Here is a 144,179-nt window from a genome sequence, read left to right on the forward strand (position 1 = left end):
ATGACAGCCAAAAACGCCCCAGACGTGGCCAAATCAGGGCCCAAATCAGCCCTGTGTTGAGAAGCTCTGAGCTACAGCCAACAGCATCTTCCCTCTTTGTCTTGTTTCCAAAATATTCTTGTGAGGTCCTACAGGAAAAAAGAAAAAAAAATGCCTAAGTTTTTATGTCGGGACGTGGACATGAATGGGAGACCACAAGCCCTGGCTTGACCCCATGGAGGTCGAGGGTGTTTTGCACAGGGCCATCACACATGGACATCACCTTCCTGGCACCTAGAGGCATTGACCGTGCCATCCCTAACCCAATCCAGCTCTCTCCTATCATGGAGGAAGAAAGTGCAGCCCAGAGAGGTTAAGCAACCAGCCGGAAGTCACACAGCAGGCTTAGTCATCTAACCCCCTATCCAGTGCTCTTTCACCACCCTACACCAAGCCTGGATCCAGCCAGCACCCACCAGGAGGCTGAAACTTTGCAGAGGCAAAACATCCCCTTCCAACAGGAACTCAAGACAAGGGCAGAACCTCATTTTCATGTCACAATGCTGTGAAAATGTGCAAAGCAAAATGTGGTAAAAACATGGGTTGGGGCCAAAGCGGTGGAATGAGAAAATACTGCTTGCCATGTGAGCTGGCTAATAAAAGGAAGAGCCCAGAATTGTTTGTTGCGATTATAAGGGTCATTTTTTCCCCCTATAAAAAAGAGTAATTTTCATTTACAGGGACCCTGGGCAATTTTCCATCTAATTTGATGTTTTATAATGTCTGCAGAGCCACACAACCTCAGTAGGCTGTGGGGGCCGTAGACATTTTATTTTCAGATGTTCAAGGTTATTTGTTCATCAAGAGCAAAGGGAAAATGCGACCGGGTTTTCATGAGTCCTGGTAAGAAAGGGAGCAGGGGATGGTCTGGGCGGGTGGAAATGAATTTGCTGTGAAGCCCCCAACCCTCAGTTGAGTGCCACCCCCACTCCAGTAGCACCCAGAACACCAGGCTGGTAAGGCTGGGGCAGAGTCATTGCCCCAGGTGAGGAAGCTGAAGACCCTGCCCCGCCTCCAGTCCAGAGCACCGTGCCACCCGGCTGACCTGCCTGCACACACATGGCCCACCCGGCTCTCCTGTTAAGAGTTTTATGTATGTTTCTCATTTAATCATCACAGCGGCCCATGGAGGGTGGGGACTGTTATTATCTCTGGTTTACAGATGAGGAAACTGGGCTTAGAGAAGTTAGCTACTTCTAAGAGGCCACCCGAACAGGAGCTAAGAGTTCTAAATCTAACTACTCTTTCTACACTGTGGCATAATCCTCTCACCACCACCGTCGTACTAGATCCTTCCTGCTTACCCAGGCCCCACCTCTTTTGGCTTCACAAGATGGGTGCAGGGTAGAGGGTGTGGGATACAGAGGGTGAAGGAGACGCAGTCTTTACCCTTAGTGCTTACAGGATCGTTGGAGACTTGAGACAGCCATCCAAAACCAATCCCAATGGACAGTGCATCATGCAGGGCCTCAGTTTCCTTGTCTGTAAAATGGGCATGACACCATTGATCTGACTGCAAGGTTAGGAGGCTTTGATGAGATAACACCATTGGAAAAAGACTTGGTCTTGACAACAAGGATTGCTCCTGTCCTGCTGAGACAGCAAAACAAAGAAGGGATTATGGGAGTAAGGACTAGAGACGGAAGGTGAGAAAAGACGGAGCGAAGAGGAATAAGGAATGGAAGCAGAGAAACACAAGGACAGCTGAGAAAAGAGCACAAGGTAGGGTGCCCATGGCTGGGCTTTTACTGAGTACTCAGTGTGTACCAGGCCTCAGGCTGGGTGCTTTATGTGCACAAAGCCATTCAATTTCCAACAGGGAGAGTGGAGGTGATTATTTCTGCTTTATAGATGAACCCCCTACTGCATGACATGGGCGTGGACCACATCCCAAAGGTTGTTGTGACAGGGCTCTCAACCCGACCTGGGGACCTGGAGGGATCACTGTGGGGCAAAAGGGCAAACAATCAAATTCCCGGCTCCTGGAACAGGCCCGTTCCTTCCTAAGATCTCTCTTGTTCCAGGACCATCTCTGTGCCCAGTAACACAGACTTGGTAGAAAACAGGGAGGGACTGTAGTAAATGCAAATGTTTTTGTTTTACACAATACCTGTTCTTATAGAAATAGAGAATACCACAGATGAGCTGGGAGAAAAGGAAAATCTCCTGAATCCCAATCCTTAGACACTGATGCATACATTTCCAATATTTATACCAAATGGGATCATAACGCATCTTATATTTTGCAAGTTCTTTTTGAACTTTATTATAATGGACAGCTTTCCACATCAGTTAATATTCTTGTACAGCACTGAAATGACAAGCACTGTTCAGCCATTGCAGAATGTTGTCTAACAATTTCCCAATTCAGCAGGCCTCCCTCACCCACTTTTGCTTTCCTTGTGTCAGTTATCCATTATCAACTGAGCTCTGGAAATAGATGAGTACAGTACAATAAGATATTTTGAAAGAGAGAGAGACCATATTCACATAACTTTTATTATAATAGATTGCTATAATTGTTATTACAGTAAATTGTTATAATAACAGTAGATTGTTATAATTGTTCTTATATTACAGTATTGTTATGATTTTTCTATTTTATTACTAATGTTGTCAATCTCTTATCGTGCCTGCCTAATTTATAAATTAAACCTTATCATAGGTATGAGCGTATAGGAAAAGACATAGCGCATTTAGGATTTGATTCTATCTGAGGTTTCAGGCATCCACTGCAGGTCTTGAAACATATCCCCTGCAGATAAGGGGATAAGTTGATATTTGTGATAATTTAGAAAGTGGCTTTGGATACCCTCATAACTAAGGTTCACATCGTCATTTGCAGGAAAAGGACAACATCACACAGCCCTCAGTACCAGATAGGAAAGAGAAGGGGTTTGTGGGAAGAGAAGGGAAGAGTGGCGAGCAGAGGGGCTGGTGGAATTTGCTTCCAGGTGGTAGAAGATGCGGAAATTCCCTGCTTGTTAATACAAGAGAGGACATGGAGGGCTCTGATCTCAAGGGCACAGGTGGAGCCCAGCCAGCCTGGGGCTTGTCGGCTGTAGGTTCCCTTTATCATGCGGGTCCAGGGAGGCCCCTGGATGCTTCTGCTTCCCCCAGTCCAGCTCCAACTCCACTGAGCCTTGCCAGCTTCTCTGTGAGTGCCCCACTTCAGCTGGGCTGCAGGGCCTTGAGGACAAGGACCACGTTGGAATCATTTCTCTATTGCCCAAGTGCCTTGCGTAGGGCTGGGCACAGAGTCACTGACAGTGAATGAGCGTGTGAGACAATGAATGAGTGAGTGATTCTTGTAGAATTTAGAGAGGGCTCAGTCAGGTGCACAAGCAGAAGTAATGGGAGGCTATTTTCCAACCCTGTCGTTAGACAGTCAGAGGAATCGATGAGACATTGACTTGATTCTTTCTCAGCTGCTGGTTTATTCTGCATGTCCAACAAATTACTGAACCTCTCTGCTATCCAGTTTCCTTGCGGGTAAACTGGGACAATAGGAGGTGGTGCTGGGGCTGATGAAGATAAGACGGGTGGCATTTTACTGTATGTGATTATACCCAAAATGGAAAAGGGAGGGTGAAAGCTCTGAGCCAGGCACCTGGCATCAACAGGATATTGACTGTTAGAAAATCCATGCATTCTTAAGGGGACCCAGGATTTGTTTTAATCAAATATAAGACTCAAAGAAGTGACTATCATGAATGAAAAAGTTTTTATCTCACGGATCCCTAGAAATGAGAGGCACAGCACTCCGTGCAAGTCACCAGGGTCAGTCAGGAGGCAGAGGGGGCAGAAATACATGGGCAAGAACCTTAGCTGTGGTTTCCATGGGAAGGAATGGGCAAGGCAGTGTAGCTACCCTGGGTTGTCTAGGGGCATAGAGGGAACAGTGGTCCTGACTGAGAGCTCAGTAGAGGAGGTGGTTGGGGTGTGGGATCTGGACTGGTTGGTTTACATCTGAAAGTCACACTCACAGGAGTGGTTTCCAATCTATAGAAATTGGCTAGCCCTGGGAAGGGGCAGTCTGCAATGTCCCAGACATGAAAGCATCAGAATACAGAAAATAAAAGATGTAGTTTGGCCAGGCGCAGTGGCTCACGCCTGTAACCCCGGCAGTTTGGGAGGCCGAGGTGGGCGGATCACGAGGTCAGGAGATTGAGACCATCCTGGCTAACACGGTGAAACCCCGTCTCTATTAAAAAATACAAAAAATTAGCCAGGGGTGGTGGTGGGTGCCTGTAGTCCCAGCTACTCGGGAGGCTGAGGCAGGAGAATGGTGTGAACCCGGAAGGTGGAGCTTGCAGTGAGCCGATATCGCGCCACTGCACTCCAGCCTGGGCGACAGAGTGAGACTCCGTCTCAAAAAAAAAAAAAAAAAAAAAAAGACATGGTTTATATACTACGAGGCCCAATGCAATAACAGGGCTCTGAGATCAGCCAAGTTCAAATCCCTGTTTCATTGCTTTTGTGTTGGTAGCTTTTCATTTTTTAATTTTCATTTTTGAAATAAGGTCTCACTCTGTCACCCAGGATGGGGTTCAGTGGTATGATCACAGCTCACTGCAGCCTCAACTTCCTAGGCTCAAGCAATCCTCCTACCTCAGCCTCTCATGTAGCTGGTGCATGCCATCATGCTTGGCTAATTTTTTCAATTTTTGTAGAGATGGGGGTCTCACTTTGTTGCCCAGGCTGATCTTGAACTCCTGGGCTCAAGCAATCCTCTCATCTTAGTCTCCCAAAGTGCTGGGATTACAGGCATGAACCACCATGCCCAGCCTTGTTATGTGGCTTTTAGCAAGTCACTTAGCCATTCTGAATCCCTGTGCCATCAGCTGTAAAATGAGGACTACAGCAGCTACCTTTAGTGGTGTGTCAAGGGTGGCCAGCCAGGCCTCTGCCTGGGACATGGCTCATAAGGGCATGAAAACATCACTGGTATAAATCAGAAATACAGCTCCAGTTAGCGCAGGTCTCCACTCACGATAGCTTACAGCGTTGGCCAAATGGGAGCTTGAACCCTGGTCCTGCCAGTGTGGACACTGCCTGAAGTGGAAATTAAACCACGCTATTCTCTGGATGATCCACCTCAGCCATAGATTTCTGTGCCAGGCTCCACAAGCTGTATCCACTTGGCTCCAGCCATCAAGAGGGAATGTGAAGTTGCAAATCACAGCCAGCTGAGATTCAGAAACAGAATGAGGTATTATGTAGGGCTGTTGACCCCAGATGAGGGCTTTATTTTATTATCTACATTTTAGACTCTTTAATATGCCTCCCAAGATGCTGTCTGGTTTGGAAAATCACCTATAATAAATTCACATAATAAATCTCTTATTTTGAGCATAGAGAGGCACGCAATTTTTATTAATAAAAATAAGTTCCTCTCTGCACCCCACCAAATAAGCGTTCCACAAGTATTTAAAGACAATCTGTTGAAAGGATGCCAACTAGCCCACCTCCCAGAGCAACTAGCCAGTCTCAGTTGGGCCTCCCATGCTCACAGGGTGAAATGAAAGGGTGTTCTGGAAGGTGACATCATCTGCTCCCTTCCCTGTCATCTCGTGGGTCCCAGCCATTCCCAACCCTGGGCAAATCCATCTACTCACACTGTCGCTGGAGAAATCACAAAAGGTCATAGGACCTCCTTCTTCTCCCTTGTCCTGAACTAGACCCTCCCCATCCTGCCATCCCTGGGGTTCCTGGCCTCCTGTCTCACTCCCTCCTTCATCAGACACTCTGCAAATCTCCTCCACCCTAGGAGAAGAAGAGGAAAAGACCCTGTGTGTCCATCACAGGGAAAATGGAGGGGGATGCAATGCCGTGGCATGTGAGTGACAGATTTCACCACTTCACAGCAACGTGATGGATCTTGAGACCTCACACAAGGCAGAGAAGGAAGAAAGAAAGAAGGAAGGAAGGAGAAGGAAGAAAGGACAGGAAGAAAGAAAGAAGAAAGGGAGAAGTCGAGATATAGGACCCAATACATCCTACAAAAAAATATATATCCGTACAAATAGCAGCACATATTTTATAATTGAAAAGTACATGTCGAAACTGTAGAAGGGTTGACTATGGGAGGAACAGAGCTGGAGTATGGGGATAAGAGGGAAGAAATCAGTGAAAATAAAGGCTTTCTCCTACTAGATGGGGATGAGGTCAGGCAATAAGGATATGATCACCACAACCCTCTGCATATGAGGCTCCATAAGAAAGAAAACATAAGGAAAAGCTAAACACAGACACACACACACACACACACAGAGGCAAATCCTACTCTAAAAATGACCTGTTTTTTGATTATTCCAATGAGCCAGGCTTGCTGCATGCCTGGCTTTGGACATGCAATTCTCTCTGCATGAAATGCTGTTCCCCACCCTTTTAGCCACGCAACTTTGCCTGTCCTTCAGCTCTCTCCATTTCCTGTCCTTCCCCCACCTGCCCCACCTGGGCCAGGTGGCCATACCTGTTGTATGAGTCAGCTCAGGCTGCTCTAACAGAACACTACAGACCAGGCAGCTTAAAGAACAGGAGTTTCTCTTCTCACAGTTCGGCAGGCTGGAAGTCCAGGATAAAGGTGCAACAGGGTTGGTTCCTGGTAAGGCCTCTCTACCTGGCTTGTAGACAGCCACCTTCTTGCTGTGTCCTCACACAGTCTTTCCTGTGTGGATGCTCGAAGGGAGAGGGCTCTGGTGTCTCTTCCCCTCCTTATGAGGGCACCAACTGTACTAGATTGGGGCCCCACTCTGATGGTCTCAATTCACCTTAATCACCTCCCTAAAGGCCCTATCTCCAATGACAATCACACTCTGAAGTATGGGGTTTCAGGGCTTCCACATGTGAATGTGGGTGAGGGGGACACAGTTTAGCCCCCAACACCCCTCCTGCCCATGTTCGCTTTCCTTCAACAGTTTCTCACGCACCTGCGCGTATCCGAGGCTATCCTCTGAGCACACCCATGTCAGGACTCACGCACCTGCTCGTATCCGAGGCTATCCTCTGAGCACACCCATGTCAGGACTCACGCACCTGCGCGTATCCGAGGCTATCCTCTGAGCACACCCATGTCAGGACTCACGCACCTGCGCGTATCCGAGGCTATCCTCTGAGCACACCCATGTCAGGACTCACGCACCTGCGCGTATCCGAGGCTATCCTCTGAGCACACCCATGTCAGGACTCATGCACCTTCCATGGTCATCCTCACCTGCTCAAACACACCTTTGCCGCCTCCTCCTTGCCGCAAAAACCACAGGCCCGCATGATGTTTCAGTTGGCAAATTCAAAGGTCCCTCTCAGGCCACGCCCCTGGGACTTCCCCGTGAGAGCCTGCCTTGCCTGGCCCTTGGGCTCTGCCCTCTCCTCTCCCTGCTTTTCGCCCCAGCAGTGGCTTCTTGCTGCTTCCACATGCCAGCCCGGCTCCCAAGGACCCACTCCCATTCCTCTCTGCATGGTTCCTGGGGGGTCTCTCCACACCATGACCCCCTCTTCCCTGGTTCACTGGCCATGTGGATGCCACAGGCCCCTCCAGCTCTGTACACCATGAATGAATTCATCTCTTTCCCCCACAAGCCTATTCTCTGTCTGGCCCCACCACTGGTGAGACTGGAGACCTGGGCATCCTCTGTGACTCCTCCATCAATCCCTCCATTGGACCAACCACCAAATGCTGTCCTCCCATCCTGCTGCTTGTCTCAGCTCCCTGCAGGATGGGGATTGCTTTGCTGTGCAGGGACACCAAGATGTGGGAAGCAGAGGCTGGACTCAAGAGTCCTGCGGGAGGCAGATTTCGAGACAAGCAAGTGAAGGCGGTTGGATAGATGGAGAGGAGGGTGTTCAACTTGTCTGCTCATGGCTCCATCCCCACCAAGAAACAGAGACTCTCAAACTGTGTACTTTAATACAAAGACTTTAATACAAAGACTACTCACCAAGTTGTGAACGAGGTTTGGGTAACCAGCAAGAGACAGTGTAGAACGCAGGGGCTAAGGGCAGGGGGTGGTGTCACTCCTCCTAGGCCTGATGGGGAGTGAGGGGGTGGTCACTGGAATGGAGACAGAAGCACAAGATGGGAGCAACGGGCCAGAGCAGTGGGGCTCTAGGAGACAGAAGCAGCCCGTCCTAAGCAACCTCATGTGTTCATGTATGTATGTATGTATGTATTATTATTATTATTAGACGGAGTTTTGCTCTTGTTGCCCAGGCTGGAGGGCAAAGATGTGATCTTGGCTCACCACAACCTCCGCCTCCCGAGTTCAAGCGATTCTCCTGCCTCAGCCTCCCAAGTAGTTGGGATTACAGGCATGTGCCACCATGCCCAGCTAATTTTGTATTTTTAATAGAGACGGGGTTTCTCCATGTTGGTCAGGCTGGTCTCGAACTCCCGACCTCAGGTGATCTGCCCACCTTGGCCTCCCAAAGTGTTGGGATTACAGGCCTGAGCCACTGCTCCTGGCCATATTAATATTATTTTGGTATGGTAAGGCCAGCAGATTGGGAGAGGACTGACACTGAAAAGATCATTTGTCGCTTAGAGTTCCCAATAAGAAAGGGCCCACCACGCTATGAAGAGCCACTGGGGAAACACCTGGGTGGGTCAGGAGACAGGGAGGGGAGACACGGTAGGCAAGAGGCTCCATTGAGGTTTTGATGGGAAGGAACGAAAGAGGCAGGGCAGGCAGGCTTAGGATTGCTGGTTTGAATAATTTTAGCTGATCTGGGGCACAGAGTTGCTGCCCTGCGTTGTCTGGTTTCCAGCCCTGGGATGATCAGGGCAGGTGGAGTGTGACAGCCCCATAGGGGAGGAGGTGGAGGGTGTGGGCTCTGGATCGGTTGGTTGGCGTTTGAAAAGCACACTCTTGAGTGAATTGTTGACCATTTCTAGATTGGCCAGCCCTGGGAGGGGCAGTCCCTCCAGGATTAGCAAGGCCTCAGAGGTCAAAGAATCTGAATACAGAACACAAAAGACATGGTGCATACACCACACAGAGAGGGAGTTAGGGGAACCAACACCCATTCACACTCTTCTCCCACCCTCAGATCTCCTGCTGATGTCGCCCCTTGGCAAAACCCAACAGGAATCTGGAGGGTGAGGAAGATGGCTGGGACAATCAGGGAGGGGACCGGCTCTGAAGAGGGACTGGACTCAGCAGCCGCTAAACTGAGCTCCTGTGCAGACAAGAGTTCTTTATTCCTTTTGAAATCTTCCCAATACATGCTAGTTGAATGGAGATGCAATCAGCCTGGGGAGATACAACACGGCTTGCAGAAGGAAATGCATCCTGAGCTGGGTTTTGAGGGATGAATAGGCATTTTCCAGGGAATGCTAGACACATAAATGGAAGCGCATAAGCAAAGGGATGGAGATTAACACAATATGTTTGGCAAGCTGCAAGCTTTGCAACAGTTCTGGATTGTGAAATTTCTGGGGAGGAGGCTGGCACAGAGCAGATTCCCTCGGAGTGTCTCTGCCCTCGGTCATTTCATTCTCCTCTCTGGGCCTCTCTGCAAAGCAATGTGTTCATGGGTGTAAAGTGCTTCCAAGGGGGCTGGTACAGAGGGAAATGCTTGATAAATGGTGGTGATTATCATAATGATTATTAGCATGTCTAATAATATCACCTCCCCTACTTTCCTGGCCTCTGCAGTGCCTCAAATAGGACAACATATTAGAAGTTCTTTGCAAAACAAAGGACCAATGGAACTCAAGGCAGAAACAAGGACACAGGGCTCAGGGAACCATCTCCTGTGGGTAATAGTCTGGTTTCAGGGCAGGGGAGCCAGCCCAGAAGTCAGGCCCAATGGCTTCAGCGCTCTGAGACAGGGACGATGGCTGGCCTGTTTGGGATTCCCTAGCCTCATCGATCAAATGATCCAGGGATGAGGGAGAATGCCAGGGTCCATTTCCCATCTGTGATCAGCCTTGACTTCAAGCCCATACTCCACACCCAGTTTTCTGGAAGAGGGAGAAATAGCCCTCGGGGGCCAAAGAATATAATACCCTTGGATGCCCCAGCTGTGTGAGACTGTCTGAGAGGCCTTTATCACTGCACACAGCGGCTGCCAAAGTCAGACCTAACTCCTTCCCAGGAAATTCTTGGCTCTGCTTGTGAGCAGCCCGTCTGGTGGAATTAATTTCAGCCTATATGATGCTAACGCCATGCAAACAGAGACATATAAAACAGTCCTCCCAAGGCTTTGCATGGCAATAAAGACTGAACTGTGCTTAATTTATGCACATTGCAAGGCTACCCTCTGTAGGAAGCATAAAGCCATCCCTTGTGGGGGCTGGAACAGTATGGGGCTCCTCTTGCCCCTGGGCCTCACGGAGGGAGCTCATTCCCTCTTCCCAGGCTCCTTCCATCTTTCTGCGTGGATTGTGGATTTCCAGACTTGGGCTCTGGCCTTTATCAGTGAGACAGCCATGGTGTAGGGGATCTGCAAGGGCTGTAGAACTGGAGGTGGAACTATGTCCTTAGTTCTGTGCAAACCACTGAGGAAGGGACACTCGGAAGGTGATCTGCGTTCTGGAGTCACAGGGCTATCATCTGCTAATGCTAGAAAGAGATTTTGAGATCATCTAATTCAGACCCAGGCGAGTTCAGAGATTTAAAATGATGGAACCAAAGTCACACAACACACTCATGGAAGGACTTGGACTTTCACATCAGAGTAGGGGTGGCGCAAGTTCAAAAATTTGGAGTTGGGGAGTCCCGGGTTAGAACCCAGGCTCTGCCAGGTCCTTGCTTTCTGACTTCAAGCAAGTTATTTCAGCTCTCTGTGTTTTGTTTCCTTGTTCATAAAGTAAGTGCACCATGGGAATTCTGGGAGAATTAAAGGAGATAATGTTTGTTCGGCATAACCACATGCCCAGCATATGGTAAACATCCAGTTATAGTAGCTATTGCTATTATGGCTTCTGAGTAAATGCATATTTTAGTGTGGGTTTCTTTCAAGCCGAGACAGGGATTTAGACATAAGCAGTGATATGTTTTCGATCTGTGTCCCCACCAAGATTTCATGTCAAATTCTAATCCCCAAAGTTGGAAGTGGGGCCCAGTGGGAGGTGATTGGATCATGGGGATGGTCCTTCATGAATGGTTTAGCACCATCCCCTTGGTGCTATTCTTATGATAGTGAGTGAGTTATCACAATATCTGGTTGTTTAAAAGTGTGTAGCACCTCCTCCCTCTCTGGCTTGCTCCTGCTCCTGCCATGTGAGATGCTTCACTCCCCATTTGCCTTCTGCCATGATTGTAAGCTTTCTGAGACCTCCCCAGAAGCTGAGCAGATGCCAGAGTCATGCTTCCTGTACAGCCCATGGAACTGTGAGCCAATTAAACTTTTTTCCTTATAAATGACTGTCTCAGGTATTTCTTTATAGCAGTGTGAGAATGGACTTAAACATGTGGCTTATTAAGGAAGATGATCCCAGGAAGCAGGAGTAAGGGAACAAGGCAAGTGAGACAGGAAAGCAGGAAAAGAAACCAGTGTGAGGGTTTGCTATTGTCTTAGTCTGTTCATGCAGCTATAACAAAATACTATAAACTGGGTGGCTTATAAACAACAGATATTTATCTCTTACAGTTCTGGAGGCTGGCAAGTCCAAGACCAAAGCACTGCAGATTTGGTGTCTCGAGAAGCCTGCTTTATAGTTTCCAGATGAGGCCTTCTTATGGTTTCTAGATGAGGCCTTCTTATGGTTTCTAGATGGGGCCTTCTTGCTGCCTCTTCACATTGTGAAAGGGGCAAGGGAGCTCTGTGGGCCTCATTTGTCCCAGTCATGAGGTCTCCACCCCTATGACCTAATCATCTCCCAGAGACCCTGCCCTCTAATACTATAATATTGGCGATTAGCTTTCAACACATGAATTTGGAAAGATACAAACATTCAGATCATAACAGTTACCACAAATGCTGCTGTGGACAATGGGAGCTCAATTCTGCTGGTGGACTTTACAGAGAAATTTATAAAATTATCAAGGATATAAAAAAGACCTAAATAAATGAAGTGATGGAGCATGGAGGAACCAGAGTGGTGTTATATTGTTTTTTTGTTTTTGTTTTTGTTTTTGAGATGGAGTCTTGCTTTTGTCGCCCAGGCTGATTGCAATGTTGGGATCTTGGCTCACTGCAACCCCTGCCTCCTGAGTTTAAGCAATTCTTCTGCCTCAGCCTCCCAGGTAGCTGGAATTACAAGCGGGTGCCACCATGACCGGCTAATTTTTGTATTTTTACTAGAGACAGGGTTTCGCCATTTTGGCCAGGCTGGTCTCGAACTCCTGACCTCAAGTGATCCGCCCACCTCAGCCTCTCAAAGTGCTGGGAATACAGGCATGAGCCACTGTGCCCAGCTGGTGTTATATTGTTAAAAGCAAAACCGTAGACAAGTTAAATTTAAAAGAGTTTAATTGAACGAAGAATGACTTGCAAATCAGGCAACCTTTTGAACCACAGTAGGCTCAGAGACTCCAACGCAGCCATGTGGTGGAAGAACATTTATGGTCAGAAAAAGGAAAGTGACCTACAGAAAATAGAATTGAGGCACAGAAACAGGTAGATTGGTTGTAGCTCGGCATTTGCCTTATTTGAACAGTTTGAACAGTTGGCTGTCTTTAATTCGTCCAAACACAGTGATTGGTACAAGAGTAGGTTAGTCTGTTTACACATCCAATTCAGTTGCAGTTTATTATGTACAGATAAACCTTCAGACTGAACTTAAAATATGTAAGGAGGCAGCTTTAGGCTAAACTTGATTTAACAATATTAGTTAAGGTCTGGCCAGGGAAAGAGAAACCATTCTGGGAACTCTAAGGATGAAGAGATATGATACAGAAATGGAGGTTTTCATAGTCTTTGGAAAGCTGAGGGAGCAAAACCCAGGAAGAGCATGGTCAGGAATTCTGAGGGTTCTGGGATCACAGGGCAGGTGCTGGAGCCCAATGTGAGTGCTTCTCAAAAGGATGCTCAAAGTTGTGGTCAAAATTCCATGTCTGTGCTTTGCCATACACACAGAGTCCCAGAGAGAAGAAATAGGCCTTCACTTCCTCCTTCCAACTTCATGCCAGTGCCTTGCATGATGGACTCTCACTGGGCCCATGAACAACAGAGTCTGGGAAACGTAGTTTTTAGGCTCCATGATCCAGAGGCACAGGGAAGAGCTCAGGATGGTGAGGCTGGCACTGAGAATGAACACACAATATTTGGTACAGACATAGATATTGATCCCTTTCCACCCCCAGATTTATCAGCAAATGCAATGAGATGTCAACTGAATCATCGAGAATTGTAAGAGTCATAAAAATGAATAAAAATATGAGGATAACCAAGATATTGTTGAATAAAAAGAAGAAAGAGTTACCAGAGAAGGAGAAAGGGCGTGTTCAGGGCCCTAAGACCACCCCAGGTTTAATGATTCACCAGGAGACTCACAGGACTTGACATGTGGTCATCCTCACGGCCATAACTTATGACAGTTAAGGATGCAAAGCAAAATTATCAAAGGGAAAAGGCATGGGGGCAAAGTCCAGAGAAAACCGGGTGCAAGCTTCTAAGGGTTCTCTCCCAGTGGAGTCGCATGGGACTCACGTGATTCTTCCAGCAATGTGCTATGACACCACATCTATCAGGGAAGGCCACTGAGACTCATTGTCCAGGGTTTTTACTGCAGGCTGGATACATGGGCCCCCTCTGCCTGACATGCACCTAACTTCCGGACTCCTGGGAGTAAAGCAGGTGGTCAACATGAACCTACTGTTTGTACAAATGCTTTAGACCCAGTGAGCCACTCTTATCAGTTCTGGAAATGGTGGCAACCATCCCCAAATCCAAGTTCCCGGCCATCATTCCAGGGCCAACTTTGTAAGCAGGACTTTCTAAAGAGAGCAGTATCATGCCTGCTATATGAGTTCTTTTCTCCACAAAAGGGAACAGGCCCTACCAGAGGGCAAAACTAATTATATACTGTATTAATGACAGTGTAATGTTGACCCAGGGGTAAGATATAGATTAGTAAAAATGAATAAAGAGCATGAGAGAGGTAGACTTCCCCACTCCCATATATAGGTACAAAGCTAGCATTACAAATCATTGGAGAAAAAGTATTACTCAATAAATGGTTTGTAACAATCAGGAAGCCTCATGAAATTAAATACATTGGACCCCTTTCTCATTTCATTTGTAAAAATATATTTTTCCTCAACAAAAGTTTAAATATAAAAAATAAAATATATTTTAAATAAAATATAAATTTATTGAAGGTAAAGATACCTTAAAATGCAAAAAAGGAGGAGGAGAGTTCATGACATTGAATTTGGCAATGATTTCTTGGATATGAACTCAAAAGCACAATCTAAAAGAGAAAAAATAGATAAGCAGGATTTCATCAAAATTAAAAGCTTTTGTATATCAAAGAGCACTATCAACAGAGTAAAAAGGTAGCTCATAAAATGGGAGAAAAAATTTGCAAATTATATATCTGATAAGGGATTTAACTCCAGAATAAAGAATTCCTAGAATTAAACAACAACAAAAAAGAAACAGCACGATTCAGAAATAGGCAAAGGACTTGATAGACATTTCTCCCAAGAAGATATACAAATGGCCAATAAACACATGAAAAGATGCTCAACATCACTAATCATTAGGGAAATGCAAATCAAAACCAGGATACCACTGCACACCCATTAGGATGACTACTATTTAAAAAAAATAAAAACAGAAAAATCAAGTGTTGGTGAGAAGATGGAGAAATTGGAACCCTTGTATATTATTGATAAGAATGTAAAATGGCACAGCCACTGTGGAAAAATATAATAGAAATTACTCAAAAAAATTAAAAATATAATCCAGCAATTCCACTTCTGGGTTTATAACAAAAAGAGGTGAAAGCAGGGACTCAAACACGTATTTATATACCTATGCTCAGAGCAGCATTATTCCCAATAGCCAAAAGGTTGGAAGTAACTCAACTGTTGTATTAGTCCATTCTCACACTGCTGTAAAGAACTACCTGAGACTGGGTAATTTATGAAGAAAAGAGGTTTAATTGACTCATAGTTCTGCAGGAAGAATGGCTGGAAGGCCTCAGGAAACTTAGAGTCATGGTGAAAGACAAAGGAGAAGAAAGCGCCTTATTCATATGGCAGCAGGAGATAGAGAGAGATGGGGAAAGTGCTACAGATTTTCAAACCTCCTTTTTTGAGAAGAAACAATCAGATCTCATGAGAATTCACTCATTAGAATAGCAAGGGGGAAGTCTGCCCCCATGAATCAATACCTCCCACCAGGCCCTCCTTCAACACATGGGGATTACAGTTCAACACGCGATTTTGGTGGGGACATAGAGCTAAACCATATCATTCCACCCCTGGCCCCTCCCAATCTCATGTCCTTCTCACATTTCAAAATCAATCCTGCCTTCCCAACAGTCCCCCAAAATCTTAACCCATTCTGGCATTAACTTAAAAGTCCAAGTTAAAGTCTCATCTGAGACAAGGCAAGTCCCTTTTGCCTATGAGCCCATAAAATCTAAAACAAGTCAGTTACTTCCAAGACACAATCAGGTACAGACATTGCATAAATACAGAGTACAGGCATTGGGTGAATATTTCCTCTCCAAATGGGAGAAATTGACCAAAACAAAGGGACTACAGGCCCCAAGCAAGTCCAAAACCCAGCAGGGTAGTCATTAAATTATAAAGCTCCAAAATCTTCTTTGACTCCATGTCTCATATCCAGGGCATGTTATTGCTAGGGGTGAGCTCCCAAGGCCTTGGGCAGCTCCACTTCTGCGGCTCTGCAGGGTACTGCCCCCATGGCTGTTTTTACAGGCTGGTGCTGAGAGCCTGCAGATTTTCCAGGAGCATGGTGCAAGCTGTCAGTGGATCTACCATTCTGGGATCTGGAGGATGAGAGCCCTCTTCTCACAGCTCCACTAGGCAGTGCCCCAGTGGGCACTCTCTGCGGGGGCTCCAACCCCACATTTCCCCCCACCATGCACTGTCATACCAGAGATTATCCATGAGGGCTCTACCCCTGCAGCAGACTTCTGCCTGGACATCTAGGCATTTCCATACATCTTCCAAAATCTAGGCAGAGGTTCCCAACCTCAACTCTTGCCTTCCGTGCACCCACAGGCCCAACACCACATGGAAGCTGCCAAGGCTTGGGGCTTAAACCTTTTGAAGCAATAGCCTGAGCTGTACCTTGGCCCCTTATAGCCACAGCTGGAGCTGGAGCACTGGGTTGCAGGATGCCATGCCCTGAGGCTGCACAGAGTTGCAAGGCCCTGACCCAGCCCACAAAACCATTTTTCCCTCTTAGGCCTTCAGATCTGTGATGAGAGGGGCTGTCCTGAAGGTCTCTGAAATGCCCTGGAGACATTTCCCCCATCCTCTTGGTGATTAACATTCAGCTTCTCTTTACTTATGCAAATTTCTGCAGCCAGCAGCTTGAATTTCTCCCCCAGAAATGGCCTTTTCTTTTCTAGCACGTGCTCAGGCCTCAAGTTTTCCAAACTTTTACTCTATGCTCCCCTTTTAAACATAAGTTCCAATTTTAGACTATCTCTGTGAACACATGTGAGTGTACACTTTTAGAAAAAGCCAGGTCACCTCTTGAATGCTTTGCTGCTTAGAAATTTCTTCTGCCAGATATGCTAAATCATCTGTCTCAAGTTCAAAGTATCACAGATCTCTAGGACAGGGGGAAAATGCTGGCAGTCTCTTTGCTAAAGCATAGCAAGAGTGCCCTTTACTCCTGTTCCCAATAAGTTCCTCAGTTCCTCATCTCCATCTGAGACCACCTCAGCCTGGACTTCATTGTCCATATCACTATCAGCATTTTGGTCACAACCATTCAACAAGTCTCTAGAAAGTTCCAAACTTTCCCACATCTTCCCATCTTCTTCTGGCCCCTCCATACTGTTCCAACCTCTGTCCACTACCTAGTTCCAAAGTCACTTCCATATTTTCAGGTATCTTTATAGCAATGCCCCACTTTCCTGGTACCTATTTTCTGTATTAGTCCATTCTCACACAGCTATAAAGAACTACCTAAGACTAGATAATTTATCAAGAAAAGAGGTTTAATTGGTTCACAGTTCCACAGGCTTAACAAGAAGTATGGCTAGGAGGCCTCAAGAAACTTACAATCAAGTTGAAGGCAAGGGGGAAGCAAGCACCTTATTCACACGGCAGCAGGGTAAAGAGAGAGATGGGGGAAGTGCTACAAACTTTTAAACAACCAGATCTCATGAGAACTCACTCACTGGAAAGGTAAGGGGGATGTCTACCCCCATGAATCAATCACCTCCTACCAGGCCCTCCTTCAACATGTGGGGATTACAGTTCAACATGAGATTTGGATGGGGACATCAAAACTATATCAACTGTCTATTAATGGATGAGGGATAAGCAAAATGTGGTACACACACACACACACACACACACACACACATACTGAAAGATTACTCAGCCTTAAAAAGAAGAAAAATTTTGATATACGCTACAACATAAATGAACTGTGAAGACCTTATGCTCAGTTAAATAAGCCAATTAAAAAGGATAAATATTTTGTAATTCCACTTTTAAATGAGATACCTAAAATAGTCAGTTCATAGAGACAAAAAGTAGAATGGTGGGTACCAGGGGATAGGGGAAGGGGAATGGGGAATTAGCATTTAATGGGGAAAGAATTTCAACTGGGGAGGATGAAAAAGTTCTGGAGATGGATGGTGGTGATTGTTACACAGCAACGTGAATATACTTAATGGCACAGAACTATAGACTTTAAAATGTTTAAAATGGTAAGTTTTATGTGATGTGTATTTTGTAACAATAAAAAACACTAATCACAAGCATATGAATAACTGTGACTACATGGAAATTTAATGCATGTAAGACAAAAAGCACCACAAAAATGTAAAAGACAGCTTGAGAGAACATATTAGCAACCTTCAGAATAGGAACAAATTAAAATGCTTTTAAACCCTTGAGAAAAAGACAAACAGCATAATAGAAAATAAATGGACAAAACATATGAGAGACAATTCACAGAACAGAAAGTCCAAATGGTGTATAAACATATAAAAAGATGCTCATTCTTGCTAGGAATCATAAAACCACAAGATCAAGCAAAGACAACACCAAACTACTGTCACCAGACAGGCAAACAATATTAAGCCTGATAACAGTGGTGTGGATGGGATGTTTGCAGGTGGGAACTGCACAATTCCAGAAAGGTATGCCTATGCAGTGACTTGAGAGCGACTGGCAATATTCAGTAAAATGAAAAATGCACACAGTTTGGAGAAGTTGAAATATTTAGTCAAAATATCACTGACAAAGACTTTGTACCAAAAATATATAGCCGTACCCACAGAGCCATCTAATAGCTATATTATAGCCACCCTCAGATGCCTTGTGATGCCTAAAAGCACCAAAAAGAAAACCATGAAGTCCCTCTGTCTCTGGCTGGCTAGATGTTTCAGGTGGGAGGAGACAGAAACGTATTAGATATAGGTTAGATTTTGTTTCAGTGATGGATTTCAAATTTCTTATGTTATTAAAAATAATTAAAAGATAGATGATACTGTCTTTGTTTGTTTGTTCTGCTATAACAAAATACCTGAGACTGGGTAATTTATAAACAATAGAAATGTATTCGCACAGTTCTGGAGGCTGGGAAATCCAAGATCAAGGTGCTGGTAGATTCAGCGTCTGCTCAGAGTCTATTCCCTGCTTCCAAGATGGTGCCCTGTTGCTGTGTCCACAGAGGGTGGAAGGGTAAAAGGGATAGTTGCTGTCCTCACATGGCAGAAGAGACATAAGGAAATGAGCCTATGCTCTCAATCCCTTTCATAAGGCCCCTTGTGATGTTGTAAAATATGTATTTGGTCTTGGTCTTCATCCCAGTGTCCTGGTGTCCAACTCATAAAATCCTTAGAATCTTCAAAGTGATGTGCCTTTTTATATACTAATGAGTCGACTGATGGCAGCAGCCCTTAGGTAGCTTCAGAATGGGGGTTGGAAAGACCAAGGCAGGATTAGAAGGTTGGATCTTTTAGCCCCCCAACCCCAACCACCAGAAAGGAGAGAGGGGCTAAAAGTTACCTTAATCACCAATAGCTAATGGTTTAATCAATCATGGCTATATAATGAAGCTTCCATAAAAAACCAAAAGGACTGAATTTGGAGAGATTCAGGATAGTTGAACACATAGAGATTCCTGGAGGGTGATGCACCTGGAGAGGGCATGCAAGCTCTGGGCCCCTTTCCCCATATCTCAGCCTATGCATCTCTTCACACGTATCCTTTGTAATATCCTTTATAACAAACCAGTAAATGTAAGTAGGTATCTCCCTGAGATCTTTGAGCCACTCTAGCAAATTAATCCAACCCAAAGACAGGGTCTTGGGAATCCCAATTTATAGCCAGTGGTTCAGAAGGACAGATAAGACAATCCGGAGCTTGTGATTGGCATCTGAAGTGGGGGACAGTTTTGTGGGACTGAGCCCTCAACCTGTGGGATCTGACACTGTTTCCAGGTAGACAATGTCAGAACTGAACTGAATTACAGGACACTTTGCTGGTGTCCACTACAGAACTGATTGCTTTTTTGATGCGTGGAAGGAAAATCCCCACATATCTGGTGACAGAAACATGTGAGAATTTATTAAGAGAAACTGAGTTTGTTTATTCCCACATTCACAGAGCCTTAATTCCACCCATAAAGCTTTCACCCACGTGACTTAATCACCCCCTAACTGTCTCACCTCTTACTACTATCACACTGAGATTAAGTTTCAACATATAAAATTTGGGGGATACATTTGGACCTAGATGGATAGATACATACATAGAAAGACAGAGAGATGAGAGAGAGAGAGAGAGAGAGAGAGAGAGAGAGAGAGAGAGATAGAACAAACAAACAAGTGAGCCATGCATAGACCACTAATGAGAATTTGTTGAATCAAGAATGATAAATAGTTTAGTTCTGTGCACTAATAAAAGAAGAAACAACAGGAGAGGGAGAGATGGAGAAAGGAAAATGCATATTCTCTATGACTCAACAGGTACAGTCCTTGGTCTATATGCTAGAAGAACTTTTGCACAAGAAAACACAAATAAGGATGTTCCTTTCAGTGCTGTTTATAATGTCAAAGAATTGACAGCAACATATACACCAATCAATATGGAAATGGAAAGATCAGTGGTAGTATAGTTATATGACTGAATGCCATATAATAATTAAAATACACTAGCCAGATCCGTTTTGATCAGCAAGGTTAGAAAGTGAGAAGAAGATCAAGTAGGAAAAAGATAAGAGTGCAAAAATATGTCCAGTAAGAAACATCTGTAAAATTTGAAGCCCAGAAAACAGTATTATATGCAGTATTCTTTATGAATATATGCATACATGTAAAAACATGAAAACCTGGATAGGAAAGTCACCCTCATATTCAGAAAATAGTTGTCTCTGAGATACTACGGACAGACTGGGCCCAGAGGAGGGCAGAGATGGGACTCTAGCTATGTCTGCAGTGCTTAATTTCTTTTGAAAATAAAAATTTGAGCAAATAGGAGAAAATATTAACATTAGGAAATCCTGGTTGTGGAGCATGGGTCTTTGTTATGTTGCTCTCAGTAATTGTTTTTGTGTTTGAAGATTTTAAATCAAGAACAAAATAAAAGAAAGGCTTATCCTCAGTAGGATACAGGATTCCTCTCTGGAACATTTCACAGTCACCCTCAGTTCCAGCAGGAAGCCTAAAGCCCCAGGGAAGGAAACCAAGAAGCGCCTTGAGGTCCAGTTACAGGGATTCATGAAAGTTCACCTCGACACTTGGGTCTGTTTGCTTCCCCTCTCTAAGCCTCGGTTTCCTCATCTGTAATGTGAGGGCAATGGAGCATCTGCCTCACGAGACTGGTGAGAATTGAATGGGCTGAGAGCTCTGGTTCATCGCAATCCCAGAAAATGCTACTGCCTTCTGACTGTGAGCATTATTATACTAATTATCTCTTATCCCCAATATTTACCAACTATGAAGAGGAAAATCAAGTGCCCTAAGGACTTTCTTCATACATGACCTTTCTCTCTTAAACTGGAGGTCAAATCCAGGACGTCTTAAATATAAAAAGATGACCAATGGAGAACAAGAAGCAGTGAATACGTCTCTGGCCACAGACTTAAAACTCGAGCTTCAGAGTGACTTGCCAAAAGCCTCCCAGCCTGAGATTTAGAGTCATTGGAATAATTCTCCGGGATAGGTCCCTGCCCTACGTCCAGTACAGATTCTGTTAGCCTGGCTGTGCTCGTTCAGATGTCAGGGACTTGCCGAGTCTTCTCGCCATGTGGACTTGTCTTCCAAACAATCTCTCCTAGAAACCCCACCCTAGGTCAGCTGTCCAGATACGAGCCAAAGGCCATGGGCTAAGATCTGTGTTCCTGACTCACGCAGACAAGGCGTCCAGGGCGAGGTCTGGCCTGAGTTCCCATGAGTCACTAAAGCATGGGCCAAGGTTGACACTTGGAAGGCGACATTCTACAGTTTCCCATCGGGAGGTGCCTGCAATGACAGCTCAGGTTCACACTGAATCTTGGGCACACGGGTGCCTCTGTGCCATGTATACCTTTGTACATGTTTAAACAGCCCAGATTTTCTATGAAATGTGAAAGGAACGAAAAGGTGGCCATGTGTATGCATTGCACATTCAGAGTTTCACTGTTTTCACAGAGACATTGTCAAATGTGTATCACGAATCCCTACCCTTCAGAGGCAGGAACTGAGAAGAACTCAGAGGGAAGGTCACTTGGCCACGTTCCCACAGCTAGGGAGGAGCAGAGCTGGACCTGGGACTCAGGAGTTCAGATTCTGAGCTGCTATTCTGCCCACTCCTCCCTCTGTGTCAGTTCAGATACTCTAAGAAGCAGATACCGAGGTGGGATGAAATGTGCAAAGGGGAAACACCTTCTTCTTTTGTTATGGGAAACACCTGCAAGAGGACACAGGGAATGCTGGGAAACCACATGGCCAGGTGCCCCCATGAAGGAGGGAGGGAAGGGAGGTTGATGGAAATGCCCTAGAGGTGCAGCCTAGAGAGGGTTGAGCAAAGCCACTGTCGTGTCTTCAAACCAAAGTCACTGTCAGGGAACTTCAGTTTCTCCCAGACCCTCAGAGAGCAGCTGCTGGGGCCTTGGTCCATAGCTCCCTGTCTTGGAGGTCTTCACAGCACATTCATGATTGCCACACTGTCTGGCTCCCTTGGGATGTGGCTCCACATTTTGAAAAGCTATTCGCCAATACATCTCAAGAAACTTAAAATGAGCACAGCCTTTACCCTATATTCTCCCCGTTCTAATGAGTTATCCTAAGGGAACAGTATAACTCCAGGTCCAGAGATGTCTTTACACACAGCATTGCTGAGGGTAGTGTCAGTTAGCAAACTAAATAAATGTGCATGCATACAGATATACACAGAAATGATGTATCTGATAGATGAGATGGCACTTGTAGGGTCATCTGCAGAGGCACATGGGCTTCCAGCCAAGAGAGTCAAAGGTTAAGGCTGATGATGTCACATGCATGCTCCAAGGTTATCAAAAGGTTTATTACTGACATCATGACTGTCTCTGGGGAGAGGGACAGTCCTCTCCAACAGGTCCAAAAATGACTTGAGAGATTGGAAAAAGGAGACTAGCTTGGGGATTTTATCGTGGCTAGGGGGCTGGGCTGGGTGAAAGTTCCTGCACACTGTGGGCAAGGGCTTACCTGGTTGACTCTCCACCGATGCCAATGGAGAGAGAACCCAGGTTTTTTTTATCAGTTTGCTCAGATGAGGAAAGGGTGGGTGAGACTTAAAAGCCGTCATCAGTCAAACATGAAAAAATAAAAAATAACAGCAGAGGCAGACTTTTTTTGCAGTGAGAGGCTGCCATGCATTCATCTACTTTCCTCAAGTGGGTATGTTAATATGTTAAAAACTACTTTCCTGTGTCTTCCATCTCTCTTTCACTTCTGAAGTCTCCCAGGTATGTGAGGTAGTGATTCGTCTTGCAGTTGGCCAGGTGAATGTCCTGCAATAGGTAAAATCTCCCCATAGAGGGCCCTATGGCAGGCCTCAGCAGGCCCGGGCATGGTGGCAGAGTCAAGCTGAGTTCTCCCCTTCAGCAATGAAGCTAAGATCTGTCTGACTCCTGAATCTATTTCCAACTTGTTTCCAGACTTTAAACTCCTTAAATCGCAACATAAGAATAACCTTTTGGGCCAGGCATGGTGGCTCATGCCTGTAATCCCAGCACTTTGGGAGGCTGAGGCGGGTGGATCATTTGAGGTCAGCAGTACAAGACAAGCCTAGCCAACATGGTGAAACCCCGTCTTTACTAAAAATACAAAAATTAGCTGGGTGGTAGTGGCATGCACCTATAATCCCAACTACTCAGGAGGCTGAGGCAGGAGAATCGCTTGAGCCTAGGAGTCAGAGGTTGCTATGAGCCGAGATTGTGCCACTGCACTCTAGTCTGGGCAACAGAGTGAGACCCTGTCTCAAGAAAAGAAATAAAAAAGAAAAAAAAAGAATAACCTTTTGTATATAATATGATATCACTATGTAAAACAAAAAATAGCTTGAAATACTGAGTACTAGAATATTGTCAGTGGTTGACTTTCTATGATATTTTTCTGACTTTTCTATGTTTTCCAAATGTTTTGAGTGCATATTACCTTTAAAAATTGAAAGAGATTTTATTTTAACATTCTCCTCAACATTATTCTTGATCTGTGAACTCCCTTACGGCAGGGTTTAGATCTGTCATGGGAGAAAATCAGAAATGAGACTAGAGAAGAAGGAAAAAGTGACGTTCCCCAATAGCTCTGTTAGGTATGAGCCCCCAGATGAAAAATCACCACCAATGTGGAGCTTTACAAAAGGTAATTCTTGTGCCAAGAAAAGTCTGGGCAGAAGTTTCCTTTGCTTTTTACAAAGTTACAAGCTCTAACACCTAATCTTTTTTTTAGGCAGACAGGGTCGTGCTATCTTGCCCAGACTGGAGTGCAGTGGCTATTCACAGGTGCACTCATGGTACACTACAGCCTTGAACTCCTGGGTTCAAGGGATCCTTCTGCCTCAGTCTATAGGAATGCCACAGTGCCTGGCTCACCAACACCTAATTGTCTCTTAGGCTTTGGTTCTGTTAATGTATTCATCAGGGATTGGTATTCTGTTAATGTATTCATCAGGGATTGGTATTCTGTTAATGTATTCATCAGGGATTGGTATTCTGTTAATGTATTCATCAGGGATTGGTATTCTGTTAATGTATTCATCAGGGAAGGCTAGGTAACAAATAGTCTTAAACATGGAGTAGCCCAACACAATAGAAGTGTATCTCTTGCTTATGTAACAGCCACAGTGGTGCCAGAATAGCACAAGTGAAAAATGGATGTGGGAATGCCCCTTATTTGCTGAAGCCACTCAGGGACCCAAGCTGACCAAGGCTTTGCCCCCTCCAACTAGTTCCTGGCAAAGTTGCCTTCATCATCTCCATTCCAGCCAATAGGAGGGAGGAAGGCCTGTGAGAGGTTTTCATCAGCCAAGAAGGAAAATGGCACACATCACTTCTGCTCAATTCCATTTGGCTAGAACTTAGTTACTTGGCTACTTTCACTGCCATGAGATGGGGAAACATAAGTGTCCACCAAGGAGCAAAAGACATGGATTTTGATGAGCCACTATCACTTTCTATTAGTGTTTTAAAAGCTGGTTCTATGCCCAGCAAATAATCACTTATAAGGGATCCAAAAATAATGCTGGATCCCACTAACCAAATTAAATAATTAAACATCTTCAAAACTTTGAATTACATTTATAAATTGCTTACGCTCAATTTGCTTTTAAATATCTCAATGATCTGACAACTCTTCCCAATACTGAAGTAATTCTTATACATCAGTTAAACTTACATAAATAGTGAAGTATATATATATGAGATATAGATATAAGATATATAAGATAGGAGATCTATATCTTATATCATAGATATGACGTCTACAAGATATGAGATCTACATCTTACAGATATAAGATCTATATCTTATATCTATATAAGATATATATTTTATATATATTGTATATATAAGCTTAGTAATATTTCCACTTAAAATCACAAATATAAATCAATTATTGAACTGTATATTTAACTGGAGTCAAAAGACTACCACTCTAAAATATCAAATTATCTTAATACCAAATTTATACTGATTCCTTAATGTGAAAAAATAATGTGATGTGTTTTGAGTCTCTTACATACATTGAAAGCAACCTGGACTTTGTCTTGTTATGTGTGATTCTTTCTCCCTGGTCACACTTTGCCCCAGCCCACTGGATAATGCCAGAATTTGAGGGTTGTTATGGGCTTAGATGCAATGAAGTGTTTTTGCAGGAGGTCTTGAGGAGGGTTGGCAGTCCCCCCCATCAGAAACAACCTTAGTGAATCTCACTAGAGTTGCAAGCAACAGGAGGCGAACCTCCTCAGACAGGGGAGGAGTGCTGCTTCTGCTGGCAAAGGAGGCTTGGCAAAGTCTAGAAGTTCAAAGTTTTCATTGTCATTGGAATCTGCCCATGTGTCCATTTCCAATTCTCAAGGTCCTGCTGTTTCCCAATTAGCATCATAACTTAAAGATGAAATAATAAAAATGAAAACATATGCTCATGAATGTTTATAGCAGCTTTATTCATGATAGCCAAAACTGGAAACAGTCCATTCACAGGAAAGCAGGTAAACACGCTGTGGTATTTAAACAATGATATACTACTCTGGAAAAACAAATGAACTGCCAATACACCCACAAACACAGATAATCTCCAAAATATGATCTGAGTGAAAGAAGCCTTACAGAAGAGTACATATTAGATGATTCCATTTATATAAAGATCTAAAACAAGCTAATCTAATCTGCAGTTGAAGAAACAGAGGTTATCTTTACAGATGTGGGGGTACGGATCAATTGGGAAGGGGTAGGAGGGAATATGTTGGGAGTAATGCCCAGACTTTCAACTCTTTGATTGGAATTTTGTCAGCTAAATGTCCACTTTCATAGTCTACAAGTTCTGCTTTCCAAATAATGGTTGGTCACAATTCCACTAAGTCTTCTGCTGCTCTGTAACTAGGACTCACTTTACTCCAGTTCCCAATAACACACCTCTCACTTCCTTTTGAGTCGTCACCAGCAGCACCCATATTTCTACCAACAGCCTATTTGTGATGATTTAGGTGTTCTCTAAGACAATATAGGTTTTCCCTGCTGTGCCCCTTACTTGATCCTGAGTCTTCACCAGCAGAGTTCTTAAGATCCCTATTTCTACTGAGAGTAGGTTCAAGGCAATTTAGGCCTCATCTATCATGCTCCTGAAAATTCTTCCAAACTCCACCAATTGCCCAATTCCAGAGTGACTTCCACATTTTTAGGTGTTTCTTGTAGCAACACCCCATTTGTGGTACCAAACATGTATTATTGTTTCCTATTGCTGGTGTCTCATGTCACCACAATATTAACAGCATAAATAACAAAAATGATTATCTTACAGTTTAGGAGGTCAGAAATCCAAATAGGTCTCACTGGGCTAAAACCAAGGTGTTGGCAGAACTCCATTCCCTTCTAGAAGCTGTAGAGGAGATTTCTTGTCTTTTCCAATTTCTAGAGACTGCCCACATTTCTTGGCTTGTGGTCCTATACCTCTATCTTCAGTCAGTAATGTTGGACCAAGTTCTTCTCATATTGTCATATCTTTGAGTATACTGCTTCTACCTCCCTCTTCTGCTTTGAAGAATCCTTGTGATTATTCAAAGTCTCACCAAAATAAACTAGGATAAGCTTCTCTTTTTATGGTTAACTGATTAGAACTTTAGTTCCATCTGCAACCTTAATTCCTCTTTGCCATCTCTATTAGTCCGTCCTCACACTGCTATAAAGAACTACCTGAGACTGGGTAATTTATGATGAAAAGAGGTTTAATTGACTCACAGTTCTGTAGGCCTAACAAGAAACATGACTAAGAGTCCTCAGGAAAGTTAAAATCATGGCAGCAGGCAAAGGGCAAGCAAGCACCTTCTTTATGTGGTGGCAGGAGAGAGAGAGAGCATGAAGGGGGAGGTGCCACACACTTTTAAACCTTCAAATCTCCTAAGAACTCACTCACTATCATGAGAATAGCAAGGAGGAAATCTGCTCCAATGATCCAGTCACCTCCTATCAGGCCCCTCCTCCAATGTGACATGAGATTTGAGTGGGGACACAAATCCAAACCACATCACTGCATGGAAATCTTTAGGCAGCCGTTTTCCTGCTGACCACACCCAGCCTGGAGAGAATTCCCATGAAGTGACAGGGAAAGCAGCAGCCTAGATGGAGCCCAGAGATCGCCTTGAGTGGAAGTGATTGAGCTGAGAGTCCAGGGAAGCTGAAGCAGGTAGAATCCACAAAGGAGATTACAAAAAAGGAATAAGGAAAAATGGGGAATAAAAGAAAAATACCTGAGACTAGGGAAAGAACCACTAGAAAGGATTAGAGGGAACAATCTCTGGAGCTTACTTAAGTACAAGAAGAGTTCCTCTTCCCTCCAGCCAGAGTGGAAAACCTTACTATTTGTGGAACATCCAGTAGAAAAATCAGAAACCTATTACTTCAGTAGTGGAGAGAAATTTGTCCTAGACTAAATGACGATCTGGTCCCACCTCACAAGCTTAAAAGAAATAACCAAAATAATTAAACTGTTTTCAAGTAACTTGCCTGTATCCCAAAAGAAAGCAGAAAAATATAACAAAATACAAAAATATCTAGCACCCAACAAGGTAAAATTTACAATGCCTGTCATTGACCAAACAGTTACCAGGCATGCAAAGAAGTAGGAAAATATAACATATCACTAAGAGAAAGAGCAATCAATAGAAACAGACCCAGAAATGACATGGGTTGTAGAATTAGTAGACAAGGGCATCAAAACAATTATTCTCACTATGTTTTATGTATTCAAAAATGAGATAAAAGATTGAGCATATTAAGAAGCAACACAAAAGATATTTAAAATACCCAAATTGAACTTCTAGGGGTTAAAAATACTTCTAAGATAAAAATACACTGGATGGGATTAAGGACAGATTTGATACTGCAGAAGAAATAATTTGTTAAATTTAAGATTTAACAGAAGCTATTTAAATTGACACAAGGAGAGCAAAAAGAACCCTCCTCCCCCAGAAAGCAGACATGTATAACTGGAATCATGAAACAGAGGAGATAGAAAAATGGGAAGAAAAAGTATTTGAAGAAATAATAGCCAAAAACTTCCAAAGTTGGTTAAAACCATAAACTCACAGATCCAAGAAGCTCAACACAGGACAAGCACAAAAATCCTGAAGAAAATAACACTAAGAAACATCATAAACTTACTTGCTCAAAACCAGTGATAGGCCAGGTGCAGTGGCTCACACTTGTAATCCCAGCACTTTGGGAGGCCAAAGAGAATGGTTTGCTTAAGCCCAGGAGTTTGAGAGCAGCCTGGGTAACATAGTGAGATACTATCATATCTTTGATTATACTGCTTCTGCCTCCCTCTTCTGCTTTGAAATTGGTCAGGAATAGTGGCACATGACTATAATCCCAGCTACTCAGGAGGCTGAAGTGAGAGGATCAATGCTGCAGTGAGCCATGATCCTGCCACTGCACTCCAGTCTGGGCAAAAAAGCGAGACCTTGTCTCAAAAAACTTTTAAATAATATAAATAAATAAATAAATAAATGACAGTGATAAAGACAAAACATTGGAAGCAACCAGAGGAAAGAGCATATGTCATATATACAGGAAACATGATAAGGATTATAAGCAGACTGTTAGTCAGAAATAATGAAGCTACAAGACAGTGGAGCAACATCTTTAGAGTATAGAAAAAAAAAAGGGAACTTTTTTTAAGAATTTATAGAATTCTAACTGTTTTTTTAGAATTTATAGAATTCAACCTAGAATTCTATACCCAGCAAAACTATTTTTCAAAAAATGAAGATAAAATCAAAATGTTTTTAAACATACAAAAGCTGAAAGAATCCCTCAACAGCAGACTTCCCCTACAATAAATATTAAGGGAAGTCCCTTGGACAAAAAGAAAATAATATCAGGTAAAGTCTGAAGCTACACAAAGAAAGGAAGAGCACTCAAAATTATAACTATGTAGATAAACAGGAAAAGTTTTCCTCCTGTGATTTGAATCTTTTTAAAAAGAATGAACTCTTTCAATTAAAACTGATATTAATGTGGTGTGTTATTAATAACATATATAAAAGCCAAATATATAATAATAATAGCATAAAGACCAAAAAGAAATAGAAGTATACTATTGTAAGGTTTTTATGCTGTACACAAAGTGGTATACTATTCTTACAAGGTAAATTTTGATCTATTAAAGATAAGCAATATAAACAACTAAAGCAACCACTAAAACACATACACACACACACACACTCGCACACATATACATACATAGTGATATCTAATAAGTAAATAAAAGAGGTTAAATGGGAGTCATTAAAAATACTCATTTAATCCAAAGCCAGGCAAAAGGATCTATAAACAGATAGAACTAATAGAAAATAAGCAGCAAGTTAAACTCAATGATATCAATAAACAAATTAAATGTCAAATGATTTAAATGTATGACATTTAACACACTAGTTAAAGGGGAGTGTTTATCAAATAAGGAAAAAAAAAGATCTAACTATATGCTACCACCAAAAGGGAAAAAAAAACTGAAAAATAACCCCCTCAAAATGAAAAAATATTTAAATATGAAGACACAATAGGGTTAAAAGTAACAGATTAGAAAAAGATACACCATGTTAATACTAATCAAAGAAAACTAGGATGGCTATATTAACATCAGATAAAGTAGATTTCAGCAAAGAATATTACCAGGAACAAATAGAGTAATTTTATAATGATAAAGGAGTAAATTCATCAAGAGGACACAAAACTTCCAAGCATTTATGGACCCATAATCACAGCATTTCAAAACACATTAAGCAAAAACTGACAGGACTAAAAGGACAAATGGACAAATAGAGAAATCCATAATAGTCAGATTTCAGCACCCCTGTCTCAATAATTAATAGAAAAAGTAAACAGAAAATTAGTAATATAGCTATTACTTGAACCATAGTATCAACCAACTTAGCCTAATTGACATTTAGAGAACACCCTACTTAACAACAACAGAACACATTATCTTCAAGTGCATATAAAATATTAACCAAAGTAGTCCATGTTCTTGGCCATAAAACAAGTCTCAATAAATTTAAACTTGGCTGGGCATGGTGACTCATGTCTGTAATCTCAGAACTTTGGCCAACTGAGGCAGGTGGATTGGTTGAATCCAGGAGTTCGGGGCTAGCTTAGGCAACATGGTGAAACCCTGTCTCTACAAAAAAATGCAAAAGTCAGCCAGGCGTGGTGGCACAGGCCTATAATCCCAGCTACTATGGAGACTGAGATGGGAGAATCACCTGAGCCTAAAAAGTCAAGGCTGCAGTGAGCTGTGATCGTGCCTGCACTCCAACCTGGGCAACAGAGTGAGAATGTGTCTCAAAATAAATAAATAAATAAATAAATAAACAAATACATTTAAACTCAATTTAAATTTAAACACACAAAGTATTCCCTCTGACTATGACAGAATTAAAATAGAAATTAGAAATCAATAACTGAAAAGTGTCTTTTAAAATCCCCAAATATTTGGAAACTAAATAATGCACTGATAAAGAACCCATGGGTAAAAGAGGAAATCAAAAGAGATATTTGAAATATTTTTAATTGAATAAAAATGAAAACACAACATATTCAAAGTTCTAGGATTCATCTAAAGCAATCTCAGAAGGATATGTATAATGTAAAATGTCTGTATTTAAAAAGAAGCAAGGCCTCAAATCAATGATTTCAACTTCTAACTTAAGAAATTGGAAAAAAAGATAACACACTGCAGAACGGTGAGCCAATTACACCTCTTTCTTTATAAATTACCCAGCCTCAGGTATTCTATAGCAATGCAGAAATGGCCTAATCAACATTAAAAATTGCTCAATGTAATTCACATTATTAACAGAACAAATCAGAAAAAACACATATCATCATTACAAATGCAGAAAACACATTTTACACAATCCAACCTTCATTTCTGATTTTTAAAAATCTCAGCAAATCAGCATATGAGAACTTCTTCAATCTGATAATGAGCATATATAACAAAATTATACCTAATATTATAATTAATGGTGAATGATCCACTGTTTTCCTTCTAAGATCAACAACAAGAAAAGGATTTCTGGTTTCACCTCTTCTCCTCAACATTGTACTGGAGATCATAGCCACTGTAATAAGGCAAGAAAAGAGACAGATATCCAAATGGGGAAAACAGAAGTAAAGTTATTTTGATTCACGAATGTCATGATCCTTTATGTAGCAACTCTGATGCAATATACCAAAAAAAAAAAAAAAAAAAAAAAAAAAAAGCTACTGGAGTAAAGTGAGTTTATTTTGAGTTTGCAGGATGTAAGATCAATATAGAAAATTCAATTTTACCTCTAAATACTAGCAATTAACAATCAGAAATTGAAATAAAAGTCTGTTTACAATATTATGAAAAGCAACCCAATTATTTAAATGGGCAAAATATTTGAACAGGCAGTTTACCCAAGATGATATTTGGATGGTATAAACAGAAGAAAAGATGCTCAGCATGATTAGCTATTATGAAATGCAAATTATATCACAATGAAATACTATTACATGCCTATCACAGTGTCTATAATTTTAAAAATTGATTAATACCAAGTTTTGACAAGAATATGCAGCAACTGGAGCCCTCATACAGTACTGGTGAAGATGTAAAATGGCATAATTATGTTGGAAAACAGCAATTTTTAAAAAAGTTAGACATATATCTGCCCTATGATTCAGGCATTCCATTCCTAGGTATTTAACCATGATAAATTAAACATGCATCTGTGCAAAGATTTATGCACAAATGTTCACAGCAGCTTTGTTTTTAATAATTTAAAAAATAGGCTGGTAGTGGTGGCTCATGCCTATAATCCCAGCACTTTGTGAGGCTGAGGTGGGAGGATTGCTTGAGCCCAGGAGTTTGAAACCAGCTTCCTCAACATAGTAAAACCCTGTTCTACAAAAGTTAGCCGGGTGTGGTGGTGCTTGCCTGTAGTCCCAGCTACTCAAGAGGCTGAGATAGGAGGATGGCTTGAGCCTGGGAGGCAGAGGTTGCAGTGAGCTGTGATTGTGCCACTGCACTCCAGCCTGGGTGACAGAGCGAGACCCTGTTTCAAAATAATAATAACAATAATAATAATAATACAATCCAGATGTCGATCAATAGGTAGATGGAGAAACAAACAGTGGTATACCCATAAATGGAACACACTTAGCAATAAAAACAGATGGATTAATGATGAATGCATCAACAGAGATGAACATCGAAATAATCATGCTGAAAAAAAGGAGCCAGACGTAAATGAATATGCACCAGATGAGTCCACTTACCTAAAATTCTAGAATATGCAAAGCAATCTGCAGTGAGAGAGAGATCAGTGGTTGTCTGAGGATGAGAGGGAATGAGGAGGAGATGGGAGGAGCAAAAGGAGGGATTTACAAGGGGGCACAGGAAACCTGGGGCAACGGATCTGTTTACTATCTCCATGGTGATGATAGCTTCACAAATGTCTACATTTGTCAGGACTTAGCAAATTGTATGCTTTATGTATAGTTTATTATATTCCATTATGCTTAATAAAGCTACTCTTAAAAAATCTTGTCTCCTGGAGCTCTCATGCTAGTGGCATGCAAAATAGAAAGTACAAGAGAGGCTGTCCAAATCCAAACTCACTGGCTCTTATCGCCACCTGACACATTCTATAATGACTCATTTGTGTCGTTGTTTTTCTTCTCCTCCCCCTAAAATGTAAGCTTTCAAAAGAAAGGGACTTAGTCCACTCTCACTGATGACAAGTAACAAGATGAAGAAAAGTTCATGCTCTTGGAACCAAGTTCCTCTGAGAAACATGGTCAGCCTTGCTGGAAAAATGGCCTGATCAGCTCTGAACATTTCAGAGACCTGGGGGAGCTGCATGTGGCAGGGTTGGGTGCAGGGGCTGGGTAGCCAGAGGGTGGGAAATGCAACCCAACTCAACTCCTCCACCCTCTCCAACCCCTGCCAGTTTTCTGTCTATGCTACAAGATTGCAGAATGCTTGGAACCTATGGATTCCTCTTTTCTTGCTGACTTGGTGAAGGAATTGCTCTGTGTGCATCAGGGTGATGGGGGAGAATGAAAGAGAATGAGGACGTGGGAGTTGAGCCACGAGAAAGTGAAACCAGGGTTAACAGACTCCCTGGGGAGATTTGGGGGTCCTTGGACCATGAATTGCAGTTGGAGGCATTCCTACCTAGGTCTCAGTGCTGGGGAGGCACCAATGGATACTCCTGAAACAGGTATGGAAGTGAATCTCTGCAAGGCTGAAAAGCTTGGAAATTCACAAGGTTACAACGTGAATGTGAATGAGCTGAGGATCTTGCTCTTCCTACCTCTCTGCTTTGTCTCCAAAGCTCTGCCCACAGGGGAAAAATCATTATATTCTTTTATTTGTGGTAGAGCATAAACATTGGAAAGAAAAACAACAGAAAAATAGCAAACTCCTCCCCAATCCCAATTAGCTGCAGAGAGAAACTGGCTTTTCTTGGGACTGGGAAGAACCCCTGGCCCAAGTGGCCTCCTGGAATCCTGGGGTGAATGGCTTCAGATTTGGGGGATGGCCCCCTGGGAGAGAACTGGCCAAATAATCAGGGCATTCACATGAAGGGCTTTGTTTGCTGTTTCAGTGCAAATTAGCAATTAGTAAGGGCTGGCACTGGGCCACCTCCCATTGCAAGGCCAACTGGCAGCTCGCGTCACTTTGTTCTTGGCTGGGGACCTGCAGGCTGGGTGTCAGGGAACAGGCAGTGTCTAGGTCTGGACAAGAAGCACCATGGGCCTCCACCTAGCTGACTGCTCCTCCTCCCAGACACAGTGCTGACGGATCCTCTGCATGTCGCTTTCATCTGCAAGGAAATAGGAGCCCTGGTTCCACCATTGCACTCAACAGAAGGAAACAGAGTAGGAGAGTGACTGCTTTTCATAAGCTGAATCAGCTTGGGAGGAATGGAACTGGTATCCAAACTCTTCTGCTCCCTAAAGCAAGGTGTTTCCCCCAAACCAGAGGTTCTCAAACTTGAATGAGCCTCAGCAGGCCCTGGAGGGCTTGTGGAAACACAGATTGCTGGGCCCTACTCCAGAGTTTCCAGTGAATTTGCATTTCTAACAAGTTCCCGGGTGATGTTGATGCCAGTGGTCCTAGGCCCAAACTTTGAGAATCACTACCCTAAAACATTTCTTACAAGATAATGAGAGAGAATATTTCCTTCCTTATTCATACTCAAAATAATTGTGGGGTATAAGCAAGGACTAGCAGGAAAAATGGGAAGCTACGTGAATCATTTTGATTGCCATCAGGAAACAAAAGAAATGGGGATTCAAATGAATGATCGATTTCACCAAAAAAGAAAGTTAGACAAACATGAGAGTTTGGCAAAAATCCACTTGGCCTGCATAGAAAGCTGGAGAAACTGGGATCTAAGCAAAATTAATTATTTGCAGGGATGCCCTGACTTGGTACGTTTAAGGCTTAAAAGGCTTTCTGACCCCCTGCATGCCCCCCCAACCGTCTAGTGCCCAAGGAACAGTGCAGGTGAGCCACAAATGCTTTGGTTTTATTGCAGATGGTTGTACAGACCTAAAGCTGCCAGATTTAGCAAATAAAAATAGAGGGTGCCCAGTTAAATTGGAATTTCATATAATTATTTGGTCTATGTATGTCCCAAATATTGCATGGAGCACAATTAGACTAAAAACTTGTATCTAGCCACCCTATGCAGCTGCTGCTCCTGCCTGTCCCAGCTCCAGTCCCATTTCTTCTGACCTGCATCTAACTCACATACCAGACTAACCCATCTCTGCAGAGACTATTAAATTATTTCATCCATCAAAGTGCTTAGAACCATCTTTGGCACAAGGGTAGTGCTCAGTGAATGGTAGCTCTCCTGTCTCCTGTGTGGACAAATGTCCTCCCACTTAATTCTCACCATCACCTTGCAAGGTTACCATAATGCCATTTTACAGATAGGGAAACCAAGGCTCCCAGCCAGTAACGGATGGAGCTGGGTTTAAACCACACTTAATCTCACTCCAAAGCCACTCTCCCTCCACTGCAGCCAATGCTACATCAGTGCACAGCTGACCGGTGTCATTAAGCATGTGTGACTGCCCCTGGAGGATCTGAGATGCCTGAAAACTTGTCATTGTCCCCATGGCCCGGCACAGGAGTGTGGGGGTTTGGCTCACCCAGGTGCTCCCTAGACTCCCTTGAGTGGAGGTAATCTTGGCCTTGGTCCGTTGGATGCATGAGATCTTGGTTTTTCACGTGAAGGAAATAACTCAGGGAAATTGTAGATATCACTGTGAAAAGCCGCCAGACTTTGGCGTCAGCCAGACCAGGCCTTCAATCCTGGCTTGGTCACCAACTGGCTATGTGACCTTGGGCAAGTGGCTAAACCTCTCTGAATATCAGTTTGCTAATCTAAAAAATGGGACCAGCCATGCCCACTATTTCTGCTTTCCTGGGCTGCTGGGAGACTGATGTAGAATAACGGGTGATGCATCACTTCGCAGATTGCAAGGGGCTATGACGAAGATTTCAGGGCTTCTGGTGAGTCCTGAGGTCTTAGGGGATAGGTCAGAGCTAAATATCCTGAGAAGGCTGGCTCTGAGGTGCTAAGCCTGAGAGCAACTGAGGTTTTCCAGGGCTCACGGTGGAACTATCAACCAAGGACTGCAAAATGCCTCTTCCTGAGACATTTTAAGATGATGCATTTTAGCCATTGTTTAAAAGGTGTTGCAAATCTATCTCTTTATTTGAATTAACTCATGTTATCTAAGACATTCATTATTATTAGGGTCACCAACTGTGCTGGTTTGCCCAGGGCCTAGGGGCTTTTTGGGACACAGGACTTTTGGTTTTATAACCAAGGAAATTCCAGGAAGACTGAGACAAGTTGGCCTTGCTAGTTTTTGTTGGTTTTATCATTATTATCCAGCTCCTTTAGACCAATGGCTTTTTACATCTTCCTCTATTATCTCTCTGAGCCCATGCCATCACCTCCAACTCCTAGCAATTGTCATTATTGACAAGTACTGCCTGGTTTCCATAATGGTTTTACAGCCAGCATTTATTTAATTGCTCACACTGTTCCCATGAGAAAGACATTGGAATTCCTGGGAGCTCTGAGGCTGGGGAATTCTCTCTTCTCCCTCCCCCTGCAGGTATCCTTGAGGGATCCACAATCTCTCTGTCTCTCAGCTCCTGGAGATGGTCAGATCCCCAAGCTGTTCCTAGAAAATGGAATGTTTAGTACCAGGAACGAATGACAACCAGAGACAGAGGAAAACTCTTGTGAAAAAACAGAAACATCTGAACCCCATCACCCTCTTCCACAATGACTGTTGGATACAGGCAAAATCATGATTCCTTTCTGCAAACCAAGTGCTAAGAACAGCCTTCCAAGGTGGAATCCAAATTCCCCTGGTGCATCCAGCTGGAGACAGAGGAGCAGGACCAGGGCATTCAGCCTGAGTGCAGAACCTACCGCAACTTGGCTGAGTTATTAAAAGCATGAAGATGCCTAACTCGACATTCCAACCCATGGCAGGGCCTATGAGTTAAACTCGTTGCTTTGTTGCTTTGTTTTGCTCATTAATTCAATCCAGACATTGGGTTTTTGAGGAATTATAATGTTCTTAGCATTCCGAGAGGGAACATAGAGGTTGGAAAATGGGCTCTGAGAATTAGAAGTCTTTTACTCCTAGAAACTGACCCTATAGAAATAATCCTCCCAAAAGTGCTCTGGAGTAAAATAGAACTGGGTTAGAATCTGGGATCTGCCTCTTCCCAAAGTCCTGCATCAGGCAAGCCTCCTGGTCTTTTCTGCCCTGGGAAATGGACTTCAGTACTATGTAACACAGAATTATGCAGTTGAGAAGGAAGCTTCAACATGTGCAAGGTGCCGAGTAAAACTGCAGGCACAGGGAGGGGTTTGTAGTAATAATAGGAAGAGCGACCAGCCTCGCAAAATGTCTGCATTCCTATATCAACAATGTTTGGAAGCAAAATACAAAATCAAACCTTTTAAGTGTGTTTGTGTGATTGACTCATAATTGATTTTTAAATTATTTTAATATTTCTTGTAGCGCCTTTGACCTGTGGAGACATTCAAGAACCTCTGATCTCAATGATGACAAGAACAATAGCAATAACCCACCTACTAGAGTACTTAGTGCAGAACAGGAACTATTGTAAGCACCGGGCATGTACTACCCACCTCAGCCAATCCTCCCAGGAAACACAAAGGAAATGTCTGAGGTAGGTACTAGCTTTGCCCCCATGTTTAAGAGAAGGGAATTAAGACCTAGAGAGATTGAATGCCTTGCCTCAAGTTACAACAGCAAAGGCAGGGTTTGAACCCAGGCAGTCCATGTCTTAGTCCACATTCTGAACCATCCTGGTCCAGATGCTGGGCCCCAGGCCTGGAGGCACCACTGATGTCCCCATCATTGTGTGTTCATTACTTTATATGTGAAGGGACTTAACGCAGACACATTTGTTTCAATACAGTTGTAAAGCTTCATTCCTGAGATAAGATGCCCAGAAAGGGTCAGTGTAAAGGTTGATGGTCTTTACAATAAAAGTTTCATCAAGATGAAACAGTAAGCACATGTTTTGTTTATTGAATTTTTTTGTTTGGTTTTGAGATGGCGTTTCACTCTTGTCACCCAGGCTGGAGTGCAAATGGCGTGATCTCAACTCACTGAGACCTCCGCTTCCCAGGTTAAAGCAATTCTCCTGCCTCAGCCTCCCAAGTAGCTGGGATTACAGGCACATGCTACCATGCCTGGCTAATTTTTGTATCTTTAGTAGAGACGGGGTTTCACCATGTTGGCCAGGCTGGTCTCAAACTCCTGACCTCAGGTGATCCACCCGCCTTGGCCTCCCAAAGTGCTGGGATTATAGGCGTGAGCCACCTTGCCTGGCCCATTGAATGTAACTCTTCCATTCACCATCCTGCTTCAGAATCTCCATTCTCCTTCTGACCAAATGGAGTTTTACTTGAGTGCCAGTAGTAGGGGCTGGGTAAATACAAGAACGGTTCTTCTCCCAAAAGGAAGATGGGTGAATGCCTAAGAAAGATGCACAGAGTGGGGAGATCAACAAATGGGCCTTGCAGTAAGCTGACTTGGGTTTAAATCTTGGCTCTGCCACCACAAGGCCTGTGACAATAAACAAGTCACTTCAACTCACTGTATGAATCAGCTAGGGCTGTGTAACAAAGTACCACAGCCTTGAAGCCTTCAACATCAGAAGTGTATTCTCTCACAGTTCTGGAGGCCAGAAGTCCAAGATCAGGGTGTGGGCAGTGTTGGTTCTTCCCGAGTGCTGTGAGGGAAGGATCAGTTCCAAGCCCCTCTCCTTGGCTACTAGATGGCCGTCTTCTCCCTGTGTCTTCACACAGTTTTCTCTCTGTATGTGCCTCTGTGTCCAATTTCCCCTTTTTGTGAGGACACCAGTCATATTGGATAAGGGGCCACTCTAACACTCCGTTTTACTTAATTACATATTTAAAGCCTCTATCTCCAAATACTGTCACATTCTGAGGTCCTGGAGGTTAGGACTTCAACATATGGACTTGGGGGGACACAGTTCAGCCCCATAACACTGGCCAAGTCCCAGCCTTCTGATCTATACAATGAGATTGTTGTATTCATTCCTCTTTCCCCCTTTTTAATTAAAAACCTCTTTTGGATCCTCCTACCTGAAGCTTCCTATTTTTCATCAGTCAACCAACTTTTATTCATCTCCCATTATGTCCCACGCCCCTGTGCTAAGCTAGGCAGAACCCAGATGGCCCTGAGGGTTCCCTCAGTCAAGAGCAGAACTCAGGCTACAAGCAGATGCTCAGATGGAAGAAAGTTCCAAATGCCATGGGAGCCCAGGGAACCACTCTCTTGGGCAGTCAAGGAGGAACCCCCAAACTGATCTGAAATAATGAATAAAAGTTCACTCACTAGGGAGAGCTTGGGGCTGTGGGAGGGATGAGTGCATTCAGAGTAAAGGCAGCCAGTGAAACATGGCTATTTTTTGGCTTGCCAGAAAATCTAGATTCTCCTGTAGATCCTCCTGATGCCAGAAAAACTGGCAAGCCAGGACCCAGCAGGACATCCAGCCCCCATCCCATCTGATATGGTTTGTCTGTGTCCCCACCCAAATCTCATCTTGAATTGTAGCTCTCATAATTCCCATGTATTGTTGGGGGGACCCAGTGGGAGATAATTGAATCATGAGGGTGGTTTCCCCCATACTGTTCTTGTGGTAGTGAATGAGTCACAAGATCCGATGGTTTTATAAGAGGTTTCCCATTTCATTTGGTTCTCTCATTCTCTCTTGCCTGCTGCCATGTAGGACAGGCCTTTTGCCTTCTGCCATGACTGTGAGGCCTCCCCAGCTACATGGAACTGTGAGTCCATTAGACCTCTTTTTCCTTATAAATTACCCAGTCTCGGGTATGTCTTTTTCAGCAGTGTGAAAATGGACTAATACACCATCTCTTTCAACTGTGCTCCAGCCTCCCGCCTGCCCTGCTATGGCACAGCCCCTGCCTCTGCTGCTCAGGGGTCTCTTTAGCTCATCCTCCCTGCCCTCAGCCACTTCCATCCTACACTGGTCTCCAAGGAGGTGAGCTTACAGGCCAAGGCTGGCTGCCCAGATAGCCCATGGAACCCCTTACCTACCATTCCAATAATGCTATTTCCATGCAGTTGCACACATGTGTGACAGTGTGTGTGTGTGTGGGGGGGGGGGGGGGCGGGGGTGTGTGAAAGAGAGACAAGAGAGAGACAGAGAGAGAGAGAGGTTTTATCCAGAGGAAATTAAGTCTCCCCATGATCTGCAGTGTCCAGACCTGGTCTGTTCAGTTCAGCTATCTAAGCTGCAAGTTTCTCTATGAGCAAAATGGGGGAAATAAGACCTAAAACCTAATTAATAGTTAATACATGCAAAGTGCTTAAAAGTCCACCTCAAATGTTCAAATAATGCTCACTGGCTATTTTTATTGTGTAATTAGTGCACAGATTTGTTGTTTCAATTAAATGAGATGCTATGTACAAGGGACAAAAACAATGCCAGGCAAACTGGAGCTGTTCAATGAGTGGTTGATGTTAATTTTAGGGATAAATGCTGAGGTCCAAAAACTTTGGGTTGATGACCCCAGGCAGAGTTGAAGTAGCCAAAACTCCCTCTCACTGGCCTGCATCAGAAGGTACACGGTCAGAGATGGTAAGAGTATTAACCAACATGTGCTGAGTGCCTCTGTTTGCATTGCTCTGAAATTACTTAATCTCCATAATATTAGAGGATGAACCATTTAATTACGCATTTCATTTACTCTCCACTACTCTTGCCCACATCTGAAAGGGGAGGAGGCTGAGTCACAGAGATACTAAGTGATATGTCAAGATCACACAGCAGGTGAGTGGTGAAACGCTGCACAGGGCACAGAGCAGAGCTCTTTCTCTCAGGAAGCAGAGCTGGTCTTTATGCAGAATCAGTTCTACCCAGCCATTCACTCCGAGAGGCAAAAAGGGGCAGCTGCTGGACCATTTGAAGGCCCCAACCCATGTGATAGAAATGCCTCAGCTGCCCACAGCCCGCCAAAACAGACCTTCATGTCACGGGCTGGTTCCCTCGCACACGGAGTCAACCAGCCTGAAACCACCATTGTGAATCTGTTTCCTGTTTTGACAGCTCACAATCCACTGTGCCACTGCTCTTTCACAAGTCTCCTCTGCCAGCCGGGCTGCTTCTGAAGCTCGGTCATGCTTTTAATAAAGAGCCGGCGGGGGAAATCAGTCCCAGGGAGCACTGCACAAATGCACGGGCTGAGGGGCTGCCGTTCAAATGTGTTCAGTGTCCACAGACTCCCCTGGCCTCCAGGGTGCAGAGGCCTTCAGCCTCCACCAGTTTCTCAACCCCACTCTGAAATGCAGGGGGTGATGGCAAGCATTGCTTGTGGCCTGGTCCCTCATGGTAAGAAGCTGGTAGTACCACACCCTCACCCCACAACCCCTGCCTCAGCCTGGCTGTGTGTGTGTGTGAGAGAGAGAGAAAGAGAGAGAGAGAACTTTCCAACAAACTCAAGCTCTGCCACTAATTAGCTGTGTGACCCTAAGAAGTCACTTATTTTTGGAGCTTAGTTTTCTCAACTGGAAAATAAGGGGCTTAGACAACAGTGACGTTTTCAAACCCAGAAGAATCCTAGAAATTTCTGGTTGTGCTTGGCCGAATTGAAAATCCTGGGTTCGATAAAAAGATAATTCAGTTCTAGAAGGCATCACCATTGTCAGAATCAACATTCATTGAGCCTGGTGGGGTTCAGGATGTTGCCGTGAGAGCTGGGGTACTGAGAGGTGTTATATCATTTTGTTCCATGCCAAATTGCTATTGCCTTAATAGTAGCTTCAGTTAACTGATAAAGCAATCAAATAGCAAGAATTTAGTGCCATCGTGGGCCAGGGAAAAAGCCAGAACCAACCTAAACTGTTCCCTGGGTTCAAATTCCACAATCTTGCTGAGCTCAGAGCCCCATCTGTAAATTGTGGATTCTAATGCTTCCCTCTGAGTCTGTGAGAACCAAGGAACTGACATTTGAAAATGCTGGACACATCTGTGGTCGTCAATAATATGCCAATTTCTCTTTCCCCCAATTATCAAAGTTTAGGGGCTTGACTGTGCCACAGAGAATAAAGATAAGAATAAAGTAAAACTTGAAGAACTGTTTTACTTGGCTGAAGAGAAAAGACAAACACCAAGCGTGGCTCTGCAAGCCTGCTAGGGATTTTTGAAGAAAACATTTACAATCTATCTATAGAGATGAGTAATTACTCCTCGAAGCAGGTAAAACTCTGGCTTCCCAGGGTACTTCACCTAGATATTTTTCTAGAGTTCCCCTTTGGAAACCAATTTTAAAACCAGAGAAATGTTTTTCAAATGTATCACTGTTGTTGCCAATTAATTAATTAATTCATTCATTCATTCATTCACTCAGCAAATATTCATTGGAATAAGTACTACATCTTAGTGTTTGAGATATCACTAGGAAGTGCAATTGTAAATACGATGGTAAAGCCAGCCCTCGGTGTCCACATGGGACCCATGGGTACTGAGAGCTGATTAGAAGGTATTTGAGCATCCATGGATTTTGATATCCTCGGGGGTCCTGGACCCAATCCCTCGTGGATACAGAGGGCCGACTGTATTCCTATTGTTATTTTATCATGGATGCTGTGGTTGTTGCTTTCATTACTTTTGATAATGACATCCCTGTTCTAAAGCAGCCGATAGCCTGGATTTGATTAATTTTAGCATCAGAAGTTATTTGGAGCTAAATGTAGCAATTCAAGAAACCTATGACGTGGGGTAATAGTAAGAATGTCTTCACAGTGCTTTCTCATGATACGCTTTTCCATAAAATCATTTACTTTATCCTGGTATGACCTCTATTAAAAAGGGGCTATTTTTCCTACTATACAGAGGAGAAAAATAAGGCTCAGAGAGAGAAAAGATCTTGTCGAAGTTCACATAGGTAGAAAGTAGCTGAGCTGCCATTAAAATTTAGGTCCCTGACACAAGTCAGTAGGACTGTCACATAATAACCTGGCTAGTTATCTTACAATTATGGAAAATTTCATTAATAGCCCCAAATCCTCATCCCTCCCTATATCACACTGTTTGCCATATGATTATTTCAGTTTTATCTCTTAAAAAAACAAAAAAAAAAATACAAAAAAACCCAAGACTATTTCCCCACCCATTGACTTGGAGTTCAGCCATGTAGCTTGCATTGGTCAGTGGAATGCTAACAGGTGTGACATGACCAGTGGCTGGGATGTGTTTGGGTGGTTGGGTTTTTGTACCATTGCCATGAGAAGAGCACACCTGGGTTAGAGCCTTGGTCTCTGGAGGAGGATGAGAGGTCTGTGTGGCCTGAACTGGGCTGCCCCAGGGGAGCCTGGCTGAGCATGGACCAAGATCAGTCACCCTCCAGCTGACCTCTGAGCTAACTAAATGCTGATTGTTGTGTGCTGCTGAGATTCTGGGTTTGTTGGTTAGGTAGCATTATTGTGGGTAATATATATCTTCTCATCCTGTTTTTAGGGCTCAGTGGCAGCTACAGTATGGAGTAGTTCACCTCAGTGTGAGGTTGAGTAGTACGAGCACTTACTTAGTGGCTAAGACACTATATATATATATATATGTGTATATATATATATATGTGTATATATATATGTGTATATATATGTGTGTATATATATATATGTGTATATATATATGTGTATATATATATGTGTATATATATATATATATATATGACGTGTTCTTAAGCATTTAGCCTACTGATAAGTCATTCAAAGCACTATTTCTATGTTAAAAACATACTTGATGTAGTATACAGCAAGATGGAAGGTATGCACGAATGAAGATAAAGTATTAGATTTTTATCACATTTTTCTTATTAGAGGAACTCACTGTAAACTTTTCTCCCAGAACCCTTAGGATGGCCTCGCTCTTTAACAGGAGTGCTTTCTTGGAAAAGTGAAACACAGGTCTAGTGGAAACTTGGACCATGAAGTACTGAGAGAAAGTTCTAGTGTTTTCCAACTGTATGATGCTAGGCAAGTCACTAGCCTCTAGGAGCCCCTGTTTTCTCATATAAGAGGGGAGCCCAGGCTCCAACCTAGGAGTGTGAGGAAAATCTCACTTTCATGCTATATGGTTATATAGCATGAGAGAATTTATGTTGCAAGTGTAAGGTATGGATGATGCTCATAACCTAAAAAGTAAATAAAAATAACAAGTTTCCGTTGGCACAAACACGCACTTCCACCTTTCTCCAGCAATAACTCTGCGTAGAAACCCCAAGCAGTAAGTTCTGTTTCCTAGAATTCAAGAGGGACTTCTGAAATCATAGTATGCTCATGCCAAGACCCTAACGAATAGATTTAACACTGGTGCTACTATTATTTACCATCTAAGAGTGTTTACAGAGGCCAGTGGGGTTTGGGGCGCTGTCCAGAACCTATAGGCAGACACGGTCTCTTCCTTGCAAATAAATGAAGCCTTGAAATATTATATTTTTTATTTGTGCCATGGGCTTTCTAAAAAATAGCATGCCCTGTGCAATGTTTTCCTTCCCTTGCTTAAATGCTCTCTTCCTAAGCAGAAGAAAACAGTAAATGGAAGAAATTGCAGGCAGTGGGATCCAAAGGGAATTTTCAGAGGTCTCTCAACCCTGTAGTGTCTCCAAGCTCTTGAGTTCAGAAGTAAGAAAACGCAGCTGACCAAATGGGAAAGCAAGCCATGGATTGCCCTCAGCTTCCACCTGCCTCTCTGCCTCCTGCAGGCTGCTCACCCCCTTTCTTGGTTGTCCCTCTGAATTCTCCCTCAAATGGACCCCTCTTGCCAGTCCTGAAGCCCCACCCAGGTCCAGCCGCCATGGCCCTAGGCTTTGACTGTTTGCATCAGTCTCATTGCCAGTTCCTCTAATCCGGCTTCCCGTGCAATGGAGTCCTCTTTCTGAACCCAAGACCTGATGGCATCTTCACTTGTTTCCCATTGTCAGTGAGTAGAGTTCCAGTGTCCTTAGTTTAGAAGACAAAAAGGGCTCCAATCTGGCTCCAGCTTTCCTATTCAGCCTCATAAGTGCCCCTCCCTTTCTGGCACAAGACCCGTCAGCCATGCCAATTTGACCACAATTTCCCATCATGGTATTCTTTCTCCTGCCTCCACTTAGGCCTATCTTACCCCCTTCCCTGCCTAGTAGACTTCCATTTGACCTACTGATCCTAAGTCACATACGATCACCTTGGGGAAAGTTTTCATTCATCAGCAAAAGTTTACCAAGACCTTGGGCCCCATGCTTGGTTTAATGTTTTGCTATCACAGTCTTGAAATTCTTAAGGGCTTTGTCTTTGAACTTGTGTTTTGTGAGTAAAGTCTGATGGGACAATAGAGCCTGCACACAAGCAGAGGAAATACCACAGCATGTGTCCACTGTACCTGCCATTCCCTGCCACCCCATTTCCATGAAGCACTCAGCTGGTCCAGAATTCTGATGGATCAATGATTCATGAGAGTTCAGCATGACCCAGAGCAACTATACCGCAAGCATGAGGCCTCTCTGTCTCGGTAACAGGGGCTCCAACCACCCCTGAGCCCATGCTTTTTGTTACAACCTGAACTTGGGTCAAACTGCAGAAAGAGGGCCATGATGTTCAAAGAAACATGAATGATGGAGGGACTTTGTCTGATCCTTTTGTACTGATGTTGCTTCTCTGAATTAACCAGTCACCAACACTGGAGATGATGGCATTGAAAGAAAGACAGGGCAGGACACAATTCCCTTTTTGTGCAGTCCTTCCTTACTCAGCAGGAAGGCACAGATAGAGAGCATTGATAGAATGTATGTGTGTCAGAGGTGCAGCCAAAACCGATGAGTTTGTTTTGTGCCTCGTTTCCGGTGTTCAGGTAAGAATGAAATACATGTGCCCAGAGGAGCTACAAGATAGGATAGGAACGTGTAATTCCTGAGATTCTATATAAGAGATCGATGAGCTCATATTTGCATGGAAGACTGGCATCACACAGTTTAAAGATAAGTGACAAAATTCATGCTAATGATTTTTAGTTTTATTTTAACTTAGATTGCAGGGTTTTTTTGTTTGTTTTTGTTTTTTTGAGATGGAGTCTCACTCTGTTGCCCAGGCTGGAGTGTAATGGCATGATCTCAGCTCACTGCAACCTCACCTCCTGGGTTCAAGTGCTTCTGCCTCAGCTTTCTGAGTAGCTAGGATCACAGGTGCCCACCACCAAGCCCGGCTAATTTTTAGTAGAGATGGGATTTCACCATGTTGGTCAGGCTGGTCTCGAACTCCTGACTGTGGGAGATCTGCCCACCTCAGCTTCCCAAAGTGCTGGGATTACAAGCATGAGCCAGCCACCGCACCCTGCCATGATTGCAGTTTAATAGTAAATTTAAAGAATCGCAGGGCAAGAAGAAAACCACAAAAGAAAAGATGCTTTGTATTTCAGTAACTTTATTTTTCAATATTTTTTGAGATACTGGCGGTTTTGGGCTACGTGGATAAGTTCTTAAGTGTTGATTCTGAGATTTTAGTGCACCTGTCACCTGAGCAGTTACACTGTACTTAATATGTAGTTTTTTATCCCTCACCCTACTCCCTACTTCGTCAGGGTCCCTGATCACTCTTACGCCTTTGTGTCCTCTTAGCTTAGCTCCTACTTATTGGTGAGAATATATGATATTTTGCTTTCCATTCCTGAGTTACTTCACTTAGAAAGGCCTCGAGCTCTGTCCAAATTGCTGCAAAAGACATAATTTTGTTCAATTTTTTGGCTGAGTAGTATTCCATGGTGCATATATACTACATTTTCTTTATCCACTCGTTGGTCAATGAGCACTTAGGTTGGTTCCATATCTTTGCAATTGTGAATTTTGCTGCTATAAACATGCATGTGTGAGTGTATTTTTCAATATAATGACTTCTTTTCTTTTGCGTAGATACCCAGTAATGGGATTTCTGGATTGAATGGTAGTTCTACTTTTAGTTCTTTTGGGAATCTCCACCCTGTTTTCCATGGTGGTTGAACTAATTTACATTCCTACCAGCGGTGTAAAAGTGCTCCCTCTTCACCACATCTATGTCAGTATCTTTTCTCCTTTTTGAAAAAGGGGACCGCCATTTTCATTTTGCACTCTAGCAGCCTTGCTTGGGGAGACAGACACGACGAAGAGGCATGCTCTGACCTCCAGGTCCTGAGTGTGGAAAGAGGTGAGATGGACAGTTACAGCCACAGACCGCAAGGCTCACAGCTCTGCGTTTATCTCTCCTTCCAGCACATGGCTGGCTGCATGGTCATTGTTCATTGTTCTTCTGCCCCCTAGACTGTAGGCCCCATGAGGCCCTGGCCCTGGCACTGAGTCCTTGAGGAGTGCCTGTGAACGAACAGATGGCCTCTGACTTGATACCTTCTCTTTGTTCACATAATCACTTGATTCCCATCCAGTGGGGTGCTTAGTTCTAAACATGCCTGTTTTGAATTAAATCCCTCTTGGCCATTCCTTTTAAGTCACACATACTGCGATTGTTTTTGATTAAGGCAGCAAGGATATGAGGAATAACAAGAGATGAGATGTGCTTGGCCTTCCCAGGGATCCGACAGGAGCTGCCATGCTTGATGTCTCCAGTGGATTTCCATTTCTGCACCCCGTCCTAGAGATTCAAGAACTTGTCTGGTCCTCCAATCCTAGGAACCTTGGTGGCACAAGGGCCAATCTGCTCCAACACTGCCACTCCCAGGTAATCACATCTTGCTACAATTTCCTATTTACATGTCTGCCTGTGCAATTCATTTTGTTGAATGAATGAATGAATGAATACATTAATCAGTAAATCAAAAGATGAAAGAATCAATGAAAGAATAGCAAATCAGAATAATGACTGCTGAGTTTGCTCCCCTTGCTCTCCAAGGTCCTAGAGGGCATGCTTAGTCAGTACTGAGTGCTTGAACCGTGAGACCTCTGGCTCCTGTTGTATCAAACTAAGCTGGGAATGGCAGCCAGACCAAACATGTCAAAGTTCAGCTTTTCAGAGGCTGCAGGGTAAATGGGGCAACAGCACAGGCTTTAGAGCCAGATGGACAAGGGGTAAAATCTCAACAGTCCTGCTGCTTTCTGTGATTTTGGACAAATCTCTTGTTGCCTCTAAGACTGAGTTATCATTTCTGCAAAATGGAAAATACATGTATCTTATGGGATTTTTAAAAATCATTGTATATCGTTTATAATTTTAAATTGGCAATTCCTGGCATCAATTATGATTCTTATTTCCATCTGTCCCTAGATACACATAGAGATCTCAAGGCAGCTGCTATGGGAGTAGCTTCCAAGGTCATAGAGCTTTCATCTGCGTTATTTGGCCCATGAGATGTTTTCCATGTTCTGAGCTAGCTTGCATGATTAACTGATGGGAAAGAAGTAGAACAACTAGCAGACACTCAATAAACATTTACTGAACTGAACGGCATCCAGGGCCCTCCCCATGCCCTGCTTCCATTAAAGGCAAAGCTGTTCCCCACTTCTCAGGACCCTCCTTGTCCTCTCTTCTCCCTACTCCATGCCATCAGCCACCAGGTCCTGCAGGTTTTGTCACTGTGCATTAGTTCACCACGAGTGCCTACTGTATAACTGGTGCTATGCTGGCCACTGCGGATGTCGTGGGGAGCAAATCAGGAGAGGTCCTTGTCCTTGTAGAACTTAGTTTGGTAGAAGAAAACAGACCCTACACAAATACACACCAAATATTTGTTTCGTTACATACTGCACACAGGGCTCCAGTGAAACAGGATGGGGAGGGAAAGAGTATGAACCTTCGGTGCGTGGGAAGAAGAAAGGTTCTGTTGTTGTTGTTGTTGTTGTTGTTGTTTTGAGACAGAGCCTCGTTCTCTCACCCAGGCTGGAGTGCAGTGGCGCGATCTTGGCTCACTGCAAACTCCGCTTCCTGGGTTCAAGCAATTCTGCCTCAGCCTCCTGAGCACCTGGGATTACAGGTGCACACCAGCATGGCCAGCTAATTTTTATACTTTTACTAGAGATGGGGTTTCATCATGTTGGCCAGGCTCATCTCAAACTCCTGACCTCATGATCCACCTGCCTCGGGCTCCCAAAGTGCTGGGATTACAGGCGTGAGCCACCACGCCCAGCCGAAGAAAGGCCGTTCAAGAATGAGAAGGAGCCGACCAGGAAAAAAAAAGATGAGAAGTGCTTCAGCGGCAGAGGAAATAGCACATGCAAAGTCCCCGGGGTCTGAAAGCACTCTGCAGGCCCAGCTGGAACACAGTGAGCGAGGTGGAGGTGGCACCACAGTTGCTCACATTTACCGGGCACATAGGAGGTGCCGGGCACATAGAAGGTGCCAGGCACTGTTCTATGGCTTCATAGGTCTTGATTCGGTTAATCCTTCCAAAAGCCCTATCAGATGTTTTGGTCACCATTTTACAGACAGAGAAGCTGAGACCCAGGGAGGCGAGGTGGCTAGCCCATGACCATCCAGACTCTCAGCAGCTGAGCCTGGGTTCCATCTAGGGCAGTCTTGCTCCAGGGCCCTTGACTAACCCACGGAGCTGCCTTCCTTAAGAAGCGCCACGGAGGCAGGTAGCAGGCCCGAGAAGCCATGCTAAGGAGGGATGTTTTCCTTTCAAACATCTCTTGCCTTTGCTTCTTAGCATTGACTCCTAATTCTCCTACTTGCTAAGTGGGTGGTCTCAGGCCAGTTATGCTACCACCCTTTATTTCATTTCACAATTCTTTTTATCATGTTCCTGCTATGTGCCAGGCATGTGCTAGGAGCGAGGGAGACATGTAGTGGTGAGCAAAAGCAGGTGTGCACCCTGCCATCAAGGTCATTGCAGTCCACTTGAGGGAGAGCGTGTTAATCGAACAGTCTGATGGAGATAAGGCCTGTGAGGGCAAGATGCACAGTCCCGGAGAAGCTATATGAAAGGGGCCCCTTCTGGGGCTATGAGTCAGGGAAGGCTTCCCTAAGGAAGTTGCACTCAAGCTGAGATTGGAAGGGTAGACAGGAAATATCCAGGTAAAGTAAGAGGGTTGGCACTGGGCACGGTGGTCCACGCCTGTAATCCCAGCACTTTGGGAGTCCAAGGTGGGCGGATCACCTGAAGTCAGGAGTTTGAAACCAGCCTGGCCAACATGGTGAAACCCCGTCTCTACTAAAAATACAAAAAAATTAGCTGGGCCTGGTGGTGCACACCTGTAGTCCCAGCTACTTGGGAGGCTGAGACATGAGAATTACCTGAACCCAGGAGGCAGTTGCAGTGAGCCTAGATCACACCATTGCACTCCAGCCTGGGCAACAGAGCAAGAGTCCCTCAAAAAAAAAAAAAAAAAAAAAGTAAGAGGGTTGGGATAAAAATGGAGCTGCTGAAGGCTGGGTGTGGTGGCTCACGCCTGTAATCCCAGCACTTTGGGAGGCCAAGGCGGGTGGATCATGAGGTCAGGAGATGGAGACCATCCTGGCCAACATGGTGAAACCCAGTCTCTATTAAAAATACAAAAATTAGCTGGACGTGGTGGCACTTGCCTGTAATCCCAGCTACTAGGGAGGCTGAGGCAGGAGAATTGCTTGAACCAGTGAGCCGAGATTGCACCACTGTACTGCAGCCTGGTGACAGAGCGAGACTGTCTAAAAATAAAAATTAAATAAATAAATAATAAAAATAAAAATAAATGGGGCTGCCCAGGCACCCAGTTACATTTGAATTACAAATAGACAACAAATAATGATTAGCATAACATTATCATATTGCATGAGAAGTGTTTATAATAAAACCTTACTCATTGTTTATCTGATATTCACATTTAACTGCACCTCCTGTTTTTGTTTATTCATTGAGTTTTGTTTGTGTATCTGGCAACCTGAGGTAGGAAGGGTATTCAGGACAGAGGGACTAGCATATGCAAAGTGATGATTACAGGACGAAGCACACTGTTAGAGAAAACCTACAGGGAAACCAGTGTGACTGAGCACAGTAAGCCTCAGTTTCCTCGCTTATAAAGTGGAAGTTGTAATAGTGCATAACTCACAGGATTATATATGTAAAGTGTTTAGCATAGTGTTGGTGCATAGTTATTGCTCAATAAAGGTTAGATGCTATCATGCCTTCTCCTTCCCCTCCACCATCATCATCTCCTTCTCTTTTTCTACCAATTCCAACCAATTCTAGAGCCTTCTGGACCCTTGCAATTGCCATCATTTAAAAAAAGAGTGGTCAGGTTCTCACCAAAATTATGATTTAAAAAGCCCTAGAAGTTGAAGATTTTGTTTGGTGTCAGCTTAAGCTATTTCTGAAAATGACCCTGCTAATAAATATATTATTATTAGTCCACTTGTGTTGCTGCAAAGGAATACCCAAAACTGAGTAATTTATAAAGAAAAGAGGCTTATTTGGCTCACAGTTCTGCCGGCTATACAAGAAGCATGGCACCAGCATCTGCTTCTGGTGAGGGCTGCAGGCTGCTTCCGTTCATGTCAGAAGGCAAAAGGTAGCTGGTATGTGGAGATCACATGGTGAAGCGGGAGCTGAGAGAGAGATGGAAAGAGGTACTAGGCTCTTTTCAACAACCAGCTCTTGCAAGAATTAAGAATGAAAACTCACTTACTCCCACAAGAATGGCACCAAGCCATTCATGAGGGATCTACACCCACAACCCAAACACCTCCCACAAGACCCCACTTTCAACACTGGGGATCAAATTCCAACATGAGACTTGGCAGGGCCAAACAAGCCATATCCAAACGATAGCATATACTAACATACCGATTGGAAGACAATGACTCAGGAGTGAGATTAGCTGCTACAGAGAAGCAGTATGCTCCTCGGACATGGTATCAGTTACCATAGCAGAAGCCCAAGTCAGACATTGACTTCTCCCTTACATATGCAGGCTAGTCAGGCAGCCCCCAAGGTATCAGGAACCCAAGCTTCTTCCAGGATGTTGTTCTGCCATCTCTATAATGTTGTTTTGTGGTCAGCCTCTGATAATTCGAATATCTGACATCTTTGTAGGTCTATTTCTATTGTCTTTTATTTCTGCTGATTATTCACCATGGAGTCTTTTTTCTTTGTTTGCTTTTTTATTCAGGATTATCCCACTTAAATAAATGAAGAAATTCTCTCAAAGAGATCACCAACACATTCGTATTCCAACTAGCAGGAAGAGAAGAAATGGTGCTGGAGAGCGTATAAGGCTTCCCTTTAAGGGCATAACTCAGAGCTTGTATAAATCACACTCATACCCTTTGGCCAAAACTTAGTCAAAGAGCGACAGTTGGCTGCAAAGATTGCTGCTAAATGTAGTCTTTACTTCGGGGGTGGCTGTGTGCTCAGCCAAAACGTCAGGCTTTTATTACCATAGAAAGAGGGGAGAACAGATATCAGAACACACCAGCAGCGTGCCAACAGCCAAGGTGGAAAGTCACTCGAAATAGACTCGGCTGGCACATCTTTCCATCTGGGATCTTTTCTAGCTACAAGGAATGAGGACACAGGGGTCCTGGAACCAGGGAGGTTGGAAAGACAGGGATTCTGGGGAGTAGCAAAACATAGAAACAAATCTAGAGTTAATTAGGACAAGGAGCTAAATGTGATGTTTAATGCCAGCCACAATGAAGAATAACTTTTCCACTCTACTGGCTCATAAATTCAAAACAGCTTCAAGGAAGGAGAAACAGCTTGAAAAACTTTTGTGAGTATATAAATATGGTGACAGAATATGTTATATATTATTTATACACATTATATATATATAGAGAGAGAGAGAGACAAAGACAGAGAGACAAAGAGAAGTGACACCTCAACTAAAATTGGTCTTTATTTTATATCTGTATTTGTGTCTACCAATTATTGAGCAGTTGAACATTGGTGTTGCTCTTTATTTGTTTGTTTATTTATTTATTTGTTTATTTTTTGAGACAGAGTCTTGCTCTGTCACCCCAGCCTGGAGTGCAGTGGTGTGATCTCGACTCACTGCAACCTCTGCCTCCTGGGTTCAAGCAATTCTCCTGCCTCAGCCTCCCAAGTAGCTGAGATGACAGGCACCCGCCACCATGCTCGGCCAATTTTTTTATTTTTATTTTTAGTAGAGATGGGGTTTCACCATGTTGGCCAGGCTGGTCTCAAACTCCTGACCTCAGGTGATCTGCCCTCCTTGACCTCCCAAAGTGCTGGGATTACAAGCGTGAGCCACCTTGCCCAGCCTGGTGTTGCTCTTTAAATGAAAGCAATCTTGAGTGCAGTCTCCTCCCTCCATCACTCCTCAAAGCTTTAGGACATCCCTGCTCTCCACCAGGCCTGGCCCGAAATCAGGGCCAGGTTGCAGACGCTGCAAAGACTCCAGCTTCTCCCCCAGGAATATGTGTGCCCCTGGAAAGGCACAATCACTAGGCCTACCTATCGGTTCACAGCAGCACCACAGGGCTAAAGGCATTCTGGAACCTTCTGCCATTGTGTATCAACAGTCAGGTACTCCTGTCTTGATGGCCTGGTAAGAAAACACCCACTCTGGAGGAAGACAGTCCTGGGTTCAAATTCTTCTTCTGCAGCTTCCTATTCATGCGGCCTTATGGGAAAGAGCTTTGCCTTACATATGAAGCTGGCATGGTGTTGAGCAACAGTCTTGGGAACCAGGTGGACCTGGCTGTCATCTTGGCCCTGACTCCTCTAGGGTGACCAACTGTCCTAGTTTGCCCAGAATAGAAGGTTTCCAGAGATGCAGAAATTTCAGTGCTAAAACCACGACAGTCCCAAGCAAATTGAGACAGTTGATTGCCCTGCTACCAGACACATGCTCTGGGGCAAGTTACTTAATGCTCTGAGGCTCAATTTCCTTGCATATAAAAATGGGCCTAATAATGTCTATCTTGCAGGAGAGCTATAGGGAATAGAAATAGTGCCTCGTGCAGAGTAATCCTCAGAATTATTATTAATATTATTAACTTCTCCTCCTCACTGCCTGTGCACCTCTTTTATAATAGCCAGTGTCCCAATTTACCAGAAGGGTCCACATAGCTTCATCAGGCCATTATAAAGCAGCAAAAGTGAAGGGCTTTCTCCCTGATGCATTGTTTTTCTATGCAGGGGTCAAGGAAGCCTCCCAGCCTCCAGGGTTCCCCACATCTCTGGGCCTGAGTGAGCCCTCAGTGTCCCACAATTGCTGAGGCCTTGAGTCAGTTATAAACCTTCCCTCCAACCCCAAGACCACGTGGCTTTGTTCATTAAGGCTGTTGCTTGGCTCTGCAGCTCTGAGACAACTCCAAGTATGACTTTGTCCTCCCTCACCTTGATTGCATTCACAAGTACTTCCTAAAATTAATTGCAAAGGAAAAAAAACAACAAAAACAAAAAACAAAAAACAAAAATACATGTTGGTGTCTCTTTGTTGCAAGAAAAAAAAATTCATTATTCATTCCAAGTAAAATTGCTTCATAACTCAATAATTTCATCCAGCCTCCCAGGCCCCCAGAAGGCGCTGAAATACTTAGCACGTGGCTAAGTGCAGCAGAGAAGGTGTGAATTTGCAAGAATGTGGAAGCTTCATCCAACTTTCTCGGTTTCATCACAAATGACTGCCTTCCTGCTTTCTAGGCCCAGCCCTCCAGACTTCAGAACAAGAAACAGGCACATTGACGGCAAACCCGAGACCTTTGTGAAGACAGGGAGGGTACTAAAGGAAAAATGTCAAAGCCTTTTGTTTTCTTTTTTTATTATTATTATACTTTAAGTTCTGGGATACATGTGCAGAACGTGCAGGTTACATAGGTATACACTTGCCATAGTGCTTTGCTGCACCAATCAACCCATCATCTGCATTAGGCATTTCTCTTAATGCTATCCTTCCCCTAGCCCCTCATCCCCCAACAAGCCCCAGTGTCTGATGTTCCCCTACCTGTGTCCATGAGTTCTCATTGTTCAACTTCCACTTATGAGTGAGAACATGTGGTGTTGGTTTTCTGTTCCTGTGTTAGTTTGCTGAGGATCATGGTTTCCAGCTTCATTCATGTCCCTGCAAAGGACATGAACTCATCCTTTTTTATGGCTACATAGTATTCCATGGTGTATATGTGCCACATTTTCTTTATCCAGTTAATCATTGGTGGGCATTTGGATTGGTTCCTAGTCTTTGCTATTGTGAGTAGTGCTTCAATAAACATACGTGTGCATGTGTCTTTATAGTAGAATGATCTATAATCCTTTGAGTATATATCCAGTAATGGGGTTGCTGGTTCAAATGATATTTCTGGTTCTACATCCTTGAGAAATCACCACACTGTTCCATAATGGTTGAACTAATTTACACTCTCTCACTGTGGTTTTGATTTGCATTTCTCTAATGACCAGTGATGATGAGCTTTTTTTCATGTTTGTTGGCCACATAAATGCCTTCTTTTGAGAAGTGCCTGTTCATATCCTTCACCTACTTTTTGATGGGGTTGTTTGTTTTCTCTTTTAAATTTGCTTAAGTTCCTTGTAGATTCTGGATATTAGCCCTTTGTCAGTTGGACAGATTGCAAAAATTTTCTCCCATTCTGTAGGTTGCCTGTTCACTCATGCTAGTTTCTTTTGCTGTGCAGAAGCTCTTTAGTTTAATTAGACACCATTTGTCAATTTTGGCTTTTGTTGCCGTTGCTTTTGGTGTTTTAGTCATGAAGTCTTTGCCCATGCCTATTTTGAATGGTATTACCTAGGGTTTCTACTAGGGTTTTTATGGTTTTAGGTCTTACATTTAAATCTGTAATCTATCTTGAGTTCATTTTTGTATAAGATGTTAGGAAGGGGTCCAGTTTCAGTTTTCTGCATATGGCTAGCCAGTTTTCCCAACACCATTTATTAAACAGAGAATCCTTTCTCCATTGCTTGTTTTTGTCAGGTTAGTCAAAGGTCAGATGTTTGTAGATGTGTGGCGTTATTTCTGAGGTATCTGTTCTGTTCCATTGGTCTATATATTTGTTTTAATACCAGCACTATGCTGTTTTGGTTACTGTAGCCTTGTAGTATAGTTTGAAGTCAGGTAGTGTGATGCCTCCAGCTTTGTTCTTTTTGCTTAGGATTGTCTTGGCTATATGGGCTCTTTTTTGGTTCCATATGAAATTTAAAGTAGTTTTTTCTAATTCTGTGAAGAAAGTCAGTGGTAGCTTGATGGGGATAGCATTGAATTTATAATTTACTTTGGGCAGTATGGCCATTTTCATGATATTGATTCTTCCTATCCATGAGCATGGAATGTTTTTCCATTTGTTTGTGTCCTCTCTTATTTCCTTGAGCAGTGGTTTGTAGTCCTCCTTGAAAATGTCCTTCACGTCCCTTGTAAGTTGTATTCCTAGGTATTTTATTCTCTTTGTAGCAATTGTGAATGGGAGTTCACTCATGATTTGGCTCTCTGTTTGCCTATTATTGGCATATAGGAATGCTTGTGATTTTTGCACGTTGGTTTTGTATCCTGTGACTTTGCTGAAATTGCTTATCAGCTTAGGAAGTTTTTAGGCTGAGATGATGGGGTTTTCAAAATATATAATCATGTCATCTGTAACCAGAGACAATTTGACTTCCTCTCTTCCTATTTGAATACCATTTATTTCTTTCTCTTGCCTAATTGCCCTGGCCAGAACTTCCAATACTATGTCAAATAGCAGTGGTGAGAGAGAGCATCCTTGTCTTGTGCTGGTTTTCAAAGGGAATGCTTCCAGCTTTTGCCTATTCAGAATGATACTGGCTGTAGGTTTGTCAAAATAGCTCTTATTATTTTGAGATACATTCCATCAATATCTAGTTTATTGAGAGTTTTTAACATGAAGGGATGTTGTATTTTATCAAAGGCCTTTTCTGCATCTATTGAGATAATCATGTGGTTTTTGTCATTGGTTCTGTTTATCTGATGGATTACATTTATCGATTTGTGTATGTTGAACCAGCCTTGCATCCCAGGGATGAAGCTGACTTGATTGTGGTGGATAAGCTTTTTGACTTGCTGCTGGATTCGGTTTGCCAGTATTTTATTGAGGATTTTTGCATTGATGTTCATCAGGGATATTGGCCTGAAGTTTTCTTTTTTTGTTGTGTCTCTGCCAGGTTTTGGTATCAGGATGATGCTGGCCTCATAAAATGAGTTAGGCAGGAGTCCCTCTTCTTTGATTGTTTGGCATAGTTTCAGAAGAAATGGTACCAGCTCCTCTTTGTACGTCTGGGAGAATTTGGCTGTGAATCCATCTGGTCCTGGGCTTTTTTTGGTTGGTAGGCTATTAATTTCTGCCTCAATTTCAGAACTTGTTATTGGTGTATTCAGGGATTCTACTTCTTCCTGATTTAGTCCCGGGAGGGTGAATGTGTCCAGGAATTTATCCATTTCTTCTATATTTTCCAGTTTATTTACATAAAGGTGTTTACAGTATTCTCTGATGGCGGTTTGTATTTCTGTGGGATCGGTGGTGATACACCCTTTATCATTTTTTACTGTGTCTATTTGATTCTTCTCTCTTTTCTTCTTTATTAGTCTTGCTAGCAGTCTATCAATTTTGTTAATTTTTTCAAAAAACAAGCTCCCGGATTCATTGATTTTTTGAAGGTTTTTTGTGTCTCTATCTCCTCCAGTTCTGCTCTGATCTTAGTTATTTCTTATCTTCTAGTAGCTTTTAAATTTGTTTGCCCTTGCTTCTCTAGTTCTTTTAATTGTGATGCTAAGGTGTCAATTTTAGATCTTTCCCGCTTTCTTCTGTGGGCATTTAGAGCTATAAATTTCCCTCTAAACACTGGTTTAGCTGTGTCCCAGAGATTCTGCTATATTGTGTCTTTGTTCTCATTGGTTTCAAAGAACTTCCTGATTTCTGCCTTAATTTTGTTATTTACCCAGTAGTCATTCAGGAGCAGGTTGTTCAGTTTCCATATAGTTGGGCAGTTTTGAGTGAGTTTCTTAATTCTGAGTTCTTATTTGATTGCACTGTGGTCTGAGAGACTGTTTGTTATGATTTCCATGATTCTGCATTTGCTGAGGAGCGTTTTACTTCCAATTATGTGGTCAATTTTAGAATAAGTGCAACGTGGTGCTGAGAAGAATGTATATGCTGTTGATTTGGGGTGGAGAGTTCTGTAGATGTCTACTAGGTCTGCTTGGTCCAGAGTTGAGTTCAAGTCCTGAATAGCCTTGTTAATTTTCTGTCTCATTGATTTACCTAATATTGAAAGTGGGGTGTTAAAGTCTCCCACTATTATTGTGTGGGAGTCTAAGTCTCTTTGCAGGTCTCTAAGAATTTGCTTTATGAATCTGGGTGCTCCTATATTGGGTGCATATGTATTTAGGAAAGTTAGCTCTTCTTGTTGCATTGATCCCTTTACCATTATGTAATGCCCTTCTTTGTCTTTTTTGATCTTTGTTGGTATAAAGTCTATTTTATCAGAGACTAGAATTGCAAGCTCTATTTTTTTTTTCTTTCCATTTGCTTGGTAAATATTTCTCCATCCCTTTATTTTGAGTCTATATGTGCCTCTGCATGTGAGATGGATCTCCTGAATACAGCACACCAACGGGTCTTGACTCTTTATCCAATTTGCCAGTTTGTGTCTTTTAATTGGGACATTTAGCCTGTTTACATTTAAAGTTGTTGAGACCAGCTCAGTCGTGAGACCCTAACCCAGTGGCACTAGAGAACTGAAGACACACACACAGAAATATAGTGTGTGGAGTGGGAAATCAGGGGACTGACAGCCTTCACAACTGAGAGCCTTGAACAGAGATTTACCCACATATTAATTGACAGCAAGCCAGTGATAAGCATTGTTTCTATAGATCATAGATTAACTAAAAGTATTCCTTATGGGAAACAAACAGATAGGCCAAAATAAAGGGATGGGCTCTGGCTAGTTATCTGCAGCAGGACCATGTCCTTAAGGCACAGATCACTCATGCTATTGTTTGTGGCTTAGGAATGCCTTTGAGCAGTTTTCCACCCTGGGTGGGCCAGGTGTTCCTTGCCATCATTCTGGTAAACCCACAACCTTCAGCATGGGCTTGATGGCCATCATGAACATGTCACAGTGCTGCAGAGATTTTGTTTATGGCCAGATTTGGGGGCCTATCCCCAGCAAAAGTTAATATTGTTATGTGTGAATTTGATCCTGTCATTATGATGTTAGTTGGTTATTTTGCCCATTAGTTGATGGAGTTTCTTCATAGGGTCAATGGTCTTTACAATTTGGTATATTTTGGCAGTCGCTGGTACCAGTTTTTCCTTTCCATATTTAGTGCTTCCTTCAGGAGCTTCTGTAAGGCAGGCCTGATGGTGACAAAATTCTTCAGCATTTGCTTGTTTGTAAAGGATTTTATTTCTGTTTCACTTATGAAGCTTAGTTTGGCTGGATATGAAATTCTGGGTTGAAAACTGTTTTCTTTAAGAATATTGAATATTTACCCCCACTCTCTTCTGGCTTGTAAGGTTTCTGCAGAGAGATCCGCTGTTAGTGTATGGGCTTCCCTTTGTGGATAACTTGACCTTTCTTTCTGGCTGTGCTTAACACTTTTTCCTTCATTTCAACCTTGGTGAATCTAATGATTATGTGTCTTGGGGTTGCTCTTCTCTAGGGTTATCTTGGAGAGCTCCAGCTGGCATCTGGCAGGTGCCCTTCTGGATGAAGCTTCCAGAGGAAGGAACAGGCAGCAATCTTTGCTGCTCTACAGCCTCCACTGGTGATACCCAGGCAAACAGGGTCTACAGTGGACCTCCAGAAAACTTCAGCAGACCTGCAGCAGAGAAGCCTGACTGTTAGAGGGAAAACTAACAAACAGAAAGGAATAGCATCAACATCAACAAAAAGGATGTCCGCACGAAAACCCCATTTGAAGGTCACCAACATCAAAGACCAAAGGTAGATAAACCCATGAAGATGATCAAAAACCTGTGCAAAAGGCTGAAAATTCCAAAAACCAGACACTTCTTCTTCTCCAAAGGATTACAACTCCTTGCAAGCAAGGGAACAAAACTGGATGGAGAATGAGTTTGATGAATTGACAGAAGTAGGCTTCAGAAGGTGGACAATAACAAACTCCCCTGAGCTAAAGGTGCATGTTTTAACCCAATGCAAGGAAACTAAGAACCTGAAAAGAGGTTAGTGGAATTGCTAACTAGAATAAGCAGTTTAGAGAGAACATAAATGACCTGATGGAGTTGAAAAACAGCATGAGACCTTCGTGAAGAATTCACAGGTATCAATAGCTGAATTGATTAAGTGGAAGAAAGGATATCAGATATTAAAGATCAACTTAATGAAATTAAGTATGAAGACAATATTAGAGAAAAAAGAATGAAAAGGAATGAACAAAACCTCCAAGAAACGTGGGACTATATGAAAATACCAAACCTATGTTTTATTGGTGTACCTGAAAGTGGCTGGGAGAATGGAACCAATTTGGAAAACACTCTTCAGTATATTATTCAGGAGAACTTCCCCAGCCTAGTCTTTTATTCTCTTAAAGAAGGAGACACACGGATATTGACCCTGTGAGAAGGTGAGAAGCTTATCCTGGAGGTAAACCTGTGCTCTAGTTCCTCTCCTGAGGAAAATTTTAGAAAAGGCACTATGGATGGGGGCCATGACTGATTGACACCGACCAAGACCACAGCCCTGGAGCTGGGCTGGAGTCAGCCTCCCTTGAAGCCCATGGCTACGAGGAGAAAGGTTGATGCTGAAACAAGCTCTGGGTTCACTTGGAATGGAGGAAGTTGGGGCATAGCTAATAATAATAATAAGTGAGTTCTCTGGAGCTGCTCACATGCCAGGCACTATTCTAAGCATCACCCTCATAGCAACCGAGTTGGCACAGCAGGTGTCATCAGCTCTTGGCCTATGCCCCTCTGCCTACCTAGAGTTCCCAAACATAGCCTTGGCTTCCTGCATCTCTGTGGCTGAGGGTGTTCTCTGGTCACAGGGGTGTGCTTGGTCCACACACCAGGTAGGTGGGGGGTTCTGAGGCACTAACGTCCTAAGGGCAACCCACAGATAATGGATAAACACCCAGGTTCCTCACCCCACAGTGGGGCAGCTCTGAGGTGTGCTCCATGTACTCCTGAAGAGGCTCCTGGGGTATCAAGCCCGGTTGCCCTTGGTGAAGACCTGCCTATCTTCCCACTAGAATGAATTTACCTCCCTTCCTGTCTCACTTCTTGTTCCTGACCCCTGACTTCTGGGTCATCACCAAATAAATTACTTCAATCAAATCTATGTATTGGGGTCTGCTTTGGGTGAATGCAATCTAATTATTGGGCAACACTATTATTGTCCCTCTTTGATGGATGGGGTAGCCAGGTTTGGGGGTGTAGTAGACTGTTTTCACACTGCTATAAAGAACTGCCCGAGACTGGATAATTTATAAAGGAAAGAGGTTTAATTGACTCACAGTTCCATATGGCTGGGAAGACCACAGGAAACTTACAATCATGGCAGAAGGCAAAGGGGAAGCAGGCACCTTCTTCACAAGGCAGCAGTAGAGAGAAGAGCAAAGGGGGAACTCAAACAATGTCCATCCCTTCATGAACTAGAGGAAGCCGTGGCTCAGACCCACAAGTCCCAGCTCTCTGCCCACTTCCTTTTCCTCTTCACCATTTTACATTTGATAGGAAATTTGTTATTTCTCATGTTTGAGCCCACTTTTTCTCCACAGCCCTCATCCTCACTATGAGCATGATAGAGAAAAATTATTCTCTATTTCCTGGGAGAGAAATCCAAGGCTTGGAGCCACTTGGATGGTCACCCAGGGCCATCAGCATCTACTAGCCAGGAGGAGATTGGGACATTCGGGAGACAATGGAGAGAAGGAAATAGAAGCAAGAGGGCTGGGGCTCCCAGCAGTTTAATTACAGGGTCCCAAGGCCCAGCAGGCTTTCAGTGAGAAAAATCTATCGGACTTGGACAAATCAGCTGCACAGTGTTAACCTTCCAGAGACTGAACTCTCTCCCCATTTCCAGGAATCTAATCTTTGATGTATCTTTAAATAACTTTCAAAAAATGAATTCTGAATAATCTTAGATGATTGTAAGGATCTGGGTATATCACCACCTCTCCCCACATCCCCTGCTTGCCTCACTTTCACACCTCCCGGCAGATGTACATGCAATAGGGAACTCAAAGCACAAAGCTGTCAAAGGATTTCATTAACTGAAATATGACAGTAACTTCTCAGGTCTTTCCGGGCATGGTGGCTCACACCTGTAATCCCAGCACTTTGGGAGGGCAAGGTGGGTGGATCACCTGAGGTCAGGAGTTCAAGACCAGCCTGGGCAACATGATGAAACCCTGTCTCTACTAAAAATACAAAATTAGCTGGGCGTGGTGGTGCATGCCTGTATTCCCAGCTATCTGGGAGGCTGAGGCAGGAGAATCACCCGAACCCAGAACACGGAGGCTGCAATGAGCTGAAATCCCACCATTGCACTCTGGCCTGGACAACAAGAGCAAAACTCCATGTCAAAAAAAAAAAAAAAAAAAAAAAAAAAATTCTCAGGTCTCTTCCCAATTCCATCTCTCTCTCCTACCATGCAACTACAGGGTAACTGGAGCATTCATAAAGCTCCTGAATGTACCCAAGGAGACCATGTTCAATGTTCTTGATAGTTTGAGGTTTTCAACCGGCAACCGAGCAGGTTGGCTTTGGGTCTTCTCAAAGTCCTGGGATCCTCAAATAGAAAGCAAGGCCTGACAAGGTCTGGGACAAAGATTGGGGGTGTGGGAGAACATGGAAGCTTTGCTCTCCTAATTGCCAAGCCAGCGTTTTCTGCACCTCCTGTTGGTCCTTCATTTAGTCTTTCAAAAAGTGTGGGAGGACGCCCCCACAAGCTTGTCCCAGTAGCTCTCTACTGTGCAGGAGCTTCTAAGTGGGAGGAAATTGGAGGTGAGCACAGAGCAATGGGGTGGGCCATTGTGGGATGCAGATGTCCACCTCTCCATGGGGCACAGAGGAAGACACAGCTGAGTCCACCTGGGTGGGGAGGTGAGGTTAGGAAGGCTACACAGAGGAGGTGATTTGAGCTGAGGACTGTCACTTACCTGTGTGGATGGAAGACTACAATCTCATCCTGCCATCTCCTGCCACAAGAAAAAGTGCCAGGTGAAGAAGATGGGGAAAGGTGTTCAAGGCTAGGGGGATGTGAGGGTGATCTGGCTGTGATATCTGTCACCCCATTGATCGCCAAAGTTGATTCAGCTGATCTGGCTGGCTAGGCAGGTGTCCTCTTCCTCCCTCACCACTCCATATGCGTCCCTCCCAAAGTTGCACTCACGACCATCCCCGATAGAGGAGGACTGGTCTTCAGCCAAGGGTATATGAGTAGCTTTGCCCCCCTGCTAGGGCCTCCAAACAAGCTCTCAAGGTGTCGAAGGCTGAGGGAACCTAGTGAGCAAAGACATAGAGGCACATGCTTGTTGGGACCTAGAATGTTCTAGAGTGCTAGAAATTGGAACATTCTAGGGCTCTAGAGCTCAGAATATTAAGAAAAGCTTGCTGAGGGAGGAGACAAAGAGGATGGGAAAAAGCAGGTGGACCCTCAAGAGAACGTGGATGCCCGCCAACTGTAGCTGGTGTGAATGTGTGAATGGGGTGGCAGACGGGGAAGGGTGGGGGAGAAGAAAGGGACACAGGAGAGACTGAGGCACCCACGATGGCCAAGATGTGTGGGGCAGCTGGTATGTACCAGCACTGTTCTGGGTATTCTCTATATACACTCTCACCCAGTCCTTCCAGGGTCCCCCAATATCCCCTTTAATAGATGGGGACCCTGGGGCATGGAGAAGATCATGAATGCACCCAGGATGCCACGGCTCAGAGCTGACAACTGAGCTAAAGAGGGGCCAGATGCCCTGCAGGCTGTCACCTCAGGCCCACCCTGCCCTTCAGCCCGGCCCAGTTTTGACCCAGCCCAGAATGAACACGCTTCTTACTTGCTTCCCAAACTCCCATCAACATCTGACAACAACAACAGCAAGAGGAGGGCCCAGAGGATCTGCTGCATGCTGCGGGCGTCGCCAAGTTCTTAATGTTACCCAGCTGTGCAGAGAGGTTGGCCAGGGGCCTGGCCTGGGCAACCATCAGCGCCATGATTCACATGGGCTGAACAGTACCGAGTGAGTCACCGGCGTCCCACAGCCAAGCCAGCCACTGGACTGTGAGCTGCACGTGGGCACGGAGCATGCTCTCTGGATGCCTGGCCTGCAGTGGGCTCTTGGTGCTACTGTTGCTGGGCTCCCTCAGCCTGTTCTATTGCATCTGCTTGCTTTGACCACTGGGCCTTTCTGCCCTCCGAGAGCTTCCCACTCTGGGTGTGCTTGGTGTGTCCTCTCTGGACAGCTCTGAGTGGCAAGTGGCAGGCACAACTGTGTCCAGGAACTCAAGGTTGCTTCCAAGGAAGTAAAGTCAGGCAAAGCCACCCAGGAAGTTGGATTCTCAAGATAATTTATTTACCCAATACTCTGGGACACCAGGGCCTAGCTAATGAAGCCATCCTCTTTAGTAAGATGGGCTCCAAGGTAACCAGGCAAAGGGAACCTAGCCCCCACCTCCCTACCCCCACACACCCGACAGCCTCTCCTTTACTGTACTAGCCTGCTGGCCCCTGGGATGTTTTGCACATCACTTAAAGTGGGGCTCCAGTTGCCTTTCTCTGGGTTCCCGTCTGCACAGGGAGACAGGGAGAGATGCACCAGGGGAGAAAAGAGGAAAATAATCCCAGTCCAGGCACTAAACCAAGATGGCCCCTGCTCAGCCACAAAGAGCCGCTCTGCAGATCCGTGCTCCAGGGCATGGACCTATCATGGCCCAGCCCTCAGTCCCTGGCTCTGCAGCCTGCTGGGCTCAGAGGCCTAGGGAAGCCTGAGGAGGTCTTGGGGCATTGAGAGCCCAAGAATAGCTCAGAATGGTGCAGCTCACACTTGCACTGACTGTTACAGGGTAATAGGAGTTTGCTTTTGTGGGGGTGGGGGCGGGGGTGTGGGGAGGGCATATGCAGAGGCTAGTGGGTAGGCAGCGGCGACCATTCTGTTGGGCAGGTAAGGACAGCGGGCATCTAGACTCTGGGACAGGGTGGAAGCTCAGTGGCCTTAGGCACAGGGCGATACCGTGTACAGTCTCAGCAGCAAGGCATGAAGGTCTTCTGCAGCATGGGCCACCAGGCAGGAAGAAGTCCAACTAGGCGGGCCAAGGAGTGGGAGGCGTGATATGGCTGCAGACCCAGATCCCAGGGAGTGCCTAGAGAGAGCCCTTTGTGCAATCCCAGCCCTCTTCCTCCTTGTCTGGTAGCAGCCCCCATCTCTCTGCTCACAGAGGTGCGTGTGAGATCTCCTGGCTGCCTGGTGCCTCATCTCTTAGACCACAGTCCTGGGCCCAAGGGGGAGCTCATACCCCAGGTGAGCCAACTTCATTCTTCCAAAGGATTTTCCAGAGGGGAGCAGGAGACAGAAGACCCTTTCCTCTTGAGTCAGACATGGCTCCAGGGGCATGTCTCCCCAGTTAACTGTAGCAGATGAAAACTAAGCCATAGTGTGCAAACAGAAGCAGGTACCCTTGTACCTGTACCAGAAAATGTCACTCTGTGTTTCTGGCTGAGCTGGCTCTTCTGCAACGTCCATGTTCCTTTTCCATCTTTGAGGACTTGAGCCAATAGACGTTCCTCCTGGACTAAAGCTGGTTACATTTGGCTTCTGACATCTGCCACCGAAGACACACAACAACCCACCGAGATCCCGCCCTTGAAGGATGTGACATTGTTGTCCTCCCCAGGCCACACCCAATGTCTGGTACCATGTTTGTTGTTTGTTTTTCTGCCTCCTCTAACCCCTAGATTGTAAACTTAGAAGGTAAAGCCTTACCCATTGGGGGCCCAGGGAAAGTGTTTCTTGCATTATTAACTAATGTAGGTTTTGTGGCCCATGTTAGCCCAGTCCAGCAGGGAGCATGACCTCAGGGGTTACAGAAGGTAGCAGCTCCCAGAATCAATGGGGGTAGCAGAATCATAGTTTAGGTTGGAGTGGCCAGGGGGTGGGGCTGACAGCTCAGAGTAGGGGCAGCACCTGTGGGGACAAGTAAAGACAGGAGAGATAAGGGGCAGACACCCACCCCACGGGAGGCAAACAATGTATTGGCATTTATTTATTCATTTAACAAATACTTGGGAGCACCTATGATATGCCAGACACTGTTCCATGCACAAAGGATACAGCACTGAACCTCACAGGTTCAGTCCCCACCCCTGTAAAGTTTACATCATGTAGAGGGGAAGTGATATGGTTTGGCTCTGTGTTCCTACCCAAATCTCACCTTGAATTGTAATAATCCCCGCATGTCAAAGGCGGGACCAGGTGGAGATAATTGAACCATGGAAGCAAATTTGCCCATGCTATTCTCATGATAGCGAGTGAGCTCTCACAAGATCTGATGGTTTTATAAGGGGCTTCCCCCTTTGCTCGGCACTCATTCTCTCTCCTGCTGTGCTGTAAAGAGGTACCTTCCACCATAATTATAAGTTTCCTGAGGCCTCCCGAGCCATGTGGAACTGTGGTCAATTAAACTTCTTTTCTTTATAAACTACTCAGTTTTGGGCAGTTCTTTATAGCAGCATGAGAATGGACTAATACAGTATATTGGTACCAGGAGTGGGATGCTGCTATAAAGATACCTGAAAATGTGGAAGTGACTTTGGAACTGGGTAACAGGCAGAGGTTAGAACAGTTTGGAGAGCTCAGAAGAAGACAGGAAGATGAGGCAAAGTTTGAAACCTCCTACAGACTTGTTGAACGGCTTTGACCAAAAAGGTGATAGTGATATGGACAATAAAGTCCAAGCTGAGGTGGTCTCAGATGGAGATGAGGAACTTATTGGGAACTTCTTAGGTGCAAAGGTGACTCTTGTTATGCTTTAGCCTAGGGACTGGGTGGCCTGCCTCCCTGCAGCTCCAGCCATGGTGAAAAGAGGCCAAGGTACAGCTCAGGCCATGGCTTCAGAGGGTGCAAGCCCCAAGCCTTGGCAGCTTCCATGTGGTGTTGAGCCTGCAGGTGCACAGAAGTCAAGAATTGAAGTTTGAGAACCTCCGCCTAGATTTCAGAGGATGTAGGGAAATGCCTCTATGTCCAGACAGAAGTCTGCTGCAGAAGTGGGGCTGTCATGGAGGACCTCTGCTTAGGGTAGTGTGGAAGGGAAATGTGGGGTTGGAGCCCCCATACAGAGTCCCTACTAAGGCACTGCCTAGTGGAGCTGTGAGAAGAGGACCACCATCCTCCAGACCCCAGAATGGTAGATTCACTGACAGTTTGCACCATGTGCCTGGAAAAGCCACAGGCACTCAACACCAGCTTGTGAAAACAGCCAGAAAGGAGGGCTGTACCCTGCAAAGCCACAGGGGCAGAACTGCCCAAGGCCATGGGAACCCATCTTTTGCATCAGCATGACCTAGATGTAAGACATGGAATCAAAGGAGATAATTTTGGAAATTTAAGGTTTAATGATTGCCCTGTTGGATTTCACACTTGCATGGGGCCTGTAGCCCCTTTGCTTTGGCCAATTTCTCCCATTTGGAATGGGTGTATTTACCCAATGCCTGTACCCCCATTGTACCTAGGAAGTAACTAACTTGCTTTTGATTTTACAGGCTCATAGGTGGAAGAGACTTCTCTTGTCTCAGATGAGACTTTGGACTTGCACTTTTGGGTAATTGCTGGAATGAGTTAAGATTTTGGGGGACTGTTGGAAGGACATGATTGTGTTTTGAAATGCGAGGACATGAGATTTGGGAGGGGCCGGGGTGGAATGATATGGTTTGGCTCTGTGTCCCCACACAAATCTCACCTTGAATTAAATAATCCTTATGTGTCAAGGGCAGGACCAGGTGGAGATGACTGAATCATGGGAGTGGTTTTTCCCGGATCTCATGATAACTCACTCACTATCATGAGAACAGGGAGACACAATGAAAACCAAGCAAGTTAACGTATCATGTTGCAAATGATGACAAAGTCTTTGAAGACAAATGGAGCTGTGCAGGAGGTGGGTTTTCGATAGTGGCTGAGGGCAGATCTGACTCTCCAGGGACTCCACAACCTGTGATACAGAATGAACACTCTTCTTCTGCCCTCACTCTGTGGGAGTGGGCTTAAAAGAGTTTAGCCCCTGTTCACCCTTGGAAATGAGGAAGACATGGGTTTTTGGAGCTGAGAGGAGTGAGTCGAAGCCTTGGACAAGAAATGCAGGAAGGAGATCCCTGAACGAAGTTGCAAGGGCAGGTGCTGCCAGAACAGGACAGACCCTGCCACTCCAGGAAGCAGAGTCCAGATTGGAGCTGGGATCATTACTGCCTCAGTTGAGAATGTAGGCCACAGATGGGCAGGGGCGGTGGCATTAGAGGGCACCAAAGTGTGAGCCCAGCTTCTCTAAGAGTCTGGGTGTGGACTCCTGTGCCCCGTCATTCAGTGACCTGACCTGAGACTACCATGCAGCCAATCTAGAGAAATCCAAAGCTAAATTGGTGACCCCTCCTCACAACCAGTCAGATCCAGTTCCAAGGAGACCGCTGCAGTGAACTCCTGACAAGAGGACCTACATAGGGAGTCAAATCCCAGCTCCGCCCCAGTGCTGCCACCTGCCCCCCGACCCACCAGCCCCCTTTGGAGCCCTCCTTCATCTGGTGGGGCCATCCCAGAGCTCACAGGACACTGGCTGTGAGGGTACTGTGAGGTATGAAACACCAGGACAAATGGGAGGGATCATTGTTAAACCTGGAGCCCAGTCACTTGCAGATCTGCCCGCATACTGGCGGCTTCCTCCTCCAGCTGCACACCTGGGAGAATGCTGACCCTGAAAGGAAACCCAATTCTCTGACACGAACTCAGAGAAGGGTGGGCTCTGCAGGGGTCTGTGCCGTCATGGCACAGGCTGAAGAGTCCCAGATCCAGCTGGGATTGGGGGGAATCACCGCAGTAGGCAAAGCCCCCATGAGACAGCAACATACGCCTTGAAGGAACATTCAACTGGGGCTGCAGGGGAGAGGACCTGAGTGCCAGTCCTGGTGCTGGTGACCCTGGCAGAGTCACTCCTCCTCCCTGGCTCTGCTTTTCTACCTTCCCTCCAAGCACATGACAAACTCTGGGGCCCAGGCAGGAGTCATCAATGGACAAAAAGGGGCAGGATTTGAGAGTACAGGGAGTGGGGCTGGCAAACACAGCAGCCCTAAACAGGGCGGTGGTTCAGCTTCAGCCTCCCTCTGCCAAACAGAACACAGTTCCAGCGATAACAAATCTTCCCTCTTCCTCAAAAGAAGCCAGAAATACAGAATTTTATGTGATGGCTCCAATTTCTAAGTGTTGGCAATGAAGCCTGTTTTTTGTAGAAAATGCCATATGGTTCAAAGCAGGTGTATCCTTGGGATCTAATCCATAGGCTGCAGCACTCAGGGTCCCCTGCACCCTGCCTTCCAGGTGGGGTCAGCCAGTGAGGACACTGACAGGTGTTGGGGGCAGTGGGAGAGAAGAAGGAGAGAGGGAGGGGATTTGCTTTTCTGATGACCAAGTTGCAAACTTAAACAATTTCAGGGGCCAGGCAAGTCCCAGAAGTGGCTGGCAGCAGGGCAACCCTTGGTCCCTGCCACAGTTCTTACTGGCTGCCAATACCACTACTTCCTCCCTCATCTCTTCAGACCCAAAAGAGGTGATGACTTCCTGCGTAACCAGCACTGAGAACCTCTACATCCCTTGCCAGCTTCCTTAACGCTGCCCACAGTTCTGTAAATGGTTCCTTCATTAAATTTTGCCTCTATGGGCCCTATTGGGTGGGATTCTGCTTCCTACAAAACCTTGGCTACATACAATGTTATTTTTTGTTGTTGAAAACTCTTGCAGGTGCCCAGAGGAAGGAAGGAATCATCTGGGTACAAATCCTGGCTTTTCTCCCATTGTTGGGTTGCATCATCTCGCTCTGTCTTGGATTCCTCATCTGCAACCTTAGAGAGCCAACAGACAGGGTCAGTCATGATAATCCCACAAGCACCTAGCCAAGGGTGCTCAGCAAACTGGCTTGCCTGGAGCCTGAACTTAACAGTAGGATTTGTAAAACAAGGGCATTTTCTGGAAATGCATGGCCAGTGATCTTCAGACAGTGTGACTGCCCATTCCTGAACAAGGCCTTGGTACTCTGTGCCCCTCCTGCTCAATCTGCACCACCCATCCTGGAGACCCCTTCCATTTGATGGACAGGCTGGAGAGGCTGAGAGGCAGGAGTAGGGAAAGAACAGCATTGGTTTTCCTGATCCCCAGAGTCAAATCCCAGCGTGGCCACCCTGTAGTGTAACAAGTCCCTTTCCCTCTCCGGGCTATTTCCACATCTACATAAGAGGAGTTTGCTGTGGAGCCTCCACAGTTCCCAGCAGCTTCCCCATGCTAGGGGTCTATGGTGGGTTCTACCTCTGCAGACAAACCAAAGTTCTGCACATTATCTATGACACTTTATCTTAATGAAGCACAAAAATTATGAAATTTCAAGCTAAGCTTTCCTCAATTGTGTGGTAGAAGAAATGTTTAAATCTCTCTTTTTTTGGCTGACTCTTTGCAAGGCAAGCATTTCCAAATGTTTGGCCCAGTCCCTTTCCCTCCCCCTTCCCCAGGGCCTGTCCTCAGGAGGAAGGCTCCAAAGAAGAGGGGGGAGGGCCAGACCCAGGCCAATCAGGGGGTGGCACTGTTGACCGCAGATGACCCATTGGCTAGGTCTACCCAACACCTGGATGACTGACTGCTATTCTGGACTTCCTTTGGGCCAGATGTGTTTGGCAGCCACCCACAGTCAATCAGGGAGGTTGTGTTTGAGAAACTAGAGAGCAGCAAACAAAGGCAAGGGTGAGAAGGGTGAGGCCTGGTTAGAAAATACTGAAATTCCTCCTGGTTGCCATCCAGTCAAAAGAACAGGCTGTTCCATGGGTTCCTGGGGACTACTGGGGAGTGAGGAAGTTGCTATTTGAATGGACATGGCTTGGCTGCCATTTTGTAAGATTAGTAAAACCATTCAGTTCTTACTTTCCCTGGGTCTGTCACCTGGAGGAGAAGAATCCAACTGGGATGGTGCAGGGAAAGATCCCAGCTTTGGAATCAGGCTGATGGGGGTTTGGAACCCAAGTTTGCTACTCACTACTTGGGTAATTTAGGCAAGTTACTCAGTCCTCTTGGCCCCACTGAAAATGGAGACAGTAAGGCTTAACTCACAGGGTTGGAGAGAGTATTAATGCAGATTGGTGTGGATGGCTGTACAAATGGACAGGTGAACACCTCACTGGCAACAAAAAATAGAACTACAGGGACCACCATGCAGCAGTGTTAGAAGCTCAGTTGAGAAGAAAATGAAGTACTGATGAAGAAGTTAGAGTATACCCATTCTCCTAACTAGTCTAAATTTTATCCCACTTAATCCCGCTTAAAAAAGAGGTTATGATTTTTCATTCTGTGTGATAAATTCAGTGCTAAGAACAGCAGAAACAGAATTGTTAGGATATATAGAAAGATATAAGAGGGGGCTTATTAGGGGAATTGGCTCCAGAACTTATACTACCAGGAAGCTGATGGTGTAACTTCCTGTAAGTTTTGGAGTCCAAAGGCTAGAGAACAAAGAGGTCCAATGTCCAAGGGCAGGAGAAGATGGATGTAGAAGAGAGTGCAAATTCATTCTTCCTCCACATTTTTGTTCTACCTGGGCCTCAACTGAGCTGCTTTAAGAAACCACCCACTGTGTTTACTGGGCAGGCATTGTTGAGGACGTTGCTCACTGCTTCACACAGTGTCATCCTCCCATGTGTCATCCATGAAGACTTGTGGGAGAAGGTTCAGCTCTATTTCATTTACCTATTTACTTATTTTGAGACAGGTCTCACTCTGTCACTCAGGCTAGAGAGCAGTGGCACAATCTTAGCTCACTGCAGCCTTGACCTCACTGACTCAAGTGATCCCCTCACCTTAGCCTCCCAAGTAGCTAGGACCACAGGTAAGCACCACCATGCCCAGCTATTTGTGTGTGTGTGTGTGTGTGTGTGTGTGTGTATAGAGATGGGGTCTCACTATGTTGCCCAGGCTGGTCTCAAATTCCTGGGCTTATGCAATCCTCCAACCTCAGTTTCCCAAAGTGTTGAGATTATAGGCATGAACTACTATGCCCAGCCAGGTTCAGCTTTAGTACCAGAAATAATCTTGCTACTCTTAGTGCCATATGGGCTTCTGAGCAACCCGTTTAGTGCTACCTTGCAGACACAATCACGTGCCTGATCACATGGCTTTCAGCATTGGCTGCTAGAGAGGTCAGCACAAAACCTATGACCCAGCTCTACCAAGTCTCCTGAACTCATTGTCAAAATTTCACACACCAATTTCACCCTGGCTTGCCTTTGGTTCTCCTCACCCTCATTGCCTTTTTGACCTGATTTTTTTCTCTCAGTTTTGTTTTTAACCAAATTGGATTTTGAACATGACAAGTCACTTTGGGTCATCTGAGGATGAAGTTGGCAATGGGTTGTTAAATGACAAATAGACAGGGCAACAAAGAAATCAATATGGAATATGCCATGGGAAGATGGTACCTAGTGTGTGCTCAAACAAATATAGATCTCTATCCACTTTAGTCTGTTCAGGCTGCTAAGCAAAGTACCTTAGAGCTGACCTATAAACAGCAGACATTCATTTTTCACGATCCTGGGGGCTGGCAGGCCGAGATCCGGGTGTGGGCATGGTTGGGTGCTGGTGAAGGCTCTCTTCTGGGTTGCACACACCAACTTCTCCGTGAATCCTCATATGGTGAAAAGAGAGCTTGCTGGTTCTCTGGCCTCTTTTTATAAAGGCACCAATCCCAATCCTAAAGGCACCAGCCTCAAGACCTAATCACCTCCTAACACCATTACTTTGTGGGCTAGGGTTTCAACATATGAATTTGAGGGAGACACACACATTCAATGCTAACACTATCCTTTTCTCCTACGCAATATAAGCCACACCAACACTAGCAGATGAGGTCTAGAACTAGCTTTTCTTCCATAGGCCAGGGATCTGGTTTCCCTTTAGGGGTGTTCTGCTCATGTCCACTGAATCACAGTGCCCTGGTTTCACCTGGCATCATGCTGAGATGATGCAGTGTGGGTGTAGTGTTAGCTCTAACATTGTCCCAGTCCTGCCTCACTTTTCTCTGTTGACATTCTGTCCATCATAAAGCATCCATGAGGCCAGGCACAGTGGCTCACATTCACAATCCCAACACTTTGGGAGGTCAAGATGGGAGAACGGCTAGAGGCTAGGAGTTCAAGACCAGCCTGGGCAACATAGTGAGACCTTGTCTCTACTAAAAAATATTAAAATGTCTGGTCATGGTGGTGTGTGTTTGTAGTCCCAGCTACTTGGGAGGCTGAGGTAGGAGAATTGTTTGAGCCCAGGAGTTGGAGGCTGCAGTGAGCTATGATTACACCAGGACACTCCAGCCTGGGTAACAGAGTGAGACCCTGTCTCTAAAAATAAATAAATAAAGCATCCACAAACCTCTATCTGGTGGATGTCTGCTCATTGTCTGGGTTTACTCTCGGTACAGAGCGGGTGTTCCCAGGAGGAGATAACGGCATGCAGCCCACTAGAGGCAGAACTTGACAGGGGCTATTAACCCCTCTTCTGTGGAATTCTGGGAGGAGTTAGGTGGAATCAGCTGTGCAAGCTCTGGGAGGATCATCTAATCTCCCAGCCTGCCTCCTCATTTCCTGGCACGGGTGGGGCAGGATTCAGGGAGTAAGACATGCAAAGCTTGGGGCCTGCCTTCAGTATTTATTGAGCACCTACTTTGTGCCAGGGCCCTCAGTGAGCAAGACAGGCCCAGTACTTGCCCTCATACAGCTTGCCCCTAAGTAAGGGAAGCAGACATGGCATAAATACATAGCCTGGAAAAATGATTACACTGAGGGCAAGGAAGAGAATTAAAGTGAACTGTTGAGACAGTGACTGTGGAGACGCTTGAATTTCAGAGGTGCAGGCTTCAAGAACAGACGTGTCTGGCAGGATAATCACAAAGAACCTTTGAGACGTGGTCAGACTGTGAAAAGAGAGGTCCCTAGAGTGGAGGAATTCTGCAGCCAGGAAGGGAGGAAGGATTGCTGGCGTGGATATGAAAGTCTGTAGTCGTCTATCATCTGGAGGGGGGAAAGTATGGTCACAAGCTGAGTTTGCAGAGTGGAAAATGTCCATAACATACTGTAGTGATTTGCAGCTGCGCATGAATAACCGGCCGGGAGACAGCTTCTTGGACACGCCAGCTTGCTCTGTTCCAACCTGAGAATTTTGAGAAACCTGCCTACTGTGTGCGAAGTCCATCTCCTCACCTGGTGCTGCTAAACAGCTGTCAGCTGGTAATGGAACCAAATGTTTTCACTGGTCAAAACATCCAGCCCATTTCTCAAGTGGAGAGAGAAGCAAACCTTGATTTAAACCCAGAAAGGGGTGGGCGGATAGAAAGGCAGCTAAGCAGAGCACGTGGCACTTTCACCTTTACAGAGAAAAAAATAAACTTAGGTGGCTAACTTTAAAAGCTTGGAAATATTCATATCGTAACCCTAAAACATTAGGTTACAGCTCAAGAACATCACATCCCATACTAGCTTGTATTTTCCTCTGAGTGAAAGAAAAACTACGCGTTTGAGACCGAGTGACAGCGCCTAAGGGAACATGTAGAAGTGGACGGACTTGGCTAACTCTGATGGAAGGTGCTGGGCCCTGGCTTCTCTCTCTGACTTTGCCACCTACCAGCCCCTTGGCCTTGGGATAGTCACTTCACTCCTCTGGGAACAGTGAGATGCTGCGCGCGCGCACACACACACACACACACACATATTGCCGTGCAGATCATCCGAATCAAAAAGATTTGAGAGCGCTTTGCAAACAGTAAAGTGCTGAGGAATAAAAGCGACTTTTAGTTAACAGCTAGAAACAGCTTTAGAGTGAAAGCATTTCTTTTTTTTTTTTTTTGAGACGGAGTCTCGCTCTGTCGCCCAGGCTAGAGTGCAGGGGCGCCATCTCAGCTCACTGCAAGCTCCGCCTCTTGGGTTCACGCCACTTTCCTGCCTCAGCCTCCTGAGTAGCTGGGACTACAGGTGCCCCCCACCATGCCCAGCTAATTTTTTTGTATTTTCACCTGTGTTAGCCAGGATGGTCTCGATCTCCTGACCTTGTGATCCTCCCGCCTCGGCCTCCCAAAGTGCTGGGATTACAGGCATGAGCCACCGCACCTGGCCGAGTGAAAGCATTTCTATTAGTCCAGCTCAATTCCTCTTTCAGCTTTCCTCCTACTTTCCTGCTTATCATTGGATTTCATTTCACTTCATTTTAGGGTTTCTGGGACTAAAATCAAAGGTGCTAATGAAGACACTGACTTTAAAAGATGAGAAAACCAAATAATACTTGTCCAAAGATAAACAGTAAGAAACGCTGAGGCTGCTCATCCAGACCCCACTCACCAATGTGGGCACCCCACCCCGCCCACACCGCTAATGTCTCTCAGCTGTCCTCCTCTCTGGAGAATGGTCCTTGGCCTTTTGGAATATATTTGAGGAGCTATACCCTGTCCCCAGGCTGGCCAGGGTCTGCCTGAGCCAATTTCTGACTAACGTGTATACAAAGTTTTCTCTACCTTGCCTCAAAATGAGACACTCCAGGGATCCCCATGGGATGCAGGGAAGGCCAGACTTCAGTTGAACCCATGACTTTGCCAAGCTGCTCCCCCACCCTGTGCTGCTTCTCTCACTCTTCCCAAGTTCTCGGAAAGTATTCCCTCAATATCTCAATTGCACCAGATCCCTTGTCCCAGGCTTCGATCCTGGGGACCCCAACCCAGCACATGTGGTACCGGAGCAGCTCTAGGAAACAGACCCTAAGGGCAGGAATCTGGAGTTGGATCCCTCGCCAGCCCGATAGCCATGAGGAACCCATCACTGGTAACAGGGGCATCCCTGGCATGCTGTAACAGTGCAATTGCTAAGAGTCTCACCTGTGTTCACTGGGGCAATATATAGGTGAAAGGGCGATTCACTCACCTGTGCAATGTTTCTGAAGTTTGAGAGGTGCTATGGGCTGAATGTTTGTATCGGCCCAAATTCATACATTGAAGACTGAATCCCCAGGGGGATAATATTAGGAGGTGAGGCCTTGGGGAGATACTTAGGTTTAGATGAGGTCATGAGGGTGGGGCTGTCTTGATGGGATTAGTGCCCTTATAAAAGAGAAATATGAGGGAAATGATCTCTCTCTGCCTTGTAAGGTTACAGTCAGAGGGCATCTGTCCCCAGACCAGGAGGAGAACCCTCACCAGGAACCAAATCAGCTGGCACCTTGATCTTGAACTTCCCAGCCTCTATAACTGTGAGAAATAGATTTCTCACTTTTTTTTTTCTTTCTCCTAACTAGTGTAAATTTTAACTAGGCTGGAGTGCATTGGTGCGATCTTGGCTTACCGAAACCTCCACCTTCTGGGCTCAAGCGATTCTCCAGCCTCAGCCTCCCGAGTGCACAACCATGCCCAGCTAATTTTTGTATTCTTAGTAGAGATGGTGTTTCACCATGTTGGCCAGGCTGGTCTCGAACTCCTGGCCTCAGGTGATCCACCCGCCTCAGCCTCCCAAAGTGCTGGGACTAGAGGCATGAGCCACTGCACCCAGCCAGATTTCTGTTGTTTAAGCCACCCAGTAGATGGCATTTTTATTATAACAGCCCAAACTGACTAAAACAAGAGATATAGGAGAAACAGTAATGGTAAGATCTGTGGAACTGAGAGGCTGTTGCTAAACACCATAGATCAGAGGTTCCCAACCTTTTTGTCACCAGGGACCAGTTTTGTAGAAGACAATTTTTCCATGGACTGTGGTGGCAGGGGATGGTTTTGGGATGAAACTGTTCAACTTTAGATCATCCATCATTAGTTAGATTCTTATAAGGAATGCACAACCTAGATCCCTCGCATGCACACTTCGCAGTAGGGTTCGCGCTCCTATGAGAATCTGATGCTGCTGTGGATCTGACAGGAGGGGAAGCTCAGGCAGTAATGTTCCCTCACCCACCACTCACCTGCTGTGTAGCCCAGTTCCTAACAGGCCAAGGATCGGTACCAGTCCACAGCCCAGGGACTGGGGACCCCTGCCACAGATGAATGGAACGGAGAAAACCACAGGCTCAGATTGATAAATCACCAATTAAAAGATGAGTGTGAGAATCAGAAGAGCTCTTTGGCAAGGTTTCAGTGACTTTTTTCTCTGCAGCTGGAGTTGGACTGAGCTGGAGACCAGGCACAGGACTTAACTGGAAGGTAGCAGAACTTCAAGGAAGATTGATTGCTCAGCCTAGGTGAGTCTTCTGTGCCATAGAGGTACAGAAGCACAGAGTAGAATCTTGAGACCTGGATTAGAGATATTTGCATAGATGTAACTGAGAACTTTGAAATTCCTTGAGCCCTCTGACCCTACAGAGTAGCCCATTCCCCTTGTTGGAAGTTAATGGGGGTCCATAGCTTGAAGACCGTACATGGGTCTAGTGAGGTGGATGCCCTACAAGACAGCACTTTTCCTCCTCAGAATCTTCCTCATTTCCTCTTCTAGCCATCAGACTAATAGGTAGGCTCAAATCTCAGCATGACCCAGGTAGGGAAGTGGTAAGTATTCTAAAGGATGACCAGGATAATAGGTCCCAATAAAGTTTCTGGACTGGCTAATATATACCAGCAGGAAGTTGAGCATCTTCTCAGGAGCAGACCCTGAAGGTGCTGGATTGAAAAGTTGGAATATAAAGCTGGGTACGGGGGATTTTATTGGCATGGGACACTCTCTCATTTTATAGCATTTAATATCTTGGCAAGGGACCCAGGAGAAGTTTCTAACATGCTGGTTTTAGGTGCTCAGGAAAAGTGATGGACCTAATTATATGAACTAGAGATGCCAGAACTGTGATAGGATGTTCTAGAAGAAGGGATCAAAAGATTAACAAAAGTGGCCATGCCTTATGGATATGTATATCAAACCAGAAAAGCTATTGGCTTAACTCTGTTCTCCAGGAAGGCTTTAAAGGATGCTCCATTTACCAAGACTGCATTAAATGCTCTAGAAAGAGCAGCAGAAGTAACATTAAGCTCCTAGTGACTGTCCTCTGTAATCTGGGCCAACGGTGAGAGATGCTATGATAAATTGGGCTACTTAGTAGCAATGGGGATGATAAGATCCCAGAATAGCAGAGTAGAGGGGCAGCACTTAATTGTCAGGATAATTATGCTAAATAGGCAACCAGGGGTCCCTAATCCACAAATACCTACAGACATAGTTAATAGAATATGGCATTCCTAAGGTAAGATAGCTAGAAAACCAAGAAAAGGTATCGCAATGTATAATCAAAAGAGAACAAGAATGAATGGCCCTTGGTCTATGTGTCTGTCTTCATGCCAGTACCAGGCTGATGTGGTAACTATAGCTTTGCAGTCTATTTTGAAGTCAGGTAGTGTGATACTTCCAGCTTTGTTTTTTTGTTTTGTTTTGTTTTTGTTTGTTTGTTTTTTGAGACAGAGTTTCACTCTGTCACCCAGGCTGGAGTGCAGTGGCATGATCTCAGCTCACTGCAACCTCCACCTCCTGGGTTCAAGTGATTCTCCTGCCTCAGCCTCCTGAATAGCTAGGATTACAGGTGTGCACCACCACATTTGGCTAATTTCAGCTTTGTTCTTTTACTTCAGGATTGCTCTGACTATTCGGGGTCTTTTCTGTTTCCATATAAATGTTAAGATTATTTTTTCTATTTCTGTGAACAATGTCATTGGTATTTTGATAGTGATTGCATTGAATCTGTAAATTCCTTTGAGTAGTATTGTCATTTTAACAATATTAATTCTTCCAATCCATGAGAATAGACTATCTTTCCATATTTTTGGTGTCCTCTTCAATTTCTTTTATCAGGGTTTTGTGGTTTCTGTTGCATAGATCTTTTACTACTTTGGTTAAGTTGACTCCTAGATATTTTATAACTTTTGTAGCTATGGTAAATGGTATTGCTTGCTTGATTTCTCTTTCAGATTGTTTGCTGTTGGCATATATAAATGCTAGTTATTTTTGTGTGTTGATTTTGTATCCTGCAATTTTACTGAATTTGTTTAATAGTTGTAACCTTTTTTTGATGGAGTCTTCAGGTTTTTCTAAATATAAGATTATATCATCTGTGAACAAAGCTAATTTGATTTCTTCCTTCCAATTCCACATGCCCTTTATTTCTTTCCTTTGCCTAGTTGCTCTGTCTGGACTTCTAGTATTATATTGAATAAAAGTGGTGAAAGTGGGCATCCTGGTCTTGTTTCAGATCTTAGAAGGAGGGCTTTTAATTTTTCCCTATTCAGTAATATGTTAGCTGTGGGTTTGTCATACATGCCCTTATTATTTTGAGGTATATTCCTTCTATGCCAAGTTTATTGAGGGTTTTTACCATAAAGCAATGTTGAATTTTATCAAATGATTTTTCATCATCTATTGAAATGATCATCTGTTTTTTGTTCTGGATTCTGTTAATGTGATGTATCATGTTTATTGATTTGTGTATGTTGAACAATCCTTGCATTCCTGGGATGAATCCCACTTCATGATACAAATATTTTTAATGTATTATTGAATTCAGTTTGCTAGTATTTTGTTGAGGATTTTTTCATCTGTATTCATCAGAGATACTGCCGGTAGTTTTCTTGTTTCATTATGTTCTTGTCTGGTTTCAGTATCAAGGTTATACTGGCCTTGTAGAAAGAGTTTGGAGGTATTCCCTCCTCTTCAATTTTTTCGGAAGAGTATGAATAGAATTGACATTAGTTCTTTTTTAAATATTTGGTAGAATTTGGCAGTGAAACTGTCAGGACCTGGGCTTTTCTTTGATGAGAAAGTTTTTGACTTCAGCTTTTATCCTGTTACAGTTATCAGTTTGTTGTGGCTTTCTATTTCTTCGCGGTTCAGACTTGGGAAGTTGTATGTCCCCAGGAAGTTATCCACTTCTTCTAGATTTTCCAGTTGGTTAGCATATAGTTGTCTGTAATCATCTCTAACAATTCTTTGTATTTCTGTAGTCTCAGTTGTTATGCCTCCCTTTTTATTTCTGATTTTATTTAGTTGGGTCTTCTTTTTATTTTCTCTTAGTATAACTAAAGGTTTATTGATTTTGTTTATTTTTTCAAAAAAACAACTTTTTGTTTATTGATCTTGTGTATTTTTTTAATTTAAGTTGCATTTATAGCTGCTCTGATCTTTATTCTTTCTTTCCTTCTACCAATTTTGGGTTTGGTTTATTCCTGCATTTCCAGTTCCTTCAGATGCACTGTTAGGTTGTTTATTTAAAATCTTTCTACTTTTCTGATATAGGGATTTATTGCTATAAACTTCCTCTTAGTATTTCTTTTACTCTATCCCATAGATTTTGGGATGTTGTATTTCCATTTTCATTTGTTTCAAGGAGTTTTTTAATCTCCTTCTTAATTTCTTTATTGACATCTTGTAGTTTAGGAGCATGTAGCTTAATTTCCATGTGTTGGTGTATTTTCTGAGGTTCCTCTTGTTTAGTTTTATTCCACTGTGGCCAGAGAAAATACCTGATATAATTTCTACTTTTTAGAAATTTGTTGACTTCTTTTATGGCCTCACATATGTTCTATTCTGAAGAATGTTCCATGTGCTGATAGAAATAATGTGTATTCTGTAGCAGCTGGGTGAAATTTTCTGCAAATGTCAGTTATATCTATTTGTGGAACAGAATAGAGAAGCCAGATATAAATCCCTGTACTTACAGCCAACACATTTTCGACAAAGGTGCCAAGAACATACAATGGGGAAAGGGCAGTTTCTTCAATAAATAGTTCTGAAAAAACTGGATAACCATATGCAGAAGAATAATCAAGTCAAAATGAGTTAAAGGCTTAAATCTAAGACCTGAAACTATGAAACTACTAGAAGAAAACATTGGAAAAATAGTCCAGTACATTGGTCTGGGCAAATATATTTTTGTGTAAGACCTCAAAAGCACAGGCAACCAAAACAAAAATAGACAAATAGGATTACATCAAGTGAAAAAGCTTCTGCACGGTGAAGGAAACAATCAACAAAGTGAAGGGACAACCTACTGGATGACAGAAAATATTTGCAAACCATCTATATGACAAGGGATTAATAACCAGAATATATAAAAAGCACAAGCAATGCAATAGCAAGGAATAATAATGATAATAATAATAAGAATAATAATCTGATTTTAAATGGGCAAAAGATCTGAATAGACATTGCTCCAAAGAAGACATACAAATGGCCAACAGGTATATTAAGAAATAGTAAATATCCTTAATCATCAGAGAAATGCAAGTCAAAACCACAATGAGATATCACTCTCGTTAAAATGGCTTTTATCATTTGTCATCAAAGACAGATGCTGGTGAGGATGTAGAGAAAGGGAAACCCTCATATACTACTGTGGCAATGTAAATTAGTACAGCCACTGTGGGAAACTGTATGCAGGCTCTTCAAAAAACTAAAAATAGAACTACCATATGACCCAGCAATTATACTACTGGATATATATTCAAAAGAAAGAAAATCAATATATTGAAGAAATATCTGCACTCCCATGTTTATTGCAGCCCTATTTACAGTAGCTGAAATATGGAGTCAGCCTAAGTGTTCACGAACAAATGAACGGATAAAGAAAGTGTGGCACATATACACAATGGAATATTGTTCAGTCATAAGACAGAATGAAATCTTGTCATTTCCAGCAACGTGAATGACACTGGAGTGCATTATGTTAAGTGAAATAAGCCAAGCACAGAAAGACAGATATTACACGTTCTCATTCATACATGGGAGCTAAAAAAAAGTGGATCTTAATGAAGATAGAGAGTAGATTGGTGGTTACCAGAGGCTAGGAAGGGTAGTGGGGAAAGGAGGATGAAGAGAGGCTGATTAATGGGTACAAATATACAGTTTGACAGAGGAAATATGATGTAGTGTTTGATAGATCAATAGAGTGACCACAATTAACAATAATCCATTGCATATTTCAAAACAGCTAGAAGAGAATAATTCAAATGTTTCTAGCATAAAGAAAAGACAAATATTTAAGGTGATGGATATTCCAATTACATTGATTTGATTTTTGTAAAATATACAAATGTATTAAATTATCATATGCACCATGAAATACGCAAATCTACTATGTAGCAACAAAAATAAATAAATAAATGAGCAGAATTCTGATTCCAGCCATCCCCATGGAAAGTCATAATCCTTTGCCCATTTTTAAGAATGGATTCTCTAGAATTTGTTCATTGAAAAAGAGTCCTGTTTCCATGATGAGAGACCATGTAACACTGAAGAGTATACAGAAATGATTCCCTGAAATATTCCCAAAAATAGCCTCTGGACATTATTTTGGCTGATCTTACACCAAGGAAAGGAAATGCCCAAGTCTTTTGAGAACTGTTTGATACCTGGTCCAAGTTGACGCTGAAAAATGCCAAAGGGCCATCATGGTTCCTCCATGAGGGTAGAAACAGGTGAGAGTCAAGTATAAATGGACTCAGGGCTCAGGTTCATATCATAATACGTCCACTGGGTCATTTCTCCAGTTCCCAAAAGTATAATCAGAATAGACAATTTGCCAGAACTCTCATACTGGTTCCTTTACCTGTGGAGTAAAAGTTATCATAGTAGGAAAATCCAGGAGGAAACCATTATAGTAGGGAAAGTCTTCGAAACAACTCTGCCTTTGGTGAAGATAGTAAACCAAAGTCAATTTCACGTGTAGCGAGATTAGTACCACCCTCAAAAATGTTAAGAGTAAACAGATGGTCATCATATCCTCATATAATTCAGCAGCCCGACCTCTGGAAAAATTGGATGGATCATGGCAGACAGCAGTGGATTATGACAAATTTAACCAATTAATGACCCAACTGCAGCCACAGTGCCAGACATTGTATCTTTACTAGAGAACTTTAATGCAGCTTCTAATATGTGGTATGTGGCTATTAATGTGCAGAATGCATTATTTTTTATATCCATTAGGAAAGGTACTAGAAACAACATGCATTCACAAGGGATGGGTATCAGTACACATTCACAGCTTTTCCCTGTTGCATGAGTAGTCTCATTTTCCTACTTTCTATTGCAACAGAAAGGCTGAAGTACCCTGGACCATCTAGGTACAACCCAGAGAATCATATTGGTCCACCATACTGACTCCTCCTTAAGATGTATGGGCTTCAAAGGGTTAGAACTGCCATAAAGGTGAAGTTTTGAGAGGTTCACTGATCTAGGGTATGCTGGGACATCCCCTCAAAGTAAAGGACAAATTGTGGCACATTTTCCTAATATACGTAAAGGCACCATAAGGGCTCAGGCAGCCATAAATGCCCAACTTTTCAAACCCCACTGCATAGCAGTTGTGTGGTTTGATGAAGACTCACTCCATTCTACCCAGGTCTAAGGGTGGGCCCTGATTAGACTGAGCTAACTGAAGAATTTCCACAACCTCCAAGCCATGCTTACAGACTATGGGTGGGTGATCTGGGTTAGTCCATTCTGAATAAAGCTTGAAACTTCTGTTTGGTGGCTAAGGGAAGAGAATCCTGTTCTCTTCTCCAGTGAAAGAGAAAGCATGTAGCTCTGGGAGCCTCCAGCAACCCCTTGGCTTCCCTGGAGGAAGCCAGCTTGAGAGCAAACCTGATGAATGATACCTAGAGACTGGCAGAACCAAGAGGATCATACAGAAACTAAGCTTCCATCTGATGATATGTGGACCCACCCAGAAGCCTGCTCTACCTGTGAGCTTTCCCAGTGTTTGAGCCAATATGTTCCACCCTTACAGGTTAAGCCACCTTGAATGAGCCTTCTGATGTTTGCAGCATATTGTGTCTTAATTCCTGCAGGACCTTCTCAACATGTCATCACCAAGAGAAGCAGAAATCTGGCTCCAATCCACTGGCCAGCAATGTCAACCTTTTCTAAAGGAGGTTCTGAAAGAACAATGAAAGGGGAGTTTATTGCACAAATAGAAGAAGATATGCTCTTTGCTGTCTCTGTCCCCAAAGTCAAATGACAATTGCTATTATCTCCTTCTCTCTCTCCTCCCCTTCCCAATCCTCCAACTCCCAATCAGTCCTCTTGTCTTTCCTCCTTTTCTCATCCTCTCCACCCCTCACCATGGTCAGCAAAACAAGAGCCTAAGATGTGCCAGAGCAAGTGAGAATCCTGAGAAGGCACAGGGCAGGCGGGGGGTGGTGCCCATGACTGTAATTTGAGATTTCATCCCTATGCCATGCTCTGGGTACAAAGGATCTTCATCAAGGCAAGAACGTCTTTTCAAACCCACCATTTACCTTATAAAAAAAAGTGTGAAGGCCATTATCAAGAAGACAAAAGACTGCAAGTGTTGGTGAAGGCGGAGAGAAAAGGAAACACTTGCACACTGTTGGGATTTTAATTAGTACAGCCATTAAAGGAAACAGTATAGAAGTGCCTCAGAAAACTGGCCGGGCGCAGTGGCTCACACCTGTAATCCCAGCACTTTGGGAAGCCGAGGCGGGCAGATCACGAGGTCAGGAGACCGAGACCATCCTGGCTAACAGGGTGAAACCCCATCTCTACTAAAAATACAAAAAATTAGGTGGGCATGGTGGCAGGTGCCTGTAGTCTCAGCTACTCGGGAGGCTGAGGCAGGAGAATGGCGTGAACCTGGAAGGCGGAGCTTGCAGTGAGCTGAAATCGTGCCACTGCACTCCAGCCTGGGCGACAGAGCCAGACTCCGTCTCAAAAAAAAAAAAAAAGAAGTGCCTCAGAAAACTGAAAAATAGAACTACCATATGATCCAGCAATCCCACTGCTGAGCTGATATGGTTAGGCTTTGTGTCCACACCCAAATCTCATCTTGTGTCCACACCCAAATCTCATCTTGTGTCCACACCCAAATCTTTGTGTCCACACCCAAATCTCATATTCCCCATGTATCAAGGGAGAGACCAGGTGGATGTAACTGAATCATGGAGGCAGTTTCTCCCATGCTATTCTCATGATAGTGAGTGAGTTCTTATAAGATCTGATGGTTTTATAAGGGGCTCCTTCCCCTTCACTCAGCACATCTCCTTCCTGCCACCTTGTGGAGAAGACGCATTGCTTCCCCTTCGTCATCTGCCATGATTATAAGTTTCCCGAGGCCTCCCCAGCCATGTTGGGCTGTCAGTTAATTAAACCTCCTTCCCTTAAAAATTACCCAGTCTCAGGCAATTTTTTATATCAGTATGGAAATGGATTAGTAATGAGTATATACCCAAGGGAATTAAAATCAATATGTCAAAGAGGTATCTGTGCGCCTGCAGTATTATTCACAACAGTGAAGATATGGAATTAACCAAAGTGTCCATTAATGAATAAATACATGAAGAAAACGTGGCATATATGCTCAGTGGAATCCTATTCAGACTTAAAAAGAGAAGGAAATCCTGTTGTTTGCATGGAAGTACATGGATGAGACTGGAAGATGTTCTGCTCTGTGAAATAAGCCAGACACAGAAAGACAAATACTGTATGGGCTCACTTACCTGCAGAATCTAAAAAAAGGTGACCTTATAGAAACAGAGTGGAATGGTGGTTACCAGAAGCTAGAGAGGGAGTCAGCAATGGGGAAAGGAGAGATGTAGGTCAAAACAAAGTTTCCCTTAGACAGGAGGAGTTGGTTTTGTGATTGTCACATTACATGGTGACTACAATTAGTAATAATGTATTGCATATTTTACAATTACTAAAAGAGTAGATTTTAAACTTTCTCACTATGAGAAAAGAATAAATAAGTGAGGTGATAGATATGTTATTTAGCTTGATTTAAACTTCCTACAGTGTACGCATATATTAAAACATCACATCACATCATACCCCATAAATATATATGACTATTATTTGTCAATTAAATAAGTAAATAACAATTTTAATTGCAAAAAAAAAAGCGTGAAAAGGAAACAACTCACGGATTTCCTTCTTGAGCCTCCCCTCTTGTGGACATCAGCAAGAATCCTGGTCTTCAGCCATGACCTCTGCTAAATTCAAGGCAGAGGTGAATGGCCACATGCAGCAGGTCAAGGGGTCACGTAGTGGGCCCAAGGACACAGGGAATCAGGTGTTCAATGGGGTCGCTGGAGACACGGAGGGCAGGAACCTGTGCTCAGCAGGTGAGTGGCTTGGATTCAACCTGGCTCGGTCACTCCTTGGCTGTATGGCCTTGGGCAAGGGATAGAATGGATCGGGTCCACAGTATCCTTGCCTGTAAAGTGGGGACAATAGTGATTGTACATACTAAGTCCCCAACTGCCATTAACTGTAATCATAGAGTCTCTGGTCTGTGGCTGCTGGTGGTGACTTAGCTGTAGGGTGGGGAACTAGGTGGCCCCAACAGCCAGTACTAAAAAGAGATCTGAAATTGGTATGCATTCTACCCCGTCTTAGTTTTGGTGCCCCCCAAAGCACAGCCTGAGACAGAGCTTGGGTGTGGGTAGTTTGTTTGGGAGGTGACCCCAGAAAGCAGGAGGAAGTGGGGGAGGGTGTGCTCTCAGGTCTCAGAGAACCTTTTGAAATGTGTATAGAAGGTCTCTATACTGTATTGAATAATGCTCCCCCAAAATTTGTGTCCACCTGGAGCCTCAGAATATGACTGTATTTGGAAATAGAGTCTTTGTAGATGTAATTACTTAAATTAACGTGAAGACACACTGGATTCGGGTGGGTCCTGAATCCAATGGCTGATGTTGTTCTAGGCAGGACATGTGAAAGCACAGAGAGAAGGCCACGTGAGGATGGAGTGGAGACTGGACAGATTTGTCTATGAGCCAGAAAGTACCAAGGATCACTGATGACCACTGGAAGCCAGGAGAGAGGCATGGGATGATTTATCCCTCAGAGCCTCCAGGAGGGAACTAATCCTGAAGGCACTTTGATTTCAGACCTCTGGCTTCCAGAACTGTGAGCAAATAAATTGCTATTGACGGAAGCCACCAGTTTTTGGTCATTTGTTACAGCAGCCACAGGAAACTAATACAGCCTCCCAGAACCGCCCACCACACCTCCAGCCATGACTCATCTCCCAGCTTGCCCAAGATTTCCTTCACTCATGCATCCATTCATTCAGTGCACATTCCCTAAGCTCCTGCTTGCTAGGATGATGCTACCTGGCGCCTGGCCACGGTGAGCTCAGGTGCAGTGAGGGAGACACTAAATCACTGGGACACACGTGTTAAGCTTGGTGATTGCTGGAAACAAAGCAGGTCAAGGGAACACTGAGGACAGACCCAGCTCAGCCAGGGCTGGGGGCTGCGGTCAGGGCAGTAAGACTTCCCCAGGCAGACTGCTCACACAGAGAAAACAGTATGTGCCAGGCACAGTGGGGAGACAGTGTGAAGGATTTGGGAAGAACACTGTTAGGTGCAGTGGGAGAGTCAGGAGATGAACACTGGGCATCTTGAGCACTAAGCTGATAGGTTGTGGGCACCTGCTGTCCCCGGCATCCCTTCATGTCCCTCCTTTCAGGAGTGTGACCCAAGCTGGGCCAAGAGAATCCTTGCCTGGGACTTCATTATGGTCACCATGAGAGGAAGTCTCTCCTGTCTGGCTTGGCTGGAGCTGGGAGCAGCCTGCGACTCTGCTTCTCCTCCTGCTTGGACAAGGCTCACTGTCAGAGGGAGAAGATAGGGCCAAGGCACAGAGGAAGGAAGTGGAGAGAAACAGAGAAAAAGAGGTTGCCTGATCATGTCTGAGGTCAGGTCCTCTCCCATCCTTCCCAGTCTCATGTCAACCCTTGTCTTATGTAAACTAGTTGGGTTTCAGACCCTTAAAACAGAAAACGGAAAACCTCCCGATGGGTTTTAAATGTGTATATAGTGGGTTGAATGGGGTGGCCTCCAAAGGAAATTTCCACCCAGAGCCTCAGAATGTGAACTTATTTGGAATCAGCATATTTGCAGTTGTAATTAAGGTAAGAATCTCAAAGTGAGTTCATGCTGGATTAGGGTAGGTCATAAGTCCAATGACAAGTCCTCATAAGACAGTGAAAAGGAGAAGCCACATTGAGAGAGATACAGACAGTGGAGGCCATATGGGTATGGAGGCAGAGATTGGAATGCTGCAGCCTCAGGCCATGGAACACCTAGAGCCACCAAAAGCTGGAAGAGGCAGTAAGGATCCTCCCCTAGAGCCTTTGGGGGTGGCGGAACGCAGCCCTGCTGACACCTTGAATTCAGGGGAAAGTGAGCATGGCTTTTGGCTCATTGACCCACCACCTCTGATGACTCCCAGGGCCCTCTCCTGTGCACCACCTTAGCTCCTCTTGGCCTCATCTATCTATGATCATAGCCCCAGCTGTGGTGGCCAGGTCTGCACAGGCTCCACCCAGCTTCCTGCAACAGTGACCTGACAGCATCTCACCCAACGTTTATTAATACTGGGCTCAGGATGCTGCAGGAAGCCTCCTTGGCCGGGCACATGCACTATTCAGAACAGTGAGGAGTAAACATCAAATAGGCTAACCTTTAACCAACAGGAGTTTCAAGTCAGTGGAAAATTTCTACACTCTCTCTACCTTGAATGATTGCTCTGAGATTATTCTCATGGAATCACTGGAGGAGATCAGGAAGTCACAGAAGGTGGAGCCAAGGCACTCCTCCACCCAGCCTCATGTGCTGTCCCATACCTGATCCTGGGACCACCCTGCCTAACAGTCCTCAAACAAAAGCTTCTGTCTCCAGCTCTGCTTTTGGAGAATCCAGGCTCAGGCAGGATTCACACATGATTCTAAAGCAGGGGCCACTCCATGTGGCTGCATGTGATTGTTCTTCACCGCTAAAGCCAGTGAACAACTATGTACTAAATAAGATCCAGATGAGGCTGTTTTAACAAGCAACCTTGAGTACAGTGACTTCAAAAGGAAAGAGTTTATTTTTCACTTGTATAGAGTCCGAGTAGATGGCCCAGGGCTGGTGAGGAGCTGGGAAGTAGGGCACTCTAGCTCGTTCTCAGCTGTCATCATGACTGGTGTCAAAGCGTGCTCTTGTCACATTCCTACCTGCAGGAAGAGAGAAGAGGAAGAGTGCTCCTTTTATGGGCTCCGCTCACACCGCTTTGACTGAAATTTGTACACAAAATTTTGTTATCAAAATTTTGTCACACCCCTTACTGCAAGGGGTGTTAAGAAAAGTGGTTTCAGCTAGATAGCCACGTACCCAACCCAAACTGGTAGATACCATGATCAAAGGGAAAGAGGATTGATAGATACTGGGAGACAAGAGCATCCTCTGCTGCCAATCAAACTGCTTTCAGGAATCTATAACTACAGACACCCTACTATGCACAACAAACCAATTTGGAGGAAATATAGTGAACATGACTGGCATTGATTCAGGGCCTCCAAGGAGAAAGAGTCCTTTACATTCAGATCAACTAGCAATCTCAGAGCTGTCCTACAAGGCCTGTGCTCTATCATTCCCATTTTACAGATGAGGAAACTGAGGCTCAGAATAAGTAATGTTCTCAAGGTCAAGAAGTGCCATAGTTGGAATTTGATATAACACAGTCTCCTTGGGCAAATATTCTTGACTCCCTTATCACACTGCCTCCCTTTGAGAGTCACTAACTTCCTGCTTCCAACTCTTCCAACTCATAATGACCCTCTCTGTGTCATTATGGTATCGACAACCTCTGGGGTGGCCCCATAAGCTGGTGTTTATTGATATGGTTTGGCTCTGTGTTGCCACCCAAATCTCATGTTGAATTGTAATCCCCACGTCAGGGGAGGGGCCTGGTGGGAGGTAATTGGATCATGGGTGTGGATTTCCCCCTTCCTGTTCTCGTGATAGTGAGTGGGTTCTCATAAGATCTGATGGTTTAAAAGTCTGTGGCATTTCCCCCCTCTCTCACTCTCTCTCCTGCCACCATGTGAAGAAAGCCCTTGTTTCTCCTTCACCTTCTGCCATTATTGTAAGTTTCCTGAGACCTCCCCAGCCATGTGGAACTGCAAGTCAATTAAGCTTCTTTTGTTTATAAATTACCCAGTAACAAGTAGTATCTTTATAGCAGTGTTAAAACAACTAATACATTTATACTCGTGTGTGATCCCCCGCCCTTGAGTGTCAGTGGGGCCTGTGATTTGTGACAAGATGCACTTTATTATGATACAAAAGATTGTAACCTCTCTTGCTGGGTGTGAAGAAGCAAGCTGCCATGTTGTAAGATGTCCTATGGAGAGGGCCACATGGCAGTGAACTGAGGGCAGCTCCAGCCTCCATCCAAAAAAGATAATGAGGCCCTCAGTCCAGCAGCCTACAAGGAACTGCCAAAACCTATGAGCACCGAAGCAGATCATCTCCCCAGTCAAACCTCAGATGAGATCACAGCCCCAGCCAATATCTTGATTGCAGCTTTGTGAAGGCATAGAACAGATGACCCAGCCATTCTGTGCCCAGACTCCTGACCCGTAGAATTATGAGATAATAAATGTGAAGTGGTTTAAGCTGCTAAGTTTATAGTAATGTTGTTACATCATCATATATAACTAATACAGTCTTAGTTTCCCACTCTGAAAATGGGCAAGATACACCACCTTTCAGATGTACACTCAGCCAGTGGGAAGGAAGCCATTCTCCTATACTCAGCTGTACTAGTTTTCTATAGATGCTCTCAGAGAGTACCACAAGCTTAGTGGCTTAAAACAACACAAATATACTTGCTTGTAGTCCTAGAGGTCAGAATTCTGAAATCAGTCTCACGGGGCTAAAGTCGAGGCATTGGCAGGGCTGATTACTCCTAGGGAGACTCTAAGGCAGAATTATTTTCTTATCTTTTGCAGCTTCTAAATTCCATTTTTATTCCCTGGCTCATGGCCCCTTCCTTCATCTTCAAAACCAGCAGTGCAGTTTTTTCAAACCCCTCCTTCCATCATCACATCACTTTTCTAACTCTGAGTCTTCTGTGTCCCTTTATAAAAACACTTATGATTACATTAGGTCAACCCAGATAATCCAGGATAGTTCATAAATGTGTGCCCTTTTAAGCTGCTAAATTTGCGGTAACATTGTTACACAACAACAGAAAACTAATACTGTGTGTACTAGTCAAAGTTTTCCAGAGAAACAGACAGTAGGATATACAGAGAGATAGAAAAGGAGGTTTATTATGGGAATTGGCTCCAGGACTTATATCACTGGGACCACCCCCATCCAGGGGAAGTTGATGGTGTAACTTCCAGCAAGTCCTGGAATTCAAAGGCCCGAAAACCAAGAGCTTCAATGTCCAAGGGCAGAAGATGGATGTTCCAGCTCAAGAAGAGAGAGCAAATTCATTCTTCCTCCACTTTTTTTGTTCTACCTGGCCCTCAACAGATTGTTTGATGCCCACACACATTGGTGAAGGCAGAGTTTCTTTACTCAGTCTATTGATTCAGTGCTAATCCCTTCCAGAAAGACCCTCACAGACATACTCAGAAATGTTTTACCAGCTATCTGAGTATCACTTGACCCCGTCAGTTGACACATAAAATTAACCATCACGCTATCTCAAAACCTTAATTTAATCACAGGTGCAAATTCTCTTTGCCTATAAGGTAACATACTCACCAGTTCTTGGGATTAGGACATGAACATGTATGGAGGCCATTATTCAGCCTACCACATCATCACACCTTAGGAACACAACCAATGCTAGTTACCAAGACACCCATAATCATTAGTTTGTTTTTTTCATCTATTCTAGAGTGCCTCCTGTATGCCTGGCATGGTTCTGGTCATTGCAAATAAATTTACGATGTCTGCTCTCTAGGGGGTGAGAAAAGAAACATCTGAACAGTTGTAAAGGGAAAATTGAAAGTTTATATTTCTTCAGTGCCTACCATATGTGATTAGTTTTCTATTGATCCTGTAATATATTACAAAGAACTTGTGGCTTAAAACACAATGTCTGGAGCTACTGCCACCAAGTCCAGATCTCCTTGCCGCATGCCCCCGATGGCCACTCGATGTGCATTCCCGATTCCTTTTGGTTCGAAGTCTAATATGGCAATTCTCAAGGATCAGCTGATTCATAATCTTCTAAAGGAAGAACAGACCCCCCAGAATATGATTACAGTTGTTGAGGTTGGTGATGTTCACATGGCCTGTGCCACCAGTATCTTAATGAAGGACTTGGCAGATGAACTTGCTCTTGTTGATGTCATGGAGGACAAATTGAAGGGAGAGATGATGAATCTCCAACATGGCAACCTTTCCCTTAGAACACCAAAGATTGTCTCTGGCAAAGACTATAATGTAACTGCAGATTCCAAGCTGGTTCTTATCACAGCTGGGGCACATCAGCAAGAAGGAGAAAGCTCTCTTAATTTGGTCCAGTGTAATGTAAACATCTTTAAATTCATCATTTCTAATGTTGTAAAATACAGCCCAACTGCAAGTTGCTTATTGTTTTAAATCCAGTGGATATCTCAACCTATGTGGCTTGGAAGATAAGTGGCTTTCCCAAAAGCCATGTTATTGGAAGTGGCTGCAGTCTGGATTCAGCCCAGTTCCATTACCTGATGGAGGAAAGGCTGGGTGTTCACCCATTAAGCTGTCATGGGTGAGTCCTTGGGGAACATGGATACTCTACTGTGTCTTTATGGAGTGGAGTGAATGTTGTTGGTGTCTCCCTGAGGACTCTGCATCCAGATTTAGGGACTGATACAGATAAGGAACGGTGGTCACAAGCAGGTGGTCAAGAGTGCTTATGAGGTGATCAAACTGAAAGGCTCCACATCCTGGGCCTTTGGACTCTCTGTGGCAGATTTGGCAGAGAGTATGATGAAGAATCTCAGGCAGGACACCCAATTTGCATCATGATTAAGGGTCTCTATGGAATAAAGGATGATGTCTTCCTTAGTGTTCCTTGCATCTTGGGACAGAATGGAATCTCAGACCTTGTGAAGGTGACTCTGACTCCTGAGGAAGAGGCCTGTTTGAAGAAGAGTGCAGATACACTTTGGGGGATCCAAAAAGAGCTGCAATTTTGAAGTTCTCTGAGGTCACACCACTTCACTGTCTAGGCTACAACAGGATTTTAGTTGGAGGTTGTGCATGTTGTCCTTTTTATCTGATCTGTGATTAAAGCAGTAATATTAAGACAGACTGGGAAAAGCATCAATTCCTAAAGTTAGAAAGAGGCATGGTTTGTAAAATCCTACAGCTATATCCTGATGCTTCATGGTACTAATCTTGTATAGTCCTATAAGTCTACCACCTTTGAGGCACCACTGCCAATGCTGCAAATGCTGCAGTTACCCCTTGAGCCAGATGGATATTTACTGTGTGTTATATAACTTCCTGGCTCCTTCACCGAACATGCCTAGTCCAACATTTCTTTCCAATCAGTTACATCTTAGGATCCAGTGTATAAATCCAATATTGCATGTCTTGTGCATAATTGTTCCAAAGGATCTTATTCTGTGGACAATATATATATCAGTAGTACACATTGCCATATAGTACAAAAAGAAACATCTACATATAAACAATGCAACCAACTATCCAAGTGTCATACCAACTAAAACTCCCAATAAACCTTGAACAGTGGAAAAAAAAAAATAAAACAACACAATAGATATTCTTATAGTTTTGTAGGTCAAATATCCAGCATGGGTCTAAATCAAGGTTCCAGCAGGACTACGTTCCTTTTTGGAGGCTCCAGGGGTCAATCTCTTTCCTTGCCTTTTCCAGCTTCCAGAAGTCATCTCCATTTTTTTGTTTATGACCTCCTCTTCCATATCAAAACCACCAATTGTGGGCCACAATCTTCTCAGGTTACAATCGGTCTGGTTCTCTCTCTTCTGCCTCCTCCCTCCACCTATAAGGATCCTCTTGATTACATCAGGCCACCGAGATCATCCCAGATGAGCTCCGCATCTCAGGGATGGCTGATGAGCAAGCTCAATTTCACCTGCTGCCCTAATTCCCCTTTGCCATGAACCTAATGTAGTCACAGGTCCAGGAGATCAGGAAGTGGATATCTTTGGGAGCCATTATTCTGCTTACCACAGCATGTCACACCCACTGATAGCATTTTTAAAGTATTATCTCATTTAGTCATCAGAACAACCAAGTAAAGTAGTACTGTCATCATCCCTATTCTGCAGATGGGGAAATGTGGTACACGGCGCTTATGTAATTTTCCCAAAGTCACATGGCTGATAGTGATTATATTTGAAACCAGAGAGTTTTGGTCTAAAACCCCCTCTTATAAACACTGCACCACGTTGCCTCATATGTAATGCCTACTACATGCCAGTCCTGTGCTCTTTTATAAACTCTAATAAGCTAGCAGTTTCCTTAATTTAAACAAACCCTTAACTTTCAAGTTTGCAACACAGAATCTCCATCAAGGAAGGGGTTTGGGACCTCACAGTCCCAATCCTCTTGACTTCATGGATGATGATGGTTTCTGCTACCATGATCCACCTCTCTGGCCTAGGGGAGATTGCTTGTCCCCCTTAGACAGCCTCACAGAGCCAGATTAAGAACCAACAAGGCCAGGCATGATAGCTCATGCCTGTCATCCCAGCACTTTGGAAGGCAGAAGTGAGAGCATCAGTTGAGCCCAGGAGTTCAAGACCAGCCTGGGAAACAATGAGACCTCATCTCTACAAAGATTAAAAAAAAACATTAGCCAGGCATGGTGGCATGAACCTGTGGTCTCAGCTAAGCTACGGTTGCCCCACTGCCTTCCAGTCTCAGTATCAGAGCAAGACCCTGTCTATAAAAGGAAAGAGAGAAGAAAGAACCAACAGCTGAGCATGTCTCTGAAGCCATCTATGAGAGGGACCAGATCATTCCAGGGAGAGTAAGATGGAGGGAATTACATTTAGCAAAATTATCTCAAGGGCAGTATGACAGGAAAGAATTCTTTGAGGGGCCTCCTGGATTGAAAAATAAGACCCCCAAAGGCAGGCTTGACGATCAACAGATGGTTGATCTAATCTTAGTAGAGGGGCCTGAGTTAATTATAGTTTTATTTTATTCTGTAAAGCCTGCAAATTTGGGCCACAGCAGAATTGTTCTGACAGCAAAAGAGATATAGAATCAGGGTTCCTACTTCCCCATACCTGCCACTCCTACCCCCAGATGAATATGAAGGCAACATTTAGGGAACATGAGTTTGGAGGACAAACTCTTAGCTTGCTCAGGGCCCCTACACATTTTCACTGTCTTTACAGAGATTCTTCCCTTTAAAATCCCATAGCACAGTTGAGACATGAATAAAAGGTTCTATTTTATCAAGATTTTTTTCCCTAAAGTCCAAAATAAGTACGGAGAGGAACATAAGACAGCATCATCTCAGCAGGCTATGTCATCCTGGCTTCTGACCTGCTCTGCTTACCATCTTAGCACCCACTGCCCGAAAGACCACCCTGCCAGACACACCTGCCCTTGAGGAATGATAATCTGAAGTGATTCAGGCAAGCCCCCCCCCCACCAGCCCAGGGCCCACCCTCCAAGATTCAGCTTCCCAGCTGAAGATCCAGCTCTTCATTTGATTAACACTGGAAGGGCCTTTTAGAAATAATTAGGCAGTGGGGCTCAGAAAACCCTACAGGAAAACAGCATCTCCACCAAGCCCCTCATTCATAAAAGACAAACACAGACACACACACCCTAGGAAGAAGAAGACCACAGAACACACACAGAATCCACACAATAACTCCTCCCAATAACTCATCAAAATGAGTACCATTAGCTCTTTTTACAGAGCAGTAAACTGAGGCTCGGGAAACAACGTAATTTCTCCAACCAACGCGGTAACTAACAAAGCCACAGTTTGATTAAGCTTTCTCAGACTACAGAAACCACGCTGCCTCCCCATGATAAAGGAAAAAAAATAAATAAATAAGTGCATACAACTGTTTTGGCATCAGTAGCCCCTTCTCATTTCACTACTTAATATTCAAATGCAGAGAATTTCCACACTGGAGAATCAAAAGCCCAAAGATTTTCCCTAGAAGGCCTCGGAGCTTGATTTTTCACAAATGGCCCCAAGGATGGAAAAAGTCTCCCAAATTGAGACTGGCAGGAGAGCGGGACCCATTTTGTCTGATTTTTCTTCTCTCCTTTCTTGGCATTAGTAGGCTCAGCTCGCGCCAATGGAAAATTCCCAAGTGCCAAGCAGTTCTCAGATAATCTGCACGCAAAACAAAACAAAACCAGAAAAAAAAAAAGCCTTTCAACAGAGGCAGCTCATGAGGGGTTAAGGCGAGCCTCCAGCCAAAACATAGATTTTTTCAGATACTTGACATCTTTTTCATGTTGATCAGGAGGTTTGTGCCCAGCCACAGCCTATGATGGCTTCAGTCCCTCACTGAGACCAGTACTGGGTCAGACCAGAGCCTGCCTTTGGACTCAAGAGGGTCCCAGGTCCAGATAGTTTGACCTCTGCCAGGCTCAAGAGGGTCCCAGGTCCAGATAGTTTGACCTCTGCCAGGCCTGGGCCTGGAAATTCCCTGTGGGAAAGGACAAGAGCTGCCTGGGAGGGCTAAGGAAGAAGGATCTGTGCTGGCTTGGACTCAGGGATGACAGATAGATGGACAGAGGTAGAATTTGGAGAGGGTGAGAAAGAACGAGAGAGATACTGACTGTCAAGGAGTCCCTATATATGTCCTAGAAGACAAAATCTAGTATAGAATGCTCTATTCATAAGACAAAAGATGTATTAATCCTATCTCATGCAATCATATTAACAATAACATTTGCATATAGTCATTTAGCCAATATTTATTAAGCACCTAAGCATCAGGCAAGAATTTGACAATGAGCAGAGTAGCCTGGGTGCCTGCGGGCAGAGAGCTTTCATCCTCACCATGGAGACATGCAGTAAAATTGACAGTGACGTAGCGGACTTCAGTGCTATTGAAGGGGCCGTGGGAGCACATAAGACAGGGAAATCTGATGTTTGTTTGGATTTGATGTTTTTACAAAACATGCTCCCCCACTGCAGTTCTTAATCTTCTAAAAAAAAGAAAAACCTCATAAAGTAGGCATTATTGTGTTATCATCAGAGTCATCCCATGTTGGAGATGAGGAAACTGAGGCTCAGAGAAGTGGAGGAGCACACAGGGCAGCCCAGAAGCTAGGTGTGCCTGCCCCTAGGTCTGAGATGCCCTCCTTTGGGACAGCAGCGGACTCCTCTGCTCACCCACTGAGGGCAGGTGGGCAGGGCCTGCCGCAGCTGGGGCTGGCTTACTCCTCGTTGTGAGGAAGCAACCTGCCTGCCACCCGCTCACTCAGGGGTCTTCTCAGTGAACTCAGTAGGTCTGAGAAACAGACATGGGAGACTGAGTCAGACCCACCAAGGTGTCCTCTGATCACCCTGATCTCCTTGCCTTCCCCAGGCTTAGCATTATAACAACCCTGCTTCCCAGGTCAGGAGATCCCTAGGTAGTTCGTAAACACAGCCCAGTTCTGTGACACCTTATGCCAAAGACCTGTAAGTCAACACAGGCTCTACCTTTGCCCACAGGCATGGGAAGATGCCTTTTCAGAGGGCACGTCCTTCTTCCCCTCCACTCCTTCAACCCTAGCTCCTGGGGCTAGCGATGGGCAGAATCTCTGGGGAAGAAGGACCACCTGAGATAGTACATCTTGGGGAAGGCTGCAATGACCTGTTTACATTCCCTCTGCCCCAACAAGCTGTAAATCGGAGAGAGCTGAGTTCTAATCTGGCTTCACCATTTGTCTTAGCTCCGGCTGCTATAACAAAGTACCACACTGGGTGGCTTATCAACAATGGACGCCTATTTCTCACAATTCTGGAGGCCGCCAGTCCAAGATCAAGGCTCCAGCATGGCCAAGGTCTGGCGAGGTCCCCCTTCTGGGTTGCAGAATCCTGACTTCTCCTTGGATCCTCACATGGTGGAAAGAGGGGACACTGGATCTCGGGTCCCTTCTCATAAGGCATGAATTCCATCATGAGGGCTCAGGCCTCATCACCTCATCACCTCCCAAAGGCCTCACCTCCAAATGCTGTCACATTGGGGGTTAGATTTCAGCACATGAATTTGAGCTTGTTTGTGGGCTACGTAGGCATCTCTTGACCTGGGAACTAGGATTTTTATAATGTTGTGGATTTCAGCATATGAATATGGACAGGCGCTTGACCCATAACCCCACTTTAAACCTGGGTGACCCTTGCTAGGATCTGTTACCCTTTGAGCCTTGGCTTTCCTACCTGTTCAGTGGCAACACCTGCTGCCAGTTGAGTGGCCCTGAGTCTACGTCTGGTGCACGTGTCATGGGCTCAGCACAGGCTGCTGCTCTTAGGGAGTTTCCTTCCCTCCATCCTTGACAGCAAGGACCACCTCACTCCCTAGTCCCGACACCCAGTGTCAGCCAGGCATAGAGGAGGCACAAGGAGAATTTCCTTTTGATTAAAGTTAGTTCATTTTATTCTGCCTTACTCTTTATCTTGGGGCTCTGTGGGAGGGGACCTATGTGGGATTTGGCCACATGGCCCCAGACCATGAATAGATCCATTAGGATACATTTTCCAGTCTCAGAGATACATGCCCAAAGGAAACGAAAACCAGAGGTTGGAGTCAAGAGGCCTAACTTCTAGCTTGGTTCAAATTCCAGCTTTATTACTTGCCAGCTTCATGACTTTAGCAAGTCATTTGCTTTTTCTGGGCCTCTGTTTCTCAATCACAAGGTTGGGTCCCAAAGCACTCCTCCTCCCTGACACTCCCAGAGGTCTCCCTAGTTCAAGAACAGGCCAGGAGACTCCCTCTGGGTCTGCTCTCCTCTATCCTGTATGTTGGGGGCCAATGCTGGTTTCAGAGCCGTGACTCTTCACCAGGACCGTGTAACCCGAAGCACATACAGAACCTCTTTTAAAATGCCCTGGGATGGAGACCAGGTAGCTTCTGGGATGGAAACCAGGTGGTTTCCACATACACCCTGCATTGAAAACTGCAGAGCCTGCAAGAAATTAACCAAGCCTAAGCTGGAAAGAAACATCAGCCTGAGATTGCTGCCCTGGGTCTTTAGAAACCAGGTCATACTTCAGCAGGTATCCAGTTGGTCATGTGTGGGAGAATCCTGAGATGTTCTAAACTCACACCTTTGTTGTGAAACTTTTCCCAAATGCATCATTAGTTCCCTGAGGCTGCTATAACCAATTTACCACAAGCTGGGTGTCTTTTAACACGGTAAATGTATTCTCTCACAGTTCCATCCCAGTCTTTGAGGGGAGTGACCACAAGTAAGCCACTTATGCCTAGAGCCAGGAATAATAGCCCAGAAATGAGAGGCCCAGGGGCAGGAAATGAATGGGGAGCACACAGGCCTGGTGGGAAGGTCCTCATCACAGGCAGTGAGACGAGTACCAGCCGTCCTCATGAGCCACCTCTCTGGTTTCCTCTCTGGGGGAATTGCCCCAAACAGGCTTTGGCTTCAGGAACACCAACACATCTGAAGGAGGCGTTCTGACACCTGGCTAATCTCAGAACATGTGGAGGAATTCTGCACTCACAATGGTGAGACCTCTGGGCACCTTTCCCAACTTGGCTCCCAGAAACCTGGCAGCCAGGCTGTGCCCTTGCTGCTCTCCCCTGAGAAGAAACTGAAGGATACCCCTCTAGGGAAACCCACTGGCATAAGGGGAAAGACCTACACAAACTGCCATTTCAGCAGCCCCAGTGAAATGACAGATCGCTGCTTCATTGCCTGACTTGCCCACAAACCCAGATTATGCCCACAGAGCTCTTATTTCATGTTTTTGGGCAAATGTCACCAGTCATTTGGGAGACATCTCTTGATATAAAAGAGGAAGATGAAAGCAGAAAGGGAGAGAGAGAGAAGGAACTCAGAGAAAAGAGAGAAAATGCAGCACGCAGAATAAACTTATTTTTAAAAAAATCTGTAATTCCAAGCCTCACAGAGATAAATATTGCATCTGTGAAATAAGAACAGGATGCTATAATAAAGGGGACATTCAGAGAACATGGAAGAGCTCTTAAATACTATGAATATGACAGCAGAAATGAAACCGTCGAGGAAATGAATGAATGATAAAATGCAGAAAATCTTCTAGAATGGAACATAGGAGAGATTTTAAAATATTTTTTTAAATTAAAGGATTGATCTAATCAGCAAAACATCCAAATAATAGGAAGTAATAGGAATTCTGAGAAGAGAAATGATCAGCAATTAAGGGTACAGGTTGAGTATCCCTTATCTCAAATGCTTGAAACAAGGAGTGATCCGCATTTAGGATTTGTATTAGTCCATTTTCACACTGCTATAAAGAATACCTGAGACTGGGTAATTCATGAAGGAAAGAGGTTTGACTCACAGTTCCATAAGGCTGGGGAAGCCTCTGGAAACTTACAATCATGGCAGAAGGTGAAGGAAAAGCAAGGCATGTCTTACATGGCGGCAGAAGAGGAAAAGAACAGGGGAAACTGCCACTTACAAAACCATCAGATCTCGTGAGAACTCACTTGCTATCGCGAGAACAGCATGAAGGAAACCGCTCCCATGACCTCATCACCTCCCACCACATCCCTCCCTCAACATGTAGGGATTACAATTGAAGATGAGATTTGGGTGGGGACACAGAGCTAAACCATATTAGAATTTTTATCAGATTTTGGAATATTTACATACATATAATGAGATATCTTTGGGGTGGGACCCAAGTCTAAACAATAAATTTGTTTATGTTTTATATAAACCTCGTACACATAGCTTGCAGGTAATTTTATGCAATAATTTTAATAATTTTGGGCTGAAAACAAAGTTTGTGTACACTAACACATCAGAAAGCAAAGGTGCAGGGACTGGGCGCAGTGGCTCATGCCTGTAGTCCCAGCACTTTGGAAGGCCGAGGAAGGCAGATCACCTGAGGTCAAGAATTCAAGACCAGCCTGGCCAACATGGAGAAACCCTGTCCCTACTAAAAATACAAAAATTAGCCTGGCATGGTGCGCATCTATTATTCCAGCTACTCGGGAGGCTGAGGCAGAAGAATCGCTTGAACCCAGGAGGCGGAGGTTGCAGTGAGCCGAGATCGTGCCACTGCACTCCAGCCTGGGCGACGGAGCAAGACTCCATCTCAAATAAATAAATAAATAAATAAATAAACAAACAAACAAACAAAGCAACAGTGTAATTATCTCAGCTACTAATGTGGACAATCTGTGGTTGGTTGGCATCACCAACATTCCTGACTCTGAATTTATATTCTACCAATAAATAACCATTTTCTTACACTTATTCACACGAGTACTTTAACAGTAAAAAAAAAAAAAAAAAGATATGCCATTAATACAGTGAAAAATCATGTGTTCAGGGTACCCAAGCAGCTCAGCAGCATCACGAGAACTCCTGCGTCACCCCTAACCAGCAGCAGCCAGCAAAGGCAGTGTTCGACTTCACCAGCAAAGCCTTGTCTGATTAAACGGTTACTAATAACTGGTTTTGTTAGTTTGTTTGTTTGTTTTGAGATGGAGTCTTGCTCTGTCGCCCAGGCTGGAGTGTAATGGTGTGATCTCAGCTCACTGCAACCTCCGCCTCCCAGGTTCAAGCAATTCTCCTGCCTCAGCCTCCCTAGTAGCTGGGATTACAGGTGCCTGCTACCATACCCAGTAGAGAGGGGGTTTCACCATGTTGGCCAGGCTGGTCTCGAACTCCTGACTTCAGGTGATCCACCCATCTTGGCCTCCCAAAGTGCTGGGATTACAGGCGTGAGCCACAGTGCCTGGCCTAGTAACTGTTTTTTGTTGTTTTTTTTGCTTTGATTTGTTTTGGACAAAAAAAAAAAAAAAAAACATGAGGAGCAGTTGAGGAACGAGAAAGTGAGTCCTCCATGCAGAATGAGGAGGCATTCTGTGAGATGGCTTTTTAAATGTTTCCTGCAGAGTCCTCTGCCTCCTTAATAGGGTTTTTTTTCTGAGAGTCTCTCTTTGATTTTATCAAGGGACATGATTTTTTTGTTCTGTTGTGAATGTGCAGCGCCCTAGCCCTTCAATAAGCCCATCCTGCATTTTCATCATGTCGTGTGTAGACACTCTTTCTGCTGTGCTAACATCATCTTTATCGTCACTATTATCACCATCACCTTGATTCAGAAACATTTCAGCTATTTTGCCATCGGTCAATAAATGAACAATAGGAGCCCCATTCTCAATGTTAAAAACTTCTATATTCACTTTTTCCAGCTTACTGAAAAACTCTGAAGGTCTATATTTTGCATATATAAGGTCAGACATGATTTTTTTTCTCACTTGACTTATGGAATCCTTGAAAGTCACCAGCTTGTTTATTATCATCATTGAACACAGTCACAGGCCAGAGGTTGTGCCAGGCATGCACAGCTGTGTCTTTAGTCACTGTGTTCTCGGCATTGGCAACAGTGTTTACAGCATCCTTTGCGCTCAACTCCTCTTGAAAATCTCCCACCCCCACACCACTGTTCACTGCTGCTAGTGCGCTGTTCAAGAGAGTGTTTTTATATTTACTCTTCATTGATCTAAGGATAACCTGGTCACATGACTGAATTAATGAAGTCACATTTGGGGAAAGTACATGGCATAAGCATTTTTTATGAGAATCTCAGCTGAAAGATGAGCAGAACTGTTGTCAAGGAATAACAAAACCTGGCCAGGTTTTGTGCCTCATGCCTGTAATTCCAGCACTTTGGAAGGCCAAGGCGGGAGAAGTGCTTGAGCCCAGGAGTTTGAGACCAGCCTGGGCAACATAATGAGATCTTGTCTTTACAAAAAATTTAAAAATTAGCTGTAGCCCTAGCTACTTGAGAGGCTGAGGTGGAAGGATCACTTGAGTCTAGGAGTTCAAGACTGCAGTGAGCTAGGATAACACCACTGCACTTCAGCACGGGTGACAGAGAGACACCTTGTCTCTAAAAAATTAAAATAAAATAAAAAAAGGAATAAGAAAATCTTGCAGTCATATCTAGCTCAGCTTCCCTGAGCACAAGTCACTGGTACAAAATGTTTGTGAAATAGGCCGGGCACAGTGGCTCACACCTGTAATCTCAACACTTTGGGAGGTTGAGGCAGGAGGATTGCTTGAACCCAGGAGTTCAAGACGAGCTTGAGCAACATAATGAGACCCTGACTCTATTTTTTTTAACTAAATTAAATTGAGTTTTTAAAAAACAAAACGTTTGTGAAATCAATCAGAATTGGCGCTGCATGCATTTTTGTTAGCATAACAATTAGACTGGTAAGAAATTTACTCCATGAAAACAGTGAGGGTGCAAGTGTTTGCCCATCACAGCAAGCTCAAACTTATGCGTGCCTGCTGCATTAGCACATCCCAGCACCGTCGTTCTGCCCCTGACATCCTTCATTCCCACAGGGGCTGTCTCATCAGCTGTAGTCAGTATCTTTCTGGGGCAAGCTCAGCAAAACAGTGATGTTTCATCAGCATCGTAGAGTTGTTCAGGTGTCTGTAGAGTTTTATCAGTGATGACCTTGGCAAACTCATTAATGAATTTCCTCACTTCTTGATCAGCAAATGTTTTATCACCACAAATCTTTAAGAATTTAATGCTGTCTTTAATTTTCTTTTCTTTTCTTTCCTTTTTTTTTTGTTTTTTGTTTGTTTGTTTGTTTTTGTTTTTTTCCAGAAGGAGTCACGCTGTGTTGCCAGGCTGGAGTGCAGTGGCGTGATCTGGGCTTATTGCAAGCTCCGCCTCCTGGGTTCAAGCGATTCTCCTGCCTCAGCCACCCGAGTAGCTGGGACTACAAGTGTGAGCCACTATGCCAAGCTAGTTTTGGTATTTTTTGTTTTCTTTTTTGAGACAGGGTCTCACTCTCTCACCCAGGCTGGACTGTAGTGGTGCAATCATGGTTGACTGCAGCTTCGACCTGCTGGGCTCAAGCCTTCCTTCCACCTCAGCCTCCCAAGTAGCTAGGACTATAGGCACATACCATACCTGGCTAATTTTAAAAAAGTTTTGTATAGCAATTGGTTTTTCTGGAGTAAAATCAAAACAGAAATCTCATCCCCAAATATTCAGGATATGTATTTTTTAATTGCAGACACAGTGGGGCGTTGACCATAACTGCTTTAACAAAAATATTTAAATTATCTTGTAAGTCTATGTTTTAAGGAGATAAAAAGAATCTGGGATGATGTGAAATAAAAATACAGTGGAAATAAAAAATCTTAAAAAAAATGTTTTGTATAGACGAGGTCTCACTATGTTGCCCAGGCTGGCTCAAACTTCTGAGCTCAAGCAACACTTTCTCCTCAGCTTCTCAAAGTGTTAGGATTACAGGCATGAGCCACCGAGCTCGGCTTAATGTTGTCTTTTCTTAAATTTCTGCATCCAGCCTGTTGAATATTCACAGTTTCCTTCAATTTTTTGTTCAGCATGACCGATCCTTGCTTGTTTCATGATCAGGTACCATCACACAACACTGACAGAGTCACTTTCAATACACAGCTGAGATCTTCATTTTTAGCTTTACACGGTGTTTTTCTAGTTTTCATTAACTTCTGTTCATGACTTGCGGCATAGGACTTTGACAGTTCATCCTTCTGTTTCTTCAGGTCATGTGCTGTGGTCATTCCAACACTGAGCTCCTCCATCTGATGTTTTACATCTACAGCACTGTCCGGCTTCTCCAACAGCTTGACTTTCCATGTTATAGATAAACACAAATGCTTCCTTTTTGTCTTATCACTTCCTTTTTTATTAGCCCATGGGAGTATCAGCAGGCCTTTAAAATTTTAATCAATAACTTTATTTATTAATTTTTATTTTATTTATTTATTTATTTTTGAGATGGAGTCTTGCTCTTGTTGCCCAGGCTGGAGTGCAGTGGCACGATCTTGGCTCACTGCAACCTCCACCTCACGGGCTGAAGTGATTCTCCTGCCTCAGCCTCCAGAGTAGCTGGGTTTACCGGCGCCTGCAACCACACTCGGCTAATTTTTGTATTTTTAATAGAGATGAGGTTTCACCATGTTGGCCAGGCTTGTCTCGGTCTCCTGACCTCAGGTGATCTGCCCGCCTCAGCCTCCCAAAGTTCTGGGATTACAGGTGTAAGCCACCTCGCCAGGCCTTAATCAATAACTTTACACCACACAGCAGAGAATAAGAAAAAGAACCAAGTGAGTAATGCAGGTAGATCTTGGCTTCATGTGGGGCATAGTGGGGAACCTATCATTGGTGCCTCAGCCTGTGCAAGTGCTATTTTATTCCCTGTGTGAGCGCTTGAGGGGCAGAGTGAATCTGGATGTGCATGGAAAAGATACATCACCGCTGAAGGGGGCTGAGAAGGCCTTTTTTTCCTTTAGGGATATGAAATAAACGATGTGTTGTGCACCAGTATTTTGACTGTGACAAAATATGACATCATGCCTGCTCTCAAGACATTTCAGATCTTGGAGCATTTCCGATTTCAGATTTTAAGATTAGGGATGCTTAACCTATACTTTCTTGCAACTAAAGGCCACAGGTTTCCAGATTGAAAGGATTCACTTGGGCCCAGCACAAACAACAAAAAAGAACCACACCAAGGCACAGGATGATGAAATTCCCAAGCAACAGAGACAAGGAAAAGAACCCAAAACCCCACAGGGAAAGAAAATAAGAATTAGAATGACATCAGACTATCAATAGCTGGAAACAAGATCACAGAGAAATGGTTCCACGGTTGGAGGAGGTACAATGCTGCATTCAAGCAAACTATCATTGAAATGTAAGAGGAGAATAAAGACAATCTCAGACATGCAAAACTTTGAAAATGTTACCTTCCATACAGCTTCTCTCAGGAAGCTACTGAAGGAGATGCTCCAAGAAAGGAAATCAATGAAGCAAAAGGAAGGCCTGAAACCCAGGAAATCAGGGCTCCAACTCAGGAAACAGGCAAAGGGGACTTCTCAGATGACAGAGCAGGGAAGTCCAGGGTTGACAGCTGTTTGATGGCTTCCAGGACAACCAGTGGTAGGAGGGCAACGTTCTCCAGGAGAAATGACCCCGAGAGGAGAAAGGGAATGGGGATGTTACCTGGCGTGTGTAAATTTGCTCAGAATAGTTCTCCAATTCTGAGAGAGTGAAGAGGTGAAATTAATGACAAGCACATAGGTAACTAAAGAAAGCATAAAGGCAATTATCAACTTCAAGAAAAAAGGTTATACAAGACAGGAAATGTAATTAAAGCATATTATGTGGCATAACTATGGACACTATTTATGTGGTCATAATAGTAACCACAGAATATTGATCTAACAAAAAATGATACTTTTATGAGAATGGTGAGAGGGTATTTGGGAAAGCAGCGTAAGAGCTAATCTTCAACTTTGTAACAGAAAGTCCATCAATAATATTTGATACTAAAAAATCAAGGATTATCAGTGCAGAGAGATGATTTAGAAAGAGGTAAGAAAATGCCAGAAGAAATAACTAAAGGTTGAAAATGCTGGATCTGGGGAAAATATTTGGGCTGGGCAGGCACAGGGTGGCGCTGCTCTTTTTCATTATATGCTGTTGAAAACCATTTGACCTTTAAAATGATATATGACTTCTTTAATTAAAAAATCAAAATTAATTTTACAAACAACTTTTAAAAAACCTCTAGGGAGAAGTGGAAACAGGCTTTGTAAACATACGTATCCCTTTACAGGGGAAATATATTTAAAAATGGTTTATATTAAAACAAAAATTAAATTTTAATTTAAAAAAAAGGGGGGGTGGATACTGGATTTGAACCCAGGACTTTGACTCTCTGTCAGAGGACGGTGGAGGGAGGAGTTGGACCCGCAGGACACACAGGACTTGGACCAACAAAGAGGGGGAGGGAATTCCCAGCTGGGAAAAGACACAGAATATTTGGCTCAAAACAAGAAACCCACACAGAGATTTTGGTTTGAAGCTTTGGAAAACATTTGTTTTCGTTCCTTGTAAAAAATGGATGACGAACGGAGTTATTTGAAATGAGATTTTAACAAGAAAAAAACTCATCACATTTCATTAGCATTCTCCTACCAGCCCATTAATAACAAGTCCAATGACTGGTTTTAAGAGTTTCTGTTTATTTATGATCTCCAGTGAAAGTCATCAACACCAGGAGAGGGTTCAGAGTTTGTTTGTTGTTTGCTATTTTTTTCAGTTAACATTCTTTGTTCTTCCTCTAAGCATATTATTTGATTTATATTTTTGCAACCACTTTCCACACTGCCTTTAGAGCTTATTTATGTGTTAAAAAGGCACTTACGCAAGCTTAGGTCCCTCAGCGTGAGTGGATTGAAAGGGCATGTGCTTTAGAGACACACAGAACTTAATTTGAATTCCAGATACTGGTTTATTAACTGTGTGATCCTGAGCAACTGACTCATTCTCACTGGGCTCCAGGATTCCCTGAAAAACTGGAACCAGACATTCATTTCTCCAGCTATTGATGTGAGTATTAAATTAAGGAACAAGGCTGGGTGCAGTGGCTCACGCCTGTAATCCCAGCACTTTGGGGAGGCCAAGGCGGAGGGATCGCTTGAGCCCAGGAGTTCAAGATCAGCCTGGGTAACATGATGAAACCTTGTCTCTACATAAAAATACAACAATTAGCCAGGTGTGGTGGCACGTGCCTTTAGTCCCAGCTACTCGGGAGGCTGAGGTGGGAGAGTCACCTGAGCCTGGGAAGTCCAGGCTGCAGTGAGCCATGATTGTGCTACTGCACTCCAGCTTGGGCAATAGGGCAAGACGGTGTCTCAAAAACAATTAATTAATTGATTAAGGAACAGACTTGAAGAACCTGCTAGGTACTTAGCAAACAAATTACTCTTCCTTTCCCCCATCCATATATACAGAAAAGTACTCAGACGCTAATTACTTAAATGACTTTTACCACAATTGTGTCCGAGTGGAATTTCATCCGTCCACCTACATTTTGAGGATTTCTTGGAACTCCTTGTCCATACATATCTCACAGCCATTACAGACTGACAGTGCCTGCTAAAAGCTCCTAGAAAGGCCTTGGAGTTCAGTGGCTGTGCTCTGACCTAGGATTAGCAATAAAACAGGGTCCAACTCCTTATCGTGTCTTCAGGTTCTAGCTCATCTGAGTCATGATCAGTCCATTGCCATTCAGAAGGCAGATCCAAGGAAAAGCGGTGCAATGTGCAAATGTGACCAGAATATAGCACTGGCCCCGGAATCCAAATGTCTGATTCCAATTCTGGCCTATCCCTCACTGTGCAATCTTGGGCAAATCCTTCCATCTTTCTGGGCTGTGGCTTCCTCATCTGGCTAAAGGGAATCACACCCCTGCCTTGTCAAGCTCACTGGTTTGTGGCGAGGTCTACAAGGTGAGGGAGCAGGTGAGGGTACTATCTGTATGTCTTTTCTTCCAGTGTTTCCTTGCCTCCTCTTTTCTTCTCCTACCCTGGCTGGTGTAGAGTGGGAGGACAGGAAAGAGCCCTCAGGGCTTCCGGCTTCTGAATCCCACGAGAGACAGCTTATTGCCGCCTCAGTAAGTCCCTGGCACTGTTCTAAGCACATCATGTGCATCAACTCATTTGATCCTCAGAACAATCCTATGAGGCAGGAGTTATTACAGCCCATCATCCAGATGAAAAAATTGATTGTGATCACTTAAAGGGGTTCAGAAATCCACCCAAGGTCACACAGCCAGGGAGTGAGGGGCCAGGATTTGAACCCAAGCTTCCTAGCTCCTGAGCCCCCAGACTCAGCCAATTCCTTTGTTCATACTTCCTCTCACACCATAAAACGTAAACCCCTAGGAAAACTGAGAGAAGTTTCCCAAATGGAAGGAAAAGAAGGAATTGTGGGTCCTCACACACCATCTCAGAGCCAAGGGGAGGTGGTATTACGATTCCAACTTCTTGGATCACTGTGGGGATTGAACTAGAAAATAAACATTCTGGCTTATGGAAGTCCTCGGAGATTGGCACTTCCCTTCAGCACCAGCCCCGGAAGCCCCATCACCCTGAGCCTGTCCATCTCTTGGAATCTTGAAGTGTCCTGTGTCTGGTTGGGACAGGTAAGTAGCAAGGTATTAGTGGACCTGGCAGGCCTACATGGAAATGAGGGCCAACTTTTTCACCTTTATCATTTTCCCCCAAATCCAGGTTCCAGGGACTTGACTGCCGTGGCCAGCTGTCAAGGGTGAGGCTGCTGACTTCTTGGCACCCACCTCCATGCCTCCTGGGCCTCCCTGGGTTCCGTGGGGGCCTCCTCCGAGTATTGATGGCAGGAAGGACAGGCCCCAGAGCTGGGCTGAGAGCTCAGCAGGGTCCAGTTTGCCATCCTGCGGCTCCTCCAAGCCTCAGGCTCCTCTTGTGCAGAACAAGGACAGAAATCCTTCAGGCCAGGAGCAGTGGCTCACACCTGTAATCCCATCACTTTGGGAGGCCGAGGCAGGCAGACCTACTTGACGTAGGCCAGGAGTTCCAGACCAGCCTGAACAAGATGGTGAAACCTTGTCTCTACTAAAAAATAAAAAAATCAGCTGGGCCTGGTGTCATGTGCTTGTGATCCCAGCTACTTGGGAAGCTGAAGCAGGAGAATTGCTTGAACCCTATCCAGGAGGCAGAGGTTGCAGTGAGCCGGGATCACGCCACTGCACTCTAGCTTGGGTGACAGAGCAAGATTCAGTCTCAAAAAAAAAAAAAAAAAAAATCCTTCATTCACTTAACAAATATCAAAGTCCTACTGTGTGCTGGGTGCTGTTCCAGGTGCTGGGAAGGTCAGGGAATTACACAGATGAAGCCACTGCCCTCATGGAGCCCAGAGCCTAGTGAGGGAGAGACAAAGAATAAATAAACGTGTAAGCATGACCTCTGCTGCCATGGAGTGATTTAAATGGAGAAAAACAAAGCAAGATGAGGAGGAATCATAAAGACTCACAACAGCACAATTTGAGGCAAGGGGTTAGGAAAGGCTTCTCTGAGCCACCGAGCAGGTACTTGAGCCAGGGAAAAAAGGGACAGAGAGACGCATACAAATAACCAGTGCACAGCATTCCAGGAAGAGGGAACAGCAAGTTCAAAGTCCCTGTGGCAGGGATATGTGCGCTGTGCTGGAGAGACAGCCAGAATCACTCAAAGGCATCAGTCATTGAAGTCACAGGAGGCAGGAGAGCTACATCCTGTAGGGACTTACAGCCTAGGGTAAGAGACACTGGAGGAAGGGGAACATTTAGCAAAAGAAAAGACAGGAGGACAAGGGAGAGTATAGAGCCAGGCCTCAAGGTCAACCAGATAAGGTTCAGACCATGGCTGTTATATTTAATAGCTGTGTGACCTCGGAAAGTTCTCTAAGCTTTCTGAGCCTCTGTTTCCCCATCTATAAAATGAGTCATTGGCTGGGCACGATGGCTCACGCCTGTAATTCCAGCACTTTAGGAGGCTGAGGCGGGAGGATCACTTGAGGTCAGGAGTTCGAGACCAGCCTGGCCAACGTGGAGAAATCCTGTCTCTACTAAAAATGCAAAAAAAAAAAAAAAAAAAAAAAAAAAAAAAATTAGCTGGCCATGGTGGTGGGTGCCTGCAATTCCAGCTACTGGGGAGGCTGAGGCAAGAGAATCACTTGAACCCGGGAGGCAGAGGTTGCAGTGAACAGAGATGGCACCCCTGAACTCCAGCCTGGGTGACAGAGTGAGACTCCATCTCAAATAATGAAATAAAATAAGTCATCAAGAAGCTTTGATGGCGGGGGGCAGCCGAGGAAGGGAAAGTATCAGGACAAACAGCTAATGAATGTGGGGCTTAACACCTAGGTGATGGGCTGATAAGTGCAGCAAAGCACCATGGCACACATATACCTAGGTAACAAACCTGCACCATCTGCACATGTATCCCGGAACTTAAAGTAAAATAAAAATTTGTATTAAAAAAAGAAGCTTCTGCAGCTCAGCTCCCTCTGTGTGACCCGTGTTCTCTGAACTTCAATTTCCTCCTCTCTGGCCTTGGTGTTCCTTCTCATAAAACAGGGGTAAGAATATTTTCATGTACTGTGGTGACCTCATGTCCGAGGTGATTATTCAATAGTATAATATATGTTGAGTTTTCTCTCAGCACAGGGTCACTTACGAAGATGAACATTTCATGTGTATTTTCATAATCTTTAGTTAATATCTGTCTCACCTAGACTCCAGCCTCCATCAGGGCAGAGATCTTGCTCTTGTCCCTCTTTGCCAGTGTGTCCCCAGCACTAGCCCAGGTCCTGGGTACATAGTTGGTGCTCAATAAGTAGTTGGTGCTCATTATGGGTAAGATAAATGCTAAGTGAATAGGTGGATAGATAGACAGACAAATTAGCTGTTTCCCCAAGGTGGTGAGTGCCCCATACCCGGAAACGTACAAGGAAGCATCAGAGCAGAGGTTGGTTTCATTTATTCACTCAACAAACATTGCTGGGCTGCCCACCATGTATCAGCCCTGAGGACTCACAGGGTCACAGCAATGAGGGAAACTGGGAAGCCCCTGCACATTCCAGTGGGGCTAAAAGGGACAGGAAATAATAGATGACGTCTGGGGATGATGAGTGCTAGGAGTAAGAGAAGTAACGCCGGGAGCTACAGAGGGACCCCATGTGATCTTGGAAAAGGTGCAAATAAAGAGGTGCTTGGATTCTTCAAGTTGGGGGATTTGAGAATCCCTTCCAGCTAGAAGATGCTTTCCTCCCTTGATGACTTCAGAAGGAACTGGGGTTGGGGTGCCGTCCCTTCTCTGGGTGAATTTGTAAAGCAGGACGCTGAAATTGGACCAGACCACCTAAGTGCCCTATCCCGCTCAGCTCCACCTCCTTGTGTGATGCTGTCACCAACTCCTCTCGACCTCAGTGTCCTCTGGTGGCTCCACAGGACGTGTACCCATGGCTGTTTTCATGCCCTGCCAGCTCTCTGATTCCAAGCCTGGGACTTCCAGAGTCCCTGCTGCAGATATGTCAGCCCTGACCAGGCAGCATTTCCTGCTGGCATGCTGCCAAGCATGTCTCCTTGTAAAGCTAGGGTCCCAGAGGAAGGGAGGCATCCTATTTTATGAAGACATGTTTATTGGCTGAGAGGCTGCTCTTGCCTGTACCCAGACCTCTCGTGGCTCAGCCCTGCCGACCAGGTCAAGACACCCAGTACATGGTGGCAGGATTCAGCTACATAATCAGTAGGGTCCGCTACAATAGGAAAATGCAGGGCCTCTGTTTTAAAGTAGGGGGGAAGCATTGCTAAAGGTATTCTCATGTAAAGCTTTTTCCTTTCTTTGTGGTCTTGCTCTTGACCTGTCATGATTTTTGTTGTTGTTGTTTTTAAATTTCCTATTTAATGCCACACTCACTCATGCATTCTCAGGGATATTCGCAAGTGAGTGCAGACTGTCGCAGGCACCTAGGGGCCCCAAACAGTGACTTGGCATGGGAGCACAGAGCTCTCCACCAGCTGACAAATTTGACCCAGGGTGAAGAAGTCAAGTCAAGCATCTACCTCCTCTTCCCTCAGGCCACTGCCCCAAACCATGGCAGATGGGTAACCTCCAAGGGCATTGCAATTTCAGTGCTAGGATGTGCTGGGTACCTGGATCAGGGCTGGGTGAAAGGCTCACCCTTACCCATGTTGCCCATGAAACATATGTCACTGCCAGCCCAGAGCAAGAACAGTCAGTGCCCACCATGCCTCACCCAGTGATGCCAGGGGTGTGAACATTGAGCCCTGACTCTCCTCACACTGGCACCCAGGCCCCTGCCAGGTGGAAGGCAGCAGCAGTCACACTGGGGACAGGGAGCTGGAGGCTGGACAGGGGGTGGCTTCCCAGGGAGTGGAAAGCAGGCAGCCAAGAATTGTCCCAGGGAGGCATTGGAGGCAGGTCTAAGTGCCCAGAACACACTCCATTGTCCCATCAAGCATCACTTGTAACGCATCAATTCAAAGATAAAAATCACTAAGAACTCCAAGATAGTGACTGCAGCTCTACACCCCAAGCATGGCACCCTTCTGAGCACAGGCCCCATGCCCATGAAGCCAGCATGGGGGAATGAAATCAGACTGGGCCCTGCCACTCCCCAAGCAGTGGTCAGCGGTTCATTCAGGTAAATGACTTCAGAGACCCCACACAATCCCGGTGAGCCTGGCCAGGTGCACGCTGGTCCCACCTGACTGTGAATGGACCCCAGTGGCAGGTGCTTTCTCCCAGAAGGAACAAGGACCCAAATATCTTTGGAATCCCACCCAGGTAGGGCAGACCATATACAGGAAAAAGAAAGACCCCCTGAGATCAACGCCCTTCTGAAACCAACAGTTCCTGATCCCGCAGAAACCAACAGTTCCTGATCTCCTCCAGGGGCCTCTCTCTCAGCAAGAGGGTGATGTGCTCTGTGTGCCCCATGCACTGGAAGGTTTCTTGCGGCTCATCCAAACCACTCACCCTGTCCCTCCTGGATTGAAGGTGCTGGTGAGATGCAGCCATAGACCTAAGCACTCTCCTAAACCTGTTTGCCTGGAGTCAGCTGGGTGTCCTGGAATGACCGACGCCTGCTTTCTCATCCCAGATTTACCTCCTCACTCACGGACAGGTCACAGAGCCTCAGTTCACTTATCTAGAAAATGGGCACAATGAGAACCCGTTCCTGCTGCCTGCTAGAGGATGAAGGCCAGAGGAGACAAGGTCTGTGAATTCACAGGAACAGCACAGAGGCCCTTCAGCGAGGCAAATCATGCCAGGGTCATCTGAAGGTTGAAGACTGGTCACAGCCTCACAATTTTGCCCACTCGTTGACTTGGGGGGACTTTGCATTTGCTGGTCCCGTGGCCTGGACTTCCTTTATTCCATTCAAATGTCCCCCATGTTCCCTCTTCGGGAAAACCCTCACCCAGATCGCTATCTCGCCGCTCTGTTTTATATACTGCCTGGCTTGGTAGTGTTATTTTTCCGTTCCTTCTTAGTGCCACCAGTTTCCACTCAGATCCTGCGCTGCTGCGGGGCAGGGACCCTTTCCTAGCACAGCAGGGGTCTCAGCACCTTACCCTGACCCTGCACGTGGAGGAGTGGCTGAATGAGCCAGCGTCCCGGGAACCACTGCCCACGCCACACCTTTTAGCATAAGAAATTATAGTCATTGTATTAAAATAAAATGAGGGAAAAGAGAGACAATAAAGGAAGAAGAAACTTAGGGAAGAAATGAAGGGGCAAGAAGAAGGACTCTCAGGGGTCTCCGCCTGCTTCCCCTGCCTCCCCCAGCCCGGCTGTCAGGAAATCCAGGGCTCTCCTCCTGGAAATTAAGGACGTGGCTCAGGCATGGCTCTGTATACCGAGCTCCTGGGGCGCACCTGCCCCAACTCCCCATACCCGAAGCCGGTGGAGTTTACTGGGCCAGGTGGTCTGCTGGCCCTACCCTCAGACGAGAGCTGCCGGATTTCCCGCCGGGAGGAGCTTGGGATTCTGCTGCCCAAGGCCCCGCCTCTCCAAGGAGCAGTCCCGAGCAGGAACAGTCAGAGCAAACTGGTCCCAGCGCCTCCTTGAGTCCCCGCCCCGAAGTTCCCACTGCGTCCACGCGTTTCGCAGCTCCCCTTGGAGGCCCCCGAGGGCGCGGGGAAATCCCGGGTTTGGGTCGGGATTTCGGATTCCCTGAGGGCTCACCCAGAAACTGCTTGGTGACCTTCTGCACGTCGCTTGACATCTCTGGTCCACAGTTGACACGTCTGTGAAAAAGAACCAAGGCGATGTTTTCCTTTAGAGGCCTTGGGGTGGATTAAGACAGACAGTAGCTATGGGGGGCCTGCCACAGACTAGGCTTAGAGTAAGGGCTCGCCGAGGGATGGGGCGCTTGATTCTCCACGCGGGGCCATACTGGGCGCTGGCATAAATTCCTCGGGCAGGAATTGAAGTGTGAGTAAAATCCCAGGTGCCGGTGGCGGTGGCGAGGGGCAGATTCGAACTCATGTTCCGCTTCTGTTAAATGGGCACAACAGACACCGCGGAAGCAGAATTGAGACAATTATTCCCATAAGTCGGGGCCGGGGGTGCCTTCCTCTCTGGATAGTTCATCCCTCCTCCTTTCTCTCCAGGTGCCCACCCCGTACTGCACAACTCTGAAAGTATCTCGTTACATTTTGTTCCCCGAGTTGCTCCCTTGCCTTCCTGGGTTGGAAATGGGGCTAGCTGAGACCCTGGGCAGGTACCATCGTGCCTCTGCGCAGCAGTGTGCTCATGTGTGCAATGGGATAATATTCCCATATGTTTAATCCCACAGGTGAGGATTAAACAGCACCATGCACACCGAGCGTTTAGCACAGCGTCTGGAACCGGTACGGATCGATACGTAGCAGTCCCTCCCTTCACAGGCTTCCAGACCTCAGTTTCCTGGGCCGCGAAATGGGCGCGGGCAGGGCCTGGAGGATGACTGCGTTCCAGGAGCGCAGGCCGAGCAGGCTCCTACAGCTGGCACGCAGTTGGGTCGCAGGAGCCGCGCAGGGTGTCAGAGGGAGGGGAAAGCCAGCGGAGTTGGGAGTTGCGGTTGCCCGGGGGGGTGAGGGTGTCCGCAACGGACTCCGCCCCACAACTGAGGCTCAGCTAGCCCCGCCCCGGGCTGGCACAGCCGAGTTCGGGGACTCCGGGGCCGCAGCTGGGCGCCAAGGAATCCGGGTGAGCTCCGTAGGGAAGAGAAACATCCTTGGGTCGCGGCGATGCTTCACTCTGCAAGGCTGCGAAGTTTCTTCCGGAACCCTCTCGGATTTGGGGGTAGGGGAATCACCAAAGACGAGGCACGTCTCAGGCAACCACCCCTGGTCCCGGCCATTGACACTTCCCTCTCCTACAAGGGCACGCGGTCCCTTCTACCCCGCCCCCATCTTTCTCCTCCAAGTGGCCGTCAGAGCATCACAAAACGCTAAGCCTACTCCAAACTCGCCTAAGGCCGGTTCCAGCCGCGCCGGCCTCAGCTCTCCTTGGGGCTTTTGCATTTGTCGACCCCTCTCAACCGGAGATTCCTTCTTCAAACTACGGCGCCGCCTCACCCTTAAGTCGCCTCCGCCGAGAGGCCTGCCTTGACCGCTCCGCCAAAAATAGGCTCCGACTGTGCTTCCTGCCTCCGTCTTGTTACTTTTCCCCTTAGAAGCATTCAGCTCTACCCGAATTCGTATTTCTTAGTGTGCTAGTCTTGTTCAACACCGCCGAATGAATTAATTTAAGGAATCTGGACTAAAATCGGGGATGCCGGTTCTGTCCAGCCTTTCTGCCGGACCTCGGCCAAATCACGAACCCCCTTTGAGGCTCAGTATCTCATCCGTAAAGAAGGATGTTGGCCCATTGGTGACAATGGAGCATCCCTCAGGTAAAGCTCAGAGCAGTTTCTCCCAGTCCAGTGTGGGTTTAGGGATTCCACCAGCATCTAGAGTGAGGCAAACTTGGTCAACTTTGACCATGGCCAAAGGGGAATTCTGCCAAGTATAGGAACCGGCTATGGCCTGGGCGCTCGCTTCCCAGTTGCCGGTCGGCTGTTGGCTGTTTTCTGCATTCATGCCAGAAGCAGCGGCAGAGGTTGGTGGGAAATACAGGCCGGGTCTTAGACACCTATGTGACATTTGGCAAGTCACATACCCTCTCTGTGCCTCGGTTTTCTCACTTGAAACAGATTAATAAGAGTGCCTGCGTCATAGGAGAAGACTAAAAGAGGTGAAGGTGTCTTAATTCCGGGTCCAGAGTGGCGCACAGAAAATGGTGTTACACCCTTCCTGACACTTTCCAAGAGCAAGAACACTCTCCTCCGCTTCCACTCTGCTCATCCCTCCGGCCTCAGGGACCTCCCCTCACCCACACACACCCTCGGAGGACTGGAGCCTAAGGACTTCCAATCGCGCTGCGGGGAGCAGAGCCGGCCAGCAAAGAGCGCTCAGGTCACCATCCTGCCTCTACGCTCGGCGCTACGCTCAGCGCTCTCATAGCGAGCTCCCCTTCTCACCCGTAGTTCTCACCGCGCGCTGCCTTTGGAGTCACCCATAGTTTCCTCTGTACCAGCCCGAAAGTGTTCCCATTCCGCGGGCGAGGGAACTGAGATTTAGGGGCGCCCAGATGGTGGCACCCAGCAACGGCTGTCTGAGTCGGAAGCTCTGTTTCACTCTCACTAGTTGTGTGATCTTGTCTGGGTCATTCAACTCTCTATGCTTCAGTCTATGAAACGGGTCACAATGGCACGTGCCCACCTGGTAGTGAGGATTCGTTGGGATAACCCGCGTGGAAAACTTAGATTCTAAGGGTTGTGATCCGTATGCAAGCGCGCATACATGTCAGCTGCAGTCACCGCAGGCGGAACAACTGTGATGACCTCACCACCATCACCAAACTGGGGAAGCAAGTGATGGTGCAGCCCGTGGAGAACCCTTTACCTTCTACTCTTTCAGGACCTGCCAGGGGTCATGATTGTGTCCACTTAACAGAGATGGAACCTGAGTCTTGGAAAACTCGAGAGGTGGGGGGCCCCACCCAAGGTCTCAGCCTCCTCACACATTCCCTTTTAGTCGATGTGGTTGTTTCTCCGTTGGAGAAGCCCCTGCTGCCACCGGGGGGCCACGAGAGTCATCAGAGAGGAAACGGGGTTATCTTTTAAAAAGCAGCATCGTCAGAGAAACAGCGACTCAAAGCACCAGAATCCAGCCCGCCCTTGGGGCAGCTCATCTAAGGGGCAACAAAGAGGCAGGGCGCCGCAGGGGGTTATGGAAAGCGCCAGGCGGGGGAAGCAAGGAGTGGTCTCGCAAAGGGGAGGCTTTGGGGTCTCTCAGATCCTCCTCCCGCTCCCTAAACTCCGCAAACTCTGGCTGCAGCTCCCGGTGGGCGCACACACGCACTGTCCGGCCGCGCCCTGTGCATCATCAAAATCTGCACCCAGCTGGTGAAGGAGAAAGCAACTCCTGAGGTCCCACAGCAGCGGGCTTGGATCCCACCACTGTCTCCTCGCCTGTAAAATGTGCAACAAAGGCTGCCACGTAGGGTCGGGGACTCTTCCTTCCATCTGCCCCTAATCAGGCCCCAAATTGAGGGCGGGCTTTTGAATTCGCTTTTAACTACCCACCCCCAACTCCTCCCCCCCCACCACCACACACACACAAAGGCAGATCTTTATTGCACCCCGCTGGTGCGCTAGCCCCTGCGAGCCTGGCATTAGGGGCAGAGATTCATCCTGAGGGGGAAACCTAGATTTGAGCCCCATGTCTGAGTCAATGACCAGCCTTGATTCTTCGGGAGTTTCCAGGGAGGTACAGACATAACCCTCCCGCCTTTGAAATTGATCTAAGTGCAGAACTCATAACCAATGTTAATTGCTGTCAGTGCCAAACATCTCACAGAGCATTTCATTTTATTCCGTTAACAATAGAAGCAATTGTGACGATTCCACACTTTATATGGAAAAAGTGAGGCTCAGTGAAGTTAAGGAACTTGCTCAAAGTCACACAGAAAGTACCAAAACCAAAATTTATAAGTAGATGATCTGACTCCAGGCCGGCGACTCGATACCCGCCCTAACCAGGGTCTGCGACTGCTTCTTGAAGTACTACCTTCTCTGTCCAGGGGAGGTGGGATGGGCATTCCAGATCTCTGGCCTTGGTCCGTGGAGAATGAGCAGGGTGTTGGGTCTGATCAAGGCATTCTGAATCCCTCTGCCTAGGTGGGAGAAGGTGGGTGTACAGGACGAGGTGGGGCCGGAGGGGGTCCCAGAGGAGGGGACCCAGGAAGAGAAAGGAGAGCTGAAGTCACTGGCTGTTCTTGGCGGGGGGGCTCCCAGCGTTCCCTCAGGCGATTCTCCAGGCCTTCCAGTAAAAGGTCTGTGTCGGGGGATTGACCCCACTTGCATGGAGCCAGCCTCCGCGCTTACCCTCTGGTGTCAGCACAGCAGAGCACCCAGCGCTCTCATACCTTGAGCTCTGAGCTGAGCTTCTCACTTGCTGTGTTGAGCTTCCGCCGCTCAGGTCTCGCGTGACTTTGCTCCTCCGCCCTGGAGTCCCTGAGTCTGAAAGCCTCTCAATACAGCACCTCTTTGGTTTCTCTCTCCCATCTATGTCTATCTCTGGGGTCTCCCTCCCCCTTTCTCCCAATATTATATGTGTCTGTGTCACCAGAACCCCTGTGGAGATGTTAGAGAGCGGCCTTGAGTGTGTGTGGTTGCCTCTATAACTAGGGCTTGTGGGTGTTGGGTGTATGTTGGATTTGTGTCTAGCATGTGTTGGTTGTGCGTGGCTGGGTGTGTTGGTGATACGTGTTGATTTATGTGTTGTGTTTGTATTTGTCAGCCTTGTGTGTGTGTGCTGGGTATGTGTGGTGGGTGATGTGCGTTGATTTGTTTGTGTGTACCGTGTGTGTTGGTGTCTGCATGTGGATTATACATATGTGTTGCATGTGTGTGTCATGTGTGTCTGTTTCGGTGTGTATGGGTATATCGTGTGGATGACGTGTGTTGGTCTTGTGCGTGTGCGCACTTGAGGATCTACTTGTCACACAGGGAGCCAAGGCCAGCGTCCAGCACCGGAACTACAGTGAGCAGCCGCTGGGAGAGCTGGCTGTGAGCTGAGGGCCGCGGGAGGGCGCTGTGGGGGAGGCAGGCGGGGTGGAGGCAGGGTCCTCCTAGGCCTGGGAAGGGGGCGGAGTGCGCGGCAGGCGTGGGAGCTGTTGAGTGGAGCGGAAAAAAATTCCACAAGTCTGGAGTGGGGGCCTGGGAGTGCTCTGGAGAGTGGGCACTTGGTGGTGGCACTTGGGGGTCGGGGGCTTCCCAGGGCGTCCGGCGTCGTGGCCGGGGGACTGTTCCACTGTGGGGCGATGCGAGCTGAGCTGCTGGGAGGGCGGGACGGAACCTTGGAGGCCGCGCGGCCTCGGGGGCCCGGCCAGGCCGGCGCCAGCCGCAGAGTTGAAAGGCGGCCGCGGCCTCTCCTCGCCGCTTCCTATTGCGCCCCCGAGGGCTCTAGGCGGGGCGCAGGCCTGGACCGGGCTGGGCTCACCTCCCGGCCTTGGGTCACTAAGGAGGGCGCAGCGGTAGGATTCGCACTCGGGGCCCCTGCCCCACCAGTAACTGTCCTCACTGGGCCTCTTGCTCAATCTGGGCCTTCAGCCCCGGGTTCAGCGATCCGAGAAACTAACCTTAAAATAAGGCGCTCTTAGCGCGAGGTCTTCAGCCCCACCCCAGCCTCCCGGTCCCCAACTGCCCGGGCCCTGCGGACCTATGCTCAAATCTCGAGGCGCCCCAGGTCCCTTGCCGCCAGGTAACCTCATTTCTGCCCCGCTTCCACGCCACGGACTGCTTTGGTCTTGACTGCGTGGTCAGAAGCTGAATTTGAAAAATGAGGCTTCCGTCTCCTCCCCAACAAAACGAAAACGCTTTCACAGCGTGCAGGGCCGGTGAGACGCCCCTCTCATTCCTCAAGGGACAGTGCCTGTTCGTGGTTAGAGCGCGAGGAGTTAAATTCAGAACTAGTTCCCGGATTCTGCGCTCCGTTTTCCAGCGCGACGCGCACTTCGCGGGAGAGCTGCTCAGGCACCAGGTGACCCTCAACCAGATGGAGATGGGCAATGCGGGAAAAACCGGATCCTCGAGTGGAATCCGTGTTGGAATTCCTGCTATGTCCTTCATTAACTGTGTAACCTTGGGAAAACCACGTCACCTCTCTGAGCTGCAGTCCTTTGCGCTATAAAAATCTCCTAGGTTTGTTGGGAGTCAGCGTGAGCGGGAACTCCCGGCACACAGTAGGCTGTGAGTGCAGACTGCTTCCTCACTACCTCCCAGCGCGGAAGGTGGCCGACCTCTCCGCCTGGTAGATTCCCATGTTTCTTGCCAGAGAAGGAAATTGGTCCGTAAAGGAACAGACCCAGGAAGCCCCTGCCCACTCCGCCCTCGGTTGATAAACCAGGGAACAGAGTTCGAAGGACTGGGATGGATGAGAAGCAGTGCCGGGAGCGCAGCCGCAATTTCCGGCCGGATCCGGCTGACTGTGGCTCTGGGTGTTCTCCCCACAGCAGTGTGCGGCTCCGAGCCAGCAAACAATTATCGAGCACCTTCTGTGTGCACACCCTGTTCAGAGAGGGAATGCGGAAACAAAAGGGGGGCAAAGAACGGGCTAGACGGACAGAAACAAAAATGGGGAGATTCGGAGGCCCAGAAGTGGAAGGAAGCCCCTATCCAAGGCCAGCAGCCAGAGGCGGAGGCGCGCGCGGGCCGGGGTCCCAGGGCGGCGGGGCCCTCGCACCCGGGCTGAGGCGCAGGGAGGGGGCGGGGAGGCGTGCCCGCCTCGCCTGCAGCTACCGCCTCGCTGGAGCCGCGACGCGTCTGCAGAGCGCGAGCCGTTGCTCATTACCGCAATTATGTTGCTCTAAATTTGCCTCTACCCTAAATTGCCAAACTCCAAGGAGCCAGGAGGCCCTGGAGCCGGGGCCGGGGGAGACACCGGATCCTGCCCTGCCATTTCCCTATCACGGACGCTCGGAAAAAAACTTCAGTGCTGCGGACGCGCAGTAAGCCAAGAAAAGTCAGATGCACCCGGTATTCCCTGGGTGCCCTCCCGCGCGGGGGCTTGTCGACACTTCCCCCAAATCCTGGGGTGTAGGGGGAAGAGTCCAAGGCCCATTTCACAGACGAGAAAACGGTGGTGCAGAGAGATGATATGATCTTTCATAGTAAGTGGCGGGCTTGATCCACACTGAACCACATTGGCTCTCTGACTTCAAGTTCAATACTAACCCCACGACGAGGACGTCTCTAGCGTGTTCCAGAAAAGAACCCAGATTTGCCAGAGCCGGGCGTCCTGCGCGCCGTCATTCGAGGGTTACTTAATTTATAGAGGAAAGAAAAAAGAAAAAAAAACGCGGCGAGGCACTTCAGCCCTAAAGCACCTTTAGAGAGCTGCGTGGTGTGGGAGTCTGAGACCTTGTTATACTTAGCTCCCCTTTGGGGGGCGAAAAGGCCCAGACCCGGGCTCTGGTGCTTTTCTAGAAGTTCCCAGGCCGAGGGCAACAGCTCCGGGGCTCCCCAAGAGCGAAACTGCCCTCCACAGCAAGCTTTTCTTCTTAAGGAGCGGGGTTGTAACAAGCTCATACTGCAGCTCCAGCCAGGGAAGACAGAACCTTTGCCCGAGCTGCAGAGGCTGGAGGATCCGAAGCCCAGGATGCCCCGGAATGTGCCCGGCGCCCGTGCAGAACCCGCCCAGGGCGCGTTCCCGCAACCCTGGGCTCGCTGGGAATTCCTAGACCGACCTCAGGGTCCTGGGGCTAGAAACCGTGCGCTGCGCTTGAGACTCTGTTTTTAACGTCTCTGTCTGTGGAGCTGTTCACCCCTGCCCAAGTCCAACGCCAGGTACCCAGGTTTCGAACCATCTTTAGTCTACTGACCTCCCTCTTAACGGCTTACTGCAGACTGTCCGGCGCTATCTTGCGTGGAGTTTGGAGGAGCGGGCCACCGCGGGACAGAGGCTGAAGGAGGAGAGGGATGCGCAGGTCTGCCGCCGCCCGAACACGAAAGATAACAGAGCGGTGCCTGGAGCTTAATAGGCTTTTTAAACCAGGGGGTAATTTTCTGCATTCAGCGTCCTTGCAGAATTCCCCGGAAAGCTAAACTTGGCGCGTGTGCAAATACATTCTCCTGGAAGACTGATCTTAAGACAAACCGAGTTTGTGAGGGTTTGGAAACAGGGCTCCTGCAGGGGACTTTCCAGGCGAGAGTGGAAGGTGGCCCTGGGTTTTCTGTAAACTTTGTTAGGTTGTGTTGTGTTTTTAGCGGCCAGAACAGGGGGTGAGAAGGTTCTTATATTCTGGCAGCTCAAAATTAGTTCCACAAACCGCGTCTACACTGGGGGTAATTTAGAGAGGCAGCGCAATCGCTTCCATCCCCCACCTGGCCTCCCGTGGGAAAAACAGATTTGCGGAGGTGGGAATTGTCTGGATTAGCTGTCCACAGTCATCAAACCATTTGGGCGATTTGCTTTGTTTTCGTAGACAGGTTAAAAGGAGAGAAAGCAAGCCAGAATTGGTTATAGTTTGCCCGAGTAAGTGTCGATTTCAGCTTAAAGTGAATTGGAAAATTGAGCCTAATTATCCCAGGTAATTGCTTCAACTCTCCACTTGACTTTCCTAATGCAGATCTGTCCTGTGTGTTCAAAAAGACACCCCCCTCTATCCCTGCATACCCTGTTATCACCTTTCAAAGTTGCTGTCGTAAAACTACCATCAAACTGAAAAGCAACTGTACACATAAAGAGAAGGCAAGAAGCAAAATTAAAAGACTCAATCAGTAAAGAGATTTTTGTAGCTTAAAATTAATTTATTTAACAAATATAGCTATAATATAAATGATAATAAAATTTCAAATATACAGTATATTACATAGTACACACAATCCCTTCCAAAGGGATGTTTGAGAGCCACACAAATGTACTGTTAAATAGAGTTTTTTTAAAAATTTTACAATTGTGTTTCTGGTACTGGTAAGAGAGAGGTCCCTTCAACCTACCTTTGCAACGCATCTGTGTTTTCCCTGCCCCCCAGAGCAAATGTTTTGTTGTTGAACTTCTCTTAAATTTTCCAATGGAAGAAGCTAGGATTCATCTCCCTGGCTTGCTCGTCTCTCTCTTTTTTTTTTTTTTTTGAGATTGTTCTCATTTCCAAAATCGTCAGACACCGATTTCTCTGCGCTTTTCTTGCCTGGTGTCAGGACAGGGAAAAGCTATGCAGGAGACATGGCCTCTAGTTCTGTTCAACTGCCAATTCTGCTGGGGACCTTAGATAAATCTGTTAACCTCTCTGCCCTCAGTTTCCCCATCTTTAACTCGAGAGTGTAGATCTAAATGCTAGAAGAGTACTAAGGGACTCTTCCAGCCACTTTTTGGCAGGGATCAGACTTCGGAGAGTGAACTCAGGGAGCAAAGAGGTGAAACTGCAGCAGTGTGGGGGTTAAAGGGAAGGCGGCTGGCGGTGCTGAGCAGGGGAGCACGTCGCGGGTACAGCACCAGGGCTGGAAGAATCCGCTGGCCCACAGGTGGGCGACCGTGGGACCCTCTATGTCAGGTGGTACATGCTGTAGCCCACATGGGCCGTGTAGAGTCCCACGGGCGCCACAGGCAGCGCGGCGCGCTGGAAGGGGCCAGAGGCACCGTAGAGCGAGGCACCCGCCGCGGCCGCTACAGCTGCGGGGCCGCCGAGAGGGAAGGAGAGGCCGAAGGCAGCCGGTGGCAGCATGGGCTTGGCGGCCATCTTCAGCTTCTCCAGCTCTGCCTCTTGTAGTCTCTTTGCCTTGGCGCGGCGATTCTGGAACCATATCTTCACCTGCGTCTCAGTGAGGCTGAGCGAGCTGGAGAACTCCGCGCGCTCGGCGATGGACAGGTACTGCTTCTGGCGGAACTTGCGCTCCAGCGCCAGCAGCTGCGCGGTGGTAAAGGGCGTCCGCGGCTTACGGTTCGTCTTGTGTTTGCGGAGGGTGCAGGCTGGGGGGCTCAGCCGCCCTGAGGGCCGAAAGAAAAAAAAAGCACGGGGTTAAGAGAGAAGCGTTGGAGCATAATCAGACCAAGAAGTAGTAATAATAGCCAAACAATACCAGATACTGAGTGCCGCCAAGTGCCTCGGTGCCGGGCATTGCGCAAGGCACTCGAAATACATTTTCTCCAGTTCCCATTGCTACCCCGCAGGGGAGAAGTTCCTGTCTACTTTTTGCAAATGAATAAAGTAAGATTCCAGTAGAAAAATACCCATGTTGAAGGCTCGATGTCCACATCTTAGGCCTAAACAGCTGGGAAGATGTGGAATCACCTTTGTGCTGCCCGGCGGCTTAGGAAGGCCTTCATGGCGGGCCTCCTCCCAGGGCCACCCAGAGGAAAGGTGGATGTTAATACAGTTGACGAAACATGCAGAAAGAGGCCCTGCGCCCAGCCCAAGGGCACATTTAGTTTTACGCGTCGGCCAAACATTTATCAGTGCCCACGGAGTGCTTCAGTGTGGGGCTAGGGCGTTTTGTGGCCTAGAATCCAAATCAAATTCTACACTTTCCCCGGAACACTTCGCTCCTACGGGATTCTAGGAGTAGTTCCCGCAGACCAGAGGTGGAGCAGCGCAGACCATCATGGAGGGTGCACTGTGGCCAGCTCTCTTAGAAATAGAAAGTGTCATCTGGAGCGGAGAACGAGGGGCTGCTTTATTCTAATGGGCTTTTTCTTTAGATTGTCTCAGTCCTCTGTTGGATAGCGTTCACCCCTGGCGCCAGGGCCCTCTGGCCCCATTCAAACATTTGTGTGTGTGTGTTGGTGTTGTTGGGGGGGAGTGTTGAGATTGCCTCTCCCCTCAACCTGTGGCATAGTCAGCAGACACCAACATGCCCAGCTGTCTTTTTCTTTTGGCTTCAAAATAAACCTCAAGGGTGGTCAGTGACGAAGCATCAGAGGGCAGGACAAGTGCAGGTCGGGGATGGGGTCCGCTGGGGACTGCCCCCGGATAAAATGTGGAACAAATTATTCCCAACACAGCCGGGATCGCTTTGACTTTGGGATCTTGGGGCCCAAGGCCCTAAGCGTTGGAAAGGACACTTTGCCTATGCAGCAGCTTTCCTGGCAGAATGTGAATTCAAATCGAAGATGTTTCACCACGCGGGTTTTGCCTAAGTATGCATTTTTTCACACTTCTCTAAAAAACAACAACCACAAACAAACAGAAAAAAAAAAAAAAGAAAGAAAGAAAACACAACGATCCTTTGGACTTTCAGACCACCAGGATGTGAGTCAAACGAAATCTCGTGTTAACACCCCGCTTCTTCCCCGCTGGAGGCCACCGGGAGTCCGGGAAGCGCTTGGCCCCCAACTAGCTTTCCGCCGGGACGCCCGAGGGGCGGGCGCCGAGAGAAACGTCACTCCCTTCAGCGGCGACAACCCAGAGCGGGGCCACCTTCTCCGGCCATTAGGCTTAGGGAGGGACTGGCCTTTCAAAGACGTTTAATCCCCAGATAAAAATCATTCCTCAGCATCAGGCCATTGAAATCTGGCTGCTATTATGCCGAGCAAAATAATCGGAGGAAACGAGGAAAACTTGGGAATTTCCCGTGCTCCTGAAATATCTCCGAGCGTGTTCTCTGAGTAGAGCAGCCAGGGGGCTGTGAGGCCTTGGAGCGAACCGCCTTGGGCACCTGGAGTCCACTTTAATGGCTCAGTCCTAGACGTTTGGGAGCTTCCGACAGGATTAGAGGGGGCGCCTTCCCCTAATTGACTTGGTGCCCCGCCCCCTCCACTGGAACCTGAATGTCCCCACCCCTGAATCATCCATCCGCCCAAAGCACCAACTATCTGACTCAAACTCAAAGGGCTTGGGGAGGTAGAGTTCTGTAGGAGCTTCGGAACCTCTAGGCAAAGAGGTACTTGAAAAGGAAGAGGGGCTGGGGGACACCAGCTCCTACTGCGAGAAAGTGAAACTCCGGGTGCACGGAAGATGTCCGCACCACACACATTCGTCCACTGGGGTGAAGCCGATGAAACAGAGTTTGGGATCAGATGAGGGATCATGGACCCCCGGGGTCTTTTGGTGGGGCAGGAGGACAGGGTGCCCAGACATCGGTGTCCTATCCGTTAACTCCCACCCGCAGCGTCTCCGGGCCAAGGCGAGGAGGTCTGGAACCTTCTTCCTGGGTGGGAGTGGAGGGAGGCGCAAGACCCGGCCTTGCAGCCCACGGCTCCCTAGCACCGGCTGCCGGTACGCAGGCGCCGGAGGCCAGCAGGAGCCCTCGGGTCCCACACCCCGCCCGGCCCCCTCCCTCGGCGCCTGGATTCTGGCTACTCACTGGCCGGCGGCGGGGAGAAGCGGGGGCTCTGCATCCACGGGGTCCTCTCGGGCTTCTCGGGGCTCTCGGCTTTGACGAGCGCATCTTCTGGCAGCTTGAGGAGTCCCCCCACCGAGAAATGGCCGAGCGGCCGCGGCGAAGAGGGCGCGTCCGGGGCGCCCAGCGACCCCGGCGGGACGCCCAGTGGCTGCGCCGAGCCACCCGCCGCCTGCACGCCCTCGGAGGGCGCCAGGGCGCTCTCCTTGGCCCCCGGCTTCCTGTGGTCGGCCATGAGCGCCTCCACGCTGAAGGGCAGGAGCGAAGGGGACACTTTGGGCTTGGCCCCCTCCTCGTCCGCGCCCATGGCGGCTGCCGTGGCCGCGGCGGCGCTGGGGGCCTGGCCCGCGCCTCCCCCCGCCGGCTTGCCGAAGGCGGAGTCCTCCACTTTGACACCGAGTGGCAAAGAAGTCATGTCAGCAGCCGGGGCCATGCAGAGCCGGGCCCCCCCTCCTGCCGCAGCACTGGCCAGCCGCCGGGCATGGGCTCCGGGCGGTCTGGGAGCGCGGCCGGCCTCTGGGAGCGCCCGGGGCCTTGGCCGGGCGGACCCTCCCGCGCGCGCCTCCCGCCCCTCCCCAGCAGGCCAGCTCCGGCGTGCTGGGCCTGGCCCCCGGTCGCCGCCGCCGCGCAGGCAGAGTTCCCGGGAGCACTCGCCGGCTCCGGGCCCTGCCGCGGCTCCCCAGAGAACTTGCTAATAAGGCGAGGCCAGCGCGGCGGCGGCCAATCAGCGCGCGAGGGGGCGGGCCCGGAGCGATCCATTGGGCCGCGCTCCTGGGGACTCGCCGGGAGGCGCTCTGGGCCTGGGGGCGCGCAGGGCAGGGCCCAGGCGGCGGAGGGCAGGGGAGAAGAGGGGGTGCCCGAGAAACTTTCCTCTGCGCTGAAGCCCAAGAGGCCCTCTCTGCGGGAGTCCCCCTGGGTTTCTATCTTTCTGTGTTCCCGGGGGATTTTCCCTTTTTCTCGCCCCTTCTCTTCTGCCCTCCTCTCCTCCCCTCTCCTCCTCAGCCCTCTTTTCCACTCCTCTTTTTTCCCCCGTCCTTGTTTCTCTCCTCTACTGCTTCTTTTACCTTTCTCTTCAGTCTGTGGCTGGGTTTCCCTGTGCCTGTCTCCACTATCTGACCCCCACTCTTCTACCACTGTAATTTGAGTTGAGGTTATTTCTTACACATTCCTTTTATATATTTTTTTAAAATACTCATGGCTATTTATCCTAGGAGAAAGACATACTATTAACTTCTTTTCAAAAAACGAAACAAAACCAAACCTTCATTTTCTTCCTGTTCTAAAATCTTCTAAACTTTACCTCGAGGTAAAAGTGGGCCTTTGTCTCTAACTCAGAGCTGGAGTAAACCTTGCGGGAAGAAGCTAGGTTTCTGTGGCGCCAAGGATGTGAGAATACGTAAGATTATCTAGAATCTGCAGTCGGTTTTCATACACGATGTGTATTTCCCCCCGACCCTCGCTCTGAACTTCTGTCCCAAGGGTCACAACACCTATAGCGCCCGGTTGGGGAAAGGAGCTGCCAGATCCTTTTGATATAGAACTTACTGAAATAAAACCAACAGAATCGTCAACGAAACACCGATCTGGCCTTAACGTGACCTCAAACAACGCGTCCTCGGAAACAATGACATGTCCCTATCTCTGGGTCGCTGATCCTGGAGCGGGGAGGCACATTTGGGGGAGAGGGCTGGGAAAGGAGGAAAGTTCCTGGAGGTGGACTCTAGTGTGGGACTTGAGAACTTTTATTTTGCCAATTTCGGAGAAAATGTGATTTAATGTTTGCTGTTAATAATAATAATAATAATAACAGACAAAATGAGTTGGGGTCAGGAGAGATGCAAGATCTGCTTGAAGCGGGGTCGGGTCTTGGCCATTTTCTGCGCCTGTCGCTTTATGGCCTTTCCTCCCGCGGCCCAGGCCAGCGGCTCTCAGGGAGTGAGCGGAGGTGATTGGCGGCTCACTCGGCCCTGCCATTGATGACTGCGGGGTTCTAATCTCCAGGAAACACAAGGGGCTGCCGTGGCCATTTAGGGGTAATTATCCGAGCGCGGAGGGACAGCGAATTCCCTCGACTTTTAACTGGGCGCAATAAAAGCTGTAGATTAGGGGCGTCCAGATTAGGGAAAATGAATTAGAGAGGGAACTTTATTACCCGGAAGACGTCCGGGGTCTGGCAGCAGGGGTCGGGCTGCGGACGCCGGAGCGATTGGTAGCTTCCCATCTGTCCACAGGCTGCCGAGATATGCTGAGGCCTGGGGAGGTTCGGGAATACCTGCATCTGAATTTCACGCGCATCTCCAGGTTTCTAACGGACCCAAGACTGCAACTCAGGCACTGGGCAGTGGTTGGGGCTTCTAGCTCGAGTTGGGCGGGCTGGACGCGAGGTGCACCGGGGCCTCCGGAGGTTTGCCCGAGAGGGTACAAAGATAGAAGACCTTACTACCCAATTTTGAAGCTCAGCTCGCTGAGGCTGAGCAAGGCTGTAGGGCAAATACCTTGCTAGTAGCCCAGCCAGGACGGCGAACAACAACTTCTTCTTCTTCCTCTTCTTCTTCCTCTTCTTCTTCTCCTTCTCCTTCTCCTTCTTCTTCTTCTTCTTCCTCTTCCTCTTTTCTTCCTCTTTTTCTCCTCCTCCTCATCCTCCTCCTTTCTTCCTCCCCTCCTCCTCCTCTTCCTCCTCCTCCTCCTCCTCCTTCTTCTTCCTCCCCCTCCTCCTCCTTCTCCTCCTCCTCCTTCTTCTTCTTCTTCTTCTTCCTCCCCCTCCTCCTCCTCCTCCTTCTTCTTCTTCCTCCCCCTCCTCCTCCTCCTTCCTCCCCCTCCTCCTCCTCCTCCTTCCTCCTCCTCCTCCTCCTCCTCCTCTTCTTTGAGACGGAGTTTTGCTCTTGTCGCCCAGGCTGGAGTGCAATGGCGCGATCTCAGTTCACTCCAACCTCCGCCTCCCAGGTTCAACCGATTCCAGGACAGCGAACTTCTATTGCTCCCTTTCTAATCAAACTCTCGCCAGAACAAACCCCTCCGCGCCCAGCCAGAATCTCCCTTTGCGGCCAGGTTAAAGGGGGAGAGGAAACAGAGGACTATCTGCTTTTGGGGCCATTTAAAAAGCGAGCAGTGTGCCTTTTCGAGTCTTTGCTTAGTTCCGCCCTCGCCCTCCTTCTCCAAATGTTTTGCTCCCAGGTCTCTTTAAGAGTCTGATACAGCCAAGAACTTCTTCCTTAGAAAAATGCACATCTACAAAAACACATTACAAGCAACGGTGCAGACAACTTCAGGGTCTCTGGACCCACTTGGAGTCCTCCAATTAAGAACCCCTGCTTTAGGGCTGAGCGGGGGCTTGAACTCAGAGAGTGAAGCCACAGGATGCAGCGGGGGCTAGTGTGGAACTTGCGGCGGTCGCAGTTGAGGAGCGCAGCAAGGCCTGGACTCCGCCGCGCGGGGGGGCGGAGGGGGGCCGGGGGGCGGGCGGCCTGAAAAGGGCCGCATCGCTAATTGCGGGGATAAACAATGTGTCACGATTCCTCAGCGCGCCTAATAGGCAGACTAGGATGTTGTTTTAAGGCGCCAGCGGCGGCCGGATCAAAGGCTGCAGCCGGCGCACGGGCCCTTGAAGTCGCGCCCCTGCCTCCAGGGAGCAAATCGCCTGGCCCCGCAGCCCCAGCCCCGCAGCCAGCCCCTCGGCTTCCCGAGCCGGGTCTGAACGCCACGGTGTCTTCTTTATAGGTTCGGCCTGGGTTCGTGTCTGCTGTCGCCCCGCGCGGCGGGTTAACCGCGTGTAAACGTTGCCAGGCGAGAAGAGTGCATCTGCAGAGAAGGGGGTTCAGACTCGATTCCGTGTCAGAAGAGCGCGGGGCTCTCCCATTGCTCTGCGCCTGGATTGCGAGAGAAAGGTGCCGGCAGTCTCAAGAGAAAGGAGTCAGATAAAAGAAATAAAATGTCTGCCTGTTTCCCAGGGCGTTGTTTGTTCCCGCGGGAGGAAAGGCACGAGTTACAGGGGCAGTGAGAGGGAGCCTTCTCTGAGTTATTTTTTGTCTAGGCCTTTACCGATTTCCCGGCCCAGGGTTTCAGCGAGCAGGCAGGCCCGGGGGCTGAGCCTGTTATCTCGCAGCCAGCTCTAACCTCGAGGCGTTTGTTTCTCCGGCATTTCTCTGCGCTGCCGCTGCAGCCAAGAAAGCCGGGCAGTAATTCATGCCTGGCAAGGGCAGGGCTGGCCCGCAGCAGATAAAGCTCGGGGACTGGCGCTCCGCTTCCATCCTCTACACTTCTCTCCCCTCCCCCCTCGCTCCATCTCCCCTCATTTTCAGGCATCCTAAAGCACTCCCCGCCCCCAAGTAGAGCGCCTCTGCATTTCGAATCTTGAAGACGGATTATCCTTCGCCTACTTTCTGGGCAACTAAACTGGTGGTGGGTTTAGGTGTTTTTTTTTGTTTGTTTGTTTGTTTTCCTAGAATTTTGCGGGGGTTGGGGGAATGGAGGCAGGGATGGTGGTGTTGCTAGGTATACACCACTCCCGTGTAAAGATTAATTTTTAGAAGTACCCCATCCTAAAGGCGGTTATCCCTATCTGGGTATTGCTGCACCGGTTGGAAGAGCCTGGAGGCTGACTTCTCACTTCGGCATTTGTTGTCGCCTCCGTCGGGTTTTTGTTTATGCCACCTCCCCCTCTTTCCACTGCATTTTGTGACCTCGGCCCAGGAATCCTGCGTGCATTTTTTAAAATGTGCAGCTCAGTGGGATCCCCCGGCAATTAGCGAGCCCCAAACAGTCCTCTTTAATAGAATGAATGTGCTATGAAAACCGATTACCCGGAACGATTTATTTTGGTGGGAATTCACCAATCGCCAGGAGGGCGACGGAGGGGGAGAGAGAGGAGGTATTTTGTCCCGGGGAGGGGGTGGGGGTTGACGGGCAGACAGAAAGCACTGTCACCGGGTCTCCCAATCTGCGAAGGGGGCCTCCCGACCCAGCCATCTCCACTGTTTTGGCCTCTGTCACCTAGAAGTGAGGGGCTGGGAGTCAGGTTCAGCAAACTGTCTGGGAGTCACTAACTTCAGGAGGACTTCACAGCTTTCCAGAGAAAAACTCCGAGCCCTGAGAACTCCAGGGAGTCTTCAGCTACTGGTTGAAGATCCACGACACAGACCTGGAGAAAAACAGCGTTCTGTTTTCCGGAGACCTGGGCAGAACTTGCGCTTTTCAGGAGTTGTGGTACCTCCTTTTAACAGCGAAGTCAAAATACAAACTCTTTGTGAAAATGTTTCCTCCTTCTTTGTAAATCGTCCTCAAAGTGGGTGCAACTTGTGCGGTGGTACAGTCCGCGTGGAGTGGATTTCACCCGGCGCCAGGGCGAAATTGACAAGCCCCACTCCCGGCTTCTGCCCCCATCCCGCCCTTCCCCCAATGTCTGCTCTCCCTACCGTCCCAGGCCCGGGCTTCCTTGTGTCTTTAAATTTGGAAGGGGGTGAGCAGGGCCAGGATCGGCAGGAGAAGAGAGCCCCAACCTCCCCCCCTTTCAAATAGCCCAAATTAATGTGATCGCGACGTGAGGGTGCACTTGGGAAGATGAAAGGAGAGGCCGGCCGGCTCTCCTAGAGCTCTATAATTATAGATAATATATCCCATTTCAAAGCAATTAGACCAATCAGGCGTAACGAACCACTTTGCTGCCGACGAATAACAAAGGCGCACGGTTATTTAAGCCCGGAGATGTCAGGCAGACCCCGAGGCTCCAGGGTCGACCAAACGTCTTCCATTCTGGCTCTGCCCACCCCCGGCGGAGGAAGGCTGGCCCTTCTCCCCTCCAGCTCTGCCCTGCGCAGCCCGCCGTGGGCCCCATCTCAGTTGCGGCAGGGGGTTGGAGGGAATGCGAGGAAGAGAACTGACTTATATTGAGTTGGGTGTCAGGCCCCTTGTCAGAGGTTTCACAAACTTTATCTCTTATAATCCTCTCTACTCTGTACTCTGGGAGGTAGGTATTATTGTCAGATTTCCCCCCGCTCCCCCTCAGATGAAAGAACAGAATCAGAGAGGTTAAGTGTCTTGCTCAGGGTCACACAGCTAGTTAGTAGTGACACCAGGATCTGTTCGCAGGTGGATCTGAACGCCTGGAATCCACTCCCTTCACTCCCGGGTGCAGCCTCTCTCGGGGCGCTTTCAAAAGACGAAATGCATGAAAATATAGCGAGTAGGGACAATGGCTTACGCCTGTAATCCCAGTACTTTGAAAGTCGGGAAGATCGCTTGAGCCCAGGAGTTCAATACCAGCCTGGGCAAAATAGAGGGACCTCGCCTGTACCAAAAAAAAAAAAAAAAAAAAAAAAGGCCAGGAGTGGTGGCGCGCGCCAGTGGTCCCGGCTACTCGGGAGGCTGAAGCGGGAGGATTTTTTGAGCCCAGGAGGTCAAGGCTGCAGTGAGCCGCGATCGTTCCACTGCTCCAACCTAGGTGACAAAGCAAGACCCTATCTCAAAAAAAAAAAACAAAAAACAAAACCATAGGATGCTCGCAGTATTTTTGTGGAACCGCCTCCCCGTCCCTCCCCCAATCCACGAAATGGGTCTTTGGGCCGGTACTCACTACTTTTCTCTTATGCTCCTCCCCCTCCCGCCCACCACCTTCTTTGGGAGTCCTGAACACTGTCGAGGTTTTCCATGAATTTAGGAAATGTCGAGGATCTCAGATCTCTCTGAGAAGAAAACAGACCCAGGGCTGCGAGCCAGGTAACCAGCCGAGGGTGGAGGGCCGATTTTTCTAAGCCTCTGTTTGTCGTCTTTGAAATGGGCGAGGATGGGCAGGAGCAATGATCAAGAGACTCCGAAAGACAGAGATGCCCCGTCCCAAGAGGCGCAGAGCCACAGAGGGTTGGGGAGGGTCCTTCCGTGGACACGGCGACGGAGAGAACCGAAGACCTCCCGACGCCTCTGAGAGACCCAGATATTGAGTGAAACTGAAGGCAAGCTGGGGATGCCGAGAAAGGCCAGAGCTGAGGCTGGAAAAGAGGGGCGTCCAGGGAGAGAGTTTCCCCCGGAAAAGCCGCCCCGCGCCCCACCTTCGCGGGGGCAGCTGTCGGGACTCTGCGGGGCTGGGGAGCTGCCTTTCTGTGACAAGACGGCCCACGGACAGCCCGGTGGGTGGGAGGAGTCTCTTATTTTTCTAGGACTCAGGTTTGTCCCTGCCTTTCGGCGACATTCCTTTCCTGTATCCTTCTGTCTGTCTGTCTGCCTGTCTGTCTGCCTCTGAATCTCTGCGCCTAAGGCGGTCTCCCCTCCGAGCGTCTCTGTTGGTCTCTGTGGGTAGTTCTCGCAGCCTCTGTCTCTTCCGCTCTCCGCACTACTTCTCGAGGCGCGTGGCTCGGTCTCTTCGCCTCCCTACCGCTCAGTCGTTTTCTCTGGAAATATCTTTCGCCTCCCCCGCCCCTCCGCCCAAGTTTAAGTCTAGAAGCTGCTGTGACTCCAGCAAGTTCTTCCTGGAGGCAGTCTGCGATTTCTGGAGCAGCCGGCGCACCTTCGGGAGAAGTAAAGTGCCGGGTCCTCCCAGGCAGGAGAGGGAACTCCTGCCGGCGGCTTATCTCCGCGCCTCTCTTTTCACTTCTGGACCGCGCGCTGCACAGTGAACTACCTTCCCCCAGGCAGCTCTGAGGAGCAGTGACCCAGGCTGCAGCAGGCCGTGCTGAGCTAGAAAGAGCCAGCGTATAGTGTTTCATCCCTACTGTCCCAGAACACGAGGATGGGAACTGGAGGGTGCGAGCGGGGCTATGCAGAGGATCTCGAGGAGGGGGAAAGGGTCACCGGGAACCCACCAGGCAGCCCACCGCTGGAGGCAGCAGGCAGCGTCTGTTTTCTGGAGGGGCAGCTGGCACAGCTCAGGGCACCCAGGCTGGACCCCAGCACGTTCCCTTTTGGCTGCTGACCCTGTCTTCAGGGCTGGAAGAGCCACAACCCCGGCCACCTGGAGTCTCTGCCCTCTTCCCTCTTGCACTTACCGCCCAGACCTCAGCCGGCCCAGGATACACAGCAGCAGGCCTACGCCCTGTATCTTTGGGCCTGGCTTTCCTCGCCCTTGAGCGAGATGGAGGGGTGTTCACCTTACAGGAGGGCCTTTCTGGGTAGAGAACAGAGGTCCAGAGGGGACAGTGACTGGGAAGCCTCCCGCATGCAGTAAGTGCTCAATCAGTGCTCGCTGAGCATGAAGGGAGGAAGGGGAGAGTCCATGGAGTTTGCCTTTCAGTCAAAAAACCAATAGTGAATTTCAGTGGGGAAAGTTGGGGAGGTGGAGAACCAATGAGCCAGGGTCCCTGTGTCCTCGGTGAGACCTGGACAAGGTTCTTTCCTCCCTTGCCTCTTTCCTCCAGCCACGGCCTCTTGCTCACCACAGCCCCCACCCCAACCTGGGTTTGCTATGGAGAATAGGGCAGTCCCTCCCCATCCCGGGGTGGGGTGTGGGTGCTGTGTGACCCTTTTTGGTCCTTGCACTTTTCTGAGCCAGGGTCACTGACACGGGTGAGACCAAGCTGAGGGACTGGGGAGGGGAGGGGAGGGGCAGGATGTTCGTGCTCACTCCTCTGCAGGCCTTCCTTTAGGCCCAGGAAAACAAAACAAAACAAACACAAAACAAAACAAAACAAAAAAACACCGGGGCTGCAAGAAACTAGACATTTGGGGCAACATTCATCCTCCATAGAAAGGGACACTGAGGCCCAAACAGGAGTCATTTTCCCGGAGGTCTCTGAGCCAGAAACTGGCAGAACTGATACTAAGTGCAGGTTTTTCAACCTCCTACTTGGTGCTTATCCTTCCCCATCCCCAGAAAGGTCAAGATACCTGGGGCATTCCCCGGCCTCTCTAAGCAGAAGCCACCTGTACCTTGTGGCCTGCACCTTCGCAACCTCACAGAGGGCCATGTCCGTTCGTGAGGACTGGGGTGCAAAAGGCTGTAAAGTGTGGGGCACCCTGCAGCACTCTGGCCCAGTAGGTTCAGAGAGCATCTCTTCTGCTCCCCAGTGTGGGAGGAGGGTGCGGCCTGAGTTCAGTTCTTGGAGCTGGGGGCGCCTGGAGAAAACCCACTTTGACTACGTGCTCCTCCTACGTGCTAGGTGCTTCACATGCACCACCAAAGTTAATTCTCATGACAGTCCAGAGGTGAGCACCACACTTTTCAGATGACAAAGTGGACACCCCGGGAGTTGAAGCAGCGAGGTCCTGGCAGCACAGCCGTGCATAGGGACCACCAGGACTGGAACCCATGGGCGCCACTGCGTTGTTTCCCGTATACCACGGGCTGGAAGGGGGCTCTGGTTGTAGGCCTTCTGGCCTCTGCATGAGGTGGGTTGGCCCTGGGGGTTGCAAACATCTCAGACTTTGGTTTTCCCTGTACCACGAAGGTCAGGGAGGCTCAGACTTCCTGGGTCCCCCAGGTCTAGAATGTTCGCAGGTCCCCTGGGCACGCAGAAGGGGCAGGACAGTGATTCCCTGAGAAGTCCCGCCCTCCTCCTCACCCCACTGGGTTCTGCGGGAGGGGGTGGGGGTGCCAGCCTCCACCTCCGACCTGAGCAAGTGACCATCCCCAGATCCCAGTTGCTGCATCCGTGTAATGGACCTGCTAAGCCCCATTCTGTCTTCCTTCTTGAAGTTGTGTGAGGAGGATCTGAGTCCAAGGAGACTGGAAAATCAACGAGCCGAATACCAGGATGGGAAAGACTATGACTTGTTAATAATAGCACGCATTAAACAATTACTGTTGCCAAGCATTGTTCTGAGTTCTCAGCATGTCTTAATTTACTTCATCTTCACAGCAACTCTGTTTTTATCCCTAGGTTACACAGGAGAAACTGGAGTTAAACAGTTTATACGAGCAAAAATGAGCGTAAAACAAGATGTCTCCTGGCGCTTGGGATTTTCAGGGATGAGTCCCACTTCGGAGACTCCCTGCTGTGGACTTCCTGATGAGGAAAGGCAGGGAAGGCTGCTTCTCGCTGCCCCAGTGCCAATCTCTGTGTGTGGCCATGGGGTGGCTCCCCAGAGCGAGCCCATGTGGGTCCCTGAGACCAGTACAAAGCCTGACAAAAAGAGGGGACCTCAGAAGAGGATGAATGGCTGACTACCAGGCAGTCAACCCTTCATCAGCCAGGCTGGGCTCCTAACCCAGTGCACCCCATACATATGGGCAGCTGTACCCGGGTGGTGGGTAAGGCCTGAGGGCAGAGCCTGGGGGTTAGGGGTGGGGACAATCCATTGGAGTGTTGGTCCCAGGTTTCTTGAATGACATTTTAAAAAGAAAGCTGAAGTCACCCCTCTTCGGTCGCTTTTTCTCCTGTGTTTAAATTTCCTGTTTTTTTTTTTTTTTTTCCAGACAGGGTCTCACTCTGTTGGCCAGGCTGGAGTGCAGTGGCCCAGTCTCGGCTCACTGCATCATCCTCAACCTCTTGGACTCAAGCGACCCTCACACCTCAGTCTCCTGAGTAGCTGGAACCACAGGCTCGAACCACCATACCTGGCTAATTTTTAAAAGTATTTGGTAGAGCCTGGGTCTCACTATGTTGCCCAGGCTGGTCGCAGACTCCTGGGCTCAAGTGATTCTCCCACCTTGGCCTCCCTAAGTGCTGGGATTACAGGTGGGAGCCCCTGAGCCTGGCCTAAATCTCCTTTGCACTTGAAGATGGGTCTAGCTACCCCTTCCTCCAATGACAAGGAAGCTGAGGCCCAGAAAGGTCAGGCAACATGCTTGGTGTCACACAGAACGATCTGTGTGGCCTCCAAGCCCAGTGGCTGTCCCCACAAGGCAGCCTTCTCCTGCCCAAGGCACCTCCCATGGCCGCTTGCTTCCTCACCAGTGTCCAGAGCCGGGCTGTGGGAGTGAAAAGTGGGCTGAGCATCCCCTAGGAAGTTGTGGCAGTGTCTGTCATCCAGAGGCTCCGTCTTTCCAGGAAGGCCAGGTTTCCCTCCCTAGGTTTTCTGGTGGAGGAGAGAGAATTATTCTCCTGACAGCCCCTCCCCAGTCTAGGGTTCTCCCAACCCCCTCTGGCTTCTCTTGTCCCAGCCAGGATGTAGGACCACCCCACCTGATGGAAGATTCCATCCCTGGGGAGACCCCCTATCTGATCAAATGCTGGACCCTTGGCCACAGTCCAATTAAGTGAAAATAGATCTGGCCTTATCAGATTCAGGCTGTAGTTCCCGGGGTGGTCCCCTCAGCACCCGGAGGGTCCCTGTCTCTTTGACTTTCCTGCTCAGACACACTTGTTTAAACAGACCCATCAGGGCCTTCAGTAACCTGAGCCAGCCAGGAGGGCAGTTGCCAGGTAAGGCACAGCGGTTCAGATGGTAGATGGGGCAGCCAAGAGCGCAGAGGAGGCAAAGGTGGTGTGGGGAGAGCAGGGTGAATCCACCCTTAGAACACAGAGGAGTCTCTGGAGCTTGCTCTGTGGGTTCAAATCCTGCCTCCACTCCTTTCAGCTTTGTGGCCTTGGACAAATTACTGATCTTTTTTGGGCCTTGGTTTCCCATTATGGTGAGGATTCAATGAACATGAACACTTCTAAAGTTCTTGGAGCTGTGTGGGCACAGACTGAGGGCTCAGTGATCTGAAAATCCAGGTGCTCAGCAAGTCATTTTTGCCATCACAACAGCCCTGGAATGTGGTTACTACTGTGCTGCTCTATAGGCAAGAAAGCCAGGGGCCAGAGAGGTCCAGTGACTGAGATTGGCCAATGTATGGAGACTGTGTCCCCACCCAGGCTTGTGGCCCCAGGCAGGTGTTCTTTCTATCCCACCAGGCCACTGAAAAGCTCCTAACTCAGGATCTGAGTGAGGATCCAGCACCTGCCCAGTGTAGGCAGGGGCAGAGCACAGCGCATCTGGGGATGTAGGTCCTTGGCCTCCTCCTCCTCCCAGTCCCGAAGTCCTGGGCCTCAGGTCTCTACAGGAGCCGTCCTCCCTTCTCTGCATCTCCCGTTCCCTGCCGCCTCCACCACCATGTCTGGCTCAGTCCAACAGCCACACTCTTGGATTGCAGTTAGACCCACATGCCAAGCACACTCCTGCCTCAGGACATCCGTGTGACTGTTCACTCTGCCTGACATACTGTTCCCACAGATATCCTCCTGATCCCTCCCTTCAGGGTTTCTGCTCAGTGGGTAAGTCCTCAGAGAATGCTTCCCTGAGCACTTTCACTAAAATAATAGACAACCCTCTCCCCAGCCAGGCAATCTTTTCCAAAATCCTGCTTTAACTTTCTCCAGAGTATGCATTGCCATCCAACATTTTATTATTATCTCTGGTTAGTTGCTTATCTGTCTCTCCCCATTAGAACTTCAGCAGCATATGGACAGGAACTATGTTTTGCTCATGGCTGTCTCCCCAGTACTCTGCACAGAGACCAGCACATAGTAAATAATTAATAAAAACATTTTAAAAAGAGACTAGGTCTCACTATGCTGCCCAGGCTGGTCTCAAACTCCTGGGCTCAAGCAATCCTCCCGCCTTGACCTCTCAAAGTGCTGGGATTACAGGTGTGAGCCACCACACCTGGCCCAATAAATATTTTTGAGTGACTGAATAAATCTCTCACATACGCCCTGTAACTTCATGGCCTCTATAGCCTCAGTTTTCTCATCTGTAAAATGGGCCTAATAAGTCTATGCATCTTATATTGTTGTGAGGAATAAACTAGAGAAAGTGTGGGAAGTGCGTGGTGCAGTGCCTGGCACCAAGGAAACCTGCAGAACTGGTTTTTGGTTTTTTTTTTTTTCCCTGACTATAAAAGGTGAGTGGACTTTCCAGAAGGTTTCTGCTCTTGAGTGGAGTTAGTGCAGCAGGGTCAACCTTAATTCTAGGTTTTTATCATTCACCCCAGAAGATAAAGCCATTTCCCATCCTGTATTTTATCTGAGCCTTTCAGTGACTCTATGAGCTGGCCAGGAGATGTCTAGGTCTTTTTGCAAGTGGAAGGACAAGGCCCAGAGAGGTTAACACACTAACCCAGAAGTCACACAGCTAAGCAGCTCTTTCACATTCTTGAGAGAGCTCTCTTGGCCCTACTCTAAGTTCTCATCCAGGGACTGGAAGCTTGCGGCTGACATCCTTGGATCTTACCTATCTGAGAGGGCAGGTTCCAATAGGCTGACCCCTTCAACATGGACTGGTGCCAGGCAGTTTCCCTCAGAAAGACTCTGAGCTAAGAGCGGCCCTGGAGATGTGGACCTGGAGGAAGGGTCGTGATTTGGCCAAGCTGAGTGGAGGGGGCTAAGCAGGTGCAGGTGAAAGGACAAAGGCAGGGAGGTGGAGGGTGCAGGGTATGCAGGGTATGAGTGACCCCAAGGCTCCGGCAACCTACCCTGCTTCTGACACTTCTACCAACTCAGCCTTTGGTCAGAGGAGGTCAGTGGGCCGTTACGGGCTTCCATGGACTCCGTCTCCCCTGTAATGATAGTCGTTCCAGCTGCCTGCTGAAGCCCTCATTTTCCTGTTTACAAGCTTTCCAGAAAACAGAAGTAAGCCCAGCACGCCCCTCCCCTCTTCCTAGGCAGGAGTGCCAGTTCTGCGCTCTGAGTGCAGACAGCAAACCCTCCCTGGGACTCTCCTGGGGCTGGCAGTGATCTTGGTAGCCCCTGGTTGCCTGTGGTGGGGGTGGAGGGTGTTGTGGAGTTTCTGTCTTGAAAGGCAAATTTGGGCTGACATTTAGGCTTTGCCTTCACAATTCAAAGACAGGTGGTGAGAGTGGAAGGCAAAGATGTGATGCTGGCTCAGTGTGAGGCACTGTTAGTGTCTCATTGAATGTGTCCAGCAACCCTGATACCCAGGCACTATGAACCCATTCAATAGATGAGAAAACAGAGGAACAAGAGTCTGTGGTCTATGGCAAGAGTCCTCCTGAATGGTGTTTGCTTCTCACATGTGAGGCAAGTGGAGAAAATTAATGGCATAATGATTACCACCATGAAGCTTCCAAACACCTACTAGGGGCAGGCTCTTTACACACATTAGTTTGGTTAGTCCTCCCAGCCACATGGGGTTTACACCACAGTCTCCATCTGACAGATGGAGAATATAATGGGGGTGAATAGTCACTCATCCAAGGTCATTCAACTACTGGAAGAGAAGGGAAGACTTTAGCCTCTGAAAGAGTCTCCTCCAAGAGGAAGCTGCCCCTTTGTAGGGAAGACTAGGCACGCTTGTGAAAGTACAATGAAAGGAAACAAACATTTTTGTTGCCTTTTTCCCTGGCAGGAAAAGCCCCCTGGGATTACCCCCTCTCCACATGTGCAAAGATATCAAAAGTGGGACAGAATTGCTCCAAAATCTCAAGCCAGGGGCTGGGTCTCCCCTAGGGAGGGAGCCCGATGAAAGGGAGAGAGAGGGAGGAAGATGGAGCAGGAAGAGGAGGAAATGAAGGCGCATCAAAGCCCCCTGCCTCCTGGCTCCACCGGGCTCTGCTGTGCCCTAGTAGGGTGAGGGCCTAGGTGGGGTTACGGCCTTCAAAGACGAACCCTTGAGGCGCTCAGCCTACTGCTACTGAATGCAAAGCCCTAAGATGGGGCATTCAGGGCCTCCCAATGAGGACTTTTAAAAAATCAGTGCTTGTGGCTGGGTGCGGTGGCTCATGCCTGTAATCCCAGCACTTTGGGAGGCCAAGGGGGGCGGGTCATCTGAGGTCAGGAGATTGAGACCAGCCTGGCTAACATGGTAAGACCCTGTCTCTACTAAAAATACAAAAATTAGCAGGGCATGGTGGCACACGCCTGTAGTCCCAACTACTCAGGAGTCTGAGGCGGGAGAATCGCTTGAACCAGGAAGGCGGAGGTTACAGTGAGCTGAGATCACACCACTGCACTCCAGCCTGGGCGACAGAGCAAGACTCCACCTCAAAAAGAAAAAAAAAAATCAGCGATTGTGATAATGTCATAATTAACAATCTTGCCAAGTGGGCCAGTGCTTCACTGACTTGATGCCATTCACTCTTTTTATTTATTTATTTATGTATTTATGTATTTATTTATTTATTTATTTATTTTGAGATGGAGTCTTGCTCTGTCACCCAGGCTGGAGTGCAGTGGTGTGATCTCAGCTCACTGCAACCCCCACCTCCCGGGTTCAAGCGATTCTCCTGCCTCAGCCTCCTGAGTAGCTGGGACTACAGGCCTGCACCACCACACCTGGCTAATTTTTGTATTTTTAGTAGAGACGAGGTTTCACCATATTGGCCAGGCTGGTCTCGAACTGCTGACCTCAAGTGATCCATGCATCTTGGCCTTCCAAAGTGTTGAGATTACAGGCGTGATCTACCATGTCCAGCCCTCGTTCACTCTTTCCATCCAAACTGTGAGGGCGGCATCGTGGTCCCATAGCTCTGGGAGAATGGGGCCAGTCGTTCAGCATGGTGGGATCCCCACTGCACATCAGGGTCTGTTTGACTCCGGGGCAAGGGCTCTTTGGCCCCACCGCACGAGGCTTGGAATCGAAGTTGTCCTATTAGGATGCATATTCATTTCCTAAGGTGGTCCTAACAAAGTACCACAAATTGTATGGCTGAAGACAGCAGTAATGTGTTTTCCCACAATCTGAGGGCTGGAAGTCTGAAACAAAGAGACTGGCAAGGCCATCTCCCTCTGAGACCCTGGGTAGAGGCTTGCCCTGCCTCTCTGGGCTTTGGTGGTGGCCAGCAATTCCTTGGGGTTCCCTGGGTTGTAGCTGCTCACTCCAGTGTCTGACTCTGTCTCTCATGGTGTTCCCTTGTGCATCCCACATCGCGATCCCTCTGTGTGTCTGTGCCCACATTTCTGTCTTCTTGAAGGACAACAGTCATATGGGATGAATGGTTCACCTACTCCAATAGGACCTTATCTGAATTTGATTACTTCAGCAAAGACTCCATTTCCAAATAAGGTCAACTTCGCTGTTCCGAGGGGTTAGGACTCTCACATATCTTTTGTGGCGGGGGTGGGGGGGGTGGGGGAGCACAATTTAACCCACAACAGAGACAGATGCGTGTCCCCTTCTACTCACAGGGAGCTCTGTGGTGCCACTGGTCCCCCGCTCTGAAAGCCACTGGCTCCAAGTGAAATAACGGAAACAAAAACTCCCAGGTGCCCCAGTTCCTTTAGATGTTGTGGCCCATTCACATCCTTTTGCAATGCCCTCATCCAATTTTGTACACTAGCCGGACTGGCATCATTATCGCCACTGTACAGATTACGAAACAGAAGTTTAGAAACATGCCATGGTAAAGCTTAAATCTGAAACAGTATCTGTTTGACTTCAAAACCAACCACCATCCACCCCCATTCCACCAGGGGTTGGGGTGGGCAGGCAAGGGTTAAGGCTGAGGAGGAGGTGGTCCCTCCAGGCCCTGCTGGCTCCCAGAGTGCTGAGTGTGATGCTGGTGTCCAGGCTCTGTCGGTTGCCAGGATGCTGATTAAGATGTCACAGAAGATTATGCTGTCAGGTGCAAGAATCACGCTCCAGGAGGGGTGGCTGCTGGGCCAGGAGGGAGGTTACCCTAGCAACGGAGATGGAACATCCACGCAGTGCAGCGTCCCAGCCTGGTGAGAAGGGCTTGGGGTTCAGCATCACCTGTGCTGGATAAAAAATTTGGCTCTTTGGCCCTGCAGCTGGGTAACTGTGGGTAAAACAGTTCACCTTCTGAGCTTCCTGGCCTCATCTCTGAGATGGGGGAGTCATTCCATCCCCATGTGGATCAAATGGCAGAGCCAGGGAAAATCCCACATCTCTGCAAGCATCTGCCTCATGGCGGTTCCCTGGGAACCCCAGGCAGGCATTAGCTCAAGAGCTGAGGCCCGGGCATGGGCAGGCTTGCCCAAAGGTGGCAAAGCAATGGTGCCAAGTCACCTCGCTGCTGGGACTGAGGTGCTGGGAATGCGGGGTCACCTGGTGATGGGGGTGCCCTGTCTGCAGCCTTCTTTGTACTAATCAGCGGGGGGATCAGCAGATCGTCCTCCGAGTCTCCTAAACTTTCTGCACAAAATAGTGTTGACCACAGCACATAGTAACTGTCTATTCAGTTGTATTTCGTGTTCAGCCGTGAAACCTGTCTCTTAAGATGCCTAAAGCTCAGCATACAGCCCAAATGCATGTTGAAGTAAAGGAAAAGATGAATGAAGGTGTTCGCTCACATTGCCCCTCTATTCCTTGGAGTAAATTTCTTCTGTCATTGAGGGAGAAATATTCTTTCTCTCTTGCAAAGCTACTCTTTCCCCGTGTCCTTAATTCTGATCTTATTTTCCCAAGTCCTGGCTTTCATTCACCCACCCACCATCCACCCGTCTCTCCACCCACACATCCAGGCAGCAGACCGTGGCTGAGTGTCTGTCTCTGAGCCACATCCTGTGCTAGGCCAACAGGGCCAAGTCAGACTGGGATCTTGGTCCAAACTAGT

The 144,179-nt window shown here is 46.7% G+C and overlaps 1 protein-coding gene, 2 long non-coding RNA genes and 1 pseudogene across 5 annotated transcripts in view; 1 reads left to right on the forward strand and 3 right to left on the reverse strand.

The window, feature by feature from the left end:
- Positions 1-2,278: 2,278 nt before the first annotated feature.
- Positions 2,279-63,328, reverse strand: LOC129034928 (uncharacterized). Its single transcript, XR_008502052.1, has 3 exons — positions 62,976-63,328; positions 51,343-51,468; positions 2,279-2,469 (listed from the first exon to the last, which is right to left on the reverse strand). It is a non-coding gene; the product is annotated as an uncharacterized LOC129034928 (long non-coding RNA).
- A 28,683-nt stretch (positions 63,329-92,011) lies between these two features.
- Positions 92,012-93,029, forward strand: LOC129034929 (L-lactate dehydrogenase A chain-like; annotated as a pseudogene).
- Positions 93,030-123,250: 30,221 nt separating this feature from the next.
- Positions 123,251-127,467, reverse strand: MSX1 (msh homeobox 1). Its single transcript, XM_054484783.1, has 2 exons — positions 126,764-127,467; positions 123,251-124,448 (listed from the first exon to the last, which is right to left on the reverse strand). The coding sequence occupies exons 1-2, from the start codon at positions 127,230-127,232 to the stop codon at positions 124,006-124,008; spliced, it is 912 nt and encodes a 303-aa protein (XP_054340758.1). The 5' UTR covers positions 127,233-127,467; the 3' UTR covers positions 123,251-124,005.
- Positions 127,468-136,478: 9,011 nt separating this feature from the next.
- The window catches only part of LOC129034932 (uncharacterized), a 10,494-nt gene continuing 2,793 nt past the window's right edge, over positions 136,479-144,179 (reverse strand). Inside the window, exons 1-5 of one of the 3 annotated variants that reach the window (XR_008502055.1) lie at positions 142,790-144,179; positions 140,121-140,204; positions 139,880-139,987; positions 137,617-137,740; positions 136,479-136,598 (exon numbers count right to left, since the gene is read on the reverse strand). The exon at positions 142,790-144,179 is cut by the window's right edge and continues 2,793 nt beyond it. This is a non-coding gene — a long non-coding RNA (uncharacterized LOC129034932). Of the gene's footprint in view, positions 136,599-137,616; positions 137,741-139,879; positions 139,988-140,120; positions 140,261-142,789 lie in introns of all 3 variants that reach the window. The other 2 variants (XR_008502053.1, XR_008502054.1) reach the window with 2 other exon arrangements.

Source organism: Pongo pygmaeus, chromosome 3 (assembly GCF_028885625.2).
Source record: "Pongo pygmaeus isolate AG05252 chromosome 3, NHGRI_mPonPyg2-v2.0_pri, whole genome shotgun sequence".
Lineage (NCBI taxonomy): Eukaryota > Metazoa > Chordata > Mammalia > Primates > Hominidae > Pongo > Pongo pygmaeus.

Bases quoted from the DNA above. Each gene is read 5' to 3' on its own strand.
- MSX1 (XM_054484783.1), bottom strand. From the start codon at position 127,232: ATGGCCCCGGCTGCTGACATGACTTCTTTGCCACTCGGTGTCAAAGTG. The intron at 124,449-126,763 runs GTGAGTAGCCAG...TTCGGCCCTCAG, and splicing joins CTTCTCCCCGCCGCCGGCCA to GGCGGCTGAGCCCCCCAGCC.